At 37.2% G+C, this 126,427-nt stretch overlaps 1 protein-coding gene and 1 long non-coding RNA gene across 6 annotated transcripts; one reads left to right on the top strand and one right to left on the bottom strand.

Moving 5' to 3' along the window:
* Window positions 1-41,508: 41,508 nt before the first annotated feature.
* Window positions 41,509-126,154, bottom strand: rnf152 (ring finger protein 152). 5 transcript variants are annotated; one of them, XM_030123512.1, is made up of 4 exons: window positions 125,791-126,154; window positions 114,717-114,722; window positions 65,969-66,059; window positions 41,509-43,479 (listed from the first exon to the last, which is right to left on the bottom strand). In XM_030123512.1, the coding sequence occupies exon 4, from the start codon at window positions 43,304-43,306 to the stop codon at window positions 42,668-42,670; it is 639 nt and encodes a 212-aa protein (XP_029979372.1). In that variant the 5' UTR covers window positions 43,307-43,479; window positions 65,969-66,059; window positions 114,717-114,722; window positions 125,791-126,154; the 3' UTR covers window positions 41,509-42,667. The 5 variants fall into 5 exon arrangements, with proteins under 5 accessions (XP_029979372.1, XP_029979371.1, XP_029979369.1 ...); XM_030123511.1 differs by lacking the exon at window positions 114,717-114,722 and adding an exon at window positions 105,694-105,697; XM_030123509.1 differs by lacking the exon at window positions 114,717-114,722.
* Window positions 75,006-95,474, top strand: LOC115411399 (uncharacterized). Its single transcript, XR_003934207.1, has 4 exons — window positions 75,006-75,016; window positions 76,984-76,986; window positions 90,546-90,552; window positions 95,213-95,474. It is a non-coding gene; the product is annotated as an uncharacterized LOC115411399 (long non-coding RNA).
* Window positions 126,155-126,427: the final 273 nt, after the last annotated feature.

Here is a 126,427-nt window from a genome sequence, read left to right as displayed (position 1 = left end):
CCCACAGAATACAGCGTAGCGCTTCATTAGACTGAAACTGGAGTTACAATGTTCAACTGGGCAACTCCCAACTCAACTTTCTCTTCGCTCTTACTTTCTCTCCTTAACAACATTAACAACCATGTTAAATATCCAGTATGTCTTTCAGAATTTTGAGAGTAGCTTAAAATTCTATTGAGGTTCTGGGCCTGTATTGCCAACTAGTAGAGAAATCATCACAGATCCATTGATTTTGGTTGGATTTTTATAATTTTTTCTGTGGAATGAGTATATTGTTTGGTGAAAAGAATGGCATATTGGCTGATGTCATAACTTAGGGGAATAGTTGATTGCCAATGAAGTAAAGTTGAAAATATTTGAAAAAAGTGACAAAAAACTCCTATTTTTTTTTTTTGCATTAAATTGAGCCAAAATCATGCAGAAGTGTGTTTTAAGAATTATTTTTTCACTGAAGGTTGTCACCATATGTGTTTTTGCATCCTGAATGCATTTATTGACAGCTTACCCAGCCCACTGAGGATTGAAGGAAAATTTTCATTTTTCTAAATTTTATATTAAAAAAATGAGGGGTACATACAATAATAAGGCCACTTTTTTTTTTTTCGTGATATTTCCAGCAGAGCAGACCCTCCAATTATTGGTCCTTAGAATCAAAATTAACAAAAAAAAAAAAAAAAAACACAACAAACAAATAAAAAGTATGGCAGACCATGTCAGGTTCAACCCATTTTTGAGACTTTGACTCCCAGACTACCTGCACTTCCTCAAAAAACTTTTGTATATTTTTAATAAATCACTGAAAAACAATTTCCTTTGTTTCATCTTAGTTTAGGCACACAAGGTCACAAGGCAGGGGTAGGATAAATTATTTTCCAGGATAACTTAACCATTTCCAGGACATTTCACCTTTTTTCTCAATTTCCATGACTGGAAAATTGGTCAATCATTTTCCAGTTTTCCAGGACACGTGGGAACCCTGAGATTATTTCAGTGTATAAATATAACAATATTTTGCAGCTAACTGCAGTACATAAAGCATGTATGTAGTATCCATTATGATTCTGAACATATCCTCAGTATGTAGGTGGGAGTAACTTCTACTGTGACTTTCTGCAGATCTAGCCATATGACCCCTGACTTTTTCTTTCTGAGATTTATTTATTTATTTATCTATACATTTTTCTTAATCCACCACCAGTGTGAAATTCTGGATCTGATGTGACCAAACTACAAGAACAGATCTCCACAAAGCCCTGAAGCCACGAAGTCAACAAGCAGTTCCCTCTCGACACATGGCGGCAGAGGTCATTCTTGACAAGCTTAACGTCCACATCCTCAGGTGGGGGAGACAGCGGGGCACTGAAGGACGAGCGGTGAAGGGCACGCCTGAGGCTACATCACAGACGAGGATGGAGTGCGAGGGCTGTCATCATCTGTCCAGTATTACTTATGAAAAAAAAAAAAAAAAAAAAAAAAACTCATCCTGAGCTCCATACATCAACAGAAGCTGCCAATGTGCATCACTTCATGGAGATCCAGCCGTGTGAGGGAAGAGCAGCTGCCTCTGTCTGCTCTTGTCTGCTGGCTACTTAATCTACTAAACACCATCTGAAAGTCTAGGTTCATCCATTACCGTTCAGCACTGAATCACACATTGCAACTTTTAGAAACAGTCAAATATATTTCTTGCTATGAAACAGTTTGTGCTTTCCCTTCTGCTGTTTGTTTCATGGTGAGAACAAAATTACTCCGCACAATATAAACCCTCTAAAGATTGTTGTTTAGTTTCCATTGTGTATTTTTTCTATCTACTTTATCCTAAATTACACAACTAGAATATCAATGAATATAAACTAAGCAAAAAAAATAGTCAAACTGAAAAACTAAATACAAAGCAAACTAATGCAATAATTTTACAACTTTGTGACAAGTAAGTCCTGATATAATTTAAAACCAGATGTAAGCTGTTGAAATGTAAAATGTGCCCACTTAATGAGCACTTCAGCAACACTTAAACCTAATTCATTTCATCACCAAAAAAATTTTGATGCAGCCACATAATTGTCAGCACTTTTCATTTGTTACCTTACCAGCCCACAGATAAAAATTTAAATATTTACTCCGGATAATTATTTACAACCTTTTTGACTTCACACACTGTTCTATGTAAGAACATGTATGTAGTCGTTAACGGCTCCAAATTATTTTTTTCCTGTTTAAATTTCTCACATAATTTAATTTCAAGAAGTCTTCATATTGTTCAATGTGTTAAAATATAGATTCAATTTAAAAAAAAAAAAAAAAAATGATTTTAGTTTTTCCCCTCTGCCTTCTTCTTTTCAGTCTCATTAGTCATATGATGAGCCATCAGATTTGCCTGGTGTCCTTGTTTATAAAACCGGGTATAAAGTAGCTGACACTAGCTTCATCTCTGGCAGAAATAGCAGTAACATGATGTGACAACACCAATGCTGAAGCTATTAATAACCTAATGATGGCACATAAAAAAACCAACCAGGACAAAAAAAAAAAAAAAAAAAAAAAAAAAAAAAGTTTGAGCAGAATCTGTAAGCATGTATTTTTAGATTACTTTTTATATTTTTTGGCACTTTCACTAAATACTCCTGCCATTCTTAACAAGACAACAGTTACAGTGTGGAAATAGATTAAAGTTGTATCATATTTGTCTTTGGGCTATTGATATGGCTGCCCTTCTCAGACATAAGACTGAAAAAAGAAATGCAAAGTTTTTACGTAACTCCTCTATGCTGACTTCAAATCTGAAATCAGCATATATACAAGTCAATATACAGCCATTGGCAGTGCATCATTGCAGAGTGAAGTTTGATAAATTCCTAGGGATCAAAATTTAGATTTGTTTGCACCCTGACGAGAAAACTGATTGGTGATCCCAAAGGAGAGCAACCCTTAATTTCAATGTAATTTTTTTTTTTTTTTTTACAGTGACAAATGAACTCTCTGTACTCTCTGTATTCTCCTAATGCTCACATCTCCACAATTAACATCTTGGGATTAATTTATGCAAGTGGTGAAACTTTTTCTGGGAAACCACAGATCCCCCAAATTATGATCAAGTAGTTGAGAGTTGCATAACGCTACTCAAAATTAATTTTCTCCACTGATTGAATGATTTCATTTAGGCATTTCTGAAACGGAAATCAGGGCGCTTCAACCCAGACATGATGGTGATTACTGTTTGTTTCCACAGCAGAAGTACGTGAAACACTTCTGAACAATTTTGATCCAAGCTGATGGGCTCTGCTACTTCTGTTCATATCTATACATGAATTTGACAAATTTAGGACATTATCTTCAGATTTAGAATCCACAATAAAAAGATGCTGGAAAAAAGATTGGGAAATTTGTGTTTGTTTACATGGTCACATTCAGGAGAAATACTGATTTCAGATTTGGTCACGATCAGTCGTTTTTCCTTCAGTAACATATGAAAAGTTTGTCGTTGTCATCCAGTGGAATGGGTCAGAAACCAGACTGATTGCTCAGCTGACAGATATAGAAGAGTGTTTTTGTTTTCATGATCCATACAGCTCTGATGCAGAATGCTAATTGGACTTGTTTATCTTTTTAGACAGTGAGTAGTCATTAAAATGTAGAGGTTAATGGAACTCATGGTGCATTTTTGTAAGTTTGGGTCAAGGAGAGACATATCAAACTTCTCTTTTTGGTTTTGAGCTGAAAATATTTGCAAAGTCCTTCAACAACAACAACAAAATAATTGACTAAATTGACAGGAGAGCAAAATTAGACTCAATAGGCTATTTTTAAAAGATGGATTTTGAAGGTGGAACAAGTCAATGTTCTGAGTAATTTGTGTGATAGGGTTGTAAACAACTGAAGACTCTGAAACCCATGGAGTTAAAAAAAAAAAAAAAAAAAAAGAAAGAAAGTGAAAAGGAGGATGAGGATGATCTGAGAGAACGGGACAATGTATGAATCTGAAGGATGTCAGTGAGGTATGGTAGCACCAGCCTGAGGGAGGGACTGGGAAGTGAGCAACCGAAGCTTGAAATCAGTGAGCCTGTTTGCATGACCATAAACATCTGATGAGTGGAAGTAACTGAATAATTGTAATAATCAGATCCAACGCATTTACATGCACTTAAGAAAAGCCTGGTTTAGATGCTCCAGTCCATTGTCAGATTTCTTTCAGCGTACGTACATTGGTAGTGATGGTAGAATCAAACTTCCTGTCTTCCGCTCACGTTTAACTACGTAACTTCGGTTCTCTGATTTTAGTAGTGTTTACACATGTACAGATGCAAAAGACCTAAATAAATCTGATTAACCTGTATATATGTAGGAAAACATCAGAGTATTGGGGAGAAATCCAGGTGAGTGAATCTGATTTCTCATAACCAGATTATTGCCATAATCTGATAAAGCCTATCAGATTATCTTGTTTACATGATCACTTGAATAATCTGATGACTCCAAAAATCAGGTAATGATCAGAGTATTGGTGTGCATGCAAACAGGCTCAATGCTGTGGTTGAACAGGAAGCAAGTGAAGATGCTTAATTAAGAACAGGAGCAATAAGAGGAAGTAGTTCTGGTTATGATCCAAGTGGCTGAATTCTGAGACAGTTGAAGTTAGTTGTCAACAGGGGATGTACCCAGAACATAAACTACCTCAATAGCAACAGTGAGCCTGTTTACATGACTATAAAAGTCTGATATCTGGGAGAAATCAGATAATTGTAATTATCAGATCTAACACATTTACATGCACTTAAGAAATGTGATCATCAAAAAACCCTGGTTTAGACGCTCCAGTCTATTATTGGATTTCTCTCAGAATTTGCATGCACATAGTGATGGTAAACTTAAACTTCCTGTTACTTTCCGCTCATGTTTGACTACATAACTTCCGTTCTCTACAATTTTTAATTGTGTTTACACATGCGCAGACGTAAAAGAATGAAATAAATCAGATGAACCTGTATACATGCGTGAAGACAGTATTGGGGTGAAATCTAGGTGTGTTTATCCGATAATGGCAGTTAACCGATTATGAGAAATCAGATTAAGCCTATCAGATTATCCTGTTTATAAGATCACTTGAATGATCTGACAACTCCAGAAATTGGATAATGATCAGAGTATTGGTGTGCATGCAAACAGGTTCAATGCTGTGGTTGAACAGGAAGCAAGCAAAGATGCTTCATTAAGAATAGAAGCATTAAGAGGAAGTAGTTCTGGTTATGATCCAAGCGGCTGAATTCTGAGACCGTTGAAGTTAGTTGTCGATGGCGGATGTAACCAGAATATAAACTACCTCAATAGCAACACCATCTTTGTTACTCACACATTCTTGTTTGAGTCATAGCTTTTAGTCATTGACTTCTGGTTGCTACTTAACCATTTTTTCCCCTCTCTGCATTAACTGCACAATGCTCACAACCTCATATTGACCCCCTGAAGTTCCTCATTCCCAGTAAGAGAAGTGAGGCATCACACTTCACCTCTGACTCTCTCTCACTCAGCTGCGAGTGCAACTGTATTGTATCACAGCTTCTCTGAACAATGGAAAAATCTGGTTTGCTTTACACCAAAAAAGGCTGAGCACTTTAACTCATAAAGACCCAAACAGCCACTGACGACTCAAATCATCCACTGATGTAAAATGTTGAATACCTGCTGATCCACTAAACCTATCAATCCAAGTAAATAACTAGCGTAAAATGCAATTTGTCATCTTTTCACAGTTATCAGATATAACCCATTTGGATGTTCAGAGGCTCCATAGTGAACGTGGAATCATCATCTTCTACAACATTGATTCACCAGTAAAACCCATGGAGTTGGATTACTGACAGTGGATGGAGACGCTTGTTTTTATGCTCAGTTAATGATAAATTTTACAGGAAAAGTCACTTTTTCTTAAGTTTCCTGTGTTTTTGATATAATTACCCTCAAATGTAATATCAAAATGGTGATTAAAGTACATGATTAGTAAATTAAATATAGGAAAATACCTGATTTTCACTGAAAAAGTGCAAAATACAGAGGAACATAATAAACGGTGATAAATCACTTTAGAAAGGTTAAATAAAAAGAATTTATTTGAGAACTGCCGTAAAAGTAGCACTGGGTCTTTATGGGTTAAATAGAAGGAAAAATACAACGCATTTAGTGACACTTTTATCATAATCTAAGGAGAATTTCACAAGTAATGACCTTTTTCCTTGGCCAAGAGTTAAGTTTCCATCTGGCATGTATCTCGCAGCTGAATAACCTTGTCCAGTCCACAGTATGTCTCTATCTGCCGTGTGTCAGGCTGATGGCAGGATGAAGGTGGATTTGGGTGGACAGAAATCTGTGCACGGTGAGGAAACGTCTTGTCAGGCCATAGCGCGCTCAGAGCAGCATGATGCATATTCCCAGGATTAGACACATTTGTTTTGAGTTGAGTATGACCTCCTTTAATCCGTCATGCCGCCTCTCCAGCCTCCCTGGTGCATTCATTAAGGCCGAGAGGCGTAAACAGATCGATGGCATCAGAAGAGCCGGTAGAAGTGGAGCCTCAGACAGGGTCAAACACATTCGCTGGTTACATGTAAAACACAGTAAATAATCAAATTTATTCAGAAAATAGGGTGAGATTTGAATGGTGAGAGTAAAAGAATCGACATAACTCTTATCGCACAATTACCATCAGTTTGTGCTTTTTGTCAGCTTCACATCCTCTTGCAATTTGTCATTCTGGAGCAAGCTTTTCACTCTTCAGTTTCTCCTGCCGTATCCCACAACCACTTGCACACCTGCCTCCAATCCCCCAATCACTTCTCCAACATACAACTTCTCCCCAGTTCCTGTTAAATTATCCATGAGCTGATTTTTAACTACAAATAAAACTGAGCCCTCCTACTTTTGATGCATGTATTCAGTCCATTTCCTGCAGGATATAACCTTTACAAGTCTGCATTTACTTTCAGAGCCAGAAATAGCTGAATGTTTAAACTTTATTTAGTGTGGCGAAATGTAAAAGCATATGAAAAAAATAATGGAAAAAATAATGACTCCACAGTTCAAGTTTTGCTGCCTGGCTTTGGGTTTTCTGACTGATACAGGCCAGATAATTTGTACTCGTAAGAAACAGATAGTGGGCGAGCCAAGAGGTTGAAAGTAGAGGTAAATTAGTGGGGAGATTAAGAACCAGGTGTTTTACTCCAGTTGCCCATGGGAGTTCTTGCATTCATGAGGTGGACTGAATTGAACCCGTTAATGGATGAGGGTAATATTGACTGTTGATCAGATTCCCCATAACCCCATAAATAGTGATAGTACCAGTGGATCACGTTGTAGCTACTTTGGCCCAATCCCAATTCACCCCTTGGTTCCTACCCCTTGAAACAAAGTTGCAAGGGGTAGGGGTTGAAATATTCCCCTACGAAATGGACAACCCTTTGAGACCTGTTATGTCATCAGCAGTCATCGATGCCGCAATAAACAGAAGCGACAACTTTGTTTCCGAAAGTATTCACCATGCCGTCAGCAGCTGTAACCGTCTCTGTTGCGTGGGCTTTGGGCATTTTATTGCAGCGATCAACCACAAACTGTAGAAATGCGATCTATAACCTATTGAAACGGCAGTAAACGGTTGATCAAATGATTAAATTGTTAAAGAAAATAAATACATTTGTATGTTTCATTCGTCACACTGCTGCAGTTTTTTGCCATGTTTGCCTCCATCTTGCCGATGATTCGAACAGAATTATGGGAGATGTCTCATACCCCTTCATTTATTGTGTGGTCCTGAAAAATCTCCATTTCAAGAGCCCAACAGCCCTTCCTCTCCGACTCACTGAGAATCGGGACACCCCTACCCCTACCCCTTCAAGTGAACGCACAAAATTAAGGGGTAGGGGTAAGGGGTGAATTGGGATTGAGCCTAAATGTTTAAATAAGGGCAGATAAAATGAGTAGTGGCAGTGAATTTATACATTTCCCTTTATACCCCAACTTCACCACATCTTTTGCCACTTTTCCACTGCTGGCATCTGCTCAATTTGCCTTAACTCTGCACTGTTTAGCTTGGTTTGACCAACAGTAAAAACACATTAACTGCAAGTACAGTATTCAGTGTTGATGGTCGTTCTAGTGATCTACTCTATGACCCTGATGTGGATCAAGCCGTTCAGAAAATAGGCCGACCATACACTATTGTGATCTTTTGCATAATGTTAAGCGTGACTGCAGCTACGAGTGATGCAACAGTAGAGGAGGATTAAAAATCAAATTCAGTCGTTTCTGAAATTAAACATGCAGTTTTCAGGGTTTCCCTCTCTAGCTTGGTATGGTATCATGTTTTGACATAGTGATGCAATAATGTTTGTGGCTAGACCAATCTGATTTGCATGATTTTATTTGATAATTATAGTACTGCCTTGGCTGATGTGAAATCATGGGTTAAGGTGATGATACAAATAAAGCCCATAAAGCAACAGATCATTCCTGCTCTCAAGCACTGGAAAAAAAAAAAAACAAGACAATGTGATGCTGTCAATGGAAACGCGGTATTAGAGATGTACATTGTACTTCTGACACTGTGCACTGACAGCCCCGCGTTTTAGACCATGATAAACTGAAGGATGAAGTGTTTCTCTATGTGTGTCAGGGTTTTAGAATGATGGAAGGACATAGATGCAGATGCAAGGTAACCGACAAAAACAAGGTTTACTGACAAAAGCAACCTTACAACATAAAGGGAAGTCAAAACAGAGAGAGACCATAAAAACCCAAAACAAAACCAAAAGATCATGGGAGATACAGGCAGGAACAAGAGTGATGGGTGTAACATTATAAAGTGACAGGGAACAAAGGGGAAGATGTGTGGTGTATACATAGATGCATGATAACACAATAGAGAACAGGTGAGTGTGGGCGGAGACAGGATCTGCAATCAGAGACACAGGTGAGACACAACAGAGCTGATGGACACACGATACACAGGTGAAAGTAATGAACAGAGACTCCAGGGTGACACCAGCTTGGATTCATATGTTTATATTCTCATTGTTACAAAGACTTTTTTGCCAGAGCTTGTGATGATTTAATATTTTACACATATGACATGGCTGTAGGTTAAAATTCCAGCAGTATAAATGAGCTCAACCTTAAACATGTACAGCAGTGAAAATCTATCTATCTATCTATCTATCTATCTATCTATCTATCTATCTATCTATCTATCTATCTATCTATCTATCTATCTATCTATCTATCTATCTATCTATCTATCTATCTATCTATCTTTATTTATTTATTTATTTATTTATTTATTTATTAATTACTTTTATTTAACCAGGAAAAGGCTCATTGAGATTAAAAATCTCTTTTTCAAGTGTCCTGGCCAAGACAGCAGCAGCAGAAGTTTCACAAAACAGAAATCACAGCCATACATCCTCACTAAAAATATAAAAATACACAATAAAAGTCAGTTCTAAAACTATACATAAAATACTAAACTAAGAACATATATATAAAACACCATCAATAATTTAAAAGGTGCTAAAAATATAACAACAGTGATCTTTAAAAGCATCTCAAAGCAGAACCAGATTTAATCAGTTAGAAAAACATCTACATCCAGATAAGGATGTAATACAATAAAACAATATTCACACAGTACTAGCGTTACCTCTAGACCTCAGCTAATTTGCAATTCAAGTTAGTTAGTTTATTTTCGGTCATATATGCATTTCAAAACAACAGAAGGAGGGAGAAATTATACAATTTTACTGAAAAAAGGCTCAGGCAGAAGCAAAGCTTTTTAATGCCTGCCTACTTTACAGCTTAAGCTTCACAATACATGATGTCAAGTAGAAAGAGAAAAAAAAAAAAACATATATACAGGGTGTCCCAAAAAAATGTATACACACTTTAAATAATTGTAAAGTAGGTGTTTATTAAAATTCATTTAATTTTCAAAATGCAAAATAATTTACAAACATCATTTTATTGTTTTGTCACCACCTGTTCTCAAACTGACGTCTGTTCTGGTCCAGACTCTGCTGACAACAAAGCAATGGAATCGCACACATCACGAAACAGTTCCCTTGTATTTGCGTGCATTCACGTTCAATGTCTGCTCTCAATTCAGCGACTGTTGCAGGTCTCATAGCGTAGACTTTGTCTTTTAGGTATCCCCTTAAAAAAAGTCTAGTGATGTGAGGGGGGTATTCAACGAAACCCCTCCGTCCAATCCACCTGTATGGCAAGTTCACCAGACCTCACACCACTAGACTTCCAGTGTCTGGACCAGAACAGATGTCAGTTTGAGAACAGGCGGTAACAAAAACATAAAATGATGTTTGTAAATTCTATTACATTTTGAAGATTAAATGAATTTTAATGAACACCTACTTTACAACTATTTAAAGTGTGTATACATTTTTTTGGGACACCCTGTATATACTGTTACGACCCATAGGTGGGTCGTAGTGTCACTCTGTGGGTGTGTCCTTTGTTTTGTATGTGAGTGGATAATATGTTGCAGGTGCCGAGCCAAATGCACCCCCGTGATTGGAGCAGCAACGGGAGGCGGACCTTTAAAGACCGCGGAGCTGGGCCGGACCTGTGTCGCTCTTCCTCCACTCCCAACCCTGCCTCCATTCCGCCAGATGTCCTGTTCAGAAGTAGGGGTGTGCTGCCCTGTTGTTTTATCTAGTTTTCTCCTGTTTTTGGTAGGAAGGTTAGACCTTGTATTTTGGTTTCTTTTGTTTTGCAGGTCAGCCTAATTTCTCATTAGTGCAGTTTTGTTTGTTGTTTTAGCCCACCCTGAAGTCTCAGTTGTTTTCTGTCTAGCTTTCAATATCCTTTTGTTGCACCTTGTAAATAAATCCTCTTTTTTTGTTAAACTTGCAAAACCCGTGTCCAGGGTTCTTTTTGCTATGGCTTGGGAGTGAGGAAAGGTGATCACAAACTTCGTGTTGCACCCTGGGTCCCCTAGCCGGGGCGTAACAATACGTTGTTTTTTTGTTTTTTTTTTCCAATTACAGCCATAACTCTCAAATATAGATGCAACTTTTTTTAATATAGCAATGGGAGTATATTACTTAAGTTTTAAATTAGCAAGTAAAGAACATGTTTCATTTACCATGTGATTGTGTTGTATGAAAACTAACTACAGACATCCAAGCAGCCGGAAACATCAGAAATTCTAGTGAAACACTGGCGAAGACTACATTACTTCACTTTTCATCACAGATATATTTTGCTGAAAATACAAACTTGAATAGAGAACTTTGAATTTTAATTGTAATGGAGTATTGCTGAAGCGTGGTGTTAATGCTTAGCAGTAATGCTTCATCCTTATTTCTAATTTACTTTTACCAAAGTAAAGGATCTGAATACTTTTACCACCACTGACAACTGCAGCAACCAAAGCAAAAATATGAGTGGAAATATTTGGAAAATGTGGGCAATAGATATAATAAAGTGACAAAATATTGTCCTTCATTATCAAGCAAAGCCTGGGTAAAAGTTAATATAACTGTTTAAATGTCACATTTGATCATTTTCCATTTCTTTAACAAAATATCACCACCACAAGTATTTTTTAGTGTGCTTTAATCCTTTTTTTCAGAACATTAATGTGTTTATCATTGGTGTCTTAAGTTTTGTGTCTGGGGACTTAAAAGCTCATTTTTAAGTTGGCTGTTTAAAGGGCTCATTTTCTATGCATTATCTTAAAAGACTTCCAGTAGGCTATTAGCAGTATCTGTCCTCTCCTGCTGCACCATCAGATCAAAGAATAATTACAGGCTTGTTTGGAGGTCTTAAAATAGAATTTGTGTTCTCAAGTGTCTTTTAAATGGGGGAAACTCATAAATGCACATTTCCTGCATTCCAGTGGAAAGAACTGCTTGTATGTTCATCCTGTTAGAGTGAACACAAAGAAACACAACAGAAGACCTTGCAGGACATTTGGCAGGACAGTTTGTTTCGTTTTTATGTCAGCATTTATGGCAAGTCATTTGTGCTTGTCACTGCAGTTAATTGGACATTGTTAATCACATATACAAACACAGTCAATGGCCACTTTATTAGGTACACCTGATCAACTGCTTTTTAAACTAACTGGCCACAGCTCAGACCTGCTGCCAGCCCAAACATCCGAATGTGAGAAAAAAGTGATTTAAGTGACTTTGAATGTGGCATGGTTGTTGGTGTCAGACTTTCCGGTGTAAGTATGTCAGAAACTGCTGGGCTGCTTGGATTCTCTCACACAAAACCACCTCTAGGGTTTATAGAGAATGGTGTGAATAAGAGAAAACATCCAGTTCTCTGGGTGAAAATGCCTTGTTGATGCCAGAGCTCAGAGGAGAATGGACAGACTGGTTTGAGCTGATAGAAAGGCAACAGTAACTCAAATATGCGCTGTTTACAGCATTAAGAACAATATCTTGGATCACACAACACTTCAAATCCTGAAGCAGCTGGACTCCACAGGCAGAGTATGTGCGTACCAGCCACTTTATTCAGTATTTATTAGGTATTCATTGGTTGTGTGGGAATATTCTAGTAGATCAGTGCCAGAAGATGTACCTAATAAAGTGGCTGGTGAGCGTATTCTATACACATATTAAAACTGTAACGGATCCAAATATATCTAACCACAAATAATTGCCAATAAATGTATTTGAGGCATCCAAGCTTAAAAACTGGTAAACTTTAAAGTCTGATAGAAGTTGGGATGTTTTTAGTTTATTTGTTTTAACACAGGCAGTGCCGTTACCTCACAGCAAGAGGATCCTGGATTGGATTCCAGCACTGTGGGCCTTTCTGTGTGGAGTTTGCTTGTTCTCCCCAGGTCTACGTGGGTTCTCTCCAGGTAGCCTCTATTTCTCCCACCATCCAAATACATGCACCTTAATATATTGACCCTGTAAAGCCTGAACCATTAAACCAATGACAGAAAATTCCAGTTCTTTGAAACTGGAGCCTTTATTGGTCCTTCTGAACAACCACAACAATTTTTTTTCAAATATCAATTTCCATGTATGAACTTCATTTTGTATCATATTTGATACATCAGGTCTCAATGCTCAAATATTATTATTTTTGAACAAACAAAAACATAATATAACGCAAACATGTCTAACAAATTGATAATTCTTTTTCAAAATTGTCAAAGTTCTGCCTCCTTCCTCATTAATGACAGTCTTGTAGTGTCACTGGAAAGGCCTCTGGTGAATGAATTCCTCCCACCTAGTGGATTATCCATGTATTGCATGTATCTAATTGTATACATCAGGTTTAAAAAAATAATAATAATAAAATATCACACTGATCATGTAGAGGGCTTCAAAACTCATGTATCAAATATAAAACGTTTGGCGTTATAGGGTTAACTGGTCAAACTAAATCACCCATAGGTGAGAAAGTGAGACTGAATGGTTGTTCATCTGTATATATCAGAGCTTAAACTGGTGACACATCCAGACTGTAACCTGCCTTTGCCTGATGTTAGGCCAGATAGGCTGTGGTAGGACCGTGACCCTTCTTTAAACAAAATACTCAGATTGACTGACAAGGTATTTTTCAGCCCGAGCTCATCAGGAAAGCTATAGCATGGGATGATCTGGAAGTAGCATCACTGAATAGGAGCAAATCTAACTCAGGTGAAAGAAATATATTTATTTATTCATTTGGGTCAAAACACCATATTCAAAATCTCTCTGACGGGACATTTTAGAGACAATTTGACAGATTAGTGTTGATAAATGACCCAGATTTTTACTTTTAAAGTCATTTTTGCTTTAGTTGGACCATAAGGGATTATCCAAAACAAGGAGCTACTTTATATTGAAATAAATGTTGGAATGGCAATCAATTAAATTTCGCTCTGATGGGACATTACTGTCTTTTGACCCATTTTCTTATCAGGGACAATGCAGTGAAATACAGTGGACATATAGTATAGAACATCTGAGATGCTCCATAAAGAGTATATCCTGTTTAGCTAATTCACTCCCATCCCTATTTGGGCTTTTAAAGACAAAAAACTACAGAAGGAGGTGGGTGGGGATAAATCTGGCAGAACAACATACATTAATTATCCTAATTATCCCCAGCTCTGAATGTGTGTTTCATAAACCTTTTTACTGGTTAGCCCTTCCAACAACCTTTTACATCACCCTAACCACATTATTTTTAACACATAAGGACCCAATGTGACTTTTGTGGCAGTACCCAAATGAATATTTCTTTCAATTTAACCTTTCCTAAGTGATTTATCACCATGTATTATACTATATCCTCTGAATTTTGTATTTTTTTCCCAGTGAAAATCATCTATTTTCCTATGTTTACTTGAATGTTCATGTAGATGTTCATATAAATTCTGAGTAAATTCAAAGGTTATTGTATAAAAATAGAAAAAAATGAAGAAAAGGTGACTTTTTCCAATGAAATGTCAATAACTTAACATAAATGCAGTGTGTCCATCCACTGTCATTGATCCAACTCCATGGGTTTTACTGGTGAATCAATGTTGTAGAAGATGATGGTGTTTCCATGGTAACTATAGAGCCTCAGAACGTCCAAATGGGTCATATCTGATGACCATGAAAAGATGAATAACTGTATTTTACACCAATTATTGACATGGATTGATAGGATTAGTCACTCAAAAGTTCAGATCAATAGATGCTTTTGGTCGACGGTGGATGTTTGAGTCTTTACGGGTTAAGCCTAAATTTACTAAAACAGTATTTATCACATAACTTCTACATAACCTCTCTAATGACACTTGTCCAAAACCAAACCTTTATTTATTACAGCCTGAGTGTATTTTAACACTACTGATCAAATCCTCATCAGTTTAAAACTCTGTTATCCGTGTCAGTTGCCAAAAAATAGTCGCTGCAAGGTTTCTAAAAGTGACAAACAGCCATACTGTATGTGCACTACTGCTCAAATGTTTTCAGGGGCCTGAGGTGGCAACAGACAGGCAAGCTGATGAATTTAACAGTGGGGGATTTAGTGAAAATGCCTGGCCTAGCGCTTCTCCACAACTGATGGATTAGACAAGCTGGAGCAGGAAGGCGGCCCGTCTCTCGCTGAGCAACGCACACTCCATGGTTCATTTCAACAGGGAATGAAAGAAACAAGTGCGGTGAGCAAGCAAGTGTATTGGATTTGGTGTGTGTCTGAAGGCAGGGGGATGCAGGTGTTTGGCTGTGTGTGTGAGCTTGCATAATTTTGCTTGTCTGCCTTTATGATTGTGAGCATAAAAAATGCACTGCTTGCAGAAATTGACTTGCAGGCCTGTGTGATGATAGCACAATAAAGGTTTCTACAGTCAATACTCCAGTATAGTCCGATAATATACACAGAACCATGCATCACTAGGAACTATATGAATCAATAAGTGGGTAAATAAATTAAACAGGCGATGGGATAGTCAAGGAAATACATCACCAAATAGCAAAAATGCTCCTTTTCTCCTTCATGAGCACCAGCAGAATTAATTTGAGTTTATTCCTCCTCCAACTTAGACAAGACAACAGCATGTGGGTGGGGGAGACAGTGCAAAGTAAAACCAGAACAACAATACTGAAGTAAAAATATGCAAATGTGAAATTCTAACACCTGCAGTGAAGGTTGTATCCCAACAGCATGGATGCTGCCAGCTCATTTTACACCAGAGTCACCACTGACGGCAAATAATCAGTGCCACAAATCTAATTAAGAAACAATCTAATTGAGGGTGAAGTGTTTTGCTGCTAGAAAAATTCATTTAAACACCCTCTCGGGAGCAACGAGAATCGATATTGTCTTCATTGGTTTGCAAGGTTTTGCTGAATTCAGACAAGGCGGGGAGCAAATATGATTGGCACATTTTTGCGGATCAAATAGAGCACAGAGAGCAGAAAAGGCAAGATGGGCGGGTAAGGAAAAAAATCCATAAAATATGTCAGGGATGATATTAGCTAGATGATTGTGTCTTTCCACCAACAGATAATCACCAAAGGCTAAAAAAGGATAGAAAGGAGGCTGAGACCTTCCAGAGGGATATCTTGTTGAAGGAGCACAAGTGGTGTCATTACGGTCAGAGTGGAAGAGCTGATTGGAGCGATTACAGCCACAGTGGGAAATGAGTTTCCTGGTCAAAGTGAACCAGACAGGGACGTTGGCCTGGATGTCATGTGTTAAGGGAGGCTACCTGCCATGTGATGCACTGATGAGAAAACACTCAGGGAGGAATAAGTGAGCAACACAGCGGGTCGATAATAAAGACTCGATACAGCTCTTATTAAAAGAAAACACAGAGGACAAACACAGTGGGGAAAAAAAAAAAAAAAACATTCTATTTTGACCTGATGGAGAAACAGAGAAAGTCATTAAAATTCATCCTCATGCAGAATCACATGTGAACCAAATTACATAGCAAAGCATCCAATAGGTGGGTGGAAGTGGTGCTAGACAATGAGTGGCATGATCATTAAAGTTGGTGAGATTCATTCTTTAGAAACAATGGATGTATATAAAGAATTACTCCATGAACCATCCAAAGACCAAAGTTTTGGCTGCAATCACAAAACTCAAAATTAAAAGCTCAGATGAACATATTATTTCAACATAAGAACTAGACCTATCCTTTTATTATTAATTGTTTGACACTGAATAATCTAGACAGTTTAAGTCATTTTATCATCATTATTAACATCTGCCCTTCATCTAAACCAAAATATTAACTACGTGCTTTTATGAAACTGGGTTTATTTTGGTATCTGGCACTTTTCCAGCTTTTTAGACCCAATAATAAAAGAGAAATTCAGACACATTTCCCCCCAGGATGTACCTAATGATGACCTCAGATAAATGCAAAAAAAAAAAATTATACTCTTGCTCTGAACCATCCCAAAATTAATAAATTGTTAATAAAATATTGGGGCCAAAAATAGGACCAAAATCGGGACAGGAAAAGCTACCTCGGTGTCAGTGCATTTGATTTGGAAAACATGGCTGTAAATGGTCTTATATACCACTATAAATGAAGACACTGTGTTAAATTTGAGGATCCTAGTGGTTTTTCTAATCCAGACATGCAGGTTTTTCATGAATTGGCGGTCTCATTCCAGGTTTCGTGTGTAACCCATTGTGTCCCCTCTTATTACATGTGGAACCTGCCCATTTAAACACATATAAATCGCAAGTAATTTTGCAGCAGTGGTCATTTTTGTGCAACACTCTCCCTTACATTATTAGTTTGATTCCCAAAATGTACCTGTGAAAGAATAAAAAGATATTTGAAAAAAAAATAGTAGCGTGTAATTTTTGTGTCCTTTTTACTGTGTTGAATGCAGATTTTTGAATATAAATAAAATAAAAATGTGTTTTATCTGAAAAATAGTTTTATCTCAGTAAATATTTATTTTAAAATAGACCCAAAGTGCTTCCAAACTTGCTTCATAATATTAGTCTACATCTTGTTTGAATGTTTAGCCCCTCTGTCCTGGTTTTAGGGATGAGTTTCATGGAAGCACCCAATTATTACAAAGAATGACCAACTAAGGAGTGGGTAAACCATTCAAGTACTAAAACACATTTTCAGGCTTAAATTATGCAGGGCTCAGGCAGAAAAAGTGACACACATTAGTTCTTAACATTAGTTTTTTGTGAAGTAAAAAACAAATCTCCTCACACCCAAATAAAATTGAGTCAAGTCTTTAAAAAAGATGTCAGCTAAGCTTACCATTTTCACTAATCAATTATTCCTGTGAATCCCTTGTTGACAAAGACCATAGTATTCCATTAATAATCGGAGATCCCGTCATAATAAAACTGTCTCATGAAACCAGCTGAATTTGAAGAGAATGATGAAATCAGGGGGAATGTTTTCCACACATGGATGTAACAAAAGGTCCCCTGAAAAATACAAATATGAAGTCTGTGCTGGAGAAACTACAGTGTTGACCAGAAAGTTGGAATATTTTTTTTTAACCTCATCTCATAAAATTTTTGTGACAATGTGATTTATTCTTGACAGATAAAGTCTAACTGTGACTCAGTATATAATCATTACACCAGGTCAAAGGTTATTACTCCTGTATAAATAGAATAAAAAGAGGACTGTGTCTGAAAACAAGATTATTCCAACTTTATGAGCAACAGTGTATATACGGATTGTCAATTCAATTAAATTTCCCCAATATTAATATCATGTAAGTCAGAGATTCACCTTGAAGGGCTTTACAATCTGAGCAATATACACAAATCCACAATTTTGTTGTCCCTTACCACACAATGAGAATCTATTCTATTCTATTCTATTCTATTCTATTCTATTCTATTCTATTCTATTCTATTCTATTCTATTTATGAATATTATGTACAGGAGAATATTAAAAACTGTTCAACACTTGAGTGGTTGAAAGGCTCCAAACAATTAGTTGTTCGAAGATGATAATCACCAAGCAATCAAACAAAATACTAACAGAAAATCATCCTCCTACTTTGGCATATCAGACCCTTCACAGTGGATGGATGATCACAAATTTAACCTACATTTGTAATCTCTGAAAAATCAAACATTTCTGCATACCTATATGAAGCCACACTGATGTAAACAGTCAAATCTAGTTCGCAAAAAAAGTAAGCATGCATTAAAATGAAATCTTAATATGTTTATTTTTTTTACCTCAGAAATCACATCTTGTTGTTAGTGTTATTGTTTGTTCAACAATGCTCTGACATTTTAGATTCGGCAGCCAAATACAAACCTTTTTCAAACTGTTAAGTGGTCTGTACTTATATAGTGCTTTTCCACACTTTCATGGTGCCCAAAGCGCTTTACAAAACCTCACATTCACTTATTCACACACCAGTATGGCGGCCATGCAAGGCGCTGCTGGCCTTGCCCAAGGACACGTTGACATGCGGAGGCAGGATTTGAACCGCCGATCCTTGGTCACTGGACAACCAGCTCTACCAACTGAACCATGGCCGCCCCAGGTTATCTGATTCTCCAGGTGCATTAGTCTTCTGGGTTTGACTGTCTGTCATCAAATTCATGAACAGAATATTTTATGGCATGGAGACAGTTTTTAAGTGGTGGCACTGATAATTAAATGCTGATGTAAAAAGGAGCTTCTTAATCTCATGTTATTAAATCAGAAGGTTTAGTGGTTGGAAATACAAAACCAGTTCTTTTGGCTGTTGCGGATTATTGTCGATTATTGTTATCATTATGATTATCATTATTGTTGTTATTACCTCAGCCAAGGAGGTTATGTTTTTGCCGGCGTTGGTTTGTCTGTTTGTTTGTCTGTCCGTGTGCAAGATAACTAAAAAAATTATGGATGGATTTGGATGAAAATTTCAGGAAATGTTGATACTGGCACAAGGAACAAATGATTAAATTTTGGTGGTGATCGGGGGGGGGGGCACTGATCTGCCTTGGCAGAGGTCTGTACTCTTCGAGTGCTTTTCTAGTTGTCACTGTTATTGTTGATATTTTCTTGTGTGAGGGTCTTCTTTTTTTCTTCCCCCTTCACTCTCTCCTCCTTTCTTCTCCCTTTCTTCTTCTTTCCCTCTGTTTCTTCCTGTCAGGTCCAGCATCAAAATGTGGTTCAACAAAACCAAAAAAAAAAAAACAGTGGAATATCAAGGTACAGTCATGGAAAAAGATTATTAGACCATCAAAAGTCATCAAAAACAATGGCTATGCAATCATGTGCTAACTCCTGTGTGTTTCATGTGACTAAAACAGACAGAAAAGAAAACATGGAATGCCTAAAAGCACTGTTTTTGTCAGTACAATGCCATAGATATTGATGTAAGAACTGAAGTGATTTTGGTTATTATCAAGAAAACCATGGAAAATGGATAGATATCAGCTCTGAAATTAAACTCTTATGAGCTGTTGTTGTTGTCATCATTATATTTGTCCAAACAAATGTACTTTTAGTTGTACCAGGCATTAAAATGAACAAGAAATTGAAGAAAACAACAGGTGGTCTAATAATTTTTTTCTGCGACTGTATACTTTATGGCAGGGATCTGCATGTTTTACAATCTAAAGAGCCATTTTTGACTCGAAAAAGAAGAAAAAATGTGACCAGAGCCATCAAATTTTTTTTTTTACCATGAGAGGGCTGTTCTTCTGTAGCCTATTTGTGATTAGTTTATTTAACTTTGTATTTCCACTACAATAATGCAATGCTTGGTGCATTTATGAAATTATACAACTACAGTAAAGAAAACATTCAAGATTTGTACAATTTTTTAATGATGTACACTATTTCCAAAACAAAATTACATTGTGTAATGGATAAAAAGCTCAACTTTCATGTATATGGGCTGACTCTTAAACAGCCAAACTACTAACAAATGTGAATTGTGTATCTTATATCAAATTTGGCAAGAAAATAATATAGTTTGACATAGATTTTGGTTTATTTGCTGTGAAAAAATTATTTTATTCTGTGTATAGCCAGCAAATTTTTGCAGATGGACAATGTTACAATTGATTTAGGCCTAAAACAATGTTAAAAAGTAATGGTTCATTCAGTTCATTTCAAAATGCTCCTTATGTTTTGGAAAAGGGGAGCCATAGAGAGAGGCTAAAGAGCCACATTTGGCCCAGGAGCTAAACCCACTTCTCTTTTCCAGTGCCCACCTTATTGTCAGAAGGCCCTTTAGTCAGAAAATTACTTTGGATTTAGTCGATAAATCTAACCCTAACCCTTTTCTGACTAACGGGCCTTCTGACAATAGGGCACCTCTCTTCTTTTCCGTCCTCATCTTCATCCCCGTCACCCCAAGATTCCCTGCAAAGATTGACAGTGAACTCCCCGACGTAGAGGCCACTTCTTTTACAAACAATGTTGCGGACTGTTGAAACTCCTAATTAAGCCGTCTCTTAGCGGGCGTCGCTCCGATCCTCGACACTCCTCCTCAAAGATAAGAAGAGTGATGGTTGGAGAGGGACGGACGTGAAGGGAAAACAAAAACCGTGTCTATTAAATCGGTAATTAAGTCAGAGCCTGAGAGTCAATCAGAGGTAAAAACCAGAAGATTCTTGGGGCAAAACATGCAATGAGTGTCAACCGGTGTGATTAAATCCTTTAAGTGTGATTGCACAAGGGAATTGGGGTATTGTTGGCGTCAGAAAGGGATTTCCAGGATTGAAGCAGGAGGGAGGGCATGGGAAATTACTGCGTGTACACACTCCATGTCCTGGAGCTTGGGGAGGAAGGAAGTGAGTTTGAGCTACACTTAAAGCAAACAATACTTAGGTTAAGAGAATAGCACGAGGGCTGAGTGGAGGAGCCGAGTGCTCGCCACTGATAAACCGTACCATCTGTTGTTTATACCCCACCACTACCTCGTGGGCATCCTCTGTGAAGAAAATGAGACAAGCACATGGGAGCCAGTAGAACCATTCAAATTACAAGCCTGTTTTTCTTCTTTTATCGTCCCCCAGTGAGTTCTCGGTTACCTCACGAACTCATGAGCACCTTTCTGAATTATTTGGTGCAGTTAACAGCAGCGACCAACGACTTCTCAAACTTAGCGAGCTGTCTCGGAAAGAAGTTTGCCCGGCCATCTGCCCCGCTCATGCCAAAGGTCACAGCAAGAAGATGTCTGAGCAGGAGGTCATGCCTTGAATCAGGCAGTGTATTTTCGTGGTGGACGTGCTGACAGAGGAAATTAATGAGCGGGAATGAAGCACGGAGAGAGACATTCGTCATTTCCTGAGCCAGAAGTCCAGTCAAACCAGATAGATATCAGGGAGTTGAATGTGCAGCAGTCAACGTCAATGCTAGTTTACAGGGTGGGGAAGCAAAATTTACAATGAACATTTAGTTGTTTTTTCTCAACAGGCACTACGTCAATTGTTTTGAAACCAAACATATATTGATGTCATAATCATACCTAACACTATTATCCATACCTTTTCAGAAACTTTTGCCCATATGAGTAATCAGGAAAGCAAACGTCAAAGAGTGTGTGATTTGCTGAATGCACTCGTCACACCAAAGGAGATTTCAAAAATAGTTGGAGTGTCCATAAAGACTGTTTATAATGTAAAGAAGAGAATGACTATGAGAAAAACTATTACGAGAAAGTCTGGAAGTGGAGGAAGCAACAAAAAACGTACCAAAGCTTTTATTAAAGCTCTCAAATCCAAAATCCTAAAGGATCCAACCAAATCCATCCAGATACCAGGTATTGCCATGGCTTAAAGCAAACTACCCAGATGGAAATTATGTATGGACACAGGATGGTGCTCCAGCCCACACAGCTAGAAAAATACAAGATTTCTGCAAATCCAACTTTAGCAATTTTTGGGAATCATGTTTATGGCCGCCTTCTAGCCCAGATCTAAACCCTCTGGATTATGCTATTTGGGGCGTTTTAGAACATGCTACCAATAGAACATCACATAGCAAAGTCGACTTTCTTAAAGATACTATTAAAGATGAATTGGAGAAGTTGTCACCTGAATATCTGAGGAACACTTGCGCAAGTTTCAGGAAGCGTGCGAAGGCAGTTATTGAGAAAGAAGGAGGACACATAGAATAAAAACATTTTCTATTATGTCAATTTTCTTGTGGCAAATAAATTCTCATGACTTTCAATAAACTAATTGGTCTACACTGTCTTTCAATCCCTGCCTCAAAATATTGTAAATTTTGCTTCCCCACCCTGTATGTGTTCAAATACTGTCCTTAAAGAAATACCAAGTCACAAACTGAATTATATGAATGACTGGTAATGAAATACATAAATGTTGGTGATAATATATGTAAAAATGGGCAAATATAGACAAGAAATCAACTTTTTTTTTTGTCAAAAAAGGCTTACGACTCCAGTTCTTCTTTCAAAATTATGTTGAGGCCTGATGTTAAGTTGATCCTTTCCACATCACAAATCTTGTATAAAGCCTTAAAGTCCAAGAATTATTTTTGCGGCAGCTTCCAAATAAACTTTTCTCCACATTTAACCTTTCTTAAATGATTCATCACTATTTATTTCAATATTATCCTCTGCATTTTTCTGTGTAAATCAGGTACTTTCCCAGACTTATTTTACTGACCATGTAGTAGATGTTCATAAATCGTCAGTGTAAATTCAAAGGTTATTATATCCAAACAAAGGAAACTGAAGAAAACTTGACTTTATCACCAAAATACATCATTAGCAGAACATAAGAACAAATGTGTCTAACTACTGTTATTTATGGGCTTGACTGGTGATGAAGATACTGACATTTCCATATTTACTGTGGAGCGTCTGAATATCCAAATGGGTCATATCTGATGATGATGAAACACAGAAACTGCATCTTACCTGAGTTATTTACATATATTAATAGGATTAGTGGTTCAGTGATTATTAAGCGTTTTAGATCAGTAGATGCTTTTAGTCGCCAGCGGCTGTTTAGACCGTTGAGGGTGAAAAAGTAAATGTTAGCGCCCTCTGATCAGAGGTAAGCAGCTGCCTGAAGGGAGTCTGGGAAATCTTGTTTATTTTCAGACCAGGGGATTGCAGCCACCAGATGAATTTGACCAAAATACTAAAACAAAATAAATAACACAATTGTGCCTTGATTGCCTAAATCTGACTAACATGTTAAAACTCCAAAGTCATAGGCTAACACCACCCATCAGGCAACCACTGATTTATTGCTATTGTCATTGAGTTTGTTGGATTTAGGAGTACTTGAGGGCATCAGAAAAGCAGTGAAAATAGTCTAGCTCCACTTAAAAGTAAGACTGATTTTTTTTTTTTTTTCCTAGGTTGGCCTTTTTAGCGTGGTAAAGCGGTACAAATATATAATTCTGCATCTGTGTTTTGTGAGCTCTGAACTAACCATCCACTGCCAGACTAATTAGGGCCCGAGCACTGGCCATGCAATGGGATTAAACTAAATTGACTTCAAACTTGGTCAGTTAAGTCTTAAGAGGCTGTAGATGAAAAGTTGCATACAGAGTGGACGGGTGACCTTCAACATATTCAGGGCGGGGCGGCAAATTTTGATGTCTCACCATGAAAAACAAAACTGTTATAACTCAGTCATTTTTCATCCAGTCAAAACCAAACTTGACGTGTTTGATAATAGTTCCACCCCGAATGAAATAACATAACAATATTGAATCTGACTCATAGAACCATCTACTGGTCAACAATGGAATTCACATCCTCGGTCACGTCAGACCTCCAGACCCCTGTATTCCCATAGTTACAAAACCCCTTGACCGTAATCCACCTTGAGTTGTGTGGGTGCACAAGGGCCCATCATAACTGCTTGCAATTACAAGTTTTTAACCCAGTGCTACTTTTGTGGTAATTCCTGAATACATTTTTCTGTCTATTTAATTTTTCTTAAGCGATTTATCATCATTTATCATAACATTATCCTTTCCATTTTGCATTTTTTCAGTGAAAATCAGGTATTTTCCTTTATTTATTTACTGAATATATACTTTAGTCATCATGCTTAGATTACATTTGAGGGTTATTATCTCAAAACACAGAGAAAACTTAAGAAAAAGTGACTTTTTCAGTAAAATCTCCGATTAACTGAACATAAACCAAGTGTGTCTATCCACTGTCATTTATCAAACTCCATGGGTTTTACTGGTGAATCAGTGCTGTAGAAGATGACAATAGTCGCTTTTCCATTGGACATATGCACAATACTTTACCGATATTAACTAAATGTTGAAAAAACAGAGATGCGTAAAGTCATTTTTTCCATTAAATCACATTTTCGCAAGATGACACGAGAAGTCATGCCATAAACATGGTAATGAACATAAATATCATGTTGATTTACAGATATATTTATTATTATGATTATATATTACCACTCAGTTTCCTGGTGTGTCCACACATACTGCGCCATGTTTCTTTTAAAACTCTTTTTTGTTGCCTGTTGTAACATCTGTCAACGTCCTTTTTTTTTTATTCACGTGACTCAAGCTGCGGACAAAGGTCTTTCCATTGCAGTTGTGTGTGATATACCATTTGTGCTACGCTTAAAAAATCACCTCTTGCCAGCACAAAAACTTTTAAGCGAAAAATTAGGGTTTTGGCGAAATTGTCGTTTTTCCATTGGGTTCATTTTTATGCGCAAGTTATATTCACGCAATTTGAAGGTCAATGGAAAAGCGACTAGCGTTTCCACATTCACTACGGAGCCTCTGAATTCCCAAGTGGGTCATATCTGATGACCATGAAAAGACGACAAACTGCATTTTACACTAACTAGCAGTATTGTACCCGTGGTGCCATTGTACGATAGCGCCCTCCCGTGGTGCAATAGCAGAATTGCATTCATTCACCCTCCTGTGCTGCAACATTGGGACACGTGTCGGTCAATGGGACACGTGTCAGACAAAGACAAAGGATACAGAATGTCCATTATAGTAGGATTATTATTTACATGTGTTGATAGGATTAGTGGCTCTAAGGTTATTAAACATTTTAGATCAGTAGATGCTGTTGGTCACTGGTGTATATTTGGGTCTTTGTGGGTTAAATGAGAATTGGTCTGGCCCCCTTTCATTTTTCATTTCCTAAGGGTGATATGAACTGAATCAAACCAACATATCTTGGACAGACCTACAGCTTTTCCCAGCAGTTGAGACAGGTGGCAGCCCATCGTTGTGTCAAACCACAACTGACCCGCCCCTTACCAGATAAATGGCTGTGATTGGTTCAGCCAAATTTGGGCTCAGTAGAAACAGGAGCAGACTGATCTCTCAAACAGTTGTATCTGGTTTCTGGCTAGCCCTAAGATGATGCCATCACCCTCATCCACACCTGTCCTTCAGACCACCTCACATTTCTCATTTACTCAGAATGGAGGTTAAGTTACCGTTTAAATAAAACACCGAACAAGAAAGAGTTGGACCATTCTCTGTTTTGTGGCGTTTTTTCTCTGGGCTGTCTCCGGGCCTTTTAGACCAGGTGTTCCAGGTGCAGCAGCTGGCCCCTGGTTGTGGTGTTATTCACTGAAGGGTTGTATGTGTATACTGTGAACAGTCTGGAACAGTTGTGGTGGTGTTTTGGTTGTATTTTTGATTTCTTTTGGGGCTAACCTCCCCTTTGGTGTGCCAGTTTGCACTTGTGTTTGGTAGAGATTATATTTTTCTGTTCATACCCTGAGCCTGCATAGTGTTAGCATTTCAGTCTTTCATAGCTTACAAATTCACTGTCCAGTTTTTTTCCCCTTTTATTTATACAGTTTAGTCTTTTAGAATCTGCCAGTTCACTGCGTTCTGTGTTTATCTGAATTTTGGACCGTTAAACCTATACTGTGCAACTTTTAACAACCATATATTGATCATTTTGCTTTATTTTAACCCATAAAGACCTAAAAATCCATCAGTGACCAGAAGTATCTACTGATCTAACCTGTTTAATACCTGTTGATCCATTAATCCTATCAATCCATGTAAATAATTGGTATAAAAAGCAGTTTGTCATCTTTTCACGGTCACCAGATATGACCCATTTGGACATTCAGAGGCTCCGTAGTTACCGTGGAAACACCATCATCTTCTACAACATTGATTCGCCAGTAAAACTCATGGAGTTGGATCAATGACAGTGAACAAAGACGCCGCATTTATGTTCAGTTAATGATAGATTTTGCTGAAAAAGTTGTATTTTTTTTCAGTTTTCTGTGTCTGATATAATAACCCTCAACTTTAATCTGAGCTGTTATAAACATCTACATGATCAGTGAATTAAATATAAGAAAATACATGATTCTTACTGAAACAATGCAAAACACAGAGAGTTACATTTCAATAAATGGTTATATATCACTTGTGAAAAGTTAAATTTAGATGAAAAAATCATATGGAAACTAGCACTGGGTCTTTATGGGTTAAGATATAATTCACTTTTTTAACTATTTTCATGGAGATTTTAATTGAACTTGATCCCATGATTGTTTCTTATAAATGTACGTATACTTCAGTTTAATTCCAGATAGACTAGCTCACACCGAGACTTATCTCCGGTCCCTCTGGTCACAGAAAATTCAAGGAAGCTGGATTGAAAAGACAGAGTCAGAGAAAGGAGAGCACAATATTTCCTTTGAAATGTAGTGCAGCATTGGAATAAAGCAGGAAAACCCCAATGTGTACAACCTTGAATAAGAAAAAGTTTGAATGCAATGCACCAGAGCTGGACAAAGGTTGGCTGCAGTAAATCTGTGGTTCTATCAGTTATGGATGATTGATGGTTCTCAATGCCGTGCCTAAGATCACAGTGTTCAGCTTAAGCTTGAATCCGTACTCTTTATGCATTGACGTACATTCAGATTCCTTGAGTGTAGTAATTCTGTTCTGTAGAGGCTGAAATATCCAAAATCCCGTCTTCTCTTCCTTGAAAAAGTGTTATTTAAAAAAACATTTTAATAATTTTCTCATACATTTGATTTTTGGTGATTGTTGTCATCACAGTCATATTAAAACACCTCTACTTAGCTACATGTGGACATCACAGACCGTTTTCACAGCAGACGTTTATGCTAGCAGCAGGAACTACACAGGTGATCCTAATGATATTTAAGGATGGCTGTGTCCCAAAGAGTCATGCCAGTGAACCAACATGCACCAATCACAACCCTGGAAATGATGCAACTACATGGAATGCAGCCAGTGTGAATTAGACTGATCACACCTGTGAATTTTCTATCACAATGAGACAAAATGTCTTTAATGAAAAGGCCTGTTACAGGGAGAAAGGGATATAGTTATTATGTAGTAAGACCGTTATTGTCGGTGAATTAATAATGGACTGTTCCCCACTTTTTAAGATCAGATAGAAAGATATTTTCTGAGGTGACATTTAAATGAATTTTTCTCTACTTTTAAGCCTTTCCTAATTGATTTATTGCCATATATTACAATATTATTGGTTGCATTTTTGAGTGAAAGTTATGTTTTATATATAATGTAACCCTTAAGGACCAGTGTTACCTTTGTGTCAGTTCCCAAATGAATTTTTTTCTATATTTAACCTTCCTTAAGTGATTTATCACCATTTATTGTAATATTAACTTCTGTATTATGTGTTTTTTCAATGAAAATCAGACATTTTCCTATATCTAATTCACTGATCATGTAGATGTTCATAAAAGTTCAGAATAAAGTTGAGGGTTATTATATTAAAAACAGAAAAAACTGAAGAAAAAGTGACTTTTTCAGTCAAGTCTATCATTAACTGAACATAAATCCAGTGTCTCCATCCACTATCATTTATCAAATTCCATGGGTTTTACTGGTGAATCAATGTTGTAGAAGATGACGGTGTTTCGACGTTCACTATGGAGCCTCTGAACGTCCAAATGGGTCATATCTGATAACCATGAAAAGATGACAAACTGTATTTTACACCAATTATTTACATTATATTGATAGAATTAGTGGATCAACAGGTATTAAACACTTACATCAGTAGAAGCATTCGGGTCTTTATGAATTAAAGACCATGTAGATGTTCGCTAAATCTCAGAGTAAATTCAAAAGTTATTAGATCAGAACAGAAAACTGAAGCAAAAGTGAGTTTTTCAGCAAAATGTATTTTTAACTGACCACAAAAACAAGCAACTACAACATTTATCAGACTACATGGGTTTCTTGGTGAATCAATGTTGCAGAAGATGACGGTGTTTCAGTGTTCACTATGGAGCCTCTAAATGTTTAAATGGGTCATATCTGATGTCACTGAAAAGCAGAGAAACTGTACTTTACCTGAATCATTTACATGTATTGATAGGATTAGTGGTCAAAAACTTATTAATCATTTCTGATCAGGAGATGCTTTTAGTCACCAGCGGCTGTTGAAGGTTTTTCTATTGACCGTCACTCATTGTAACAAATCAAATTAGCATAACATTCACTGCAATTTCACGTCTTGAAATACCTGAATGTCAAGTATATTTTCTATTTTTTTATCATCTGATTTGAATAAAAATGTGAAAGCCACGGGTCAAAGAATAGCTTGTTTCATTCATTTAAATCAGTAAAAAATTATACATGCACAGCTTTTAAGATGACTCACAAATTCAACATGTTCACCCTCTCATGCCAACACTGGTTTCTTGTAGTGGGTGTCATTTTAATTCAGTTTGATCATTTGAATAATAATCTCATAACTCAACTTTTTTTCTTTTTTTTTTGGGTAGGATGTAAAATTCACAGGGAGGAGACTTCTTCAAAGACTGAAATTTATCAAATTTACATGCTTTCATTTCTCTAAATTTGTCTCCAGTGTAATCTCCAGTTGCTGATGTTTTTGCATATTGATAGTCAGGTTTTTTTATGGGTCATGATAAAAGCACAAGGTTTAGAGAGGGCACCGTATGAAGCCTCCAGAAAAAGATTAGTTTCTGAATTTCATGAGCAGGGATTGATTGGTTATGTTCTCCTGCTTGGTAGACACTGTCAAAATGCAAATGAAGGCCACCCACCAGCCATCAGTGACTGCAGCAGAATGAGTTTGGCATTACACACATGCAGACACACACTAATTAACCCTCACCTGAGCTCCAAAGGAACGATCACACGCCTAACAGAATTGATTTTCCCCTTCGAATGTATGCTGAATCTGCTACTAAGTGAGGGTCATTTTCCCCTGTTGTCATATTTCAATTTGTTTGATCCCCCCGTGTCAAACGGGACAACGGGAGTCAAGAATGAAACGCAGACATGAACATGCAGACGACTGTTATTTTCTTTTTTTTTCTTTTTTTAAATTCTTTATAAGTCAAGGTCTGTACTGAGGATAATAATGAGGATTTCAGCATCTGAGGACGCAATGGACAGCTATTAACATTAAATACAGCAGCTGTGGATTACATTTGTTACATATTTAGAAGGTGTATGGATGTTTTTAAATAAATTAAACATGAGTGTCAGGGGTCTGTTGTGTTTGACCTTCTAGAAAATACATTTGAGATTGCAGTGCTTTTTAAAACAAATATATTTTTATTTTTTCAATGAGCAAAACTTCCATAACTGTCTTTCAGCATTATTGTAATTCAAGTTGTGTGAGATGAAACGAGAATTCTACCCACATCTGTGGACTCTGTGGAAAATCTACCCCATGTTGCAGACTTTGGCACACACAGGTGTTCTCACACAGGTAGGTGGTTAAATACATGACAGACAGCAGTGATTACTGAATGCTGTTAACAGTTCCTTATAAATGAAGCATGGAAAAGTGTCTTCTTTTTTCTGTAAAAGTGTGAAATTACATCAGGTTAATGTACATCTATATTCAATCCCTTCTTTTGGACTGAAAGATGAGAGCTGTAGGTGGCAGGTATGTATTTCTAGATTCTGGTGCTTTTTCTCTTTATTTTCATTTTATTAGGTACACCTTACAAGCACCAGGTGTACCTAATAAAGTGGCCACTGAGTATATGCTCCTCCTGTAGCTCGTCTACTTCAAGGTTTGATATACACTACAAACAAAAAGTGAAGGATATTTTTAATTTTTGGGCTATTTTTTTCAGTTGGGGTTCTTGCACAGCGATTTTTACCTCCGCAAAGGAGGTTATGTTTTTGCCAGCGTTGGTTTGTCTATCTGTCTGTCTGTTTGTCTGTCCAAGTGCAAGATAACTCAAAAAGTTATGGACGGATTTGGATGAAAATTTTAGGAAATGTTGATACTGGCACAAGGAATAAATGATTATATTTTGGTGGTGATCGGGGGGGGGGGGGGGGCACAGGGGCCCACTGATCTGCCTTGGCTTAGGTCTGCGCTCTCTTAGTGCTTCTAGTTACTTTTTTGCCTGTGAATTGAATTGAAACACATTTTTTTAATGACCAGACATAGTTTTATTGACAAGTGGCAAAAATGACAAAAAAAGACAAAAAACTGGATAGCTTTTTGTAGACTATTAGCCCGTCATATGATTCTGTTCAAATGGAAGGATCCTCTGCCACCTGTTTTGTTCAATGGGTACATGATTTACTTTCTTTTTAAAGTTGGAAAAGATTAAGTTTTCTGTTCGTGGACAAATTAATTTGTTTTATCAACAATGAAATCCTTTTTTCTCTACTGTCAACAAGAGTGTCCTGCTGTCTCCTATGTCCTTTTGACAGAGAAATGTCTTGTTGGTTTGCATTGTATCGACTCAGCCCTGAGTATTGTAAAGAGGAGTTGATAATGTTATTTATCTTGTTGCTTTTTTCTTTTGTTTTTTTCTTCTTTTTTGGGGGGTTTGGTAGGTTTGTTGTATGGCTTGTTTGTATATGTTGTGTCTATGTGGTTCCCTGTGTATGGGTACATGTTTGTGTAAATGTATAATTTGAAATAATAAAAAAAAGATTTAAAAAAAAAAGAAAAAGACAACAACAACAAAAAAAGAAATATCCTTAACTTTTTGTTTGTTGTGTATTTTGCATTCTCCTCTGACCTCTACCATCAACAAGAGATGTTTACCAATAAGAACTGCTGCTCAGTGGATATTTTCTGTCTTTTTTTTTTTTTTTGGACCATTCTCTGTAGAGCCTGGAGTTGGTTGTGTGTGAAAATCCCAGTGGATCAGCAGTTTCTGAAATACTAATATCTGAAGACCAACCATGTTCAAAGTCACTTAGATCACTTTTCTTCTCCATTCTTCAGTAGATCATCTTTACCAAGTCTACATACATAAATGCATTTAGTCGCTGCCATGTGATTGGGCTATTAGATTAGTACAGTTGAGGAGATGTACCTAATTAAGTGGCCCATGAGTGCTTTTATGTTTTGGAGAAGTGGAAATGACAGTGCACCAATAGAATGGAAATGCAAACTATAATGAACACAGATTTAATGAATAATTTTTTTGTCCATAAGTGTGTGGCATGAATGGCACTCACAGTGAGTTAAATGAATACAAGAAATAGAAAGGAGCTCTTATATTAGATGGAAAACAGCTATGAAATGTCACTATGTATGAGGAGGAATGTTAGACAAAGGCTTTAGCAAAAACTTTTTAGGCCCTAATGATGATGATGGACCAGCTCTTAATATTAGCATAATGGAAGTGGATGGATATGCACATGAATTTGCATTTCTTTTTCAGAATTTCAATAATAAATCTGTTAAAATCTGCAATGGGAAATGCTAGTGTTTTGAGTCTTTATTTCTTTTCATTTTCAGTACAGTACAACCTCTGGGTGCAGGTAGTAAGTGTAAAGTAGCAGAAATTACATGCTTCATATCAGAAATATATTCATACTAGCACGCTGACCCCTGGGAATCTACTGGTTCTCGAAACAGTAGAGTTGATGAAATGAGGATCTGAGCTGAACTTACAGGTGTAATACACAGATTAGGAAAAAATATTATGGTTTTCTTTTTTTTTTTTATTGAAATCAAAAGTAATAGATAAGAATTCATTCATAGTTACCTTATATATTTATTTAAACGGGTTATACATCATTTCTGTATATAGGACTGAACATGATGGTTTGTGAATTTTACTATTCCCGGTAACATGTGAAGGCAGCATAAGACTTTTACACAGGACAAAACATGACGGTTTGTGAATTTCACTATTACCGGTAGCATGTGAAGGCAGCAAAAGACTTTTACACAGGACTAAACATGACAGGTTGTGAATTTTACTATTTCTGGTTGCATCTGAAGGCAGCATAAGACTTTTACACAGGACTGAACATGACCTGTTGTGAATTGTACTATTTCTGGTTGCATGTGAAGGCAGCATAAGACTTTTACACAGGACTGAACATGATGGTTTGTGAATTTTACAATTCCCGGTAGCATGTGAAGGCAGCATAAGATTTTTACACTGGACTAAACAAGATGGTTTGTAACTTTTACTATTCCCGGTAGCATGTGAAGGCAGCATAAGACTTTTACACATGACTAAACATGACGGTTTGTAAATTTTACAATTCCTGGTACCATGTGAAGGCAGCATAAGACTTTTACACAGGACTGAATATGACGGTCACTGCCATCCACAGTGACTGGCAATAACTCTGCTCAGTGATCCATTGAACTCCAGTCCATCTGATCGGAGTCTGCGCAGAACGGTCTGTCACCATGTTACGGCGAGGGCCGGATGTTAACGGGCCTGGTCTAACCAGGGACCGATGTAGTGGAACTGGGCCACAGTAGGAACCAGACCGACCTTGTTCATATGTGATCGCAGCTGGACCCCATTCTTCCATCGTGTCCCGGTAGTTCTGTTGATCCAGACCAACCCCACCACCACCACCACCTGTCTGCGGCTGTCAATGAACTCGTCTGCAGGCCGCCTGTAAGCCCATTGTAATTTTTAAAAACAACTAACAACTCCAAAATTATTGGTCATATCAATAAGCTGTTTTCGCCTGTCTGAGCCTCGACCCAAAATGCACGAGTACTCCAAAAGACAAAGGCTAGATCTGTTCAGTTTATCAGTTATAAAGCAGATACACATACATGCACGCACACAGAGGTCACTTGGCTTTTATCATATAGATGGATGTCACCATAGACTTAATCTATTTCTAGTATGAATACTTTCCTAGTCATGGCTCTTGTTAGTGGACTGGGTGTATTTTCTTGAGCAGATGTCACCCCAGAAGGCGATAATTTAATCCTTGAACCTCAGTATGTCTTACTCCAGTAAAACTCCCTCCCCATACTGCACACCCCTATCTTTGGAAACTGTACCTCTCTGTACATTTTGGGTCATACAGAACTTTGTCCTCTAATCCTTTCAAATATTTAAGTTTTCAGTTTTCGTGACATACTGTAAGAGTGTTCTCTTAAAAATTGATATTGCTTTTATTCACTCTGTTGCACACTGTCACCCAACACTGCTTCCTACAAATAGGAACCATAACTTTCTCAGCACCAGGAAAAGAAGTCTCATCTGCTGCCAGGCTTTAACGGATGACAGTCTCCCGAGCTTATGCCAAGAATCCATGATACATCCTCAAGAGCGCTCACATAATACAGTAATGCAAGGAAATAGTGCCAGCGACAAACCTGCCATTTACTGCTGGGTGCTGTGAGATAACAAAGCTGGAATTTTTTAACTTTTGATTAACTCATAAAGACCCAAACAGCCACTGGTGACCAAAATCATCTACTGATCTAAAATATTTAATACCTGCTGATCCACAAATTCTATCGATCCTTATAAGTAATTGGTGTAAAATACAGTTTGTCATCTTTTCATGGTCATCAGATATGACCCATTTGGATGTTCAGAGGCTCCGTAGTGAACTTTAGTCTGGTGCTTTAATGAACATTTACATGATCAGTAAATTAAATATAGGAAAATGTATGATTTTCACTGAAAAAACACAAAATACAGTGGATAATAGCATAATAAATGGTGATAAATCACTTAAAGGTTAAATCTAGAGAAAAAAACATTCGGGAACTGCTGCAAAATTACCACTGGGAGGGTGAGTTTGTGAGTCATCTTAAAAGCTGTGCATGTATAATTTCTTACTGATTTAAATGAATGAAACAGGCTATTCTTTGACCTGTAGCTTTCACGTTTTAATTCAAATTAGATGATAAAAAATAGAAAATATACTTGACATTCAGGGATTTCAAGATGTGAAATTGCAGTGAATGTTATGCTAATTTGATTTGTTACAATGAGTGATGGTCAACAGAAAAACCTTCAACAGCCGCTGGTGACTAAAAGCATCTAATAGTAAGAAATTAGTAATACCGTAAGTTTTCGACCACTAATCCTATCAATACATGGAAATGATTCAGTTAAAGTACAGCTTCTCTGCTTTTCAGTGACATCACATATGACCCATTTAAACATTTAGAGGCTCCGTAGTGAACATGGAAACACTATCATCTTCTGCAACATTGATTCACCAACAAATCCATGTAGTTTGATAAATGACAGTGTTTGTAGATGCTTGTTTTTGTGCTAAGTTAAAAAATATATTTTGCTGAAAAATTCACTTTTGCTTCAGTTTTCTGTTCTGATATAACCTTTGAATTTACTCTGAGATTTTGTGAACATCTGCATGGTCTTTAACCCATAAAGACCCGAATGCTTCTACTGATGTAAGTGTTTAATACATGCTGATCCACTAATTCTATCAATCCATGTAAATAATTGGTGTAAAATACAGTTTGTCATCTTTTCATGGCCATTAGATATGACCCATTTGGATGTTCAGAGGCTCCGTAGTGAACATGGAAACACTGTTATCTTCTACAACATTGATTCACCAGTAAAACCCATGGAGTTGGATCAGTGACAGTGGATGGAGACACTTGATTTATGTTCAGTTAATGTTATATTTCACTGAAAAAGTCACTTTCTCTTCAGTTTTCTCAAATAACTTTGAAATTTGCTCTGAGCTTGTATGAACATCTGTGTGATCAATAAAATAAATATAGGAAAATACATGATTTACACTGAAAAAAATGCAAAATAAAGAGGATAATACAACAATAAATGGTGATAAATCACTTAAGAAAGGTTAAATATAGAGAGAAATTCATTTGGGAACTGCCACAAAAGTAGCACTGGGTCTTAATGGGTTGGGGAAAAAGAATCTGCAGTACAGGTCAGGATACCAATTAAAAAGTTTTGACTCAAGCAAAAAAAATTTGACATTTTTGAGGGATAATTGATGCACTTGAAAAACAAATGGACTGTGGTCATTACAGTAAAGAACATATCATTAACGGTGAATGGAGGTGGCTGGCTCAGGCTCCATGATGAGCGTGGTCATCATTAGTGTCTACCGCTCGCTGTGAGGAATAGAGGTGTTTTGCTGTGAACTGCAGTTGGTCCCTGGAGAGTGTTAATTACCTCCTTGACACTATATCAATAAATATTTGAGAAGAAAAGAGGTTCCTGGGGGTAAACAAAGAGTCAGCTTTCCACAAAGTTCACTCAACCATGATTTACTGGATAAATAAAACTTCAGAAAGTAAGCTCTGCTATCTTTTACTGGAATCGTTTTGAGAGGCTGTGTGTTTTCCGAACAGTAAACATGAAATAGTGATAAGACATATGGCTCCTCTCTGATATGCAGTGACTATTTTGACCCACATGTTCTCAAAAAGGGCCCACATCTTTATGACAAATACATGTGAAAATACTGTTTTGTATTGTACACGCTTTTTCTAAGACATGCATACAATTGTTTGATGTCTGAAATGATCTCCCACAAGAAAACTAGGGGTGTTAAATATAAAATCCAATATGATCTCAAGTGGGTTGGACAAGTAAAATAAGAGCATAATCTGTAAGTTAAATTATGGAAAAACTAAAATTACATAATGAAAATGTTTATCCTTTCACAATAAAATGCAAATCATATGAACAACCACAAACAAATCAGAAAAATAAGTGCAACTCATCTTCTCATTTAAACACATGCATTACAACTTACAAATCACAGTGGATCTACAAATACAAAGAACATTTAATAAAATGCAGAATATTGTTAAAATTCCACTTATTTTTCTTTTGTTTCATGTTATTCATATTTCTTCGGGTTAGTGAAAGGATAGTTTGTAGATGTAAATATTTTCATTATGTAATTTTATTTTTTTTCACATAAAACCAAGAGGAAAATTAGGAGGCATCAACATTTACTGGTTACTATGCCATTATTTTACTTGTCTGATCCACTTGAGATCACATTTGGCTGAATGTGTCATCCTTGACATTTCCAAAATCTTGCATGTTTGACACCTCTGCTTTAAACAATAAAATGATTTAAAAACTTTTCTTTAATTACAGTCTAGGCTCTGACTATGATGCTTCTGTGGATTTTTGATGATCCCAGGTGCTCACAATCCCATATGGCAAGTCTTAAATTCCACTAAATTAAAAATGCAGTCTGTTTTGCAGGTGTAATGTGCATTTAAATACAAGTGGGCTGTTTTATTAGGCAACACGACACAATCCATGTGTTATATATTGTAAATTAACAAGCCTTGTCTACTAAGATAACTACGGAAGAGGATTAGGGCCACTGGAAAAAAAAAAAAAAATTAAATTAAGGTCCAATATATATATTTTTAATATTATTCTGAGAAAAAAGTCAGAATTCTGAGGAAAAAGACAGAATTTTGAGAAAAAAAAGTCAGAATTCTGAGATTAAAGTCAGAATCCTGGGAATTCTGACTTTAATCTTAGAACAGTAATAATAAAAAAAAATATTTAAAACAGAATTCTGAGAAAAAAGTCAGAATTCTGTGATTAAAGTCAGAATTTGGACTTTTTTCTCAGAATATTAATAATAAAAAAAAAATACTGGACCATCTTTTTTTTTTTTTCCAGTTGCCCTAATCTTCTTCCATAGTAACCCACTTCTATTTAAATATGCATTTAATATATAATCTTAAAAAAAAAAAAAAAATCTTACAAGCAAGTCTGAGGAAAATAAACTTTGTATGACTATTGTGTTTGTGATTTGGTAAAGGGATCTGACGACTGAGGGGGAATCCTTGACTTTGACAAACAGCTGGAGAGAAGGAAGCATGAGAGGAAATGGGGAGGGGTTGGTAGAATAAATATAGTAACACTTTTTTTTCCCTTTTCTCTGTCCTCTATATTGTACGGCAATCCCACCAACATACATTTCTAAAAGTTAAATATCATAACTCCGAAGCCAAGATGTTACCATATGACAAAAGTGGGACATTTACATAAAAAAAACCTTAAAAAGCCAATAAAATCTGGTTAATTCTGAAAGAAAGACTGCTGCAGTGGTTGAGATTCAGAGCATTTGCTTTATTTATTCACCAAAAACAGCTGCTGCTTGCGTCGCCAGCCGTCCACCTGACACAAACAGGAAACTACAACAGGAACTTCACAGCATTTTACAAACACACAGGCACAGAAATGACAAGCCTCCTTCTACATGTCTTCTGTAAAAAATCTTTTCAGGGCAGTTTCTGACTTGAAACAAAACATCACAGAGGACAGGGAGGAGATTCAGAAGTATGATATTTAGCCCTGAAAGGAAAAAAAAAAGCATCACAGCGTAATTTTATGCATCTTAAATGTGAAAATGTCATATTTTGACAAGGACAGACCTTTTTATGAAAATCGATTGGTGAAGACAGCTCTTTATAGTTGAATTTTTATTTCTAGACATAAAAAAATGAAAACTTATTAAACAAAACACATGAGGGGGGAAAGAATCATCCATCTATCTGTTTTCCCAAGGTTTGCATTTACTGTTTTTTGTGCATGGCAGCATTTTACAGCCTTCACCTCCTAATAAAGATGGGTTTTACCGCCTGCAGATCAATATTCTCATATCGGTAACTGTACGACACTGTAAGGGTGAAAAAATGAACAAACTAGATGTATTTATTTCTCCAAACCCCCCTTTATGTCATCTCATGCATGGTCTCTTTAAGATGGATTGGCAGTGGGAAAGGACTTAAGACAGGTTCATTTATCATGACTGGAATAAAACCAGTGTGTGGATAATTACAATGAGCATGTTACTGCGGTTAAGACTGTTTCCAGAGTGTCTTTGTGCAAAAAGAAAAAGAAATACCACACCACAAGAGTGAAAATTTCTGTCTTTTTTGTAAAAATATTTATATTTTTTTTATTTTAGTATCTGGAGAGGGAAGAAACTGTATGTTATTACCCCTCTGGAAGAGTTTAGTTTCACTCTGTCAGCTAAATTAACATCAATGACAAATACTGGATGCTTTTTGCAGTGTTTGAGCTATATTTCCAACAGGGCAATACTAATTTGGAGGTGATAAATGCAGTTTGTGTGAGACATATTGTAAACTTGCCCCCGTCAACAGTCAGTCTAAATGCTTAGTGGCATAAATATCAATCTTGTAACTATATCCAGCGCTGTCGGAGAACGGAAAAAAATGATGAAGAAAAAAACAAACAAACAAAAAAGATAAAGAAAGCTGCTGAATAGGTCTGCAATCCAACTGGATTTCTCAGACAATTAATGAATTAGTGATGAGAGATTATTTTCAATACAACCGATATTTGTGATAATTACAGCGATGATTAGGTGGAGGCTTGACAATAAGACTTTCTAAACAGAAGTGATCAGATTCAGTGAAAGTGCAACTGCAAAATGACTGTACATATTGAGCATTAAAGGGTCTATTGTCTGTATCTATTTACCAACAGTTCTGAATTTTAATAACCCAAAACATTTATTTTAGATTTTATTTATTTTCTTAGATGCGCATAGAGAGTAATGTTTTTAATGGAGAACTTGGAACAATATATGTGCAACCCCAATTCCAAAAAAAGTTTGAATGCTATGAAAAACATAAGTGAAAACTGAATGTTAGGAATTACGAATCTCATAAAGCCATAGCAAACTGAGAAAACGAACCATTTTAAGAAAAATGAAGGTAATTTTGAATTTGATGACAGCAACACTGGGGCAAGAAAAGGCTGGAAAAGAAAGTGGGGCTAAATTCTGACAAAAGTCTGTCTGGTGGATAGGCAGAGGTTCATCAAAGTGCAAAAAACTGTATTGAGAAGTTGTTCAAGAATTTTACAATAATGTCCCTCAACGTAAAACTGTAGACTTTGAATATCTCATCATCTTAAAAATATATTGAAGCAATTCCAAGCATTTTACGAAATCTCTGTTTGTGAACATAGTTTGATGTGCCATACTTAAATACAGGTTAAATGTCTAAAGAAGATCATGTGCACATGATCCAGAAATGCTGCTGCCTTCTCAAAGCTCTTAAATGGACTCAGGCAAAGTGGAAACTGGTCCTGGGTCAGACAAAGAAAAATCTGAAATTCTTTTTGGAAATCATGGACATGATATCAACGCTCTGTTCACAGCCTGTATCTGTGATGGTATGGGGGTGCATTAGTGCCTGTGGAAGGGGCAGCTTGTACATCTGGAAAGGTACCTTCAAAGCTGAAAGGGATAAGCAGGTTTTAGAACAATTGTTCCCATCCTGGAGACATGTTTTTGGGAAGGTCTTGTATATTTCTGCATCTATTCTAGTCCAAATCCAGACCTTTCACCAACTTTAAACATTTGTTACAGGGCTGCAGCTAGAATCCTACATCAGATGAGAATGGAACAACATCCCTCTTCCAAAACTCCACAACTAATCTCCTCAGTTTCAGACGTAAAAGTGTGGTTGTTTGTGTTGTCAAAAGACGAGGGGATGTTACATGATCAACATGGCTGTATCACAAATTTTGGAGAGGTGTTACTATCATCAAAGTCAAAATTACTTAATTTTTTTTCTTAAAATGGTCCATTGAAACATCTGATATGTTCTATCTATGATATGGGATTATGAGAATTGCAAATCATTGCATTCTGATTTTATTTACATTTAACATCCCATTTTGTGGTATTGGGGTTATTATATTTTGGTGCTGTCACTCTATATACTGTAGTTAGTGCCAAATACACCAAAAATATTTTTACTTTTCAAGCTAAAGTGGTGGTGTGCTGTGCAGTGAAATGCACTGAATTAACTGTTGTGTATGTTTTGTTTAAAAGACATAAAAAAGTCTCTAATCTTAAATAAGGCTGCCATTATTATTAAAACAGCAAATAATATCAGAAAAAGACAAGGAAATTACAATCATTCTGTACATGATGCGACTACTATACAAGAGTCCACCCTGTTTGTGTGTCCTGTACACCCCATTGCTTTAACAATACAGTAAACAGACAAACTGCTTGCCTCAACATATAAAAGTGAAAAATGAGCGGATGTGAAAGATATTCAAAAGCAGATAAATCAATGCAGCCGTCATTAGCTGAAACCCTGCGGCGCCCGCCCACTCCTGACCGGTTACTGACACATTACTCACACACATAAACACACCATCACACTGATTAAGATGAAGGGGGTCGATATGAGTGGGGTGCTGGTGAAGACCCTGTCGGAGCCACAGAGACCTTCGTCAGAGGAAGATGAAGGTTTGAAGCTGGCCAGGGTCAGGAGATAACTCAAACATATAGAACATGAGCAAAGCATACATGGAAAATAATTAGAAAAAAAATAATAATAAAAAAAAAAAAATATATATATATATATATATATATATATATATATATATATATATATATATATATATATATATATATACCAGTGAATAAAAATGTTGCTAAATGTTTGTGCATTACTATCATTAAAAAAAAAATTATGTATTGGACGATGCAAAGTTGCTTCATTAGCATATCTGAGCTTTGCTAGCTTATGTTAGCTAAGCAGGCTCTTCATTAGAATATAATATATACCAATATCTCCAAAGTTCCATAACGAGTCATTTCTTATTAATTCAACTCTTTCATGAATAGAATTACTAAAATATCAAGTTGTAGTTTTACCAGGAGCTATATTTATGGTGCTATGACTTCATTAGCATGTAGCACCAGCTCCAAACTCTTAGTGAAACATCAACTTAAACTTTTATTTCACTTTTATTACTTATGTCTGTATTGAATTAAACAAATGGGAAACAAATTGCTCAAACTTTAAAACTACTGTCAGGCTTACTTTTTTACACAATTTATTCATTTGCCACTGGTTTTTAGCCTACTAGTACTTGCTTAATTTGATGGTCAGATATAAAGACCACTATTGATATTACCATCTCACTTTTAGATTGAGTGTTTTTCCCAAATTATTGAGTAAACTATGTAAAAAGTAAGCATACCAGCAGTTTTATTAATATTGATTAATCTGCCACTGGTTCTAAATACTTTTCAGACTGTAGCATCCTACCAAAACGTTATTCCAAATCTTACAAATTTAGACAGCAACCGCAATTTATGTTGCATATTAACAAGAGAAATACATGATAGTAATAAAACTAACAGTCCAAAGATATTGAAAGAAAAACAGTAATTTGTCATATTTTTGGAGCTGGAACCATAGTACTATATTTTCAGTGTAAAAAGGCTCAAACAATTGTGACTATTTAAGGATGACTCATATCACTTATGACTGAAAACATATAAAATAATACCCAATAAACAATACAATCCATATTTTTGACTTTTATAAACAGCCACCCCATTACAAAACAGAATGAATCATTATAGCAATAGTTTCTGAATGGGAACAGCTTGTGTTTAAAGAATAAAAAAAAGGAAATTAAAAAGCTGTATTGACTTTTAAGATGATTCAGATGGCACCAGACGTGGATTTGGCACAGTTAATTCCTGCACCATCAGAAAAAAACTGACAGCAGCCAAGTACAAACTTTCTGCACCAGCTGGAGACACTGCACTCGGAGCCTGCACTCACCTAAACAACACTATAATGACTGATGCACTTCTACAAACCACAGACTAAAGAGGCAACGGCTGTGAGTGAGTGTCAGACCAGCTCTCCGCCAAAAACAAATCAGCTGGCCAAAAATAAAACTGGAACAATTCCCAGTTTCACAGCCAGCAGTGTTGTTTGACTCAGGGAGGGTAATGTTTTATGTGGATTTCCATTTGAGTCCTGCAAATTAAAAAAGAATAGATTTTGTGGATCTCCTTCCCGTCCTCTTCTTCGTTGGTGACTCTCTACGTTGCTCTGTAGTTTTCGTGGATGCCCATGGTTGTGAGTTTAATCCCATCTCCGCTCCTCAGCTGGAGCAGGAACAGGGCTTATTAGGGGGATCCAGGAGGGGTCTTCAGCAGTCCGAGCAGTCCCCCCCCTGTCCTCAGCCGCAGGAGATGACAGTGAAGCGTTTGGAGATGCAAGACATGTTGTGCAACACAATGCCCAGGAGGAAAAGCAGCACGCACGCCACCAGGATTACCGTGCACACGCCGGACCACGTGGAGCCCTTCCCCCCTCCTCCCCCCGGACCAGTAACTCTCCTCTCGCCCTCGCCTCCCTCCAGCCCTACCCCCTCCAGACCCATGGCCAGGCCCAGAGGCTGCTGCTCGGGCATGGTCACCACTGTCACCCCCTTCTGCTGGGTGCCGGGCAGGAAGCGACATCCCAGCTCTCCTGGCAGCCCAAGCGCCCGCTCCTTAGCAACAGGCAAGGGCAGCATGTAGCACCCGTTGCTGGGGAGGCGGATGAAGACGGGCGTGTGCTCAGAGGCGTGAGGGATGGCGATGACGGTGATGATGTCCGGATCGTCTGGGAGCTGGGAGACGGACAGGCCCGGCGGGAGTTTGGTGACGCCACGACACCAGGGACAACGGATCTCCTTCTGGCTGCTGCGCATCTGGGTCAAACACACCGAGCAGCACGTGTGTCGGCAGTCCAGGAGTTTGGGCCGCCGCCGAGGACTGTAATAGTTAAAGCAGATCTGGCACTCCAGAATGGAATCCTGGGAAAGAGTCTCCATATTTCAAAGGTGGACGAGTGATCCCTTCTTCTATGTACTAGTTCTTTAGAGACAGTATATGAAAAACCAAAAACAGCTCCGAGGGAAGTCAGAGAAGTTCTCATGCGTTTTCCACCATCATCCACAACTTCAGTGTGACGTCACAGCCCTTCAGTGGCAACATGGTCATTCATCTGCAACAGAAGAGAAGAGGCGGCGTTGATGAGACAGGACAGGCTTCTGCTGTTGACCAAAGACAACAACATTAAATATTAGACGGTAATTTATGAATTTCAACAGATTTACTTTGTGCCTTTAAAGGGGTCATATTTTGCTAAACCCACTTTTATTAGTCTTTGGTTCATTTATTTGCGTATTTGGACCCTAATAGTTCAAAAAGTTTGAATTTGAACCCTCCAGGTGCTGCAAAGCTATCTTAATATTCATTCTAGCAAAAATCGAGTGGATTTCTACAACCTGTTTTAATTCCTGCTTAAGTTGTTACACCTATAACTAGTTACATCACGACATTTGCACATATAAGGTCAAGACTTCTGACGAACATTTCTCCGAATATGCCATAATTGTTTGTCAGCAGCAGTGGTTGTAGTCCATACTGAAAATATGTTCAAACTTCCAGCCGATTACCTAAAATGTTCAGTTGTTGGTTGAATGGGACAAAGCAGCACAGCCAACAAACTGAAGGGGACGGGCCGTGAAGTGGCTCATTTAAAGGGCCAGCGCTCAAAATGACCTTACTGGTATTTCTGGCGAAATTAAGCAAAAAAATCTTGAATAAAGCAAAAAAAATCTGCAAATGGAACAAGTGAAAATTATCCTGGTAAGATTTCTTGAAGTAAGATTTTCAAGATCTACTGTCTAAAAATAAGTTCTTATATCTCACTGAAAACTTACTCTATGTCTTATTTTAAGTGTGATGGAACATTTTGACTAGAAATGAGGAAAAATACACTTGGTAAGATTTAAATTTTTTCCAGTGTATTTTGTATTATTTTCCAGTGGATGCAAACCCTGCACCCTTTGGTTCAGTCTCAAAGCTGATGTGGTTGTAAATACCTGTTACCTGCCTCTGCCGTGCATGGTGTTGTTTTACTTGTGAAATGTTAACAGATTAGAGCATAGGCTGCATTATAAGATCATATGAGGTGGTCTAAGCTTGAGGTGAGGTGACGCCTGGGATGCAGTGAATACCTCACCTATCACCTGATGCAAACCCTTTTCATCCTTATTGATAATGTGATTTTTTTTGTTGTTGTTACAAATTTTGCTTCTAAGAACAGTGAAGAGTTCAAGCAGTCGTGACCCAAAGAGCAGCGACAAACAGCGACAGACTCACCAGAAGCTCCTCAAACCTAAACTGCAAAATCCCATTCTGCAGGACAACTTTCGGACAGTCATCCTTCTGTAAGAGTATTAAACTCTGGAACTCACTGCCGTCAGAAATAAAATCCATCTCAGAGTTTAAGATGTTCACCACCAGAACCACAACCTGGTTAAAAACAAAATATTGTGTATATTGTGTGGGAGAGTGAGTGAATGAATGCCTCATATCATGATGATTCTTTTAATGATGTATATTTTATATTGTACTGCAATGTTGTGGAAGAGCCCAACTGAGGACTGGAGTTGAGAATTTGCACTAATTATGAACTCTATGTGTATGAACTCTATATGTGTCTATGTTTTATGTTTAATGTGTTAGGTAGAATACACACTTTGTCTTTTAATTCTACTATATTTTTGATCTAACTTATTTTGATCTATCTATCTATCTATCTATCTATCTATCTATCTATCTATCTATCTATCTATCTATCTATCTATCTATCTATCTATCTATCTATCTATCTATCTATCTATCTATCTATCTATCTATCTATATGCATCACATCAGCTGCAACTATGTTTGACTGCATTGTCCCTGTCAAATAAATAAGTAAATAAATAAATAAATGAAAGAGGTTGCACACTGGTCATCTATATCACATTCAGATATAGTCTACACATTGATACTATAGAAAAAGTTGTCACTCCTGCTTGGACATGGAATTTAGTGGTCTATTGTTGCCATGAGCTGCTTACCTCACGTATGACAAATCAGCGATTCTCCTATTTTCTAGATGACCACTACTGCAACAGTGCCTGACCTGACATGTGCCTTAAACACACCATGGCCTGTATGGCTGTTCTACTCTGATAACACAGGCATTAAATTGAAAACCAACAGGTACAGGTGGCGTATAGAGTGTGTTCCAGGCCATGCCTTTATTAGTCTTGGGTTTGCATCCTGGTGAATTTGCTTCATGTTTTATGTACGTTAATCCTGTAGTCTGTGTCCAAGTGTTTTTTTTTTCAGTGAAATTCTCCTTATTTCTACAAAAAAATCTTTAGTCGAGTGAGAAGGGACAAAATCATCACTGTGAAGTTGATCGATGTTCTGGCATGATTATATTCAGACTTTCCACTGTGCAAACGTGCCAAATGTTACAAATTCACTGCCATTGGTACACACAGTCTTTGTCCAAGCATCTTCTAAGCTTCTGTAAAAACAGCAAATGAATTAATCTCCTTGAAAACACACACCATATGTTGCAAATACCTCGTCCTTGAGCAGAAAAAAAAAAAAAAACAGCTACTGCAGGGATGTTGTTGTGGTCCTTTAAATCTTAGCTGAATGAGAGTCATTTTTATGTACAGCACACAGCATACATATATACATATATATATATATATATATATATATATATATATATATATATACACACACACACACACACACATCACTGCCGGCTGACTGCGCAGGGGCCGAGTTCACGAGACCCTTCGCCTCACTATCTGTGTTAAGTATGGCTAATTCTTTTCACCGTCTCCTTCAGGCCACAGACTTCATAAACAATTCCTCCTTCCTCCTCCTACTCCTCTTGCATAATCACGTCTACCGTGTTAATCCATGCGGAAGCTGTGATAGTTTGCTTTTACAGATGATTAAACCCTGTCAAAATAGCGCTAAGGAAACAATGAATACCAAACAGGGCCCTGCCGACTTTATATTTTATTTTTCGCCCCAAATTGTCAAGTGTGAAAACTGCTGAGGAGGGAAGACGACTAGATTTTTCTTCCTCTTTCCTCTGTGCTGCCATCTCAACAGAACCGGTGTCCCTCCGGGCATAACTGTGGGAAGACAGGCAGAGTGAAGAGTGGGACAGATGGAAAAGGGGGGGATAGAGAGGAAAACGGTGATAGAAATGAAAAAAAAAAGGTGACCACTGTTTGCCCTGCAACACCGTACTTCTCAGTCCTCTATCAAAAACAAGATCTCAGGCAATTAAACCCTCATAGCACCCTGTGGGGACACCGACGTGGCAACAACAGATAAGAGAGCGCTCACGTCAAGCATGCTCCGAGCAGTTTACTCAGTCTGGAGTCCTTTAGTTTGGTTTATTTGGGACAGGAGGGACGATCACATTTGACCTTGAGTGGTGATAAATAAGTGCAGCCGAATCAAATCTCAAAAATTCACTTATCAGATCCTTTTGACAAGACTTCATCAATGGAGATATTAACCTTTTTCTGATGTGTATCCAGGTCTGATTATATTACTGATGGTATCAGACAGGCTACTTAGAAAAAAGTTGTGCTAGAGTGTGAGAAATGTTCTAATCTGCTGAAAGTGGCTGCTGTTACACTTCAATACTGACCTTTAGGGATTAATAATGTAAGTGGTATTATTATTAGGCTTGATTTATAACTATATTAACCTCTTTCTGATGTGTATCCAGGTCTGATTTTAGTATCAGCCATGTCAGACAAGAAAAAGTAGTAGTTTCTCACAATAATTTCACTTCAGCTACAGCCTGAGAAATGCACTTTTCTGCTACAAGTGGCTACTGTTACACGTTAAAATTTTCTTTTTGGGATTAATAATGTATATTGTATTATTATACTGGTGCCCATAAAGTTGGAATAATTTTGTTTTCAGACATATTTCCTTTTTATTCCCATTTACACACATCAGTAATCACCTTTGACCAGGTGCAATGATTACATTCTAAATTCCAGTTACACTTTATCCATCAAGAATAAATGACATTGTGCACGTTGACATTGTGCATAGTCAGAATTTAGCCTGATATGGGTAAGATTTTTGAGTTACTTATGGGATCTGACATAGGAGCTTAGGGTAGGTTGAAGGATGGGGTAAGGGGGCAGGAGATTATAAATTAAACTTTATCCTGCTCCTTTTCGAATGTTGGACTTTCTTTTATATAATCCTTTTATTGTTTGGTTTTAATGCTAATTTGAAATAAATTAACAAACAACATTGTCACAATCATTTCATGAGAAGAGATAAAAATATTTAATTTCAACTTTATGGGCAACAATGTATTAGTCTTGATCTATAACTACTAGTATCTATATACACTTAAAGCAGTGTTTTTCAACCTTGGGGTCGGGACCCCACATGGGGTCGCCTGGAATTCAAATGGGGTCGCCTGAAAGTTCTAGTACTTGATCAAAATTTAAAAAAAAAAAAAAAAAAAAAACCCTTACTAATAAACAATATATGGTGAGTTGACAGAGACAATCCCAATACATAAAAGACATGACAAACTGAAGCTGAAACTGAAGCACTATGGTTCTGTTTATCTGTCAAATGTTCATTGTGGTCAGTTTCAGATGCTGCAGCTCTTTCATAATTCATAGTTTGAGTTCTTGTTTGTTCAGTATTAATTGTCAGCCTTGTAAATCCAAGCTGGACTGACTGAACATATCCTGTCCAAGGAAAATCAAATTCTCCCTTAGTGCAGTAATCTACACCTGGCTTTTCTGCCTCCGTCCATAATAATATACATTATATAGACTAACTGTCATCTAAACTTAAGTTTTTTTTTTTTGCAACATAGTATAGCAACTATTTCATGACAAAAAAAAAAAAAGGCTTAGTTTTGAATGTCTGGGGTCACCAGAAATTTGTGATGTTAAAATGGGGTCACAAGCCAAAAAAGGTTGGGAACCACTGACTTAAAGCAAATCATTTGGATGAAGAAGCTCCCAATAATATGGAATAATAAACAGTCCAGCAGTAATATTTCAGAAACATAATCTTTAACCATTTCTCTGCTTTTCCACCCACATACAGTATACTTTGTATTTTATTCCCTCCAGCTTTATTTTAATCCTTTCTTTTAATAGTTCAACATTGGCCAGTTTCTTGGTTAAGGTCGTGTTAACTTCCTGAATGTGTGTTCTTAATGTCTCAGTAGCTGAAAGCAGCTTTAACACAAAAGACTCCTGAATTTACCCAGTTTCTCAGTTGTTTCTCTTTGTCTTATGTACATTATGTCTTGTTAACTTCTGTCTTCTGTCTTACTAGTTCCATCATCTTTCTATCATGTAAACTCCCATGACTCTCAACAGGGATTTGTCCTTGATGTCAACATCATTTGCAAGTGTTTCACCTCTGAGGCATCAGCTACTCATATAAGACTGTGTCACTTTATCATCCTTTGTCATTTCATTTCAGAACGCTCTGCTGTACTAGGACTACGTTCAGGAACACAAGGAGATGTGGAGCTTTTATGGATGTTACCTGATGAAACAAGAGCTTCTCTACTGAAAATATATTTGATTTAGAAATATGCATCTGATTTCAGCTACTACAGTTTTAAGATGACATGAAGTATAGTTATTATGATCATGCTGCTATACTGGTGATGTCACTACTTGAAATGATGCCAGTGCCACTGAATACTGGAAGTGTTCAGGGAAGGTTAGAGATTCACAATAATTAGTATTTCAGTGCAATACATTCTAATAATAATACATTTTATTTGAAATCACTTTCATGGAACCCAAGCACACTGTACAGCATATGGTGATGTTTTATATGTATGCTCTTATCAGTTTTAAGTTTGTTTTTAGTACTGACTTTCATTATGTTTATGTGTATTAGTGTGGATGTATGGCTGTGATTTCCATTTTGTGTAACTTCTGCTGCTGCTGCCTTGGCCAGGACACTTTTGAAAAAGAGATTTTTAATCTCAATGAGCTTTTTTTCCCGGTTAAATAAAGGTTATAATAACAAAAGACAATAAATAAAATACAAAATACAAATAATTACAAATGCATAAATACAAATAAAGCAGAAAAGCCTTAAAAACAGGCGTTTTTACCAGGCAATCCAGACAATTATTTAACTTCTATCAAAAGAACAGAAATGTTAAACCGTTTTTCTTTTTTAACCCTATTTCTGGTAAATGTCGTTGAATGTCCATCCCTTGTTTGAGGGACACTGCAAAGTCGAACAAGAACCAAAATTTGCCCAAAATTCGACAGCTCATGGCCACATGAATGGAGACCGTCTAGACATTTCCCTGTGAGCCAAACTCACTTTAATATGTCCCCATGGTTTTGGTGACCGATATTGTCTGGAAATCTGACAGAAGAATTCATTCCTGGAGAGTACAGACCTAATGTTATATTCTACAAATAAGGGCTTAGTGAAAAGAATATAATGGAATGTAACCCTTTGTAATCACTTTATTTAACAATATATTTTTCAGTAACACAATACAACTGTATTAATGTATCTACTCCCAAACACTCTTTATTTGCTTCCACAGAGAAATATTTTATAGACAGATCTCTTTTAAGAAACCACATCAGATTAGGGATGTATACTGGCAAGAATCTGGCGATACGATACAAATCACAATACTAGGATCATGATACAATATATCACGATATATCATGATACTGTTAAAAAGGCAATTTTTTGTTTGATTATTATATTATAATCATCATAATCATTATATTATAATGATTATTTCCCAGAAGAACTGAATTACACTAGAAATATGCACAAACACTAAACACATTTTTATTTGATCTCAACAGGATCTGATGCTATATTGCTAAATATTCCTGTGTTAAAACTTAAATTATGTTTTACAGACATTACAGTTTAAGATCCTGTTAAAATGTTCATATTCTATTAGTTCATAACATCATAACATTATTTTCGTGTAATTCCAACAAAGGAACTAACATTATTTAATAAAACTGCATTAAAAAATAATAGATAAAATATAAACAAAAAAGAAAAAAAAGTACCTCTACAATATCTGCATTTGAATAAACACCTAAAAATATCGATACAGTACTTTTTAATATCGATACAGTAATGTGGAAGGAAATATCGCGATATATTGCAGAACCGATATTTTCATACACCCCTACGTCAGACAGTAAAGAAAATCAGCCGAGTAATGTCTGCTCAACTGTTCAGTCCAATCAACCTATCTGAGTTCGTCACCATCATCCACTTCACCCCACGTCTCCCTCCTCAGCCCTCAGCAGCTCCACCACCGGCCCCCAGGGGCAAAACACTCCCTCTGTAGCCAGGTCCTGAGGCCAGACCCTCAACTCCTGCCTGCCTTAGTTGACCTAGTTTCGCCACACGAGTCAATGTTGAGTAATAAAAGCGCAGAAAAACCCTCTTAGTTTATTGGAGGAATGGGAAGATGAGCAGAGGGAGACGGACAAGGAGACCTGCCCTTGAGAGGACAAGACATCCCAGGGTATTGCTGAATCCTCTCCCCAAAGATAAGGATTAGCTTTGATCTGACATAAATGCTTTGTGACTCAATATTCCCATACACTCAAACCGTCTCTGCTGCCTCGTTTCCTCTTCCCTACCGACTCAAAAGCCTTTCCTCTTCTACTTTACATCAATTCTACATACTTTTCAGCTGCTTTCTTATTTTTTCCCCCTCCGGCTTTTCCCTTCCCAACTCCTCCAACTGTCAAAGCTACAACGGAGCTCTACAGTATATTTACATGAGGAGCAAAAGTGCACTGAGTTGAATCAAAAGCATAGAAATGAACTCGTATGATCAATAAAATGGCAAAGATCACTCCCAATAAGGAAAACACACAATGTTGTTCTATATTTTGGATTAATATACTGTTAACTGTAACATTTATTGTTAGTTTTTTGTTGCAGTTGTGCTCTCAGTGCCAGTGTCCTGCAGGCTTGACTGAGGAGGAGGAGGGGATCATTCAGGGTAACAATGACAACATGAACGCTGCAAGTCATTTTTCTTTGAATCTGATGCGAATAACACGTCTGCTCTCGAGGAGCTCTCTCTGAGGTCAAGAAACAACAGGATGCTGGGGGAGAAACCACGGCTGCAACTTAACAATATGATTTATCAGTTCAACTGAGCTGTAACCAGGGCAACCTGGCTTTCCACTGACCCACTTTCCGTCACACCTACATAGAAAGACAACAAAACCCCCAAACTGTCCAGCAGCAGCAAGAAACCACCACTGTCCTGAACAAGTCTTGTCCTGTCAAGAGTCATAACTGGGAAATAAAAGTGATAAACTTTTAGAGACGATGGTTGTGCATCTCATACAAGCAGCTTGTACATTAAAATTTTATCAAGTCTGGAGACCATTTTTGAGAAATTTAAGACTTTATGAAGCATTTACACCTAACATTAACATCAATAACATTAACAGCATCATGTATGTGACCTATGACCTATGCCTGTACGATGAGATGATCCATTTTTGTATTTATGAATGTTTTTATCTGAATAACCAAATTCATTAGGCTGCATGACCTGCAAAGAGTAGAATAAAGGTTAACTTGCTTTATTATCCCCTTAGGGAAACTGGGTCTCTGCATTTTACTCATCCTAATACACACACAGAACCTAGTATTAGCAATTAGCATTACTACATAGCACACATTACTATATATATATATATATATATATATATATATATATATATATATATATATATAATATATGTGCATACATGCAAATAAAACAAATTGTTTTTCATATTCATCACCTGTACAGATATTAATCAGCACTTTGCTGAAATGTGGCCACTTGCAGATGTGGTCCTGCTGATCATGCTTGTGCTCAATTTGCATTAATGTAAGTCATCCTGTCACATATTGCACATTAATACCTGATGTAAATAGTGTCTATGTGAGTAAGTGATGCATGATAAATAAATGATGTGCACCACCTGCAAGGCTGTCAACTTTGAGGAACTTGACAACATCAGCTGTGGGACACCATGACAGACGTATCTAATTTTTTAATATTTTAATTAACGACCACAGCAGATGCTGGACCAAAGACTCAGATGGTTGTATGCTCTGATTTGCAGTGTTGAAAAATGCAAACCAAGAAACAGTAGATGAAGCCATGGCTGAGAAAACAGACTCAGCACAGCTTATAAGTTTTGCAGCAGGAGCTGGAGGTGAGTCAGAAATAAAGTTTTATTGCTAGTTATTTGTCATTTTTTATTTGTTAGTGAATCAGAACCAAAACAGAGCCAATTATCTTCTAGTCTAGGCCAGCTTAATCACACACAGCTACACACACTAACTAACTAAAGAAAGAAAGAAAGGAATGCAGAGACATCCAGCTCCATAATTACACGGAACAGAGAAGTCTGCACATTTATTCAACTGCACTGGCTTTTATTTTCATTTTGTTTTTCTTTACAATATCAGCCCAATATCTAAAGATAGCACTTAGTTCATGGTCTGCAATTTCTAATAAAACACAAACAACACAAACTAAAGGTGTACATTGGTGCACATTCTATAGCTACGTGCTTTCACTGCAGCGTGCTCTGTGTATAAACACTGTTACATAAATAAATACAAAATAAATGTACATGTAATATTTTTTCCAAATATCAAAAAACCCAAAACCAACAAGGAAAAATTAAAAAAAAAACACATTTGAAAAAGAGCAGGATGAAGTACAACTTATATACTCCCATCCCCTTACCCCACCTTTTTCTACTGATCACAAAGTCCCGTGTCAGTTCCTCAAAGTACCTTAACAAATCTTACACGTCAAAATAAATTCTAAGCAATCCTGCACAAAACACAAAAAATGTATGTATCAAATATAAACTCTGTCCACTTCATAGCCACATTATGCATATAGACAGACTTCACTTCAAACATAAGTAGGCAAAAAAAAATTCCACATCCAAAAGGACACTCCAATATATGGAGATAAATCAACCCAAAACTTCCTCATATTAGGGTTGAAAGGAATAATACCGAGTGCAATATTGGTGATTATGAAGGGGTTTGTACAAAAATTCAGATAAAAAATGTTATATGAAGAATTTAACAGCCAGTTAGATCTGCAGTGATTACTTGGTTCATATATGATCAACTATTAAATTACAACTACAGCTATTTTTCTTTTTATTCATTATTAATTCATCAGTTTGAGTAATTTTTTAAGGACTAAACAAGATTTTAAGGACTTTCAGAAACATTGACTAACATCTTTCAACATTTTCTGATATTTTATTACCCAAACAACTAATCAAGTAATTGAGAAAATAATCAATAATGTAATAAATCATTCGTTTCAGTCCTGCAGATGACGACACTGAAGCGATTGGCCACATCTTCAGACATGAATGACTTTTAATGCTAAAATTTCAACAATTGTCTTCTTAAATCGGGTGCAGAGGTACATTTATAGTATTAATTGTAAAAAATAAATTACATTAGTTTACGTCATTAAAATAGCTGCATTGCATATTTTATATAACAATGTATTACTTATTACATTTCAACATTTATCATCGTGCTGTGATTCATTACAGGTTTTTATGGCAGCTATCATCTTTGTTAATCTAAGACAAAATAACATTTAGTTTATGAGATATTACTTTGGTTCACTCAGACAGACACTGAAGACATTGCATGTATTATCCCCTCGAAGGACACACTGTATGATTTAGTAATGATATAAAGTGACCGTGCAGCGGCCTCCACCACCCCGGCATGCCTGTGGTCCACCGGGAGTAACCAACAGAAAACACACACGTTTCCTCAGGGCCCCTGCACACAATCAGCAGAGGAGAAAGTGCAGACTGAAGTTAAAAATAACCGCCACAGCCAGAAGTACACGCATGCACCGACACACAGCTCCACCCAGCTCGACATGAACTCTGCTGATATAATAAACTACCTGGGAGCAGCGACAGCAGGGGGTGGGCTGTGAACAGCATGGAGGAGAGGCTTGTTAATCTGCAGGACCCCGAGGTGTTTGGGAGCAGAGAAATGTCAGCGTGGTGATGCACTGTGTCTTCAAACTCTTTATATAAAGTGTGTGTATTAGGTTTATTATAGTACATGTGTTCCCATAAAGCAGGTGCAGAGCATTAACCTGAAATTTAAAGGGTTTCTGAGGCAATACCAGCTGAAGTATCACCAAGTGCACCGCGGTCTGTCTGGCCTGGTGGGGCTGGATTTTACAACAAACTCATATCAAAGCATCCATTAACTTCCACACAAAATCTGATGCCATATTTCATGTCACCTTAAAGCTGCAGGAGCCGAAGTCATAGGAAAAAACACCAGATTCTGACAATAAACACCTTCCTTCGGCTGCTTTATAATCTCTGTCCAAATAAAAAGCAGGGTTTCCCTTATATACATCCTGCAGCGGTGCTGCACCACTGCTGACCTCTCAGCACCACAGCAAAAAAAAAACAAAAAAAAAAACAAACACTGACTTTGAAGTAGCGTGATGTGCTAAATTTTATTAGAAGTTGTTAGCCACTAGTTAACCAACTTGGCTATTGTTTTAGGCATCATAACACAACCTTCTCCCTCCCTACCCTCTCTGTCTACGCTACTGAAGCAAACTATCTGGAATCCATATAGAATGGAACAGAAGGCGCATACTGTAACAGCGTTTTCAGACCAACGGAGAACCATGCTGGTGCTGGTTCCCACACCTAATCTTGAACCAGCCGACGTGTTCACACTGAAAGTCAGAGCATTTGGGAAGTGAAAATTTGGCAGAGAAACTGAGCTGTAATGTTCTGTGTTGCATTAAACAAAAACCATCTTTTGAGAGTTCTGTGTCATCTTTATTGCCACTTGTACATTCACTTGCAGACATGCGGTTTTTCTCCTACAACCTATCCCATCATGCATCAGTCCAACTACATCTACGGTATTTTGCATGACATTATTTGTTTTAAGGAAGACAGAGAGTTGAGTTCCATTTCTATTTGTTTTACTTTGCTTTTACACATACAGACAAAAAAAGTCAATGAACAAACATTTGTAAAATAACCACGCCCCCAGCAGGTAAGTCATTCATTGAAAACAGCTGCGGGACAGCCAGAAAGGTGAGTTGGTTTTATGCACCTGAATAGCTGCAACACAGTAAGCGTTGAGGGACAAAACAGTAGCAATGAACGCAGGCGGTTCATGGGCAAGCACTTCAATTCCCAGTCTAACTGATGTGGAACCGGCTCTGACACCGGGCTGGCTGGTCTGAAAACAGCTAAAGAACTTCAAGCTGTCAACTTTTATTCTGAGGTAACTGGTTTGGATGGTACTTAAATGAGGTAACTAGTTCAAGATAACTTGAATCTGCTGATTGCCAAGTTGCAATTTGTCAATTTCTTTCCACAAAACTCACCAGAAGTCACAATTTAAAGGGTTATTTTGCAAAATTTTCCTCCAGGGGAGTATGCCCTCGGATCCCCCTAGTGTTGCTCAGTTACCGACACAGCACCACTACAACAAGAATTTCTAGGGGAAACACTGAAAAAGACTTAATAGCAATATAGATGAACCTGATTCTATTTCACTTTATTGTGAAATACAGAGGCCACTTTTCCAAGCATTCACATAGAACCACAAAGGAAAAGCCAAAAACACTACTCAGATTTTCTTCCACCATTGTAAAAAAAAAAAAAAAAAAAAAATCGGTCCAAATGACCTTAATTTTATAAAACATTCCCATCTACACAACAGAAAAGTGCAGACAAAGATGGAGAAGATGCAGAAACTTTAATCTATCATGAAGGTGAGTGACAACAACATTTATAGGCTAAACTTAACCCTAAATGTATTCTTTACATGATGTGGCTTTGTCCATAACACCCAATGTCCATTTGTCCAGTCTGTTTCCTGAAGGTATCTGTGCTGACTTTGATCTACTGCAGGACATAAACTGTTTTATACAGCTGGACTTGAGGTTTCAGGCGCAGTTTTATTAAAAAACGTTTACAGACGTGAACAAAATGTGGTGCGATGCCATAGTTTTCCAATCATTCCATTTTCCCTGAACACAAGGATACACATAGACCAGAGTTTGTAAAAATCTACACTTTGGAAAGCATAAAAAAATGTATGTGAGGACAAGAGGAAAAATACACTTTGCAGAAAATCCACAAATACAGCTTTAACAAAGTGTGTCATGGCCAGGGAAATATACATCTACTACAAGTTTTCTGGCAAAAATTGCTACAAAAACCAAAACCAACCCTTTAAAAACTTATAAAATGACTTAATTTACCACTCCTACTCAGCTCCATGACAAAACTAAACCTTCTGTATCTGCTACAGCCAATATTATTGTCTGAATTTCACAGTGTTCACAGTTTAAGTTTGCCAAACACAATGGTTCATCCATGCATTTTGACCAGTTTGTTGTAGATTTTTAATGTGATGTGATATTTTTGTGGTGATAGTGGGATATTTTGTAAAATGAAGGTCATGTGGACAGATTATATTGATCGCATATTCAACTCCCATATCTGCCTGAAAGCACCTGAGAAGCACAAGCATTACTGGGTAGAATGGGTAGAATAATCTTATTTTCTAGTTTTCCTCCACCAATATGCTTAAAAGTAACTGTAATTTCTGCACAACAATGTCAACAAACTATCAAGCATCGCAACTTTAATGTGTCACCCAGTCATCTGCCAAAAGAAAATTAATCAGTAAATATTCAATAATATATGAGGAAAAATTATAAAGCTGTTGCAGCAAAATGCACAAGCAATCAGTCTACACATGTTTTTCAGTTAAAAAAAAAAAAAAGGAAACCAGATATAAGACACCTGAGCTGTTCCCCTTCACAAAACATTTTCTGTTAAATAACAAGAGCCAGTCCGCCTCCTCTGGTTGTTTTTATCTACACCTGAGTGCAATTACTGTGTTCACACCTGCTAGAGCCAATCACACCAAGGACAAAAAAAAACCACACTGGGGTCCAATTTAACTGGACTTAACAGTGCAGGTGTGAAGACCACTTCAATTAACAGGTTTTACTTCCAAACTCCCCTTAACCCTCTACAGGAAACTCATACAAATGCTCTGAAATTCAAAATATCAACCTTAGTGTGTTATTGGAGGACGTAAGACTTTTTACTTTGTGAAAATTTTAACATTTTTTTACTGTTATGTAGAAAATCAAGGTCAATGAAGTTACCATTAAGGTAATAATAGTTTTTTATTTTTATTTATAGTTTAATTTTATTTAGTTTTGAACTTATTTTCTATCATTCAGTTAGTTTTAATTAGTTTTTAGAGCAGGTTTGCTAATTTTTATTAGTTTTTGTTTTTTTCTAAATGCTTAGTTCTAGTTCAGTTTTAGTTTTTTCATATCTTTTATCTTTCTCGCCGTCATATTCAAAGAAATCCCATACAGGACTCTGCGGCTTTCTCCCAACTTTAGTCTCCATGTTGCCAGGTAGAGTGGGGATGAGAAGCCGACTCTAAACAACAAGTGACGGACCGTGCAGTGCCGTATGGTGCCGCCAGCTAAACTTGCTCAAGCAAAATAAATGGATTTCATATCAATCCAACACTGACAAAGATGAAAATGAAGGGAATTTTATCCATAACTTTTACACATTTTAGTTAGTTTTGTAAACACGCAATACAGTTTCAGTTAGTTATTGTTTTTTCTTTTATTTCATTCATTTTCTGAACCCACTTTATCCTCACTAGGGTCACGGGGGTCACTGGAGCCTATCCCAGCTACTTATGGGCAAAGCTGGGGTACACCCTGGACATGTCACCAGTTCATCGCAGGGCTGACACAGACAAACAATCAGTCTCACATTCACACCTATGGGCAATTTAGATTAACCAGTTAACCTATCAGTGCATGTGTTTGGATGGTGGGAGTACCTGGAGAGAACCCACGCAGACACAGGGAGAACGTGCAAACTCCACACAGAAAGGTCCAACCCCCCATCGACTGGTGTTGGAATCAAACCCAGGACCTTGTTGCTGCGAGGCACGAGTGCACCACCGTGTTGCCCCAAATATTAAAAACCTTTCATTACACTTTTTATTTATTTCACTTAACGAAAATGTTTTTTTTTTTTAATTCTTCTTTTCGTCATTTTGTTAGTTTTCCATAATAACCTTGGTTACCATATTTGGTTCTTTACCCATAAGTGGCAAAAAAACAAACAAAAATCCATGAAGTAAATATAAAAAATACATGAAAAACCCATGTAATGTGAAAGGAACATGTATTTTAGAACATTAGAACATCACTTTTAGAACATTCCTTACATTAGTCCCATTACTTCATGGTACCTAACAAAACAGGTATACTCACTGTTCATGCAGAGGTGGACCTTGCAGACCCTGTAGACCACATTGGACCTGAGATTGTTGACTCACTGTCCTCACTGTAACTGTTGCGGTCACTGTCTTGTAATTAGGGCTAGGTATCATGGCCAATTTCCTTAATCGATTTGATTTCAATTCATAAGGTTCTGAATCGATTAATTGCGATTCGATTCAGTATTGATTGATTCAGATTCATTTATTGATACCAAAGTACAATTTTGAATTGTAACTTGATTATTTGACTACTGCAGCCATGCAACACAGAATCAATATTGATATCAGAAAGGAAATAAATTGAACATTTCAGCAGTAAATAGCTGAATCTTCTCTGAAATAATGAACAGGGCAGAAACATGTCCATGTTTCTCCAGTGGCTCAAAACGGACTTCCTCGTCACCTTTATTCTGTTTTATACCTGGTGCTTCCAGCCTTGAGGCACATTACTTTCACCTTCGGGCACTTCAACCAATTTGGCCCCCCTGAAACAGACTCATGTAGGGCCCTTGGTACAAGAAACTCACTGGAGGGGGAGGGTGGGCGGAGCTTTGTGATTTCCGCTTTACTATTCCTCCAACTCCGCACTCAGCCACAGGTCATTGAAGTTAATATTTCTAGAACGACCGCCATCTGCGACCCGCCTCTGCTGGCCAGTTCCTTCGCACTGCGGGTTCGAATTTGAGGCCGGGAGGAACTCTCACAGAGGGGTTTTCCCCACCCTTCCTCCGCGTTCCTCCCGCTACAGAACCTCGTGAGACGGAGCCGGCCATGCTTCTGCGTCGGCGGTTTCTGGGTCATGTACTCGCGGTCCTGCTCTGAAAAATCAATCTCATCCACCATTAATCGATTCCGCAAAATTACAAAGAAATCGATCCAAAATCGATCAAATCTATTTTTTTTACCCCGACCTACTTGTAATGTATGTGGAAATTACCAAAAATAGTCACTTGCCTGATAAAGGGTTAAACACTAGAGAAACTAATAGGAAAACTACAGTTCCATTTGCAGTCTGCTGCTCTATTCATGGATGCTAAAGATAAATGCATTGCGCTGTGATGTATGTGTTTGTTTTGTGTTTTGTGCATGTACATATTGAAGTATGAACTTGTGGTGGAAACATTTAATCAGCAGATGAAAGCGGTAGCACTGGATAAATCTTAATGTTTGTCAGGCTTCAGATTTTTGCAGCCGAGCACAGATGTAATGTGTCCTTCTACTAAGTCATGACTATGTGCTGAGCCAGCGTTTGTGTCGCTTTCCTCACACTCCGAAAATTTGGATGTGAGTCAACAACTCCTCCAGAGTACATTTACCAGCTAAAGTAGTCCTGCAGGAACCGCTGAGGCTAAAGGGCAACAGCCGCTACTTCACCGCCTGGTTTTTACGCTTCAGTCAGCCTGCGTGTTAATCTAGAACTCATCAATTAACACAAACTGCTGCCCATTTTTCATATAGGTTTCATTCTCCATCCTGCACAGGCGAGAAGGACGGAGAACAGTCTGTCCTTGAGAGAAGGTTGTTGTTACACACAAGTCGGAGTCTGGACCAAATGGATCATTAGGACTGAAAGTTTAGCAGTGTGTGAATCACAGCTTTCAATGAAGTGCAATTCTTTACTTTTTGTGGACAAAAACAGAAGATATAACAGGAGTAAAGCTTTTAATTTAGCTTGTTTCATCATTATTCCTTCTAACATGATGATTTATTAGAATAATTACAAATCTATTGCTTCCTTTTACTGCTGATAGAAAATATGCTGAATAATAATGTTGTATTTTCTATGAGTTAAGAGATCAAGTCCTTTATGAATGTTGTTTTCACTGTTTCTTCACACAAAAACACACCTCCACCATTTACCACTGCTAGCACTAGTTATTATAATTTTTTGTTTTTTGGCTTATGATACAAGCCCTTGCTCAGACCGCTCAGCCAATCAGGATAAAGCATCACTCAGAAGATGTCTCCATATCCAGTCACTGCGTTGGTTGCTACATTAATGACATTCAAGTCATTTGGCTCAGGTTGTTTGGTAAATCCAATGGGTAAACTACTCTTTTCTTTTTGACATGCATGCTGATCACAAAATAAAGACATTAACCCATAAAGACCCAGTGCTATTGTTGTGGCAGTTCCCAAATGAATTTTACAGTGATTTATCACCAGTGATTGCAATATTATCTTCCTTATATTGCGTTTTTTCAGTGTAAATCATGTACAGGGTGTCCCATAAGTCTCCATACATAGGAGACATAATACATATGGTTCTAACATGTATTTCTTTATATTTCTTCTTTATAGTTCTTCAGCAGTGGAGGACACGCATTGAAATGTGTTCCCGACAAAATGGCAGTCATATAGAGCATATTATATAAATAAAAATGGTTTATGTCAAGAAACGTTTATTTTTCCTATGTATGGAGACTAATGGGACACCCTGTATTTCCCTATATTTAATTTACTGATCATGTAAATGTTCATTAAAACTCAGAATAAAGGTAAGGGTTATTATATCAAAAACAGAGAAAACTCAAGAAAAAGTGACTTTTTAGGCAAAGATATCAATAACTGGCCATAAAACCAAATGTGTCCATCTACTGTCATTGATCCAACTCCATGGGTTTTACTGGTGAATCAATGTTGTAGAAGATGATGGTGTTCCCACGGTAACTACAGAGCCAAATGGGTCATAACTTATGATCATGAAAAGATGACAAACTGCATTTTACACCTATTATTTACATAGAGTGATAGGATTAGTGGATCAGAAGTTACTAAACATTTTAGATTAGTAGATGGTTTTGGTTGCCAACGGAGGTTTGGGTCTTTATGAGTTAATAATGCAGATTCAGTGAACAGGCTGAAAGTTTGTCCAAATTTAGACAAAAAAATTGCATTTTTTTTTTACCTTGAGTTAAACTGAGTGAAATGTATGACATTGCAGCAAATGCTGGGATTAATCAGTCATCAATAGTTCAATTTTAGCCATGAAGATGAAGATACAGAAAAACAGAAACACATCGTAATAATTGCATGCAGTTAATATTTTATCTACCCCTGAAATGATCTAATCCTGTTTTTAGGGAAGCTAATTTCTTATGTAGAGGAGTTTACACCTTGTAGCTTCATGGGTTTGGAGGGGAATCAACAGAATGGATGCCCACACACTTTAGGTCGTGATTTATTTATTTATTTTTTACGGTGATGTATTTCGTGCACATGTCTATGTATGCACCGCCACCAACTGTGTCGTGTGTTGCATTGTGCGTGTGCAGCGCAGATGGAGCCCTGACAGAGGCCTGTGCAGCCGACCACTGCAGGACACATTATGGCAATTTCCAGCTTGACGAGCCAGCGAACGTCAGAGCTGGCATGGCGAGGCTGCTGGATGAGCTTCAGCCCCCACATCTCTGCCCGAGCGTGACCGACCGCCACAGTAACTCCTGCACCGCTGGGATGCAGCCCATCCAGAGGAGAGGAGAGGACGGCGGTGTTCATCCAGGACATTTCTCCTGGTACTTGGTTTCATTCTCCAAAGCCAATATTTGACTACAGGAGCACTGTTCTGGACTTAGAACAGCAAATGCAGCCAGAAAAAACACAAAGGAGCCCTGCTGACTGTATTATCTATTTGACAGCAGAGGTGCAGAGCATACTCAGGAAGTGTTCTTTACCTTTATATTTTCATTTCATGTAACTTCAAAGTATGGTAGTGAAAAACAACCTCTTCAAAGCATAACAGTAGTTTCATTTGTACTATGGGAGCATGTCTATTAACATACAGAGGTAATGGATGATTATGTTTTCTGTGGCACTTTTACATTCAAGGTTATAAGGTTCTATGTAGTATTAATATTCCAAAATCTCAAAAGCAGGGGGAAGTCACGTACCAGAACACACTTAGGCCTGCTAAAACCACCAGTGAATCAACACTATGTATCAACAGACTGTATCACTCACTGAATAAAGTCCAAAGCTCATCGTTTACACACACATACATTATGGTATCATCAATTTTTCTTCTTCAAAATAAAACTTAAATTTGGTTATTTTGCCGGTCGCTCAGAATAACACTGTGATCCATAATTTTCATGTGCCAGCTGCATTACATTTACATTATAGCTCTGTTAGCTTCACTCTGTTTTTAGACAGTAAAACCACAAATCACCTTGTTTTCTGTACAGTTTGTGTTGATAATAGTTAAACTAAAGATCTGTTTGGAATCATCCAAACAAGGTCAGAGCTGTCACAGTTTAGTCTGAACTGTAGATCAACAAACAACAACTTAGCAAAGATAATAAAATCACATAATAACGTCATACCTTCATAAGCCTAGAAAAAACGCTGCCATTTCAGCATCAAACTCCATTCTTTTCATTTAGAGTTGGTGAAAACAACAGTGATTCTAGCTTTTATCACTTTAGCTCTACCAGTTGTTCCTTAGTGATTCTCCTCCCATGAGACCAGCAATTTGACTCATTACGCCCTCAAATAAATACACCAGCCCATCAGTGTGACTATATTCTCTATAATCCAATACATTGGCATCTTTGACAGAACTTCAACGCTCTTTATTCAAAACACTCTAGTGATAATTTTAGGTCATTCTTTAAAATTTTTAAAGATTTAATTTAAAATATTTGAAAGTAGAAATAATATATCTCACTCCTTTTTATGGATGATAATCTAAAACAGACTCCAAATTGTCCACTCTCCTCTGGTAGACCATTCCCTACATGTCACGTCTGTATTCTATCCCTTTTGTTCCCTATTTTTCGAGACCAAACTATCAAATAAAGGTCAAAAACGATCTTTTCAAATTGCTCAATCAATCTGAATCCTATGCCTTTGAACTTATCTTTTTTTTTTTTTTTTTTTTTTTTTATTGAAGCCAAGTTTTTCAGAAAGTAATGTCAAACTCTCATGTCTACGCTGCTTGGAAACTGGCAGCAGAAAGGAGTCATGGTGAAAAGGAAGAGACGGTCCAAAGCATGGCTTCATTTCATCAAGAAAAGTAATAAATGTGCTAGCTGTAAAGTCCATAAAATTATCTTTTATGGGCTTTTGAACCAGTAATCCTATCAACGCCTTAAAATAACTGAGGTGAAATTCAGTTTCACAACTTTTCAGCCATGTTCAGTGAATGTAGTGAACGTGGAAACACCATCATCTTCTACTACATTGATTCACCAGTAAAACCTATGTAGTTTAACAAATGACAGTAGAGGTAGATGCTTGTTTTGTGTCCACTTAATGATATATTTTGCCTAAAAAGCCATTTTCCTCCACCAGGAGGTATTGTGATGGCTTTGCTTTGTGTGTTTGGGTGCGTGTTTGCGTGCGTGTTTGCATGTTTGTTTGTTAGCAAGATAACTCAAAAAGTTATGGATGGATTTTCATGAAATTTTCAGGAAATGTTGATACTTGCACAAGGAAGAAATGATACAATTTTGGTGGTGATCAGGGGTGGGGGGCAGATCTGCCTTGGCAGAGGTCTGCGCTCTCTGAGTGCTTTTCTTGTAATCTTTGAATTTACTCTGAGCTTTTATGATCTACACGGTCAGTAAATGAAATATAGGAAAACACCTGATTTTCAGTGAAAAATGCAAAATACAGAGGATAATATTACATTAAACAGTGATGACCCAAGAAAGGTTACATTTGGAGAAAAACAGTTGTAGTCAATAATCAATATTGTTTTAACCCATAAAGACCCAGCGCTACTTCTGTGTCAGTTCCCAAATTACATTTTCTCTATATCTAACCTTTCTCAAGTAATTTATCACCATTTATTTATAATATTATCCTCTGTATTTTGTATTTTATCACTATTAATCAGTTATTTTCCTGTATTTAATTTACTGATCATGAAGATGTTCATATACACTCAGATTAAAGTTGAGGGTTATTAGATCAGAAACAGAGAAAACCAAAGAAAAATTGTCTTTTTCAGTCAAATCTGTCATTATTTGAACATAAACCCAGTGTGTCCATCTACTGTCATTGACCCAACTCCATGGGTTTTACTGGTGAATCAGTGTTGTAGAAGATGACAGTGTTTCCACATTCACTACAGAGCCTCTGAACATCGAAATGGGTCATATCTGATGATCATGAAAAGATGACAAACTGTATTTTATACCAATTACTTACATGTATTGATAGGATTAATGGATCAACAGGTATTAAACAGTTTTGATCATTAAATGGTTTTGGTCGGTAATGAATGTGTGGGTCTTTATGGGTTAAAAATCATTCTAACCACAACATGTAATTAAAAAAGAACATGTAAAGAAGCAAGGACTGATCTAAAGCATTTCCTAGCTTGAGTTAAAATTTTGGCAGCAATTTTGGATGAACTGGAGTTGGGAGAGTGTTTTTCTTTCTGATGCCAGAAGGAAAGGATTCAGTAATCTCAGTGACTAGTTCTGAAGGCGTCAAAAACAGAGTCCAGATTTTTAAAAGTGAGAAATTGCTTAATACTTGAAAGGATTATTTAACCACTCATAAAAACAAGATCATTGACTTGGGAAAAGTGGATCAGAATTGTTTGATAGTAAGGGTAGAACATGTGTAATATGCTGAAACATCATATATGTAACAGACTTGTTTAACACTCATAAAACTGTGCAGTGTTTCTGTTTCTGTGGGTAAATATCCTAAAAATTCTAATAACATTAGTGCCATGCAAGCAGCCGGAGCAGATTTTACTGTAAAATAGCTCAAAGAAAAGAAACTCTTCTATCTAAAGCTAGCTGTCTGGGTTTTTCCACGGAGAAAACTGCTTCTGAATAAATAAGGGCATCACTAGTAATAAGAAAAATCAATATTGACACTGGTATGAATAAAATCTTTCAGTTCTTATCCCTTATTTTGCATTGTGCACACAGGACAGTAGAGTAAACTGGTCAGGAACTTCATAAATCAGCCCTATTGTTGTAAAGAGACATGAAATTTGGCCGGTTTTCACTTATTACCACTTCTATGTTAATCAAGTTGTTTATTCTCAGAGGTCTGTATATTAATCGTCATTATAGCAAAAGGTGAATGTGATGAATCTGGAGGAGTGCGGGAGAAAATTTCATCTCCATCTTTGCCCAATATTTACCTGCTGAGCTTCTTAAAACTCAAGCTGTGCCTCATTTTTGCTTCTCCTACATAGACACTTAACATAAGCATGAACAAACATACGCACACATACACACACGCACCTGCTGTGGATGTCGCTGATGTGTGAATGATCTTATACTCAGTCTGGGGAACGGGTTGGGAGTGCGTTCGCCGCCTGCTGCGTCACACCAACTGGAAAGGAAAAAAAAAAGCACATTAAATCTCTTTTCAGATACGGCTTCTGCAGGAATGACTCTTATTTACCGCTTCCTCTCAGATTTAAGAGGCACAAACCCCGATGCCTTGGTAGATTCAGCAGGGCAGACAAACCCCAACTGGCTGCACAAGCGCTTTCCCATAAAAGTCTGATTCTCAAATGTCTTTTTAGAACCCCGAGGCCTGTCCTTAGCTTTTATCACCCACACTGTGGTGAACTCTGTTATTTAATAAGTGACTCAATGTGTCTCATTCTGCAGCGAGCTATACTCCATTTCCAGAAATGAAACCTACTCTAACAAAATGATTCCTGGCTTTAAAAGAAAAAAGCACATTATGGCCCACTGTAAAAGTTATGAGCCTTCAGAGACCACTTTCACTTCACTTACGATATGTTTTGAAGACATACGTTTCTTAAGTACTTTTCAGTGAATTCTTTTTTATTTTATGATTTAATAGAACACTATTAACAGCTTTCACAGATGATCTTCATATACATGGATGTTTATAAGCAGCGTCGCCACAGATTAGCTTAATTAAAATTGTCAGTGTGTTTGAAGTTTGGGCAGAGCTCCCGTGTTTTGCCTTTTTCTCAGACCTCGTGGATCTTTATTGGAATCTGTAGATGAAGATCAAGCCTCCGGCTGCTGAAATCACAGCATTCACCTCTTTCATCTGCTTTGAAAATTGCACAATTTCTCAGTGTAGAGACGTCTTTCATCAAAGAGCAGAGGGGGATGCTGATTTGTTTTGCTGATGTGAGTTTTTGGACTCTCTCTGACCTCAGCCAGGATTTATGGGATATTATAAGAACGTCATCAAAACGCTGCAGGCCTGCCATGGTCAGTAACATAACAGATACAGGTTACAAGTTCAACCAGTTCAACTACAAATACATACATTACACCCATGTTGGAACTGAACAGTTGTTTGATGGAAAATATGTAGGTTAGTGGAAGTTAATCTGAAAAATAATAGCAATAATCCTGAATTTAATGCCAAATTTTCTTGTTTCTATTAAAAATTTGGTCAATTTTGAGTCACATAAAATACAGTCAATACATCGCAGTATCTAGTAACACATGAATTATATAGAATATATACTGTCAGGCCCAAAAAAAAAATCACAATATTTCATTGAACCACCCTTCAGGATACATTCTCCATGGTATGTTTTATGCTACACAATGCTTGCCACAATAAAATCACACAATTTATTTTGGAATCTGTAGTAGTTTTATTTATTTTCCTCCAAGATCTTGTATTGTTGATGGAGTTAGACCACTGTGTAACATCTTCTCTGTCACATCCTTAGATTCTCAGCGGGGTTCAGGTATGGACTCTGGTGGCCAATCCATGTGTGAAAATGATGTCTCATGCTCCGTGAACCACTCTTTCACAGTCTGATCCTGATGAATCCTGACATTGTCATCTTAAAATACGCCTATGTCATCAGCAAAGAAAAAAACCTGTGATGTTCAGATCTGGTCATTCAGTATATTCAGATTCAGCTGACCTCATCTTATGGACATATGACATTAACAAACCTAGACCCGACCAAATGAAGCAACCTCAGATCATAACGCTGCCTCCAGAATGTCTGCATTAATTATATAATGGAAGGATCTGAAGTACTTTGCTGAGTTAAATCCAAAAGGGTGCAGATGTTAGCATATAATATGGCTGATTTCTAACAGTAAAAAGTCTGAGAAAAAGGTTAAAACACTGAGTCATTAAGTCAAAATTGTGGAATAAAAGCTGCAATCATAGCCTAAAATTGAAATGATGGAGTAAAAAGTCAAAAAAAATTTATATAAATAGATGAAACATTATAGTGAGATAAAATTATAACATAATATAATCACTGTAATATAGTCACAGATGCACGGATACACACAGATATTATTTTTGTTATTCTCCGCTGACGAAACTATGTAATATATTCATGCAAATTAAAAATTCTGCTACTAATCGTATGTAATTTGTAAATTTGGGTGTTGAAAAAACAGTGTCAATAATTCAGCTGATCCATATTTTTCTCTTTCCTGTCGTGCTGTTGCGCTGTAGAGATGTAACGATATGAAAATTTCATATCACAGTTATTGTGACCGCAATTATCAGTTATCATCATTATCACGGTATTGTTGAAATGTGCTCAAAATGTTCAAAAGGTACTTGTTGTATTTTGAAAAAAAAAAAAAAAACAAATAAAATAACACACTCAATGTACTTTCTGTTGACAGAAACATTAAAATATTAACATGCAAACATCAAACATACAAATGTGCATTAAAGATGGCACTGTATGGTCATAAAACATATCTGCATTAGGGGTGGGAATTAATAGGAGTTTATCAATATCAATGCCATTGTCGATTCTGCTTACCAATCCAATTCCTTATTAATTCTCCTATCGATTCCTGAGTGTTTTTTTTTTTTTTTGAGTGGGAACATGATTTTTTTGATATCTACAACTTAAACGGTAATACTATTTTACCACGTTTTATAGTTATACTGGTAATTGTTGCATCCTTATTGCAAAGTTATAGCAAATGTTTTTTTATAATAAACTTGTTCATAGAAATGCAATGTGGAACAATATAACTTTTGTCAAAATATACGCAGCAGGTAAGCACATGGGACTACATTTCCTTCAGAAAATATACTTATGTCTAGTTTATGTTATTCTCCACTGACAAAACTATGCAATATATCCACTGCAACACTTCTTTATAATTTATTGTGTTGTTTAATTTGTGCATCGATTTGTATCTTTTAGGACTTTTTCCCCGTGGATTTACATTTGCTCTTTGTCTTTTAATTGTTCTGATTTTTCCTTGTTTAAATCAGGGACTTCCACTGTGTTGTTGTCTTACACAACGGTACAGTGATGATAAAGTCCTCACCTTGACTTGATTTTTATCTCAGTCGAAGGGCCCCTGTTCGTCAGACTGAGTGTTAGATCGCTCACACATCAGCGCATTGCACAGCAGGAGTTTGTGTGAGCATGCAAGTGTGTGTATCCGTAGTGTATTTTCATTGCAGGAGTGAAAAGAGACGCAGCTTGAGTCTTTTTTTTAGAAGCTCAGCATGTAAACGTTCGGGGAAGAGGAAATAATAAACCGTTCAGCTCTGTGCACAAAAACATCCCATTAGGCATTCATCACGCGTATCGTCTTCTGAGCAACCCGTAGAATCTTGCACATCTATCGCACTTACGGCAACGCTGCAAGGTAACGCTTTTAAGAGTCTATCAGTCAATTTGAACCACAGACATGAGATCTAGCATGTTGCTAGGAGACACAAGTTGTCATATCGCTGCTGTTTTGTCAAAACCTTGCTCTGAGGATCTCTGGGAAGAGACCGGAGGAGGCAGAAGTGATGAGGTGGCGGCAAAGCACATTTTTAGAGATGCCCTCAAACTGTTTCACGTCACCTTGTCACCATTAACATCGCAGTGTCTTTGCTAGAACTTTGACATGTTAATTATGGCAAACAAATGAGACAGGGAATATGTTCTGGTCCTACACAGAGACATGCACACATGGTTTTTATGGTTTTTAAGACTCAAACTAAATTGTCAAAATGCAGAGAATCAGTAGAACAGTCGGAGAAAAATCAGGATGAACTTTTCTTCTGATAAAGTTCTCTCTGAATGATTTCTACCAACTTTGTTCCAAATAAAGTCTCAATTATCAAGCAGTCCAAATGGTGCATACATGTGCTGAAGTAACAGGTTAAAGCAGGGGTGTTAAACTCAGTTTAGTTCTATATGATCTCCAGGGGGCCAGACCGGTAAAATAATAACATAATAACCTATAAAAAATGTCAGCTCTGAAGTTTTTATCTATGTTTTAGAGTGAAAAAAGTAAATATTATATCATGAAATGTAATTATATTTACAAAAGTTTCCTTAAAAATGTGAATAACATGAAAAACCTGAAATGTCTTCAGAAAAATAAGAGCAACTCTAACAATATTATTCCTCGGTTTTTCATTTACACATGTTCATTACAACTTACAGATCACAATGTATCTACAAAGACATTTAAAAACAGGCAGAATATGGGTCAAATGATATTTATTTCTCTTAGGACATATCATGTCGTTCAAATTTGCTCAGATTCACATTTTTTGTGAAATCATAGTTTGCAAGTATGAACAATTTCATGTAATTTTACTTTTTACACTAAAATAAAGAGAAAATTTATAGTTGTTATTATTTATAGGTTATTATGATAGTATTTTACTGATCTGATCCACAAACCTGAACTAAAATGATTTTAACATCCTTAATTGTTAATATCTTCACTGAAATTTTGTCATTCCACGAACCGGATTGGACCCTTTGGTGGGCCGGTTTTGGCCCATGGGCTGTATGTTTGGCACCTGCAGGTTAAAGGATAGTTTTGCAACCAAATCAGGAACAGTGTGCATAGAAATGGTAGCATGTGCTTTTTAAGGCACAGCAGTGAATTTCCAGTTGGATACATGACCTGACTTCTTAATATGAAGCTTTAAAAGGCAGAACACGACTTTAATGTGTGTATGGAAATAGCAAAAAGAATGTGGAAGAGGAATGTAGATATCTGGCATACTTCAGAAATGACTAGACACCTTAGGTAAACAATACCACAAAGAACTGGCACCCCCAAAATATGACTCCTACCAAAACCTACACGGATATTTTAGTCCTGGCAGGAAGAAAAGAGCACAAACTGTCCTTACAGCTGCGTCACAAAGCTACCCACAGATTCCAACAACAATATAAATGCTCATATTTCTGCACACAATACACAGAATACACCATTTGTCTGGTCATCTGCACAGGAAAACCAATGTATGTATATGTGAAACAATGTCAACAAGTGGTGCCAGGCACAACAAACCCCACCCCTCGCATGTATTGTAGCTTATTTTGGCATCGATCCATCTGATGTTATTATGTCTATGCGTGTGCTTAAGTCAGCATATCAACTGCCTCTATATATGTGCCAAGGCTGAAGTAAATTGAAACAAAATTGATGTTTTTATAGATGTGAAATTTCGCCTATTATAAGTAAATGGAAGAAGAAAAAACAATTTAAAAATTCATAAAAAATTTTAACTTTGACCTACCTTTCTCAAAATGTAGCCAAATCTATTCTGGGTCTTTGGCAATCTGTAGACTAAATTTGGTATGAATGCAACAAATAGTTTTGATGCTACAGACATGTAAAATTTTGCCCATTATAAGTAAATGGGAAAAAAAAGATATTAAAAAATTCATAAAAAATTTTAAGTTTGACCTATGTTTCCCAAAATGTAATGAAATATATTTTGGGTCACTGGTAATGTATAACCCCAATTTGGTATGAATTCAACCAACAGTTTTGCTGCTAGAGTGTTAACAAACAAAGAAACAAACCAAAAACAATACCCCTTGACTCCCCTTAGGGTGATGGTGGTGTTAATAAGAGAAACAGAAGGCAACTCACCCACACTGGAATGGGTTGGTCTGCTTTATCATGATGCACGGAGAAAGAGAAAGCATTATTCCAGCTTTTAGATAGAGAACATATGCTGACCAGTTCCATACAAACCCACCTCTGTCTACTAACACAAACATCTGAGGCAGTAAACACATGTCTAAACTGGTTTTTCTGGAGTCATCTCATCATTACATGGTCCGACACACCTGTTTGCTCTGATGCATGTTACACGCTACAACAACTTGTACAATTCTCCACTAACACTTCACTTCATACTTCTAATCTGCTTACCTCCAGAGGCAAATAATGTGCTTTTACTGGGCTGCATTTATTTAACAGCCGTTAACAATCATTTTCCTGCAAAAACATCATCAACTGAGATGATTTATTGGACAAAAACAAGACATCACCTTAGCCCCTGAGAAATTTTTCTTGCTATTTAAGCTATTTTCTTAAACGCTACAGCGTCTAGGTTGACACTTTGAAATGTTAATTACAGGTAAACACAAACAAATCTGACCTATAAAAACTGCTCTCACACTGTCAAAAACATAGAAAAGGGTATTAAAATGCAAAAATATTACAATATCCCATATGCGAAAGGTGACAGTGGAAAAAAATATACCACAGGAGCATCATCGGACCTCAATTTTTCTCCAAATTCCACGTTACATAGGAGCTTTTTGTGTTTTTTTATTCAGCCTGCATGCAAGTATTTTATGAAAAATAGATACAAACATGCATGATGTTGAACAATGCTCTTAGAAAACAACAATTTTCCTCCAAACATCACCTTTAAACCAAGAAAAGCAGATTGTTGTACTCTCAAATCAAATCTCGCAAATGTCCCTCTCCAAAAATGCACAACTTCTGTATTATTCATTAGCTGCTTTCAGCATCATTAATTAATCTCTCTCTTGTTCAAGTCACATTTTAATGGCTGATTATTTCCTTTTGCACTGATGCTCAGCCATTAGCCCTGATTACGTCGGAGCCATCGACCCTTCTACACTCACTAAACCTAATGCGTAACAGCCACTTTACATTTCATGCAATTAAAATGACAATTAAACTTGGGAATATCTGAATTACATGAAAGGAGTCGAGGAGTTTGAAGTGCGACAAAAATGCTGGAGTTTGATGAAACGTATGATGTTGCTTAGCAATAGAAAGCTGAAGCAGCTGGAAGAGCATGCAGTATTCTCTGTCAGTGATAGGCTGTGTTCTGTAATCCATGCAGTGTAAACAGTCATTAAAGGGACAAAAGAACCTGCACAGAGAGTAAACAATTAAGCTTCGATCTGTGATCAACTGCATTAAGAGGATATAAGCGTCTATCACTGCACACACAAAGCAAGACTAATCTTGGCCAGTTTGTGCAGATGCCAGTGCTGCAAAAAGACGTAAAAAATTTAATTTTAAGTTAGATTTTGTCATCATAGTGCAACAATTTAACCAACATAATTCTAATGTGACACTAAACACTATAATTTTGAGCTGTAAATATAATTAAATGACTTATTTGTTGGAAACATCTCAATACGAGTGATAGAAAATTTAAAAAAAAAAAAAAAATTAACAAATTCACTGTATAAAAGTATGCAAGTAAAGTATGCAAGTTCATACTTCTTCCTACTCCTTTTCAACCATGCAATATTCTGACTTGTATGTGCTTGAAGATAGATTCTGTCCATTTAAATGTTTTGTTTTTGTCTTAATTTGCTTTGTTTTGTTTTATTTTGTCTCTTTGCATGTTTGAAATAAATAAATAAATGCAAAAAAAAAAAGTATTTTATGGGTGAAAACAAGTCAACATACCACTTCCTGTTTAAAATCTTTCTAGATCCTTCACATATTGATGATACAGGAAAGTCATGAATGAAATGGTCATGAAACAAGTCACCACACAACAGATTTTGCCAAAACTCCTTCATTTTACGAACTGAATTGAAACTCTTTTCTTACTCTTTTGAGAACCACCAGACTCACATAAGGACAGTGATTTTGCCTTGTAAAATCGATAAGTTATTTGTGTCTTGTTTTGAATCTGAAATAACATATTAAAACATGACAGTGCCACAAAAAACACAAGCTACAGAATCACTCTTTTTGTCACTGAATTCTGGTCAGTTTAAAAGGCTTCAGTTCCTTGTTGGAAAAGACCGTACAACAGCTTTGAAAAGCTTTGAAAATATTAAATGTAGCACACATGTAAATAGACATTGATCTTTAGGAGGGCTTTTGTTAGGTGGTAAACTCAAACTTACCCTTTCAGAGCCTCATATGGTTCTGCACAGGTGTCTTATCATTCTATGCTTTACAGATGTCCCTGAACTACTCCTCTCTCACATCCACACCTGCACTACATTTTTAGCTTCTTTCTGATTTTGTTGCAGTTTTCACAATCATGCAGTGGGTGGAATTGGACTCTGACTAAGGGAATAGTTGCCCTTTAATGACCTGTCCACACTAGCATATATATTCTTCCTCTGAGTTTAAAAAAATCTCAAAATACTGTATCTCTGTCCATACAACAAAGCATAAAAACAACTAAAACCCCCTATAAAATTTTGGACAAACCATTGTTTGTGTGGACAATACTGGACGTAACAGATGCAGAGGCTTTAATCTGTCATGAAATTGACCAGCCCGAACAACTTCAGTTATAAACTTAATTTACCTCAAAGCAGCATATGACTTTCATCACACATCTGGTCAAAAAATACATTATGTGAAAAGTCTCCCAATACATCAGTACAAGTACTTATTTATCTGAGAAATGCAATAAGACGTGATGAAACGCCCAATTAAACATCACTGTCATGGTTTGAAAATTGCACTTCAATGTTTGTTTATGACTCGAAAAAAGCCGAGTAGAGATGAGACGTCATTTTTGAAAATGAGGGCGAGATTTGGGGGAAGACCAAAATAAACATGGTGAGAGCAAGCAACGGCTCTAAAGAAATGGAAGGAATCACTGTAGGTCAACTGTCATCTTCTAATATGGGGCGCGTGATCGTGAAAAACAATACTTAGACATTAGGGGTGTAACGGTACAGAAACATTTCAGTTCGGTACGTTTTCAGTACGTTTAGTCTTCGGTTTGAAACATTTTAGATTGAAGGAGACCAGTGAAGGGGGGCGGGGCAAACACTGTAATTTACTGAGTGTTTTTGAACACCTCACAGTATTCCCTAAGGTGCTGTGAACGTGACTTCACAGTATCACCACAGCAGAGGCACGGTGAAGGAGAAGAGGAGCAGGTTCACTTGATTTTGCCAACCTGAGTTAAAAAATAAAAGCCTTTTTGCTATAAAGGAACCTGTGGACTCTTTTGTGTCACAAAGCTGCAACAAACCGAAAACCAAAAGTTAAATTCAACATGCTTTGAACGTCCGACCCCGCTTCTGTGCCTCTGTTATACTCTCTGTTGTCATGTTTTATTTTGTTTTTTGCAGTGGTGTGGAGAATTCGCTGCTGCCAAATGTATGTAGAGAAAACCCTGCACATGGGCTCTGCTAGTGTCCACCCTGCTTCCACAGTGTTTGCGTTCCTCACATAGACTACATGTATTTGTTTGGTACACCTCAGTATTGTATCAAAGGCCCTGAACTGTAACGGTTCTGTACAAACGAATGCACCGTTACACCCCTATTAGATACTGGTTGCTGCCATAATGGTCCCATTCCCATAATGCACTTCGCGACAAAATTTCTGAAAAGGTCCAAGTGATACTTCGTTTTTTTTATGTAAACAAGCGTCATCTTCGAAGTTGTTCACTGTGAGGGAAGTGATTCAGATGCATAAGCACGGAAAGACTAATGGATTAGTGATAATTAGGCTATCGCTCACATTTGACAAATTCAAAAACAAAAATTGTGATAAAAGTTATATGTTGTTTTAAGTGTTGGTTTAAGCTGTTAAAGTGTTTTTTTACATGATGTGGATTTGTCCATAACACTGGTCTGTTCCGTCTCCCAAAGGTATCTGTGCTAACCTCGATCTAGGACTGTGTATTGAAAAGAATCTGGCGATACAATACAAATCACAATACTAGGATCACAATACGATATCGCGATTTATCATGATACTGTTAACAAGGCGATATTTTTTATGTTTCTTTTTTTTAAGATTGTTTTCTGGAAAAACTTATAGTGCAGCATTTGGATAAATACAGTTTTAACATGTGACTTTACCAGTACAAAAACACACAAATAAATAAATACAATTTTTTTTTACAGACATTACAGTTTCAGATCCTGCTTAAATGTTCGTATTCTATTGTGAAAAGAATACATAGTGTTCAGTCCCTGAATCATCCAACATCAGAACATTATTTTTGTGCGTTCTCAATAAAAAAACAATTATTTGTCTCTTTCAGACAGTAAAAAGTGCTTTTAGGATGCTTGAATTATCCATTATTTAACAAAACAGCGTTATCAATTTTAAAAAACTACATTTATGACCTGCAATATCACAATAGTACTTTTATAGTATACAAACAAATGGAGAAAATACCCATGAATATAGAAATAAAAGAGCTGGAAAAACAAAAAAAACCAAAAACAAACCTCCACCATGTCTGCATTTGAATAAATACCAAAAAATATTGATACAGTACTTTTTAATATCGATACAGTATTGTGAAATTAAATATTGTGATATATTGCGAAACCGATATTTTCTTACACCCCTGCCTCGATCTACTGCAGGTCATCCAGTGATTTATACACCTGGATTTGACAGTTCCGCTGCAGCTTCAGAACACAATGGAATAACAGACATGAGCAAAATGGGGTGTGACACTATTGTTTTCCAATCTCTACTTTTCCCTGTCCGTGTGGATTCATAGAAACTTTGGAGAAAATCCCTGTTTTAGTGACCTAAAACACCATTTACATGTTGATGAGAAGCCCAAATATATAGATAAAATGATCAGTTTAGCGAAACATCCATTTCAGTGTGGAGGATAAAGTTACCCTTTAAGTTCAGTACTTTTCTATTTCATTCCCATTCACACATCATGCAGACAGTGAAATTAATTATTATCCATTAACACAGCCAGTAGTTAGAGGCTACTTTTCTGGCCAAGCCAATGAGTCCTCCAGTGAATATTTAGAGGAAGGGATGGTTGCAGCTTTGACATATGCTGCAGGGCTCTCAGTTTGGCATGAACAACAAGAACAACAGGTTGTTTTTCTTGACGCTTCATACTGAAACATGTAATGTGATTTCAAGCCCAGCTCCTTTTTTCTCTACAGCTTTATGTCTGCTCAGGCAGCTACTGAACAGACTCTGACATTTATTTCACAGATGACACATTCGATTACAGATTAAAAGCCACACTGGGACACTAGTGGATTGTATAAATAGTAGAGAAATTACATCAGTCTGAATTTGTTTTAGAGTATGGATTTTGTGATACATAGCTAGTAAAGCAAAAGTAAAATGGCAATGGAAAGTACCAGTGGGAGACATGAGCAGACTAAACTGTGCCTTGTCTGTTAAAAAGAGGAAGAGTCATTGTAGACTTTGTCATCATCAGACTGAGAGTCTTCCACTTTGTCTGGAAATGAAGAAGAAGCTGCAAGTGTCGCCCCTAACAAAAGGGAAATTGAGGTGAAAAATAAATACTGGTGTAACCTCCATTATGTGAACATGGTTTAGGTTTAAAAATCACACAAGCAGAAAACATTTATCTGTGGCTTTAGAAGTTACACAACCCGAAAAAAGGTTTTGTATTTTTTGCATCTTTTCTTGTATTTATTTTTGCAATAAAGGTTTGTTTTTTCATCTTCATGTGAAATAAGTAATACAGTGAACACTATAATGGTAAAATCAGGGCAAAAATCAACAACTGAACGTACACGCCCTTCTTTGACAGCTCTCTCCTCTCTGTCCTAAACATAAAATAAATATAAAAACAGACGATGCAACATAACACTAATAATATCACAACTAAAATTATGCTTCTATGACAAGTCTATGAGGTTGAGACCTAGCAAACAGAGCCTGGACAGTGATTTTCTAGAACTTAAAAACAAAACAGGATTTTCATTCCCACTGAGACCACCTGAATTAAAGTTTACAGGAATTTGGGGCCAATTACACCTAAACACACTGTCTTCTGAAGTTCTAACAGCTATCAATATACCATGATATAGGCTATACATTACAATCTGTACTTGAAATTATACTGTGATACAGAAATTTCAGATCATACAACCAAGTCTTACATGAGTGGATGAAAATGGTTAAAGAATTTGCTAAACAGTCAATACTGTGTAGGGCTGCAACTAACAATGATTTTAATAATTGATTAGTCTGTAGATTATTTTAATTACTAATCGATTCATTGGATAAGTAATAAAGGCTGCAGACAAATTACTAATGATTACATCCCCGCAATAGCTTTGGGTATAGTTAGTGAGCACTAGCCTGCTACCTAGACTTGTTATGGCTACAGACTAGCAAGATATAGTCTTCAACCATCTATGGTTATAGGCTATCAAACTAGCGTTGTATCTATTAGTTGCAGTCAGCGATAGGTAACGTTAGTCTGGTGGCCTGATAAACGGAGATGGATGATTATGGAAAAGTGTCTAATAACTAGCTAACAGGCTAAAGTAATCACGATACGTAGGCTATCTTAAGCTAGGCTTACATTATGTTCCTGGTGGTCACAGCTGCCCTGTTTGCCCGAAACGTACTGCGCCGTGGGATTTTGGTCATTTTTTTCTCCATATTCAACTTTTGTTACATAAACAGTGCACTACTTTTCGGCCAAACCACATCCGAGGCCTCAGCATGCCTCAATACTAACATGCTCAAAACCCAATGAATTCACTGCTGAATTTGTTGCCAACTCTTTAAAGATTCGAATTGGATCAATTTAATTGATTCATTGTTGCAGCACTAATACTATCTATCAAAGATAGTCATATGAGTTGGCATGAGTTGCACATAAACAAACTCCTGATTTGACTTAACACTCAGTGAACTTAATAAAGACTTTATGATAGTTAAACTGGAGGAAGACGATTAGTCTACTGATATCACCCTCATCCCACCCCACCCCAAAAAAAATGCTGTGCTCCTGTGCTGAGCACAGCCACAGTAACTTCACCAACAGACGATCAGTGTGGATCAGTAAAAGTTATTAATTTTATGTGTTCTGCAGATGAAACAGTTTGCTCTGAGGCACACAGTCGTCTTCTGGATGTGGTCAGTTGAGCGTGTGCTTCTTTATTATGAGGAAGTGATTAACTGTTGAAGTGAACATCAAGTCAAAGTCAAAAATACTCAGAATAATTAATCAATAAATTAACTTTCCACTTGAGGATCCTAATATTTACAGCCACTTCTGCTGAAATGATACTTTGTAAAACACACTATCAGTGCCAAACCAATTAATCAGTATACTTCTACTTGAAACAACTTCAAATTGTTAATACTGGATTGGGGACATTTAAAGTGTTTCAAGGAGGCATGACTTCTACTTCTACTTTCACAGTAAGATATCCGTACTTTTACTTAATTAAGGATACTTGTTTGTCACTGCTTGGCGGACCATCTGCTGCTACAGTTTAGAGTTTGAGAGATGGCGGTCACGTCTTCCATCGCCTGTTTTCTCCCTCCCCCGTTTGTCTCTTTTAGTGCAACAGACAGCGGTGAGGCTGAAGAAATGTTTGACGCTCAGCCAAGGAGAGGAATATTTCACAGAGACGGATGTCAGCGTGGACACCTCCGGCTGGTGAAAACACAGATGGGTCAATACTCTGATTGGCACATATAGCTCCGGAGTCACGGGTCAAACCCATCAGGTTGGACCGTATATGGATACTGTAGGCACTGGCTGTCATATTCAGGAGGATTTCATTCCCTGGTAACCTCACAGTCAATACATCTTCGGATCTATAGGTTTGGTTTCCTTTGGTCTCAATCCAATAAACCATATCAGCATGGCAAAATCACTCATGTTTAGCTTAAAAAAGACTGAAAACTGGTTAAAATATCATATCGAATAGTCTTTTTGACAACTAACAATCCAACTCCCAAAGATATTTTACTACCTCATATAACAAGATTTTTACTTTACTTATTTTTATTCATTATCAGTCTTGGTACTCATTAACTTATTAAAACAACTAATCATTGTAGCTCTGTGGAAACGTTCATGCAGGAGGACTACATTAGCCCAAAAATCAGTCCACAAATCCATTAGAGCTGCAATTTTACAATTATTTCAGTGTTTATTACTTTGTCAAACATTTTGTCAATTAATCGGTGTATTTCTAGGTCTATAAAATGTCAGAAAAATGTCGTAAAGATGTTGCAAATGTCTACTAAGGAGGAGAACACTGAAAAAATTCACATTTAAAAAGCTGAAAACAAAGGACTTTTGACTTTTTTGTCTTAAAAATCCCTCGAAATATATAACTACTGAGAAAAAAGCGGACAAATAATCTAATAAGCTACTCTTGAATCTTAGACTGCTAATATTATATGCAGAAAACAAATTATCCAGTACAAAATGAAGGCAAAATTACAAAATTACTTATCAATTAAATGGTCCACAAGTAATCAATTATTCATGACAACTGTACATAAAACTGCCAATGCTTGTTACTATTAAGTGCAGGAAAGTAAATAAATATTCAGTACAAAATCAAAGTACAGGTACTGGTAATAAGTATAAACTACTAATAATTGATAATGAAAACATTTGATCATTTTAATAGTCAACAATTAAGCAATATTTCGTGGCTGGTTTATATAAAACTGCATTATGTGCAGAAAACAAAATATTCAGTGCATTAATTACTGGCATCTCCTAAAGTATGACACCTACAGTCATGGAAAAAATTATTAGACCATCAAAAGTCATCAAAAACAATGGTTATGCAATCAAGTACTTACTCTTGTGTGTATCATGTGACTAAAAGAGACAGAAAAGAAAACATGGAATGCCTAAAAGCACTGTTTTTGTCAGTACAATGCCATAGCTATTGATGTAAGAACTGAAGTGATTTTGGTTATTATCAAGAAAACATGGAAAATGGATAGATAGCAGCTCTGAAATTAAACTCTTATGAGCTATTTCTGTTGTTATCATTATATTTGTCCAAATAAATGTACCTTTAGTTGTACCAGGCATTAAAATGAACAAGAAATTAAAGAACACAAGGGTGGTCTAATAATTTTTTCCATGACTGTAATTTGGAACTACTCAGGAAAGCAGTCAATTTAACTGTTTTACTGTTAAAAGAAAGAAGATATCAGAAGATAATAACAAAAAAAAATCACAAAATTTACAATTTTTCATTATGTTTTGACCCAAAAAAGAAGCTATACGCGTGAGAACATGATTATTGTGATCATAAAAACACAGCTTTAAACCCTGTGCTACCTCTTCTGTGAACCTAGAGAGAAAACACCAGTGGTTTTACACTAAGATCTCATTCCTCTTGTGATGTTTAAAGACTGTAGATCAGCTTTTTTCTTTTTTTTGCTCTCTTTGTAAAGAAAAAAAAAAGAAACAGTCCCAGTATAGAAACCTTGGTTAGCCGATTCCCTCTCTATGGACAGATTTTAGTAATATCTCTTCCTGTCATCCTCCAGAAAATGTCCCCAGATGTTGCTAAATAAACAGGCTTTGATATTCTAACATGTTTTATCCCTGGTTGGCGAGCTCACAGTCTTTAAAGGGATCTCTAGCGTTTCGTGACAGCTGAGCGGGGCTCGCCGATGCCAGTAACGACACCAACATCAAAGCTCCGTAGCTGTAACACACAAACATACAGGAAGGAAACCTGCACGGCCACGAATCCATCTACACCGGCGAGGTTACAAGTCAGCTTTGAAAAGGACTCCTGCAGCTCATTTGTACACGACGAAGAAAAAGAGGGCACCTCTCAGCGTCTCATCGACACTCACTTAAGATAATAGGCCCTGTTGTGGAGGGTATAGATTGTAAAATGAATCCGGTACCTTGTGCATGCAGCTGAACGACAGATAAAGGGCTTTAGAATAGGGCTCTGGTGGTAATTTGTCAGGATAAAAGCTGGATGGTGTCTGTCAGTGAGTCTGTGGCAGCGGCAGGTGCTGTTCATTAGGATGCCAGGGAATGAGAGCATGCATCTGCAAGCATGTCCAGGTCATCTGAGGCTGCCGAGTTCGACATCGCAGCAGATCTGATGAGGGAGGCAACTATTTTATCACATCAGTTAATTCACCAGTGTACCTCTGGGACCCGTGCACCTCAGTGACCAGCACTGCCTTTTTACATATATACTTTGAACTGCTCAAATTGAGACTATTGTGTCACAGTTTTCAAAGTAGATGTAATTAATGTACAATGTCTGAACACTTATTTTTAGTTTGCACCCTCTTCTTTCCACTTTGACATCCACACATATTGAAAAAGCACTTAACAGCACTTAACATACACTTACAACATTTAAGTGTATTTCATTTGCCTTTTATTTATAGTTTTTTTTGTTGTATCATGGTTATTGTGTTGTTATGTTATGCTTACTTGGGTGAGATAATATCATAAACCTCCTAGGATTTTTGGTTTCACCTGCATTTTTGGCAGTATTTTTATCTCTGTTTTTCTTAAATAATACATGTGCAAATAAATAAACAGAAATGTTGTCTTTAGAAACAGAATTCTGATCTAAATCACTGAAACAGTTCAATTTTTCTAGAAATGAATGTACCCTTATAGTCACTAACAAATCTATTTTCAAGCAAAATACCAATATTAGACTTTTAATTTAAAATATTATCATGATAAAATGTTTGTCAAATATCAATCATCATGATAAATTTCAAATAAATATCACACAGTTCAAAGGCTGTTTTTTCTCCCCAAGTGAGAATTGAAAAAAACAGATGGTTTATTATGGTTTTAAATGATTATTTTTGGTAAGAACATGATAAAAAATTTCCTAAATCTAGAGATTTAACATTTTAAAACAAGCATATTATTACAAAATACCTCAACACTGATTAGAATTAAGTAAACACTTCAAAACCATTTGTAAGTATAGATGACAATGTCAAGAAAATTAGCCCTGAAGATGAAATAAAAACATTTATTGTAATGAAATTTATCACAATATAAATGTATATTGTGGCATTTTTTATTATAATTTTGTAGCTCATTCTCCTGTTGGCTATGAAACATCTAAACTCAATGCGTTGCAATAACCTCATCCATTTTCTGTATCTTAAACTGGATTTTGTTTCATTTCTTTCATTCTAATCAATATTCAGATTTTCAGCTCATATCTGTTTTTTTAAATCAAAATTATATCCAAGTTTAAGAGTCTGACAAGCAAAAAACAAACAGAAAAACATGAGCCCGCAGACTGGATCAAACCGGATGAATTTGTACAGATGTGTTTCAGTCACTCCAATCGGATTCAAGAGTGTTTTTTACACCACAAAGGCATTAAATCCAGAGTGACAGAAATGCTGAGTTGAATCCACGCTGCAGAAAACAACAATATAAGGACTGACACCAAAATGAAGAGTCTGCTGGCGCTGTCTGAGGGACACTTTTGTCCAGAAAAAGTCAGAAGAAAGATATTATTGTCCTGAAATGTACATTAATCTGTGTTTTACTCAAGGTTTGTGTTTAGTGTTGGTTTCTATGGTAAAGCCTTGATTTATAGAAGCTGAAAAAGTGAGGATGAAAGAACGTACGACATCGATTACGATTTACTGTTTATTAAATGTCCCATATTGTTCCATTATATTCTTATACAATATAAACCATTACTATTAGAAAAAAACTGCTATTCTATATTATTATGATTCAGTTTAGTTGTATTGATGATTGTTCTTTTTATTTAATTTTCATGTTTCTTCATGTTCTATTTTATTTCACTTCAGTCAATTTTTCACTGCTAGTTTTATCTTTAGTCTTCGCTTTGTTTGGTCTGAAAAAAACAAAACAAAACACTGGTGTATGGACAAAACTAGAACTTGAGGACATCCTCTCAATCTTTTCTTGCCATCATTTATTTGTCAACATCTATCATCTTCCTCTCCGGCAGTGATGGGATTATCAAATAATCTGGAGATTATAGCCATCTGTAGCCCTGATCTAATGGAGGATCAAATTGTTATGTGTTGAATTTACAGTTTTATTTGTATTTTTACCCTTTTGTTAAGTTTAAAGGTGGTTACACTTTAAAGGGGTCATATTTTGCTAAACCCACTTTTATTAGTCTTTGGTACATTCATTTGTGTATTTGGACCCTAACAGTTCATAAAGTTGGAATTTGAACCCTCTAGGTGCTGCAAAGCTATCTTTATATTCATTTGGACAAAAATCGAGTGGATTTCTAAAACCCGTTTTAATCCCTGCTTAATTTGTTACGTCTACAACTAGTTACATCACAATATTTGCATATATAAGGTGAAGACTTCTGACAAACATTTCTCTGAGTATGACATAATTGTTTGTCAGCAGCAGCGATTGTAGTAAAAGCTGAAAATATGTCCAAACTTTGAGCGGATTACCTAAAATGTTCAGTTGTTGGTTGTATTAACGAACACAAATGGTTAAACAGGACAGAGCAGCACAGTCCACAACCCAGAAAGGGGTGGGGGTCATGTGTGTTTAAAGGGCCAGCGCTCAAAATGACCTTTTTTGTGTCATTATTCAAAAATAGGGTTGAAATGGACCTGTGGAGTTTAATTAATGAAGAATTCCGATCCAAGCATAGCATTTACAGTTTATGCAGACCACAGGGAAATGTTTTAAAATGCATGATTCCATTTAAAAAAGCAAAATATCACTCCTTTAAAATACCACCTGACCGTACTGTTGCCGTATCTTTCAGAGTAGACAATAATCATAAAGGGCAGCTAGTGGAAAATAGAAAAAGAAATTGAGAAAAGACATGAAGAGGCTGTGATGGTTGTTTCTACACCTACATCTGCTGCATGACACCCCGTGACCTGCACAGACGTCATATACTCAGCATCACTGACGATCCTGTGATTACCTCCATCCTCAACACCACTCTGCCTTTACACTGTCATCTCTCTTTGAACCTCCACACATGTTGCCTGATACCAGAGCCCCGTGGCACGATAAAAACCCACAAATGTCAAACATAGAACACACAGACACGCACACCGTATGCACACAGCGGACACGCCTGACCTTCACCGTCGTCTCCTGAGGCCGAGCACGAGAAAGGCTACCTGTGTTCGCTCAAAGATCCCCGTCAGCTTTCTGCACATGCTTTCACGGCAGCTCTAATGAAACTGGTTCGGCCTCACAATGCCGCCTTTTCTGCTTCACGAGACAATCTGAACGCGGCTGATAGGAAGCCAGAAGAAAAAAAAAAGAAAGCAATTGGTTTCCACAAAGACCTGCCGCTGACAGTGAGGGCTCTTACTGTGGTGGTCGCTCGCATTAAGGAAACATGTAAACCTGAGCGCAAACTAAGGGCACCCTGTCCTTCAGCCTGCACAGGTAAAGAAACATCCAGATAATATGCAAACAGTTGGCCTGGACTATCCTTCTACAATTTAAACTGAATCAGAACTGTACCAAATGTCAGACTATCTCATGTAAATCAGTCTTATGCAGGTAATGACTCCACAACACTCGTCATATGTCCCTTATTAGTCAGTGACAGGAATGTAAATTACTCCTGTATTGTGGCCAAAACACACAACAGACTTCACATTAGGGGTAAGCGGTATAGGTTTGAGTGCACTCTGATGTTACCTGTTTAAAGCATCCTCATAGTAACTGAAAGCTAAAGAAAGACTTCATTACCTAAACTAGTGCTGTCAAAATTAACACATTAACGTGGATTAATCATCATCCATCATCATGATTAACCTGATTAAAAATTTTAATGGAATTAACCCATTAACCCATAATGACTCTGAACGTCTCTGGCAATGCATTTGGGGCAGTTTGTCCAAGTAGAGTTACCGTCGCATATGCGCAAATGGGCAGTTGATCTGGTCCTGACAGGCAGCAGAACCAGCCCATAAAGATGGAAGATGTTAAACATCACGTTGGTCCTCTGGATGGAAATATGAGGACAAAAAAACCCCAGAGACTCTGCAGGAAGGGGTCTTCTTTTCATCAAAGCACTTGCAGCTTCAAATACCACATTAACGTGAACCATACGTTATTCAGGGATTCTGCTAGCACTTCGGCTAATACGTCACCCAGCTTGCGACAAACACGATAAGTGCATATTCCCTTCTTTCTTGAGTCTGTTTGCTCACGCAAAATGAAACATGATTAATATAGATTACAAATGAATGATATTTAATTGTGATTAATCGAAATTAATCCACAGCAACCCAGTGATTAATCGGATAAAAAATTTTTAATCATTTGACAGCACTAGGCTAAACGTAATAGCTATTAACCTGGGAAACCAAAATTTTTTTTCCAGTTGTATACACTCTGAATTTAAATGGAGTGATGCATCTACAGATGGAAATTCATACTGAGGCATTTATTGTGTCACTGCATAAGGAATGTGCCATTGTTTATGCCACGGCAAATGTACGCTGTCTTCAAAGCTAAAAGCAGCCCCATGAAATATTGTTTGTATTAGGGTTTTTTGGCTGTGTATGTCATGTGATGATAGAAAAACATCTATCGCTTTCTATTTGTTGCATCCAAATCACACTCTTCTTGACAATTTGTATTCTTCTGCACTGATGCAGGTAAGAAAATTGCATGAAGAAATAAACAAGCATGGAAGAAAATGAACATGACACAGAATGGTGTCATTCTGAACTGAAAAAGGAAGCAAGGAGCATATACAAGAACATGTTCTCATTTACATTTGGTGCTTTATATACCAATATGTATACAATACACATGTGTTGCTTTAGGCTTGTATTCATTTTTGTTTGCTGCTAAACTTCCAGCAGGTTTGGTTTTGATATTCCTGGACCACATTGGACTGATATCACATGGTCTGTGCTCATTATTAAAGTGCTAACAAGAATATGGACGAGATCCAGTTTGTCTTTTCTGCTGGATGATTTTACAAGGACAAGAACAAGGACGATAAAGTATTCCTATGCTCAATGACAACTTAAATGTAATGGTTTGCCTTCTTCTAATGAGCATCTTGCTTGATGGCAATTTTCACAACTGTAGTTCCATCATGCACATTAAGGCTGTGTCCGGTGGTGACGTGTCAGTATTGATGGACAGCTGTCTCAGTCTATCACCCTCAGCTGCGACTGTAGCCACTTACTCTGCCAGCTTCATCTGCAGACAGGCCACATTGTGAGTTTGTGCCTGGAGCAACTGACAAAATGGTGTGGAGTGTAAACTGCAGGCTTCAAAAAATTCTCTGTGAGACCTGCAGGCGACATCACCGGTGATGCATGGATCTTTACGTGCAATTGATGCTCCTGAGGCCTTAAAACAAACACTTATCAAAGAGTTGTTTTATCCATGCAATCTCCCATGCAGCAGACTTGACAGTGTTTTGGTTTCCTGCATCTTTATCACATTTAGACGTCACTCTGATAGGAGCACAGGTGTGCACGGCTAAAATGTGAACACCTGGTGCAGCATTTTGCACCGTAACCTAAATGTTAATGACTTGAGCAGTTGGTGAGAGAATTGACAGGATAACAAGCTCTGATGAGGCCTACAGAGTTAATCAATGCAAGTGGCATCTGATGAGCTGGTCGTAAGAGACCAGACAGACACACAAAAGACACAGACAGTGGGAGACAGAGCACAGTCAATGAAGAGCACAATGCAAACTCAGCAAGTGGGAACTGAACAGCCTGCAGCGACAGAGCACACACAGGAAAAAAAAAAAAAAATTGCACTTTTGTTCGGTCAATGTCGAACGAAATGCACCCACAAAACTCCAATGGAAGCAGATGGGAGAGGAGTTTCACAGCAGGAGCATCGGTGTGCTACAGAGGTCATAAATCAGCTGTTAGGCAGCGCCAGCCAGGCAGCAAAGGCCGGGCATGTTTCAATCAACAGGCCAACAGACAAGCTGACGGGGCTCAAAAAAAAAAAAAAAAAAGGAGGCGCCCAAGGACTCTGGTCGGTTCGATTGAGAGATGACAGACTGAGGAGAAAGACATAAATCGAGCTTTAGAGGAGGAACAGGGGAGTGAACTTCTGAAAAGAGGAAAAAAACAGTGCAAATCAACCCTTTCAAATAGGAGCTATGGGTCATATATCTCCAAAGTTGATGATCACACATACAGTTCAGATTCATGGATATCCTCTAAGAGAAACCCTTCATCTTTTTTCTCTCCATCTTTAAATTATGAGTCCTTCGGGACAGGGTTTGACAGTCATTTATTGTATCCAAGTACATGAGAACCCCTTATCTAATCCAATTATTTTTGCAATATTTGGTAATTATAAAGGTTTATAGTCCTAACTTAATGATTCAAATTAAGATCTGCCATCATTTTTGTCAGAAACACTGCAGGTTGATTAACTTTAACAACGTGTAAATGAGGTGAAAAGCAGAAGATATCAAACATGTATTTTATCTACATCACGGCTGCTAATTTTGCTTGATAAACGCTGCAATTTTCTTATTGGCTAATTACATTTTATCACTAGATTCCATTAAACCAAGAGAGGGAAAAGGCTCAGTGCTAGTGATTGAACTTGCTTCTTTTTTTCTCATTTTGTTGGTCACTTATCTACATTTCCCATGGGTAAACACGCCCAAATAGACGTCAAAATCTAATTTATCCAATGATAAACAAAAATAAAAACCTATCTCAGTTGTTGAAGCCTGGAGACGTCTTTCAGTCCTAATTTTTGGGTTGAATTTGCTCAAATGGGCATAATTATACATGAAAAGCCATTCTGGTCCAGCATTAAGAAAACATCACCGCAGGAGATGCAAACACACATTTCAAGGCCAATATGGCTCCCAAATCCTGCCTTTAGGATTTCGAAGAAAAACAGCAGAAAGCAGCATGGGATGTGCTGAATTCCTCTCAGACATTGTGTGATTACCAAACCTGAGGCTCACAAAATGAAAACCAAATGTCCTCAGTTATCCCCTGCTCTCCACCTGGCAACAAGCCTTATTTCTTTTTTCCAGAACCAGGAGAAGGGAAGTGAGGAGACGGTTTGTTTGATCTGACAGCCATGTCCTGCTTTTACTCGGGCCACCAGACAAGAGGACAGATTATCATCAGCTGTTGGGGAGGAAGCGGATCTACAGAGAACCAGCTTTCATTTTTACAAAACACCTCATGTAGAAAGCCGGTCCTAAAAGCCGCTGTGAGGAAGAAGGAACTGTCGGACTTAATCCTACAAAGTGGTTCAATTATTAAGGTAACAGAAGCTATCGAGAAAGACACAGCTTTGATGAAATCACCAAAGTGTTCATACTGAAAGAAATGTATTTCTTAAAATTCTAACTTGAATTTCAATACAAGAAAAAGACTGAAAAAGATGAATATTTTTCGTCTCGGACTCTTTGCATAATTTACTTTAATATTCCTTATTCAGCTCTGCACTTCAATAAAAATCCCTTGTTCAGTCTGCCTGTAATAGTTTAATACATGCTGACTGTAGCTAGACCACCACCCTGTTCTTCTGTCTATGTCAGTTCCACAGGCTCCATTAAAAAGAAGCAGAGGAAGAATTACACTTTTCCGGTTCTTTGTTGAAAATGGACACTTAAAGATCTATCTTGGAGTGATGACTCTGACCTGGAAAATGACTGAACAACAGGAATAACCTCAACAATGACAATTACAGTAGGATGGCCCTGTTCAGACCTGCCATTAAGTCTGTCCTGTCAAATCTGACCACATGCTGACAGCTGTTATGCAAGCTCTGAACACACTAATGATGGGTTTCTGAATGCATAGAATGTGTGAAGTAAATTTACTGGACTGAATCTTAATGACCTTGGACACTTGTATCAGATCATGCTGTCTGATTCACTACATCCTTTAAATTATGAATTTATCCTGCTGTCAGGGTCTTTTCTTCCTTTAGCTATTGGCTTTTTGAACAAACATGATTTAATCTGTAAGCTATTTTTTTAGATTTTACTCTGCTGATGTTGCTTTCTGTGATTGCTGGGTAACAACTGGTTGATTGACAACAGCGACATGTGTTGTTTTGTGTATTATGTCGGACTGTGTATTTCACACCTAGGCCTTCAGTGATGTTGTACCTGACTTAATCTACCATTTAATATCAATACTATACCATTGTACCATGCATCACAGAAAGGTATCTCACATTGTGAAAATAAAGGCCATGACTAAAGTAAGAAACCCAATGAACACACCTCAGCAGGTGTTCTTTTACTACAGCCACAGCTGCACCACATACGTCATCTGAAGCACAATCATCAATATTCACTAAATAAAATGACAAAAGCATACACATGCTCATAAAATATATCATTACCAAAACTAATGTCTGTAACCAAATCCATTTTTTCTCCTGTCAGCCATTGTGCAACAGCTATTAAATCTAAACCAATACATTTTAGCTTATTCAAGTCTCTACAGGTGTGGTTTGCTAGCTAAGGTTGATCTGAACAGTCGTTCTTTGACCGTCCAATCAGCTGATGTGGAAATACCCATGTTATTGTACACCTGCTAGATCACCCCCATGAGGCCAATATTAAATCTAATTGGCTAAAGCAGCCAGTTCATTACATTTACTTAAAGCTGTTGATTCTGAGCTTCGAGGCAGATTTCTTTAACCCGGCAACACATGATGGTGAAATATGATTGGACAAATGCTTATACATACACATACACTAGTAGAAGCAGTACGCCCAAGAGAAAAGTGACAAAATAAACACAATAGACAATCAGGAATTACTAAAAACATATTCATGGAACAAATACTAAAGTGTAGGGTGTAAATGTAGGTCAGTGAGTGTGATTCTTTAGGCCAGCAGGGAAGGTCTTTCTGGCCCTGTTGACCCGCCACTGGTATTGTGTATTGTTTGTGCAGCTATTAGGTTTTTTGTATAGTGCATGGTAATTGTTACCCCGCCCCTGAAGACGAGGCAAGGGATATTGTTTTTGGTTTGGTTTGGTTTGTTTCTTAACACTATAGCAGCAAAACTATTGGTTGAATTCATACCAAATTGGGTTTATAGATTGCATGTGACCCAGAATAGATGTGATTATATTTTGATAAAAGCAGGTCAAAGTTCAATTTTTTTTCTTCCCATTTACTTATAATGGCCGAAATTTGTTTATGCTGCTGACATCAGGACACACATAGACAAGATGACATTAGCTGGATCGATGCCAAAATAAGCTACAATACGTGCGAGGGGTAGGGTTTTGTTGTGCCTGGCACCACTTGTTATAACTGTTGTGTTTCTACATCTATCAGCTGCTGACTTTAAGAAATATTGCCAGTTGGGGATATTAAAGTTTGACTCTACTCTATCCAATCACTCACATTCGGAGGTGGTCTCAGACACATTTGTACGCATTCTCTAGTAGCCTGAACACTGAACATTCAACAACAACATCATACTAAAGTGTTTTACAGACAGCAGACATAGCATTTACAGAAATTTTGCTCTAAATTTTGCTATCTGAATGACCTTCCCCTACACACAGGCCTAAATTGACTATCTATATTTCACATAATTCAAAAGAAATTCAACATGTTTTAAGGGTGTGAAGATTCAATCATCTCTACATCTTATGTCATGCAAGAGAGCCGATAAAATCAGAGTGGTCAAACATGTCATAAGGATATTTAAAGCATATTGATTGATTCACAGCATTACCTCATGCAGTGGGTATGAGACAAAAAGCACTTCATCATAAAAATTAATACAGTCACCTTTGAACATCACGGTGAATTAAATTTATGGACAAACACAATTTCCGTCAGTTCATTTTGAAATGAACGTGTGCCCTATGCTTTACCCTATAGATGAGATGATACGGATGAATTTCAGATCCGATTACAAGAGATCACTCAAGTCACATGCTCTTAAGCAGGTGGGGTTGGATATCTCATGGCAGATGTTAAAGGTCTGAGCAGGGCTGATATTTCTGCCTCTTGACCTGCTTTACCCATAAGGACCCAGTGTTACTTTTGTGGCTGTTCCCAAATTAATTTTCTCTATATTTAACCTTCCTTAAGCGATTTATCACCATTTATTGTAATATTATCTTCTGTATTTTGTGTGTTGTTTTTTTTTTTTTCCAGTGAAAATCAGATATTTTCCTACATTTAATTCACTGATCATGTAGACTTTCATAAAAACTCAGATTACAGTTGCGGGTTATGATATCAGAAGCAGAGAAAACTGAAGAAAAAATGACTTTTTCAGTAAAGATATCAATAACTGAACATAAAAACATGTGTGTCCATCCGCTGTCATTGATTCAACTCTATGGGTTTTACTGGTGAATCAATGTTGTAGAAGATGACGGTGTTTCTATGTTCAGTATGGAACCTCTGAACGTCCAAATGGATCATATCTAATGACCATGAAAAGATGACAAACTGCATTTTACACCAATTATTTACATGTATTGATAGGACTAATGGATCAACAGGTTTTAAACAGTTTAGATCAGTGGATTGTTTGGGTCTTTATGAGTTAACATGTGGGATACATCTGTGACAATACACCCAGGGTCCAGAAAGGAGAAATAAAGCATGCAGATGGAAAATAACAAGATATCCTCTTTAGAAACACTTGCTGTTAAAAGTGTTCCCATCACCTTGAAACCTGATCTTCACACACCAGCAGCTGCAGACTTCACTGAGAGGTGACTTTTCATAAACATCAGTTCACAGACATTCTACAAGGTGACATCAAGTAAAGCGAACGCCGCCCATCGTGCTCACAAGGATGGACAAACTTCAAGGCTTTAAACCAAAAGAAACTACAGAGGCAGCACATCTTACACTGGCAGGTCCATCTTTGTCTGGACGGACGCTCTCATAACTGTCCAAATCCAATTTGTCCTTTCCTGTGAGTGACGATGTGTTCATGCCACATGCCAGAATTTAATTTGGAGGAAATCCACGTTGTCTCAGAGAGAGAGAAAATATTCAGACACTTCTCTTTGCTGCAGCCTCGTTTTATGATGTAGGCTGTAAACTGGCTGTTTTTTCTGCATAAAAATGTTCAGCTTTAAAAAAAAAAAAATTATACCACCTATGATTAATATGCCATTCCGACCTGGAAGGAAGAGTTGTGTTGAATTTATTATCATAGCATTTGATCACAGACTTTCATTTCTAGCTTTAAAACACTTGCCCGGTGTTTCATCGTCGTCTCAGACAGCATCTGAAGAGAGGTGAAACAGGATGCACTCAAAGCACAGAGAGACGAAAACAAAACTAGAGATATACAGCATCATAGTACCAAGAAAACACTTCTCAAAAATTAGTTTAAGTCATAGCAATAACAGAAATACCTCAAAATCTTTCTTCAGAGTAAGTTTTGCTTAAGCATTTAGTATTTACTCTGAGAATGGTTAAAAAAGCAAAAATACTCCAAATCACTGGATCACCACTTGACTGAATTATGCATTACTTGCACGTATGATATTTGTCAATTTAGGACATAACAAGTAAAGAAAGTCAAAGTTTCTTGGCAAAAAAAAAGAGAAATGGAGGTGATGCCATTGTAACTGTCTCTGAATCATCTGTACTGAGTTGCTGAAGGTGTCTCTGCAGCTTTGACATGACCAGACTAGTGATTTTCATTTCTTTTAATACTTTTTCACATTAATCTCAAAGAACAAGGCTAAATTTAACCACTTTGGCGTTGGTAACGTGTATCGGGGGTTGCAGGCAGTGCAGTACATTGAGCTGTTTACAAAAGCTTCATATTTCTTCACTATCTTTTCTACAAACCTTCTTGACTTGTAAAATTATTGTTTACATAAACAAACATCACATGTGTAAATGGTGACACAGTTGAAATGGGATCAAATACCCAAAGTTATATCCACTGGGACAAAGGGAAAGGGGTCACACTACAAATACAAATCATATCCTCCAGACATAAGGAAAGTTGCATGTTTTATCATTAGCTTTAACTTTTCTCAGTGAAAATCAATGCTAAAATGGTACTGTCCTGCTGAAATCTTAATTCATTTAGGAATTATAATATCTGTCAGACCAGCAATATGATCCCTTCTGCATTGTTCAGCCCCTAGTTCCTGGGGTAAATGAGGTTTAACATTTGTTAATTGGACCAAATATTCTCTGTTGTTGGAGAATTCAGGGGCTAATCCAGTTAAACTTCTTTTCCACTCTGCGTGGATAAGCAGCACCTGCTGCAAAGTGCTGAATGTGAATGCAACCCGCTGAGGGAGCAGCTAGCTCGACAAAGATATCAATATGGACACCTGTGGGCCCTCCTGTTGCCATGACCACCGGCAACAGCAGCAGAGTCACTGTATCGTCACCGGCTGCCGGCGGGGAATCAGCGCTTCCTAAACAAATTAGCCTGGAGAAAACTGCTGAGGCTCGAACCCTTTAATTACATCAACCTGAAACCAAATTATAGGCCATCTCTGCTGCGTGTAATAACTAATGCACATCAAACAAGGCCCGCTCTCCGCCTTCCTCCTCCTCCTTTTCCTCCTGTCCCACCTCATCATCAGTTTGGGGCATTTATATCGAGGTATTCACTCCCAGGAGAGACAGAGAGAAATGTCAAGACAAGGGAGACATGGCTTATCCTCCCTCCCTGGCCTTTTCGCTTCCCGTTCTATCACTCTCTCCATTCTTTCTGCTCCTCGCTTCCCTTCCTCATTCATTTCTCTTTCTCTTGTTATCCTGTCATCTACATTGTGAGGAGCGTCTGCAGTTCCTCTGAGCCTCGGCTGTGTAAGCAGAGCAGCAGAGATGAGAAGCAGAGGTGCTGTATTCAGAATAGTGAAGTGCAATAATTTAAGAATCACTGCCACCAGAGAAGAAAAACAAGATATCGAATTTTTAAAGGAGCATAAGTCAGACTAACACAAAAACGTGTTAATTAAATTAAACTCTTATAAAGATGTGCTCTTGGAAAAAGCAAGCCCAAAGATATGTTTTGTTATTAAGCAACATCCAGTGGTCATTCTGTAACAAAGCAGACAAATCCATGTAAGATCATTACTGTTAATTAAATCAGACCTCATTAAGGTCATTGTGTTATCTATTCCTCAAACTTAAAAACACTCTTGTTTATTTGAACAAAAATGACAATATCACACTGTAAAAGCACTGTATAAAAAATGAAAGTCCTGCATTAGACCTGGGTAATATCACCAAAATATTAAATCTCTATGTTTTTTTTAATATTATGGATGTTTTCCAAAGTTGTTTTGAGGTTGTGTGAACTGAATACAACATGATTCATGAATACAAAACATATTAACATTCATGTATTAAAACACTCAAACAGGTGCAGTTTGAAGTTTTATTAAAGGGCTACATGCAGTATTTTAATTTTCCATTATTAAAAAAAGGACCTAAAGTTGTGTTTTGAATAAACATGTCTAAAGTGCCAATGGGTTGGATTGTAGTGCTATGAACCAAATTTATTTACACCAACAGACCTGGGGTTTTTCTGCAGGTCTTCCACGGTGAGGACAACTAACACCATGAGACCTTTGACCAAAGCCGGGAAAGTGATGAGATAGCCTGGTCAGCCATCCGGTTTTCTCAGTATATTCAGTACTGAGAGAACAGTCTGAAACTGGTCCATTCGCTGTGAATTATGCCCGATCTATTTTATACCGGACCAGTCACAAGTCTTGGGGGTGGGTGTTTCGCAATTTGTCATGCATACCAACTTCTTTTTGTTGGAAGTCAAAGTCAGTTCCAAGTCAGCAAATCTCTTTACAGCTGTTGTCAGTTGTTTGATTCAAAAATAAGGATTGAATTACAGATTACACCCTGTATTCTTAAGATCCTCTGACGAAAGCGTCACGTCCGTCTTATCTGTGATTGGTTTACTCAGCACCTGTTAGTCCCGCCTTAATATTTGGATTCAAGCCCCGCGATTCCAGACAGATTTGTAATTGGAAAAAGATGGATGGCTGGCCAGGTTAGTGATGAGATGGGTTTGAGAACCACTAATTAACAACTGATTTGCTGTTGAGAGTTTGGAATATTAATACTACATAGAACAACTTTATGCAAGAAACGTCTCCAGTGGAATAATCTCACTTTTACAATTTAGGCATTTTTCGCAACGCCAAACCCGACTGATGAAATTAAGTCACTACACTGTCTGGGATGTCTTCAATTCTAAATATTTTTTTATTTTGTGCCATTATTAGAGTTGCGATGATTATTTGATTAATTGATCGATTAAATCCACTGTTGAATAAGTTGGTAGCTGTTAGACACAAAAAGAAATCAATATCTACTATGAGTTTAGATCTGCTGTTTATTTTTCTTGTTTATTTCATAAAAGTAGCCATACTTTAATAATGCAGAAAGTGCTATTTGTTAGTCAGTTTGATTGTTATCTTTATTTTTAAGCGGCAGGATGCTTAAATGACAAGGCGTGTTAAGGTGACAGTCCTGATTGTTGATATAACTATTATTTTTCCATTTTTATCAGCGACTTCTGTGATATTAAACTGAATGTCTTTGAGTTGCCTTTGGGCTCTGCAAAAGAAAACACTTTCCTCTTTTTGGGGGGACATTTGATAAACCAAACAAGCAATCTATTAGTACAAAAAACAGTCAACATATACACTATCAGGAAAGTAATCATTAGTTGCTCTAATATCAATATTAGGGCCAAGAATTTTGTGAATTGTGATGTAGTGTGTGTATAATTCTATTGTTGTGTTTGGAGAACATGATAGTTTGAGGTAAAATTGATTTTATATGACATTTGTTGTCTTCGTTAACAAAACACAGAGTTAAACAGTAATATGTTTTTATCTGCTGTATGTAAAGTGTCTTTGAGTACCGCAAAAAGCGCTATACAAATAAAATGTATTATTATTATTATTATTATCATTACTATTATGACAATTTGGGTTCAATCCCTAAATGCCAGTAAACAGCAGGATGTAACTATGAGACATAATAAGCAGTTTTGCTCAAATGACCTATGAGCGCACTTTCATTTGGCTTGGAAACAGTTTTCTTTGCAGCCGTACTCTGAAACACTGACAAAATAAATACATGTCCTATGAATAAAATATATATATATAATCCTGTTTTGCTGCTGCATACCTCTGATGCTCTTATCAGTTATTATAAAAACATGAGTTTGTCTCCACATTCTACCTCTTTAGATTCAAAGACAAGCACGGAGAAAACACTTTGTGAAGTCATATTGTTTATCTTCAAATCATTACAGCACCATCCATGCACTAAGGCAATTAATTACTGAATTAAACCATGCTGGTGCACAATGAATGCAATAGGCCCTTGGGGCTTTTTTCTCATTACCAGGTACACACTGTCCTACACAGGAAAAGCAGGGGAGGCTTTTAATAACATTTAGTATTCAGATTAAACTGTTGTATGCAGCCAAAGCCCCAGCTTCCAGGGCTTCAGCTCCAAACTAGGATCAATTTACAATCCAATTAATTTAAATTGTGTGGAAAACATGCTCACGAGGAGGAAAACAATCGGCTGTCCCATTTCAGCAAAGACAAACATGGTTTTAGAAAAGAAAGGGGGGGGGTACCTGACATGTTTGACATGCCTGCTTTGATTCAGTACACAAATACAACAATACACCGCTCTGTTTATGGATTACATTTTTTTCATTGTATTTTAAATCCATTGAGAAGCTTCTGAGATCTGAGCTTCTTTAGAAAAACAGCCTTTATAATGTAGAAAAACTTAGATTTAGTAAAGCACCAACCAAATGCTGCCATAATATTTGTTGTCATCCACATATTCTATTACCAACATGCTGGATTAGTTATCTTTCTCAATATTGCTTTGGACTGAGACCCATTATTATTTCTATTTTCAATCACAACCAGTGGTAAATCAGTGGTCGGCTAATATCTGAGAATGAAGCCAATTATAAAGTTGGATGTTCAAGAAAATGCTACTGCAGTATTCCTGAGTGACTGGGGAACATTATGATTTTTTGGTTTGTCTTTTTTGTGAAATTAAGGTTCATATTTTTTATTAAAACTGCATTTGTTGAAAAGTAGAAAAAACACTCAATTTATTATGTTCGTTTGCTTATTGTCCCCTTAGGGAAATTTGTCTTCACAGATCTTATACATCTCCATATCTCGCTTTTCATAGGCATATTAAATAGACAGATACCAAGTTACATTAGATAACAATAACAAAAACAACAATAATATAGATAGGTTTTACTTTTACTTTTACCTAGAACTTTTAGTCTTGGAATGCAAGGTTTTGTGGTAACTTCCAAATAATTTTTTCCTATACATTTTTCAGCATTTACACTATTATCCTTTGCATTTTGCATTTTTCAGTGAAAACCACATAGTTGTTTTTGTTTAATTTAATTGCAATGTAGATGTTCATAAAATCTCTGATTAAATGTAAAGGTCATTATATTAAAACTGGCAAAACTGAAAAAATACTTACATTTTTAGAAATACATATCACCAACCAAACTTATAAACAGGTGTCTACGACCAAACTACACTGGTTTTACTGGAGAATCAATGTTGCAGAAGATTACGTTGTTTCCACGTTCACTACAGAGTCTGAACATCCAAATAAGACACATCTGATGCTTGTAAAAAGTTGAAAAACTGTATTTTTCCTGAATTACTAAATGTTTTGATAAGGTTAGAGGTTGAAAAGTCATTAAACATGTTATATCAGTACATCCTTTTGGTCGCCTGTGGCTATTCGAGGGTTAATGAAAACCCATTAGATAAAAAAAATAATTAAATAAATAAAGTAACCAAACTTCTGCATTTTTATGTATTTTTTAAATGCTTATATTATGTCAGATAATGAACACTTCCTTGGTTAGTGAGATGTCAGCTTGTCTTATTTGCATTTATATTAAAACAGATAGTAAAGTATGACCCCGATTTGTCAAACTACCAAAGAAATGATGAGAGTTTATTTTTTTCTGTGTATGTGTTTGTGTGTGTGTGAGTGTGTGTGTATGTGTTTGCAGGGGTGTGTGTGTGTGTCTAAAGGGTCAGTTCCAACTGCGCCACATGTGACCGTCAACCTCCCCGCTGGCAAGGTGCTGGGCGAAGCCTCGCTGGCTGCCATGGAGATCAACCGAGACGCCTGATGTAGCAGAAGGGGAAGCGGTCTGGCCCAGTTTGTCATTCAGTTGTGTGCTGATTCACCCTTAAAAGTGGGTAAAGCCAAATGAAAGAGGGGGGTTAAAGTCACTGAGGCGCTTCACTGTGGCAGTAAAGACACATTAGAGGCCCAGTGGAGGATTTCTGCTGGATGAGGTAAACGCGATGCTGCTGCAGACTCCCTGGTGGCCATGATGGTATAAGATTTTTTTTTTTTTACTGCTTTACAAAGTTATCTTCAAAGGAGCATGTGCAAAATTCACCAAGATATGCCCTTTCTGCATATAGAAAACCCATTAACTTCACAAAAACAGCATTCTCCTGTGACGTATGTGACAGACTAGTCTATCAGTATCAAAAGCAATCACACACATGACATCTAATTTCACCAACCTGCCTCAGAACTGTATCCTTCCTGAATAAAATGAAAATTTTTCAATTCAACACCTTTTCCACTCTGTCCCCACATCCCATGACTTGTTTTATGCACAACAATGATGTGTGGAAGCGCTGCCAAGCATATAAATCTGGCTACGAGGACAGGCTCATTGGCAGCGCTGAACAGAGAGCGGCGGTAAATCTGAAGACAGTACGTCTTTATTATGGTGTGAATGGATGGAGCCGCAGACGAGATGTGAGACGAAATAAGAAGTGGTAGACAAAGGATAAAGGATGAAGTGGAAAACAAGGGGAATTTATCAAGTTTTCCATGTGGCACAAATGATCATCTGTCAACTAAGTCATTTAATCCTAAATGGGAGGCTAAAGATGAAACCTTCGCAGGATAATTAAAGAGATAAGATGTGATGTTACGGGACATTTCCCTGATAAATTCTGGATGCTTTAGGATCTATACTTTTTTTTTTTTTTTTTTTTTTCACTTTTCTGCCTTTGACTTATATATGGGCAGTACTATGATACACAAGCTGGTGATATATGTATATTAATTTGTTCAGCAGAACTTGGGCTATTTAAATACATTAAGTAAATTAACACCATTAAACAAACCGAGACAGTGCTAAAAGTCTCCTAAAACTGTTAAAGACCTTTTGTTACTTATAGGATAAATCAAAACTGAACTGAATGTATAGAGGTACCCATAAAACTAATGTCTGGTTCCTTAACACAATGTATTTTAAGGACGAAATGTAAAGACTATTAATACAGTATAATTTAACATGAATCTGACACATTATTATTATTAAAGAAAAGTTAAAATAAACATTGTTTTTCAGCTCACAGTCATGCGAATAAGTGAACCCATGCTGAATCACTGCACATATCCGCCAGTTAGTTGAATTACTGTCCCAAATGTGTCAAGTTTCCAGCAGTGGAACATGTGGAGGCACTTGAAGGTAGATTTGAGAACTACTTTTCTGGAAAATCGTAAAGACCGCTGGTCTAAACTTTAACTAAAGTAATACAAATTTGATCTGTTAGAGGTGGAAGATGAAAAGTCTGGACCTTCCTAAAGTCACTGGAGTCACCCTCTGAGGAACATGAGATATTAATTTGAACCTATCCAAAGGTGTTGAGATTTTTATCTCAGGACCAAAGTGCTGGCCTGAAAGGCTTAGTGCCTCCTGATTGAAAATCAAACAAACTCCCCTGCTGTTCATTTGCCTTTGAGCCTCACGCCATCTTTCTTTAATCTGTCCTTCTTCTCTGCTTTCCTTGATCACTCATCTTTCTTCTATCTCTCACATTGCTCAGGTTTCATCTTGCTATATCCCTTTAGGGGTTGTGTCCTTGTGTACCAGAGGAAAAACAAGATGGGAACAAAACAATCTCAATCATGGCAGCCGTGTGTTGTGACTTTTCCAACCCACAGACACAACACAGCATCCAGTCTTCTCCACACAACATCCACCAGGCTGAAAAAGGGAGGTCACCCTGAAAAAATATATTTTTTATATCCACCTTCCCCTACTGGGATAACAACCACAACACCAACTCTTATTTTAACATAAAATCATGGTTATTTTCCCGGTTTCACTGGAGCAGCAGCACTCCAATTATTACAAGGTCAAATAACAAATTTTATCCCCAAATCTAAATTAAATAAATTGTTCATGGCTCAGATTGGGATATCTTCCCAAAATAAACACAGAGGTAGAATGGGTACAATCCTGGTTATATGCTGCCTTCTTCTTAACTCATAAACACCCAGTGCTATTTTTGTGGCAGTTCCCAAATGATTTTTTTCTCTATTTAACCTTTCTTAAGTTATTTATCACCATTTGTTATAACATTATCCACTGCAGTTTGCACTTTTTTCAATGACAATCAGGTGTTTTCCTATATTTAATTCACTGATCATGTAGAAGTTCATAAAAGCTCAGATTAAAGTTGACTATCATAATATCAAAAACAGAGAAAATGTAACTTTTTCAACAAAATATATTATTAACTGAGCATAAACCACGTGTTTCCATCCACTGTCATTGATTAAACTCCATGGGTTTTACTAGTGAATCAACCACGATCACTACGGAGCCTCTGAACATCCAAATGGGTCATATCTGATGACCATGAAAAGATGACAAAGTGCGTTTCACACCAGTTATTTACATGTATTGATAGGATGAGTGGATTGACAGGTATTAAACAGTTTAGATCAGTAGATAGTATTGGTTGCCAGTGGCTGTTTGGGTTTTTAAAGTAAGCAACATCAGGAAAAAGGATTTACACAAAGTTATGGTGATCACATATTTAATGATTGTCCTGTTACTTCCACAGTTTAGATGGACTGCAACAGAAAGTTCAGTATTAGAAAGACTAATAAAGTAATATATCTACTTGATAAAAACAAAATAAAACAAAACAGCACCTCGACTTCAGCAGCAGACACAGATGAAAATGGTAGTGCAATGCTTGTAGATAATATTAAATTTTTCAGTTTCGTTCATGTGTATTTATATAGCCTCCTATTATCGTCACAGTTATTCCAGAGCCAGAAGTTCACAAAAAATCCCACCTAACAACTCTCCATGCAGGAAAAACCCTGAAATAAGGATACAGCCATAAATAAATGCAATAAATCTAAATGTAACGTGAATATATCAAACCATAATCATTTAGTCACCATGCTGCCTGGGTTGATATATTTTCTTTATGACACTCTCATGAAGAGCAGATCGTGTCATGTCCCTGGAATAAATAATAAAAGCATGTGCGAGGCAGCGAGGCAGACAGACAGCCCCAGATGTTAGAATAAAAGAAAAGTGGGTCAGGTGTCTCGCTGATGCTAACCACGCGGCTGCATGACGAGCAAGCAGGCGGCTCGTACTAATCAGGAAACGGCACTCAAAGAACGGACGGTGATCATTTGTCAAAGTCCTTCATGCTTTAATTTAAATGTGAAGACATCGGTTCCACCTGAGGCGGAGTGTTGGTGTGTAAATTTAAAGTATGGCGAGTCTATTGGCTGCGCGTCATTGTTTGTTTTATTAAAAGGTCATGAGGTCGGGTGCAGAGTCGTATCACCTATGTCACGGTGCAAATTGCTCCCTGGGGTCTTTCTGTCAATACATCATTCCCTGCTCTGAGGGTTATGTACTGTGGACCTTCACAGCTCAGTGATGTTGCACAGACTCATCCATCTAAAACACCATCAATCCATCACCCTCCGTATTTCCCTCATGCGTCCATCCCCCCCGTGGGCCGCCGTCACTTTGGCGTCTGATCAAAAGTGACAACAAGCGCCGAATACAAACCCTCTTTCAGCCAACACGGGATGATCATGCAAATCCGGATGGTTACGGCGCGCGTCTTTCTTTCTCATCATAAATGGACCATAAACCGTCCCGCTCGTCAATCATATGAGGATCATTTGACAAAATCATGCAACACGCCCACATTGGATTAAAGCTCCTTATTGAGGGTAATAACAACAATTATCACTGCAAAGTTAAAGAGTCTCCTTTGTCCTTTGTTCCCTCATAAACCCAATTACACATGAGGTTTATGAACAAAAACACCTTGTATTAGTGCCTTTAAATAGCTTTTACAACAGGTCAGTGGCTTCATGACTAACACTCTTATTATTATGACCATCACATGTACAGCTGCTCTGAGTTGCATCATTGTTTTACAGGTACAAGGAAGATAATATAGATATGATGCAACAAATACAACGTCCAGGCTTATCAGACTAATACAATACTGCAAGGCCTGATTTACATTTTACATCTTTGATTTACAACTTTGGAAAATTAGCACAAGAGGCAACTTGACAGATAACAGGGTAAACACTAACTAATAATACACTGTTCATTTTACGAAGTATTCTGTGCTTGGGCAATGTAATATCAAAAGTAGGGATGTAACGATTACCAGAATAACGATAAACCGCGGTAAAACTGCCGACGGTTAGTATTAAATTCTAATTATCATGATAACCGTGTTTGATTACCGCACTTTTTCGGAGAAAAGGCCTATGTAAAGATAGGCTTTTATGTCAAATATTTCAGTATAGTTTTAATTTATTGCAATTTTAATTTTATATACCTAATATTTGGAACCAATATTCACTTTTAAAGTCTTTGAAAAGGTTTGTTAAGCATCCTTGTGTTATTTATGCAATAAATTCTATACATTTTTCAAATCAGATTTTATATTATTTTTTGTGTTTTCTGCCCTTTTATGTTTTTATAGTAGTTACAGTGAAAAAAAAAAATAGGCAGATGAAATAGATGAAGTTGTGCTGAAAAAAAAGATACCAAACATGGGTATAGTAAACATTTGTTTATATAGTATGTAAAGGCAAAATCAAAAGTACTGAAAAACGGCCAAAATAGACTCAGTAACCACTAAGGGTTAATATTTGAATATTTCTGCAACAGAAGGTACATTGTGCCAATTTTTTTTTTCTCCAAAATACAACTTGGTTAAATTATTTCAGTGTGTATTAGTACTTTTTGAACATTTTGAGCACAATTTCAACAATACCGCGATAATAATGATAACCGTAATAATTTTGGTCACAATAACCGTGATATGAAATTTCCATATCGTTACATCTCTAGTCAAAACATATTCTCAGTTTGACTTTAACTAAACTAAACCTACCCTTGGTTTATTCATTCAAGTCATTTTGTATTAGAAGTTAATGCAACTTACAGGCTGTTTTACTTAAAAAAGAAGACAAAAAAATTAACTAAACAAACCCAAACATACATTTATGCATAGCTTTTCTACCCATGGTCTCAAGTTGTTTGTTTTTTTTTTTTTTTACTTTAAAAGTCTAGAACAATTTTTGTGAGACTTCCACAATTTTTTCTCTACATCCATTTCATATTGTTCTCTACATTTAGCTTTTTTTTTTTACAATCTGTTATTTTCTTATATTTAATTTTCTGATTATATTCAAGGGTCCAGATCAAGGCATCCATATTTATTCTCAAAAGGCAACTTAATTTACATCCGGCAGTAACAGCAACCAAACAACAGTCATCGAACCACAACAAATACAGACACAATTCCAAATTACATGGTGTCATTTACAAGGATGATCACAGTACTAATAAATGACTCTCTGAACCTGTTCTCTCTGCATCATGGTTTATTGTATCTGTATCCTGATGACATGAGAAATTCACAGCATGGGGGATGGACTAGATCAGCCAGGACTGAACAGGTTTTCTTTAGTACCTGGTCCTTTACAGACCATGCACACTGTTTAGTAATTTTGCTGCCACACCTCATGTAGATGTTCATAAAAACTCTGAGTAAATTGAAAGGTTATTATATCAGAACAGACAAAAATGGAGAAAAAGAAAACATAACTGAAAACTATAAGCTTCTACAACCACTGTCATTTATCAAACAACATGGATTTATTGGTGAATCCATGTTGCAGAGGATGACAGTGTTTCACTATGGAGCCTCTGAATGTCCAAATGGGTAATATCTGATACAACTGAAACTGCATTTTAACAGAATTATCTAAATGTACTGATAATGGTTCAAAAGTTATTCATCAGCTTCTGTCATTGGCAACTGTTTATGTCTTTGAGGATTAAACACAATCATGTATTTTTCTGTTTTGAGTATTAGCCTAAAATACAATATTTGGACACATTTTCCTGCTATTAAAATCAAAATTACGTTATTTTTTCAATTAAAATGGTCATTTTTTTTCAGTTTAAACATTTGATATATTTTTCTGTTTTTTATTGTGAATAAAACATGGGTTAATGAGGTTTGCAAATCGTTTCATTCTGCTTTTATTTGCATGTTTATTGGAACTTGGGCTTGTATAATGAATAGATGCATTGCAAGAATGGTGTGTACTTGAAGTCTGGAATCATATTGTGCTGGGAGTTGGTCATTTTTTGACATTAGCTAATTGCATTTCCAAGCTAGCAGTGTTTCGCACATATAGACTTTACCTGGCCAACCAGGTATATTAACAGTCATCCATATTTAAAGGGGTCATATTTTGCTAAACCCACTTTTATTAGTCTTTGGTACATTTATTTGTGTATTTGGACCCTCATAGTTCATAAAGTTTGAATTTGAACCCTCCAGGTGCTGCAAAGCTATCTTCATATTCATTTTGGCAAAAATCAAGTGGATTTCTACAACCTGTTTTAATTCCTTCTTAATTTATTATGTTTTATAACTAGTTACATCACAACATTTGCACATATAAGGTCAAGACTTCTGACGAACACTTCTCCAAGTACGATATAATTGTTTGGCAGCAGCAGCAGTTGTAGTCCATAATGAAAATATGTCCAAACTTGGAGCTCATTACCTAAAAAATCAGTTGTTGGTTGTGTTAACAAACTAAAACGGCTGATCGGGACAGAGCAGCACAGTCAACAACCTGGAGGGGGTGGGGTGTGAAGTGGCTCATTTATATTTAAAGGGCCAGCGCTCAAAATGACCTTTCTGGTGTCATTACTCAAAAGTAAGATTGAAGATGGACCTGTGGTGTTTAATTAATGAAGAATTCAGATCCAAGCATAGCATTTATAGTTTATGTAGACCACACGGAAATGTTTTAAAATGCATAATTCCATTTTTAAAAAAACAAAATATCACTCCTTTAAGAGTCTATCTCCACTGTGTACACAGCCCTAGTCTAATTTGACATCTTATAGCATCATAATAAACCAAAATAAATGACCATCTCTTGACAGGAGTGTTGAGATAACTTACATTTCTTTCTATACAAAATATATACCCACTCTGCAGTAACACAGAGCTTTGGTCCATTGCCAAACTCTAAAGCATGTGTCCTGAGGTGACATTCATGAATGGTAGATATGTCTTGCACAGCTGGACACTTACACCAGAGTGTGGATCTTAATTAATTGGAAGTTAAGTTAATTGGTTACGGACTGTGGATGTAGACACTTTCATAATAGCCATGCACTACATGCTGCATTCATTTGAAAATGTACAAATACAATGCGTTAAAGCTGCAGTGTTTGATAGTTTTTTTTATCATCATTGGGCAAAAAAATCCATAATTACCCTTCAGCAAAGTGTAATTGAAGGGGGGTCTGAGGGGTCATGAGACTTCTGCATCTATCCGTTCCTTGTGTTTTCAGGCTGTGGAAAATCTAGTCAATGACATCAGTCTAATCACGGGTGTTTTCAGACCTGTAGGGAGGCTGAATGTGTGATTGATAGACATAATTACCGATCACTGATCAGAATCTATTCAACGTGGCCTGGAGGCAATTCTACCACTCTAATCTGTGTCTCAATGCAGAAGCTTAGAAAACTGCTTTCACATTTATATACCAGAAATAAACAGTGTCAATCTATAAGTCTTCTGTTTAGGGCCAAGAGGAAAGAGCTGCAGAAGGGAGGTGTGAATTTTCAGATTGTGGCCTTTTCAGATATAATTTCAGCTCCCGCAGTATTAATGTGGATGAAACTAATGACGTGAAATCTATGCCAAAAAACAAGAACATCAAAGAAGTTAAAAAAAATAGCTCTCATCATGATTTAACTAGTCTCGCTCTGTTGGAATAAGGGTAATTATTTCCATCACTCAGTGGTAGGATTGGCATACCCCTTCCCTCTTCTGTGTGTTATTGCTTTGAAAGTCCCCTTCCCTACGTGAAAGAACAATCTCCAGCTGCAACTGGATTCGGAAATGCCAAGTTTTGACAGTATTTTAATTTAGCAGGGATTTAGTCATTTTAATATCACAACATCCATCCTGTTGCAGCATCTTGCGCTCAAGAATCCGCCAAACAACCCATATAACTTTTACCCCTTCTACTGAATGAGACTGGAAGATGCCAGACCTATCTATAGCACCGGCACAGTGTTGACCAAGTGTGGAGACAGGTCTGGATATATCCTCCTGAGACCCACGAAAGTGAAAATTTTAGCTTTTTGTTTTTACATTAAACAATTGTCTTGATTGGAAACTGCATAATGCAACAAATTTTTCAGATATATTTCTTTATTTTTTATTTTTTTATGTATTTAGTTTTTAATGGAATGTCCTTTGCAATGGACAAGATTTTTTTTAAGTAAAACTGTCAAACTTTTGTCCCTTACAGATTACAAAAATGCATTGCTGGGTCTCAGGAGGTTATAAGAATATGGGTTAGCTATAAGTTACAACATTTATATAAGCATGTGAACTGAAATTAACATCTCTTTTTCCATGCAAGTTCCCCATGAATTCCAGGAAGAGAAGTCATTGTCAGAGGTCGGTGGATTTTTAAGTGTACTGGTGTGGTATAAAACACTATAAAAGCCAAAAGTAATGAGGTGTGATGACACTTTGCAGGTCCATCCTCAGGGGATGTATGACCCAGTGACGCATGTCTGACAACAGACTGCAGGTGACTCATGGGAACAAAGACCTTCATCCTGAAGGCTCTAACATGCTTCATCCACACCCACTGAGGTACCTCACTGGGTTTAGACAAGAATATTCGGATAAAGCTACACATATTTAGAAATGTACATTTAACACTGCTTGTCTCTGCTGTTCCTTCCTCTTGCAACTACCACACAGTGTTGTAATCACCAATTAAGCTATGTCCTGGAATATGACAGACCACACTGTGTGTAAGAGGACTCATGTACTGGTGCTATACCTTGCTCATTATTTTTTTCAGTGCTACATTATGGTACATAATACATGCTGTTAATGTCTGCTGATGCCAAGAAGAAACACATTGCATCAGGAGAGGCCTTCTGTGCAGGAGATTTTGTTGACATACTGAAGTTACAGGTGGAGCTAATAATACTAGCGATGGCTGCGCTCCATTTAGTTTCCAGGCCTGTGCATGTGCTGTGTATGCAAACTCATTGACATAGCTTTATGCTTGATATTTTGCAGGTCCAGCTTCTTTTCAGCTTTGGTCTGCCCTATATCACTGTATATTGTAATTTTTTGGAAGATTGAAGATGTCACTAGAGAAACCTTCAGAAGCGAATTGGAAATTATTTTCAACTGAGGAAAAAACTATCTTGAGACTCAGCCAAAGTAACCTTCCCAACATTAAATCCAGGTCAAAAATGCTTTCAAGATACAATATATGCTGAAATATCAACAGAAAACAAACTTTAATCCCCAAACTACCATCAATATTCTTCAAATGTGACTAACAGACTCAGCAATAGAAGCAAAGTGCACTGGCTATGGGATTATTGATCCCATTAGAAAGTTTGTTTTCATGCCAGTTTCTCTCTCACAGAGTTCATATGCAATTAAATTGTAACTGAAATTATTTGTTATCAACATAATGCTGCCCAGCATCAAAATAATTGCACTGTGTTGTAATTTAAAGTAGAAATTGATTCTGAACTTTAAAATGAACTGCTTCACTCACTGACTGCATTGAAAGTTTAGGCTTAAGGAAACATACAAGGGCTTTATTTAATACAGAAAAAAATCTGCAAAAATGTCATTAAAAATGACTTGCAATGTATTTATACATCATCCACCCAAACCTCCTGCCTGTTGAGGAAAAGTAAAAGTGTTGCAGGCCCTTCAATGAGAAATTACATTTCCCTACAAGAAAATCAAGAGACTGACTATTATGCAGGTAGAATTACATTCATAACAAAATGTAAATGGATTTGGGATTCACTTATATATTAATGGAATTTCCGAGAGACTGGATTGTTTGAATGTTGGAAGAAACAAGCACAAATTCAACCTATAAAAGCCATGGGATAAAAGCCAGAACCTTTAAATGAGGAAATAGTGTTAACCAGACCAACAGAGGGCCATATATACATCAAATATGTTGACTACAAAGTGTAATACTCCCACTGAAATCACTCTAATTGGACTTTTAATTGCCGTTTGGTTAGCTTCCAACCAAGAGACTTGGCTGAAACTAATGTACAAATGCACAGGAATGGCTGAGTCTGCATTCTATCACATACACACGTACTGTATATAAACGGAATCCGCGTTTATTTTCTTCTTCTCTGTGACTTAATGGATAGTGAAAGCAAGGTAAATGGTTTTCCTCTGACAACAGAGGATGCATTAGCTTTCACCATTCGTCACCATTTACAATCCATCCTGCAAACTGAACCAACAGCATCTATCATGGAAGGAGACACCCACAAAACAACAGGAACACCAGGGAGATGATGATTGATTCAAATGGGATACTTCTCAGGAATCCCAGGCAGAGAGTCGGATGGTACGGGTTCAAGGTATTCACTCCCCCCCCCCACACACACACACACACACACACACAAAAACCACTAAATAATGTCATTAAAGACAGATGGATAAGTCAGCAGGTGCATCAATATGTTTGCATGTGCGAATGCAAACTTAATTTTAGATAGGGCGGCTAAACAAATTGAGTACCACACAAACAGAACAAGAGACACAAAGAGAGCAGTATCATCTCACCATCCTGCTGCAGACAATCAAGCCTGTGATACGAGTGAACTAAAAACAAAACTGCATTAAATAACACATCTACTGATGTCTGCAATTCTCTGAATGTGTCTCAATTTGTGGGATAACCTTGTAGGTCAAACACTGAGAGTTGCTTCTGTCATCTTCTCTCAATTGCCACTTTAAAACTCATATACTCTCATCTCTTCCTCTACTCTTCTGTTTCCTTTTTTTTTTATGGCAAATTAAATTTACCCAAGCAATGCAGTCCTGTATTTCAGTCTGCCAATTCACCCTCTCCCCCTGCTGGGGATAAAAAAAGAAGAAATCATTTAGTTTTTTTCTATTTTTACTCCCGTCGCAGATATGGAGCCCTTACCTCATTACAGAAGGTCAACGCTGGCACCCCATCAGTTGTCAGGAAGCTCTCAAAAAGAGCTTGAAATTGATTCATCACCAACAGCGCTCTCAGAGGCGATCATGTGACAAACATTATGAATAAAAACGCACAGATGCAAAGTGATGAGGAGAGGGAAGGTGAAGGCCACAGTGGAGAGCTCATCATGAGATCTAAATAGTCAGAGGCAGCATGTGTGCTGTCACAATGGTAAGATGCATTAATATCACACTGCAACGCAATGGGAGAGTAATGAGGAGAAGATAATAATCTTAAATAAAAGCACGGAAGTCTTCCGTTTGTGTGAGGTTTTCACAGCCATTCTGAGTCTGAAGTCAAAAGTAAATGTGCTGTTTCATTCTTTGTAGTGTTAATTAATTCTTTAAAGTGAGTATTTCATTAAGCAGCTTGTTATTTCCAAAGCAGACCCTCTGAGACCCTTCTTCAGTTAAAATAAATACAAGATTACATTACAAATCCTCTCTATTATTCTGACATGTCATTGCTGAATTTGTGAATGTTGAAGTAACTGAACTAACAGAGGTGATTTAGTGATATACGTAGTATACTTAAAGGAGTGATATTCTGGTTTTTTTAAATGGAATTATGCATTTTAAAACATTTCCCTGTGGTCTACATAAACTATAAATGCTATGCTTGGGTCTGAATTCTTCATTAATTCAACTCCACAGGTCCATCTTCAACCCTATTTCTGAGTAATGACACCAGAAAGGTCGTTTTGAGCGCTGGCCCTTTAAATGCAAACGAGCCACTTCACACCCCACCCCCTCCAGGTTGTTGTCTGTGCTGCTCCGTCCTGTTCAACCAACAGCTGAACATTTTAGGTAATCGGCTCGGCATTTGGACATATTTTCAGTATGGACTACAACTGCTGCTGCTGATTATGTTGTACTCGGAGAAATGTTCTTCAGAAGTCTTGACCTTATATGTGCAAATGTTGTGACATAACTAGTTATAGACATAACAAATTAAGAATCAATTATAACGGGTTCTAGAAATCCACTCGATTTTTTACAAAATGAATATAAAGATAGCTTTGCAACACCTGGAGGGTTCAAATTCAAAGTTTTTGAACTATCAGGATCCAAATACACAAATAAATGTACCAAAGACTAGGTTAATAAAAGTGAGTTTAGCAAAAAAATGACCCCTTTAAGAAGTGATATACCGTACTGGGCAAAAGTTTTAGGCCTTTAAGTACATTTTAGCAAAACTATTATGATATATTATTATGTATGAATACAGATACACAGGAAATATATACATATATACATATACATAATATAATACACAGATACACAGGAAATACAAAATCTATTTTGAGAGATCAAGTATAACTGGGACTCAATATGTAATCATCGAACCTGTTCAAAGGTGATTGCTGATGTGTACAAATAACAATAAAAAGAGGAATGTGTCTGAAAACAAAATTATTCCAACAGTGTATTATTATGCTGTGAGCAAATGGATTGTTTTCACATGATCAGCATAATTTACTGACTGATTCACTGATGGCAAACAATGAATTTCTCATGATTTAAAGCATAGTCCATCTTCATTTTTCATACTTTTCAGAGAGGTTGACCAGATCACGCCACTGAAAAATAAATCACACTTCTATTAAAACTTTCCTACTTTGTTTTAACAGGCTGTTTATCAGTGTAATTATGTTTTTTAGTCATCATGGTACAGATGAGCTTTACTGATGTCCAGGGGGAAATTCAGAAGATGTCTGTGTTTTAATAACTGAGCATCTACATGCATTAAACTGTTTGGATTTACTCAGTATTGACTTGCAAGTTTGTGTAACATCTTGTTTTGCTGCTGCCAAAGAAATAATAATGTAGAAGAGGGTTCACTTCATTCAGGAAAATGTGTTTACTTTATCTAGATCTTGTCAATACTGTAATACTGTTTGTTGAAAATAGCGCTAAAATGCAGGGTTTCTAGTCAAACAACAACAACACAAGCCATCACATACAGACTAAGCCTCCAAAAACCTGAGGAAACTAGAGGAGAACTAGTCATAGTTTGGTTATAATATGTCTACATTCTATAAGAGGTGAAATTAGGATTCAGATCGGGAGCTGTGATTCTACCTCCAAAAGATCCTCGCATGATCTTCTGGCCAGATTATCCAGCCCTAGGTTTGAAGAGTTTATCCCTTGTAGGGTTCTGTTTCTGTTATCTGATGTATTAAATTGATCATTTTGTCCAAAACACATGAAGTCCAAAAGATATTGCAGTAAAAACAAAATATAACTCAGAAAAGCTGGAAAACATCATGTGAAAAAATTAAAAGTAATCGAATTAGAATAGAACCAACAACCAAACATAACTAATTTCTAATTAACTGACTAAATGGCTCAATATTTTTAAGTTTTTGCTATTTTTTCTGTCAGTTCTTTCAAATGTTTGATCGTTTGCTTGTGTAAGTAATATAAAATACGATCACACCTTGAGGCACTAGGTCAAGACTATGGATTCTTTATACTCAATGAGCATATAAGTAAATACAAGTGCTAAACACACACACACAGACGTTGGAGATTCAACTATAAACATGTAAGCTATGTAGGTAGTATTTAGCAGGCCAGTTTTGGTTCGACTTTTCATGAATCGTAGCCCTCAGAGGCCAAACACAGTATTCTCTGTAGATGCTTAATGTTAAACAGTTGCAGTAAAGTGCTCTATGGATGAGCGCCAACAGTCTCCGGGGCTGTAACTGGCACAGCGCTCGGTTGACTGGAATGATTTGTTTTCTCCGTTTCAGGTAGCGCAGAAGCAAACAAACTGTACTTTTCATGCTTTTCCGTGTCTATCTGAGCAGGCGTCTTTCTCAGTGTTTTCCTGTCACTTCCTGTTTTGACTTTGTGGGCTTGTGCTAGACTTTACTGTTTCCTCCTCTGAAGCTTATCTTTGCATGAGGAGCGACTCCTGCTGCAGATAGCCATTGAGAAATTAGAACCGCTGATTACCGCAGCAGGAAGCAAAATTACCCGAAAACTGCAAAAATATTGAGTCAGAATCATGAAACGCATCTGTTTGGACTGACATTGACGTGTTCGTAGAATAAAGCGCTGTCACATCAGGAAAACAGTCTCTTTCCTCTTGCCTCAATTCACTTCACAACTGACAGAGCATCAGAACAAAAAAACAAATCATGCAGTTTGTGTGAACACATTATTCCAGCACTGTTCAAAAACCACCATCCTGCAATGAAAAACAACCCAAAAGGAAGCTTGTGCAATCAGTGAGGCTAAAAAACAAAAAAGATAATGGTCTATGAACTCTGGGCGAAGGGCAAAACTGAATAAATATGCTAAAACTCCTGACACAAATTACCCAAGATCCCGTAAAGGCTGCTTTCTCCCAACAGATGGGAACCAATTAGCCACCTGACTCTCAGAAAACACTTGGGCAGCCGTGTGGAGCCAAGATGCAAATGAAGCAGAGGGAAAGGTGGAAGCGGACCTGCCAACGTCTTGGGAGAGGAGAAATTAATGAAGGAGACCGCAGAGGTGCAGTGTTGGAAATGGAAAGAGAATAAAGTGGGAAATGATGTATGGAGGGCACAAAGGACCGGACTTAAGGTCTCTGGAGAGGTTACCGAAACAACGAACGGAGGGCAGAAATATCTGTTGATGGAGAATGTCGTCTAATCTTGGAGGCAGTGAATCCTCCATCAGCCGACATCAACATCGGCTCGACATATTCAATTTGAGACTAACATGAACCCATTGATCTAGTTAATGAACAGCTTGTCATATTTATTTAACTGATACACTGACTAAACCAGAGGCTGCGAGGAGCACGCAACATGATAATCATGCAATCAAAAATTTGAGGGTAACTCTGTTGTGAAAAATCTGCACCAAGTATTTTTTCACCACAGGTTAGAAGTTAGATGACACAGAGCTTATATGATCGAATGTTTTCTGGACAGCAACTAATGACATTGCTATTAGCGTGCTGCATTCACAAGTCTATGCAAGAGTGGGAAATATCAGTGATTTGAGTTTGTAGAGACACATTAGTGATTAGTCTTTTGCATTAGATTGTAATCTATCTACCTAAATAAAATCAAGATAAAAACATTTCAGTTTGATTTATATTCGGTTCTATTTATATTATGCACTGATTCCGGAAAATATAGAACTCAATATTTAAAACAGCAATTTGGCTACTAGCAACTACCAATAAACACATTATTTTTAGTTGCATTACCTTATTTTAGTAATTTACCTCCCCCTTTGTGCCAGAAAAAAAAGTCATCTTCATTATATACACTAACTGACCTGTTTTCATGTATTTCAGCTGCTCCTCACATAATCTTTGAAGGTTCATCAGTGAGAATTCACATTAACTACAAATTTGCGTCGCAACACACAAAAGAAAAACTCATATGCCACAATATAATAGAGTGTCATCAGGGATATCAACACATTACAACATCAATAAAACATTTTCAGTCTTTTCAGTGAAGTATACAATAGAAAATACCTTTCCCAGCTTCAGATAGTTCTGTAAATTATACTGTTATTACTAAACTATACATGTAATTGCCGTTTATTCTGTAGCTGCTGGATAATGACTTCTGGCTGCTTTTCAGAGACTCAAACAAACCCAACAATGAAACTGAAACAGACCTTTTCCTGCATCAAAACAAGTTGGAAATACGACCATCCTGATCATGTGTGTGTGCAACATCTTCAACTGACTCGAGTTTTGTGTAAGTATTTTCGAGCTCCAGAAAACGACGATTATCTCAATAAAACAGTATGATTTCATCATTACTTTAAAAATAAATGTCAATATGTCTCTAAATTACTATGATTGCAGGATTTTGTCATCTCCAAGGTTCAAGTCTTGAAAAACATAAGTGATTTGGCAACATACTAGAAATTTTAAAAGCTTCTTTCTGCACTATTTACTTAAAATTATCGTGCCACTATATTGGCTGATGCTGCAACTGTGGTTACAAATGGCATAATTTAAGTGGATATAATGCTGGAAGATACCTGTTAGGCCCAAAATGTGATGGAGGCAGCCATTTCGTAATTCTGTATGCAGGAGAAACCCTTGAAAATCCCTAAACAATAATGCAATATGCTATTTTCCTCTCATATACTTGGTTGGTGGCATTATGGTTGTTAACTGGTTGTGACAAACTGAACGAACCTGTGACATCCATATTTTTAAGACGTGCTTTACCGTGGCAGCCCTGCAAATGGCCTGTTATGTTTTTGTCTTAACGTATTTGTTCAGAAAGAAAGTTGAAAATCTTTGACGCTTGTAACAGCTAGAACTTTATAGCATTATTCAGCTAATCTGAAAACATAAAAATCACCTTAACTGGGAAAACATTGTGAGAAAATGCAAAGCCTGATCCAAAACCAAACCGCTTGTTCAACGTGACACTCAATAAAACATCAACCTCTCCTGATTCCAAATTCTGTGCATCAGGCTTCAGATATTTCCCATCTATAAAGTAAGAGAAAGGCTGGAATAAAATGCCAGGACAAGTTAAGCTCTAAAGGACAATTTCAAAGCTGTGAACGTGTCTAAAGCTCTGCGCCTCAGTAAACTCAAAGGCAATGTTTACCTTCATTCCGTCTGACTGCTCACACAAGGCATCAGGCAGCTGTTAGATAAAGCCAAGTAAATATTGGTAAGTGTAGGTGATATAAGGCGACATATTCCCCTGGAGATTCAGTCGTACTGCCTGCAACAGCTGAGCGGTATAACTCTGCATAATCTGGACCTCTTCCAAAGGCTGCATGAGGCTAAAAGCAGAGCAGTGATATCATAGTGCTCCTTAAAAATATGCGTTTCATTTAAAATCGCATTGATTTTGCTCCCCATGAGGTTTGTTAGAATGGCCCAGGACCTTGTGCAAAAAGAAAAAACACTTTAGTAACACGAATATTAATGACAAGCTCTTTCCATTTACAAGAAAGCACAGATTATTAACAATACCTGCACACCTCAATACTTTTACAGCAAAAAATATAGGAAACAGTCCAAGAGTTCAACCCAAAGGATAGGTCCTTCTGCAACAAATTATGAAAACTATGGGCCTGGTTATTTCTGGTTTTGCTGGTTCAGAGTAGTTTAATTTGCTCTAACCAACTGACATTTTACAGACTGGATGAAATTAAAAGCAACAACCTCATGCAATGTATCACAGTGCTAAATCCACCTTATAAAAGGACAATGTGATGAACATACTATTGTTAATTTGGTATTTTTGTTATAAGCAAACTAACGGAGACACTAGTGTTGTTTACAGCAGAGTCGAGGCTGGTAACATGAGGAAGATCACTTTTCAGTAGAGGGAAGGGGAAAAACCACATGGTCTGTCTGTTTACTAATACCACATTTCCACTGCGTGGTACTGGCTCGACTCAACTCGACTTGGCTCGGCCTTTTTGCATTTCCATTACGAAAAAGGTCCTGGAATCTGGTACCCGGTGCTAGTTTTTTGGTATCACCTCTGCTGAGGTTCCAAGCGATACTAAACCGTGACGTATAACACTGCAGACCACTGATTGGTCAGACAGTTTTTTCTGTGACCCGCCATTTTACAAAAAACAGATGCGGAAGTTAACAGTAAATATAGCGTTACATTAATCCACATGATAACAGCCCAAAACTACACCGTGGTCAGTCAAGGAGATTCAGTCTTTGGTGGCCGACGTAAAAATTCAGACGAGACAACACGCAATGAGTGAGTTTTCAGCAAAAACTCTCTGAAATCTCAAAAAATCAAAAAAAAATCTCAAAAAAAACTTTCAAAAAATCTCTGAACAGATAACACGGAAATAACACGCTGCTTCGCTATGATGTCCAGGTACTGTAAAGTCTGTAGTATCCTGTAATGGAAATGGTCTCCAGGAATACTGAGTGGAGCCGAGCCGAGCCAAGTCGAGCTGGTTCCACGTAGTGGAAACGCGGCATACGAGGTCCATGTGATTTCCGGGTGACACAAAGTCTCACAAGTCTCAAAAAGCTAAAACTGCATCAATATCACCACGCATCGGATTTGATGTGAGAAGAGATGAGCCTAAAACATAAAGTTACGTGTAAATTAGAGATTAACTGATTGCAAAGTTATTGACCAATACCAATCCAAATGTTTGTTTTTGCTATTTATCCCCTGTTAACAGAGAAATAATCATTATATAAATATATTATAGTTACTATTTTAAAATATTTCAACTCTTTATCACATCACCTTTGAATAAACAGATTCAACCATATAAATTCATTAAAAAAAACCTTAATAATGACATGACAAATAAAATTTGAGAGGACATCTCATACATCAGTCACTAAACTGGTAAATATCAGCAAATATCAGCCAATAGATTTGATAAACTAATGTAAATACTGCAAAAAGTCATGGCAAAGCTGCTTTATCCTTGTAAATCCACTCTTAATAGAGCTATATCAGTGGCACTTCTTTTTCTCATTAATTTAAGGTTATCGGAGGATGTCAAAACAGGTTAGCTGTAAATTAGCGCCACCTGGTGGACTGGAGTCACTACTTTATCATTCAGCCTCATTTTTTTTTATAGGGAATCTCTGCTGAGTGAAAGTGCGACACCTACTGGTAAAACTAACTACCTCTTCAGTCCAATGTGTGAAGTAGTGGTGATACTGTCAGGTTACACACAGGTTCCCACACACTATAATATATCCTACTCCTCCCAACACCTTTAAACAAAGGCCTCTGACAGATTAAGACAATTTGGTGATTTGCATCTTAGCAAAAGTTGAGGATTAGACCTACACGATATGTCCTCAGACTTGTGTTAAATGAATTTATACTGGACTATACTTAAGAGCTGCTTTAACATAGACTGCAAACACTGAATAGCCTGAATACATGAAGTGAATTATGTCAAATGCTTTCATTGCACATGCACACAATAAATTCAACAGAACATTAATTTACATAAGACATTATAACTACAAGAAATTAAAGTTTTATTTCACCTTGTCCTTGCATAATAATTTCTTTCAATCTTCTCCTAATTTGCCCAACTGTTGCATAATGTTCTACACCAGGGGTCAACAGTTACCATTTATCCAACATTTATCCACAGGCAAGATATTTTCTAATCCAGTTATTTATTGGTAATATTTTCACATTCTTACAAAATTACTAAGTCTATGGTACATCAGTATGAAGAGACTCCTTACAAACATGTGTGATAGGTAAGTAGTAGACAACAAAGTACTCTTATCCACAAAGCAAATCACTGAGAAGCACTAGTAAAAATCTATAATTCTCAAAATGTGTTGGTAGCATAGAGTTCTAATAAACAGTAAATGTCAATCAGTTATAACTGGCTTGGATGCTTTACTCTGATTGGTGGAAAAAGTCAGTTTTCACAGCAGATGTTTCAGATTGTAAAAACAGGAAAAGCAGGTGTTACTGAAAATAACAATCAAATTAATGGATGGCACCATTTTAATTAGGCCGATTATACCTGTGTTTTCTGCCTTAAATAGGTACTATGTTTTACTTATACTCCAAATTCTCATCATCAGGAGTTAGTCGTAACAGAACACACTTAGTTCTACCAAAACCACCAAGGAATCAACACTATGTATACACAGACTGAACCACCCAATGAATAAAGCATAAAGCTCATTGTTTACACACATCTGTATTACGGTATCATCAAATTTTCCTCTTCAAACTAAAACTCATAGTTAACACTCAGTCAAAACAACAGTGTGTTTTATCATTTTTATGTGCTGGATTAGCTGATAGTTTACATTAAAGCTCTGCTTGTTTAACTCTATCAATCAATCAATCAATCAATCAAATTTTATTTATATAGCACCAAATCCTAACAAAAGTTATCTTATGACACTTTACATATAGAGTTGGTCAAAACCAGACTCTAAGCCAATTTACAGAAACCCAACAGAATCCTCCAGGAGCAAACACTTGTGACTGGTGACAGTGGCGAGGAAAACTTCCCTTTAACAGGCAGAAACCTCGAGCAGACCCAGACTCCTGGAGGAGCAGACAGCCACAGACATTTTCTGTGTGGTTTGTGTTGTCAATAGCTGCACAAAAGATCTGTTTGGAATCATCCAAACAAGGTCTACAGTTTAGTCTGAGCTATGGGCCAACATTACATAATAACTTGACTGAACGACACTGGTCCCTCTAGTGGTTCCATAAATCCCCCAATGTAAATAAATTTAGCTCATATCTCTACAATCTACTGAGTTTATTAATACTCAGGTCTTCATGATAAACACTATTTTACATCTGTGTTTGAGCGACCAAAGATGTTTTTTTCTGTTTTGACTGTACATGCAAATAAAATGATTTTCCTTGAATTTCAGGATGAGGTTATTGTACATGTCCATTAGTGCTGCAACAACAATTTGATTAAATTAATCCAAAACAATTCTTAAAAGAGTTGGCAACAAATTTGGCAGTCGATTCGATGGGTCTTGAGCACGTTAGTACTGAGGCACGCCCCCACGCTAACCAGATAACCGGAGCTGGTTGAAGACTATAGCTTGCTAGTCTTTAGCCACAACAAGTCTAGATAGCGGGCTAATGCTCAGCCCAGTGGATATAGGTTAGAAGTTGTGAAAATTTTGTGTAAGCTGCGGAGTAAAAGACAGGCATAGGAGACAGGAGTCGGACGTCCAAAGTTAAGTTTCACTTTTGGTTTCACGCCAGTTGCGGTAGTTGTGGCACTTATGACCCCCACACACACACATATATATACCCCCCACCCCCGCTCCAAGGACAAATTTACAGATGCTTTATTTTATGAAGGGCCCACAACATTTACCTTTCATAGGGCCCACAACTGCTACTATACCCAAAGCCATTGCAGGAATGTAATCATTAGTGACTTGTCTACTTTAGGTTAAATACCGATCTTTGAGAATTGAGTCTTTTGCGTTTATCCGATGAATCAACCAGTTATTAAAATAATCTACAGACTAAATGATTATTAAAATCATCGTTAGTTGCAGCCCTATTGTTCATATAATTACGACAGTCAGTGTATGATTTCTTGGTGAATCAAGCTAAAAAGTCAACCCTCAATCATAACTCTGTATATTTCAAGCCCCCATGTGGCTACAAAAGGCTTTAAAATAGAGTTGAAGAGCAGTGGCCTGAAATAAACTAAAATAACCTCTCTCTATTGTACAAAATTTCAATCCACTCTACGGGTAGCTGTTTATCCTCTATACTTCAAGTGAAAGTGCTTTATTATTTAAAACAAGTCAAGCATCTTATCTTATTCAAACAACTTATGCACATGGCTGATGCATTACAATGGTTAAGATAACCGTTTTCCTGGCAGCTTCATACTGTTTGTCATCTTTAAACAAAGACAGTAACGTTTGGTGAAATGCTTCAGCAGCTTTTAAATAACTGCAAATCCAAATACATGTACAGGTTAATAGGTTATTTGTTCCTCATATTTAATTTTCTCATACACAAATGATGCCATTGCAGGGTAAAAATATGGAGACAGAGTGTCCTTTATTCCGTGGGTTTACAAAGAGACAAGGATTCATTGTGAAATGCAGCTTCATCTTTTTGTTCACCTAAATTCAACTCTATAAACACGCTAATAGCCCCCGCCAAATCCATCACGTTTCACTTAAAATTGCAGAGTGTAATCAGATTTGTTTTGACTGCTGGCTTCTTACTGCCAAACCCTCTAACCTGGCAGGTTGACAGGTTACAACCACTCCGTCCAATACACAAACAACTTATGAATGCATGTGACTGTTGTTTAGAGAGTGGATTGTAATTAGCTAGTGGGAACATTGAGAAACTGAAAACAGAAAGACAGGACTGTAAGCCTTTATTCAATCAATTGATCCAAAGAATATAAACCGTATTGCGCTTGGACGAACAGTTTGACTATTTGTTGTGCATTTTGTTGTTTGAACCTGTTTGTACTTGTTACGATATTGTCTCCACATGAGTCACCAACAACGATCCATGCTCATGTACTTCACTCAAAAAAGATAATAAATACCATCTACACATTTACACAATAAACCTGACTTGTAAAGGTCTTCCACAATCAAACTGGGTGAGTATTTTTTTTTCCCTCTGGGACAGCATACTTCAATAGAAATGTCTCTTGAGGACATGAAGGGCACGAGTCAAAGGTGCCATATAATGCAATAAAGATTTATAATGTTGATACTAGAAAGGCTGGATAGAGATAATGATTATATACAATAGTTAAAAAAAAAACAAAGGAGTTAAATATGACTCCAGGTTTGTACTGTCAACTGGGCTGTCCATAAAACACGCCTCCAAATTGCCTAGATACCATTAAAATAAGAAAAATCATGGCATCGTTTGGAATTATTTGACATCCAATGTTAATACTTCAGGCACATGTTTCATCAATGTAAGTTCATACAGCACATGTGAACAGCTTATACACATTTGTATTATATCATGTTAACATGAAATTTCAAGTGGTAAATGTTTTTTTTTTAGGAAGCAGAACTACTTTAATGTGTATAAAAATACAAATGAGCTGAAAAATTTAATGCATAATTTGATGTTTAAGAATCTGAATTTAAGCCAATGTATTGAATCAAAGTAAATATCCTGCCTGACATAATGTTTGTCCAAATTCTATTTAAATTATTATGTTTTACTCTTATTACCTCCGGCAAGTGTAATGGCGGAGGTTATGTTTTCATCGGGGTTTGTCTGTCTGCCTGTTAGCAAGATAACTCAAAAAGTTATGGACAGATTTGGATGAGATTTTCAGGAAATGTTGATACTGGCCCAAGGAACAAATGATTAAATGGTGGAGATCGGGGGCGGGACTGATCTGCCTTGGCAGAGGTCTGCGCTCTCCAAGTGCTTTCTAGTTTATTATGTGAATACAGTTGGTTTCTTTAGAAACAAGTGTTCAGAGAACGCAAACCTCCGCCAAGCACCCCGAACGGTGTGCATGTGTGGATCAACTATTTCTTTTTAAATTAAACAGTTTCAAGGTTGTTCCATACAGCAGACAAAGTTGAAGCTTGGTACCAGTCATGTGTATGTCAGATTATATTCAATTCCAATCAATATTTGTTGAGTTATAATGAAAAATGTGTCGTAAATGGGATTTTCAATGTTAAATTGAAATGTCCACAGAGTCCACATTCCACAGTGGATGTGGACAATTTTGTGCCAGATACAAGATATTGTTCTAAGCTGCGGGTGGATCAAATTGGAGGCTAATCAGAGTCGTTTTGAATTTTTTATGAATTTTCAAAAATTGCATAATGACGAGAGATAGGAAAATTTGAAATTTTGTGACCTTGCTGTGACCTTGAACTTTGGCCTACTTGGCCCAAAATTTAATGGGTTCGTCCCAGGGCCTAGGTAAACTGTGAGTAAAATTTGGTAAAGATGGTTGTAATAGTTTTCCTGTAAAGTTGCTAACAAACAAACATGCAAACAAACAAACACACAAAGCAAAGTGATCCCAATACCTCCTGGCGGAGGTAATAACCACAGTGATCTGCATCATTTTATCAACACAGCAGCAGAGCCAAAACGTCATGCACATTTATGTCTCTTATCTTCTTTATATCATAAAAAAAAAAAAAAAAAATTATCACATATATAATAGTGATGTCCTGATCTGGATTTTTTTGAATCCGATCCAATTTTTTTAGAATTAGTTTTGCTGATACCAATCCAATGAAACAATGAAATTTTTATTTAAATTTGAAGTCATTATTCATCAGTTGTTATGCTATTATTTTACTTGAGATCACAATTGGGCTGAATGTGGAACCTGAACTAAAACAAGTATGACACCTTTGACTCTTAGCCTAATATTCATTCATTCATTTTCTGAACCCGCTTTATCCTCACTAGAGTCACGGGGGTCGCTTGGAGCCTATTCCAGCTTAGCACAATAACTTTAGTATAATTTTTCCACTTTCCAAATTCATACTGTGGGCAGGTTGGGGCGGGTCAAAAGAATGTCAGCTTATTTGCGGGGCAGGTTGGGTCAAATAATTCCACAAAAGCCCCACAGGTTGACAAAATCCAGACACACGCATCACTACCATTCGTATCTCATAATGAGTACACGCAGACCATAAAGTGAAAGTGAAACTTATAGACACTTTACTCATTCCTCTAAGCTTCCAACTGTTGTGCAGCTCATTTTCCTTTTCCCTGCCTTTGGAAACTTTAATTTGAGGGGGCAGGACATTTTTTTACCCCCTCAGAACCGCACCCGGATCGGTCTGATGTAGTGACTAAATCCAATCTTCTAAAAAATGCCAGATCGGCAGCTGATACCAATCTTTAGATCAGATCGGAACATCCTTAATATCTACATTCATGAAGCACATAAGAAATAGCCAATCTACAACAAAACATGTTCCTCAGAGGTGAAGCAGGCAAAGCTAGAATCTTCCTGGAATCTTTACTTCATCATCATCCACTCAGGTACATTAATATTTCTGTATCATCCTTATTTTGTACACTGAAAATTTTGCACTCAGATGCTCATCAGAGATGCACTGCTGAAACTTTTTCCAGGTTCAATAAAAAGACCCAAGTTTTAGTATCAACGATTGGATACCAGTGTTTAATCAGAACAACGACCTAATTTAAGGAGTCACATATTTCGACTACTGATTATAAGTATTAGTAAGTATAAGTAAGATGTGTTTTGTTTTCTACATGCAGACTGGTACAGTGACGTAGTATACACATGCAGAAGTGAACTAAATAAACCACACTATGGATCAGAGCCACTGTCATCGATTCCCAGTGTAGATGTTTGGGTCAATATAGTGCATCCATGCATCCTAGTCCCAGCCTTTACTAAATCAAAAAAATGGAGCTTGTTATTGATGTTGGCTTAGTTTCATTGGCTTCAAGTTGTTGTTTAGGTTCAGAAAACAACACCTCAAATCCGTCAACAACATATATAGAAAACTTAATTGCCGTGACAGGTGAAACCAAACAAAGGCTGACAGCACACAGCAAAGTAAAAGGAACCATTTCAACACGAAACTGAAAAACTGTCTGGATTTTATTGGAAAAACACTGAATGTTTGGTCCAATTATGGCCCAGAAACAAAAAGATGACAGACTGATGGATGGACAGATATGTTCACTGCTATATCCTCTAATATTATAAGCTTAAGGATCAAAAGTATACACATGCACAGAAAATGTGTGAATAATTGGAACACTTGAGTCCAAAGGCTCATTTCTGCCCCTTCAAGCCTCCGTCTAGTTAATCCATAATCAGAAATTCACAGAGCTTAAAGAGATGAGGTCAAATTTGCTCTTTTGTTCTTTCTTGTCTGAGTGCCTTACCTAAGCAACAGCATCAACAGTGAAAAGCAAGAAATTCTGTCTTTTTTTGTTTGTTTGTTTTTTTTACACCAGAATAAAAAAGAACTGACATCTATTGCATTTTCTACAGATAATTTAATCGTTTCTGTTTCTGCAGTAAATACCATGAAGAGAGCTAGTACTGGATAAGACAGGAAACAGTCATTTGGGTGTTAAGATTGTATCTTTTTAGCATTACTTGACCACGTAGTCCATAAATATTAATGAAAAGAGAAACCTCTCACAAAGCAGCTTGGAGAACATGAACTCAAACTGACAAACTCGCACTTTAACACAGTAATCTTTCAGGCAATTAAGTTAGCAGAGAATTAAGTAAGTGTTGACACATCCTAAATGTTGGATGAAGTCCAGCTGCAACAGATCAGGCTTTAAAAAAAAAAAAAAAGCAGTGGGATTACACATTTCTTCTAATTCACAGAATGAAGACCTATATAAAAATGTAATTCAGAATAAGCTACACAGCTTTTCTCTCGCTGCAGCCTGCCTTTACACTTACATCACTAGCAAACAGCCTGCACAGTTCCATGAAACCCATCCTCTGGATAAAAATCCTCTTCAACTGACCCATTTTTGCTTTATTTCACAAAAGTGCAACAACAAACACTGCATGAGGCAGAACATAGCAGGGCTGTGGCACAGCTGGAGAGCTTATCAGCTGTAATTCTACATCTACTCAAAACAAACCAACAGAGGAAACAAGCCACTTATGTTTCTCTATTGACATCCACGTCCACTTTAAAGACGGTTAAAGTGCAGGTGCTTTTAAGAAACATCTGTAAAAACACCTGATAATAACAGGAGGGGTTCCTTAAAGTGGCCAAAGTGAACTAAACTGTAAGACAGCACTAATGTTTCCTCTTGAGAAAGCAGAAGTCATGATAAAGGTACAAGAGAACCTTTGTGATCATGGAGCAACAAAGGAAACATGGTGGTACATGCTTTTAAATCACAATATGTGTCAGTTTGGAAATCGAAGTGAACAAAATATCCCCAGAAAAATCCAAAGTGCAATAAAAAAAAAAAGCAGCTTAAATGACAATAAAAAGCGTTTATAAGCAGCTATTGTTGCCACTCTATATTCCAGACTGCTCCTAATTTAATGTCACCATCATGCATTACGTGCTGCATGACTGACTGAACACGATGCCCATGCAAAAGTCTGCAGACAAAGCCAAACACCGGGATGCTCCATCAGCTGTCGCGGAGACAAAAACACAAAGCAATTTACGCGTCGGAAATAAGTTTCCTGCGTCTCCGCACTGATCCGAAGCCCTTTAAGCCGAACTCCGTGCACTAAATCACCAAATAGAGCTCACCTTTTTTTGTCAGTTCCCGTGTAGGATAACGGCAGCAGTCCTCAGCCTGTCTGTCTGTCTGTCTGTGGGTGTCTGCTCTCCTCCTCCGCTCCCCTCCGTGCGTGTAAACGGGGCAGCGGCAGCAGCGGCGGTGGTGGATGTTGCGAAATCGTTGACGCGCGCCTGGCTGTGTTCAGTGGGCGGCGTGGCTGTTCACTGTTTTCTTCCGATGTTTTCAAACCAGCGAAAACACCGTAAAGCCCTCCCACTTGCGTTTTATGACTCGGCCTCTTTTTCTGGCAGCGGATACGCCCTCTCACTGTAGCAGAAAAGGAAAATGTGCGCACACGGCACAGGCGCAAGGCAGCGCGTCCGGGGTGAGACGCCTCAGACTGGGGCTGTGGGTCCCGGTGAGTTCTGCCGGCTGCCGCACCGATGTGCTCCGGTGACTTTGGTGGCTCCGACTGCACCGCAAAAAATAAAAAGAAAAGGGAAAAAAACTCTATCCTGACAGGGCTTTATGATACCAGTCACTGGAAGACGCAACACAGGCGCACACAGGGGGGCAGTAAGTCCTACTGAGCAAGAACCGGTCTGGGTAACCGTATAGGGCTCAGATACGGGGTGAGTTCAGGCTGCAGACAAAAGTGGCCTACAT

The sequence above is a fragment of the Sphaeramia orbicularis genome, chromosome 20, assembly GCF_902148855.1.
Source record: "Sphaeramia orbicularis chromosome 20, fSphaOr1.1, whole genome shotgun sequence".
Taxonomy (NCBI): Eukaryota; Metazoa; Chordata; class Actinopteri; order Kurtiformes; family Apogonidae; genus Sphaeramia; species Sphaeramia orbicularis.
Note: the sequence above shows the minus strand (reverse complement) of the source record. Positions and strands in the feature narration are given on the sequence as shown.

What these genes read in the sequence shown, in the direction of transcription:
- rnf152 (XM_030123512.1), bottom strand. Translation starts at nt 43,306, where the DNA reads ATGGAGACTCTTTCCCAGGATTCCATTCTGGAGTGCCAGATCTGCTTT.